At 41.5% G+C, this 144,179-nt stretch overlaps 1 protein-coding gene and 1 pseudogene across 1 annotated transcript; one reads left to right on the plus strand and one right to left on the minus strand.

The window, feature by feature from the left end:
* Positions 1–45,397: 45,397 nt before the first annotated feature.
* Positions 45,398–106,469, minus strand: Klhl6 (kelch like family member 6). The gene is made up of 7 exons (XM_027951561.2): positions 106,144–106,469; positions 77,342–77,507; positions 63,745–64,194; positions 57,196–57,433; positions 52,247–52,449; positions 50,689–50,902; positions 45,398–49,376 (listed from the first exon to the last, which is right to left on the minus strand). Exons 1-7 carry the CDS (start codon positions 106,434–106,436, stop codon positions 49,075–49,077), a joined length of 1,866 nt encoding a protein of 621 aa, XP_027807362.1. The 5' UTR covers positions 106,437–106,469; the 3' UTR covers positions 45,398–49,074.
* A 10,119-nt stretch (positions 106,470–116,588) lies between these two features.
* On the plus strand, positions 116,589–127,675 carry LOC114105133 (ubiquitin-conjugating enzyme E2 N-like; annotated as a pseudogene).
* Positions 127,676–144,179: the final 16,504 nt, after the last annotated feature.

The following is a 144,179-nucleotide window of genomic DNA, read 5'->3' on the forward strand; positions in this document are numbered from 1 at the left end:
ACATCTCCATCCCTTTATATTTTGAGACACGGTCTCAAAACATTGCTGAAGCTGGCTTTCAACTTCCAATCATCCTGCCTCAGCCTCCCAAGCCTGTGGCTTTAGAGGGATGTGCCACCACCGTGCCTGGCCAAGGAAAATTAAATGATGAAAGATAGATCAGGGCTGGTGGCATTGAGACCAGGGCAAAAGGACAGTCAGTGTAGATAAAGAAGGATTGGGTCAGAAGGATGGAGACTCTTTCAAAAGGAAATAAAATGCGAATATCTCCAGAGAACTTCCCCCTCCTCCATCCTGTTGCCAAAGTTACCTGCATCCAGGGAATTGTTTATCCCAGAAAGGAGTTAATGAGTACCCGCTCAGTTGTTCCCTTCCTGACATATGTAAAACAGTTAGGGTGTACCCGCTGGACGGCTCCCTTCCCACCTTTTGGCCACATAGGCAGGATGGAAGTAGAGGGATTTGACAAGAAAGAAAAATCTGAAATCTATTAAAGGTGCAAGACATCCCCACTCCCTTGAATACCAGCTCTGAATCCCCTCCTCTCCAGAGAACTCAATATCTGTCTCTCTCTCTCCCCCCCCCCACCCCCCGCTCCCATGTGTGTGTGTGTGGGGGGGGGGGGTGTTCTATCCTTTAAATAAAACTTTTTACTCTTGCCTTAGTGTTTCTTGGGTGTTAATCTTCAACACTGGGAGGAACAGGACTTGATCCTGATTTTCTGGTTCCAGATCGGCCCCCTGCAGGGATTATCACCAGGATAAGCTCCTCCTCACCCCACTTCTTTCAGAGATGCACCTTTCTTTCTTTCTGGAAGACAATAATGGGCACATGTCAGCTAATTAAATGCAGTTATTGCAAGCCGCAGTTCTACCAGACTCAGGTGACAGGATTCATGACCTATGTGGCTTCTTATCAGCAATAGGAAAGGGTGAAAGTCCAATGTTGAGGGCCGCTCACCCTGGTGGTGGCCACTCTGTGGCTCCTGGGTCCTCCTCCGTGTCCCCGCCTTCCCTCGCGGTGGCCCGCCCTGTCTCCACCTCCCTCCGCAGCCCTCCGGGGCGGCGGCCTTCTCACCTGGTCCCAGGTGCCATCCAAGCTGTCCACGAGCCTCCTCCGGGCTCCGGCTGAGGCGAGAGCCGGCCTGGTGCACAGGCGGCATAGCAAGGAGCAATCCACTCTGAGGAGGCAAGATAGAGGGGCCGGGCTCCACCCGCTCAGCTGATTGGCTCCTCTTCGGTGACGCTCATTGGGCTGTTTCCCCGCCCTTTCAGACCATGGAGCTGCTCATTGAGAGACTCTTTTGGCTCCGCCCACTCAACCCAGCCAATCTGCCTTAAGAGCGGGAAAATTGAAAATGACCTAAGAGTTCCAGTTGAGTGTGCTGGCGGGAAGTGCCAGAGGTGGCCATTGGGCTCTCAGGGAATTCCTGGAGAGCTCGCATGGTACAGCGTGGGTGCTAAAAATAAAGTTTGTTCCTGCTTGACAAGTGGCTTGTGAATTGTGCCCAGCCAGACTGCGGCAGTCCAGAGTGGTGTCACATATCCACCTCCTCTCTTCAAGACCCATTGTCACTGGGAAGGGATGAATGTTTTCCCTTCTTCCAAAGTTATGGGCCAGGCTATATGGGCTGTGACCAAACAGACTCCATTTTACCCTGAGACTCCATGTCATGAAAGAAGTGCTTCTCCCATGAGAAAACTCCACCTCTGCTATCTTGATCCTGTAGCACTCCTTGCTTAGAAACACAAATATTTCTGTTCTTAGGCAATGTCAAATTGTTCTTCTTTGGGTTCCCATTTTTCGTGGACAATCTACCCTCTCAGAGAATGCTTGTCTAGACATGAGTAACTATTTTTCACTTGTACCCAACCAGGGTCCCCTTCTACTTATGCTTTTAGATATCATGTGTTTGTTTATGATTTTGAATCATAGCTACAGCCACTTATGATTAATGTACTGGCATGATTTATTTATGGTATAAAAAGTATACTCAAACCCCTGGAGGGGGTCAAAGGGTATAGAATTGCAGTGTGGCTTTTCACCCAGCACAGGTAGATCCAGACAGCCGGTTGATGATTGAAGATGCTTTAAGATCCATTCAGTAATTTATTGCAATCTCTCTACAACACCTCCCTCTTTCCTCCCAGGTCGCATTGTCTTGGGGGCTGTCATTTTCCGTATCTTTCAGTTGGGACAAATGTGAGATTCTGGCTAGGATCACTTCCCAGTGAAACTAAAAGGTTTCTCCCCCAGCTCCTGTCCCAATCCCATTTTGGGGTATCCTGTGGTGAGTAATGGATGAAGAGGTGTTCTGCAAAAGCCCCAGTGACACACTTCCGGATGAGCCCAACTCTACTCTCCCACATTCATTCCTCCTGAGCATTCCTCTCCCCTCTCTGACCAAACTCTACCCATTGAGAGAGGGGCATTACCTGGAGTGGTTCCTCAGGAAATGGCTGGGTTCCCTTTGTTTGCTTATGAAGCCTTTATAAACCTGTAAGGATTCTACCTACTGTTGTTTCTGTGCTCCATTGAGTTTCTGTGACTGCACAAGGGAGGCATTTTCAATTCACCCCTTCTGCAAACGTTAAGCATCTAACAACCATTAGCTGTCCTCCTTACCCTCCAGAGATTCCTTTGGCTCACAGAGTAGAGAAATATGTGCCACAAGGGTCATTTTTTCCAGTAGGTTATCACATTTGGACATTTATAGTGACAGGAGAGGTCAGTCATGCCTCTAAGTCTGAACTCTCCAGGGTCTTGGCATAAGGCAAAAAACAAAGACCCTTGTTCATTCAGCCAAATGATGCCAGCAATAGATTTGGCAGAACCAAGTGGTGAGAGACAGTTTTGCTGCCCATCAGAAGCTCATAGGGAGATGTTTCTAAAGAGACTGATTTTACCAAAGGGGAAAAAATGGTGAAAATGTCCTGTGTGTGAGGTTTTGCCTCTTAAGCTCAGAAGAGTAGCCCACAGCTTTGGACAGAATTCAAATTGCCTGTTGAAAGCAAGGCAGTGATGCCTCTATTTGAGACTGTGGAGGCAGCCCTGAGGGTCTTTGAATTGCCTTGAAGACCATTTTTCCTTTGTCCCGAATAACAGTGTACATTCTTAATAAAATAACTCTATGGTTCATTCCTGTAAAATCCAAAGCTGACCACTGACTGCCTTCATTCCTTCTCCTCTCCTTCCCCTTCAGTTCAAGCAGCAGTTTCCCACCTAGGATAACTGAGTACATCTGTGATTCACATCAAACAAAGCTCCCTATCAAATGGTAACTTGGCCACACTCTTAAGGTTCCATTTTCCACCTTGTGGAGAGGCTGTGAATTTCCATTTCCTTAAGTTCTGCTTTCTTTTTGTTTAACAATTCTGCCCTAAAGTCATTTCTCTCATGGCATTTTACTATTAGCCAATAAAAGGAGCCAGACCATTCCTTCAACACTTTGCATAGCAATTTTCTCAACCAAATATCTAACTTTATGGCTCTCAGTTCTACCTTCCACCAAACACTAAGATACAAACATTATTTATAATATTGCCACTCTATAACAAGGATCACCTGTCCATGTTTCCAATAACATGTTCCTCATTTGCATCTGAGACCTCCTCAGAGGTGTCTATTGCCCAGATTTTCTCATGATTCCTTAAGTATTCTCTAAGACCACTCCTTCTCTGCAGTTCTCCTCTTTTCTTCTGAGCCTTCATCAGATTTGCTTTCAACAATCCCTTCAATGTCATATCAGCTTTTTTCTATTTCCTTCCTTCCTTCCTCTCCAAGTAGAGGGGTTGTCGGAGGGGTAACAAGAGGGCACCCAGGCTTGGACTCATTCCTCTTTCTCCAACTCATTCCTTGAATAAATGGTTTGTACCATCAGGGCCCAAGTCTTATTTATATGTAACCTTTGACAAAATATGTTGTATGCATGTACACACACATCACTATGTGGAGAGATCTTACTTACATAGACCTCTTGAATGCGTGAATCTGAGTATATATTTTTTTAAGAAACGCATTGTGCACTGTGTATTTATTTTGAATTGAACTCTGTACTAATCCAATAACTTTATAATGCACACTTTTTACATGGTTCTTTGAAGAAAGTTTTACCATTCTTTTTAAAGGCCCAACATAAGAAGTTCACACACATATTTTGAAAACATGTTGTAGGTAGATTGTAGATAAATAGATATATGATAGAAAGAGAACCAGTCCAAATTCATGGCCTTTCTGCCTGAACTGTTATATATAAAACAGAATGACTGTCAATTAGTTCAAAGAGCTATAATACAGTTTGCCAGGCACTCTCTTTCATTTGTGTATTTGAAAATGCTAAGCCCCTTTACTGAACAAAATGACTTTTCCTGCTTGATTTGCCAGGAAAACTCAAACTTATCAAAAAGTTTCAATTGTTTTAACTGACTGCTTCCTATGAGTTCCCTAACATGCTCAAGCATGGCCAGTGTTAGAAAGTTAGTTAGGGTGACCAGTTTCTTAGAAAATCAACCCAGGCCACAGTCATACCAGACAAAAAAAAATAACATAATATAAACATTATTACTTTAATATAAAAAGATAAAAATAGAGGTTTATTTGAAATTATTTATTACTCTATATTATTTGCTTTTCTGTTGCAAAATGTTATTATTTAAGCAAAAGAACAACAAGATAAACTGGCAATTAGTAGTAATTCATAGTAGCAATCAATGTGTGTGAGAATAATATAGCATTCTTAGGATATTTCTATTCTCTGATACAGTAATTAATTTTAACTCTGTGTATGCAATAGGATATTTAAATATTACTGACCATAATAATATATTCTGAATATGAAGGCATTTAAAAAAGGGGGACACAGCAGGTGGGGATATAGCTCAGTTGGTAGAGTGCTTGCCTCGCATGCACAAGGCCCTGGGTTTAATCCCTAGCACCATTAAAAACATAAAAGAAGAAGGCTGGAAGATGGCGGCGAGGGGAGTGCATTACCCCCGTGTGCCGCGTCACTGTGTGGGAGAATGACAAGTCAGGACGGCTAAAGTCTATCTTGTTAGGAATTTCCAGCAATAGTGGGGTGCTCCAGAACCTGGAGGAAGGATTTCCATTGCACGAGGATCGGCTACGGGGGCTCAAACGCGAGAGATTTGTCGCACGGAGGGTCACACTGCTTATTCAGCAAATCGCCCCGCGGCTAGAGTCTGCGGCGCCCGCTGGGAAACGAGGAGATAGCGACACAGGGATACAGCGCTGCAGTTTCTGCCAGTCGTGCAAGCACCGTACTCAGTGCTGAATTCTGGGTTTGAGACGGGGGAAGGAAGCGGTCCAATTCAGTTCTCCACACCGGTCAGACCACAGAGGAGGCCAGCGGCCACCATCTTGGAGAGCTGACGTCACCATCCCTGTTTTCGACTGATCGCAGCTCATTCAGCCATAGAACAGGTAATTTCAGGCTGCCATTCGCCTGTGGCTTGCAGACAAATTACTCAGGCTCAGTGCTAAGTAACCCGTGGAAACTGCTTCTTGGAGCCTGTCTCATCAGAGCATACACCAAGCACGGAGCGGCCGAGTTCCAGCTCCCAGAACTGCTCTGGCCCAGGGCTAAGGAGCCCGCGGAAACTGCTTCTCGGTCTGGGTCCTGCTGAGTACTCTGGAGGTAAATACCAACCGAGCCTTCATGGGCAGTGGCAACAGGACTGAGACGGGGCCTGTGAGGGCCGGTCAGGACTCACCCGTTGCTTTGGTCACCCGGCAAAGGGAATGAAATGCTGCCATTCGCATAGGATACCAACATGGCAGAGATCTGATGTCATCAGAAAGCGGTGGAGGAGAGAACTTCATCAATACCAGCAGCGACAGAAACAGTTGGTCTCCTGGTAGGGAGGGTGAGTCACAGACACCCGAGTCTCTCTCGCTTTGTCGTCGAGCCAGAGGGGAGGAGCCGGGCCGTTGCCTGCGCCCGGAGCAGGCCCAGCGGCTCACCAGCGTGGTGGTCGCGTGACCCCAATTGGAGAGGGGGCGGAGCGGACCCGCCACCCGCGCCCGCAAGGTGGGCAGACCTGTAACCGACCGGCAGAACAGGACCAGTGGTCCACGGGCATGGTAGGAGGGGCGGGGCAGAGCCGCCGCCCGTGCCTGCAAGGTAGGCAGACCTGCGACAGACTGGTGGATCAGGCCCAGCGGCCTTCCGGCATGGTACACACGTCACCCCAATTGGAGTAGGGGCAGAGCAGAGCCGCCGCCCGCGCCAGGAACAGGCCCAGCGACCTGCCGGCGTGGTAGTCACGACACCCCAATTGGAGTAGGGGCAGAGCACAGCCACCACCCGTGCCCGCAAGGTAGGCAGACCTGCAACCGACCGGTGGAACAGGCCCAGCTGCCGGCCGGGGTGGTAGGCACGTCACCCCAATTGGAGTAGGAGCAGAGCAGAGCCTTCGCCCGCGCCCGGAACAGGCCCAGCGGTCCGCGGGTGTGGTAGACAAGTCACACCAATTGGAGGGGGGCAGAGCAGAGCCGCCGCCCGCGCCTGCAGGGTAGGCAGACCTGCAACCGACCGGCGGATCAGGCCCGGTGGCCTGCCGGCGTGGTACACACGTCACCCCAATTGGAGTAGGGGCAGAGCAGAGCCACCGCCCGCGCCTGCAAGGTAGGCAGACCTGCAACTGACCGGCAGAACAGGCCCAGGGGTCCGCGGGCGTGGTAAACACCTCACACCAATTGGAGGAGGGACAGAGCAAAGCTGCCGCCCGCGCCTGCAAGGTAGGCAGACCGCCGCCCGACCCTGCAAGGGAGACTTTTCAACTATACAAGAGCAATATAAATATATAGGGGGAAAAATTTTCAAAAACACAACAGTTTCAACAAGCATAAAGAAACGCAAGCAGTATGAAAAGACAAGGAAAGAAAGGACCAGAAGCAATGCAGGTCGACTCAACTTTAGAAGAGGTAACAGCTGCAGCAGATGGAATGTCAGATAAAGAATTCAGGATATACATGCTTCAGATGATGTGGAGTATCAAGGAAGACATTAGACAGCAAAATCAGACAATGAAAGATCACTTCGACAATGAATTACACAAACAAATCCAGGAAGCAAAAGATCAACTATACAGGGAGATAGAGGTTATAAAAAACAAACAAACAGAAATCCTAGAAATGCAGGAAGCAATAAACCAACTTAAAAACTCAATGGAGAATACTACCAGCAGAGTAGAACACTTAGAAGATAGAACATCAGACAATGAAGACAAAGTATTTCAACTTGAAAAGAACATAGACAGCTCAGCAAGACTGTTAAGAAACCATGAGCAGAACATCCAAGAAATATGGGATAACATAAAGAGACCAAACTTAAGAGTCATTGGGATACAGGAAGGTATAGAACTCCAAACCAAAGGAATGAGAAATCTATTCAATGAAATAATACGAGAAAACTTCCCAGACTTGAAGAATGAGACAGAATCCCAAATCCTAGAAGCCTACAGGACACCGAATGTGCAAAATCATAAGAGATCCACACCTAGACACATTATAATGAAGATGCCCAATATACAGAATAAGGAGAGAATTTTAAAAGCTACAAGAGAAAGGAAGCAGATTACATTTAGGGGTAAGCCAATCAGGATAACAGCTGATCATTCAACACAGACTCTGAAAGCTAGAAGATCCTGGAATAACATATTTCAAACACTGAAAGAAAATGGGTTCCAACCAAGAATTGTGTATCCAGCGAAATTAAGCTTCAGGATGGAAGATGAAATTAAAACCTTCCACGATACACAAAAGTTAAAAGAATTTGCAACTAGAAAACCATCTCTTCAAAACATCCTCAGCAAAACATTACAGGAAGAGGAAATGGAAAATAACAATGAAAACCAACAATGGGAGGTAGGACAGTAAAGGGGGGGGAAATAATCAAAGAGGAAAACAAACCATGTTTAGTAACAGAAATAAACAAATATGGCTGGAAGAACAACCCATATCTCAATAATAACCCTAAATGTTAATGGCTTAAACTCACCAATTAAGAGACACAGGCTAGTAGAATGGATCACAAAACAAGACCCAACAATATGCTGCCTACAGGAGACGCATTTGATAGGAAAAGACATACATAGGCTGAAGGTGAAAGGTTGGGAAAAATCATATCACTCATATGGACTTCGGAAACAAGCAGGAGTGTCCATACTCATATCAAATAAAATAGATTTCAAGCCAAAGTTAATCAAAAGGAATAAAGAGGGACACTACATACTGCTTAAGGGAACCATACACCAACAAGACATAACAATCATAAATATATATGCCCCAAACAATGGTGCAGCTATGTTCATCAAACAAACTCTTCTCAAGTTCAAGAGTCTAATAGACCACCATACAATAATCATGGGAGACTTCAACACACCTCTCTCGCCACTGGACAGATCTTCCAAACAAAAGTTGAATAAGGAAACTATAGAACTCAATAACACAATTAATAACCTAGACTTAACCGACATATATAGAATATACCACCCAACATCAAGAAGTTACACTTTTTTCTCAGCAGCACATGGATCCTTCTCAAAAATAGATCATATATTATGTCACAGGGCAACTCTTAGACAATATAAAGGAGTAGAGATAATACCATGCATCTTATCTGATCATAATGGAATGAAACTGAAAATCAACGATAAAAGAAGGAAGGAAAAAGCATACATCACTTGGAGAATGAACAATAGGTTACTGAATGATCAATGGGTTATAGAAGACATCAAGGAGGAAATTAAAAAATTCTTAGAGATAAATGAAAACACAGACACAACATATCGGAATCTATGGGACACATTGAAAGCAGTTCTAAGAGGAAAATTCATTGCTTGGAGTTCATTCCTTAAAAAAAGAAAAAACCAACAAATAAATGATCTCATACTTCATCTCAAAATCCTAGAAAAAGAAGAGCAAAACAACAGCAAAAGAAGTAGAAGGCAAGAAATAATTAAAATCAGAGCTGAAATCAATGAAATCGAAACAAAAGAAACAATTGAAAAAATTGACAAAACTAAAAGTTGGTTCTTTGAAAAAATAAACAAAATCGACAGACCCTTAGCCATGCTAGCGAAGAGAAGAAGAGAGAGAACTCAAATTACTAGCATACGGGATGAAAAAGGCAATATCACAACAGACACTTCAGAAATACAGAAGATAATCAAAAATTATTTTGAATCCTTATACTCCAATAAATTAGAAGATAGTGAAGGCATCGATAAATTTCTTAAGTCACATGATCTGCCCAGATTGAGTCAGGAGGATATAGACAACCTAAACAGACCAATATCAATTGAGGAAATAGAAGAAACCATCAAAAGACTACCAACTAAGAAAAGCCCAGGACCGGATGGGAATACAGCAGAGTTTTACAAAACCTTTAAAGAGGAACTAATACCAATACTTTTCAAGCTACTTCAGGAAATAGAAAAAGAGGGAGAACTTCCAAATTCATTCTATGAGGCCAACATCACCCTGATTCCTAAACCAGACAAAGACACTTCAAAGAAAGAAAACTACAGACCAATATCTCTAATGAACCTAGATGCAAAAATCCTCAATAAAATTCTGGCGAATCGGATACAAAAACATATCAAAAAAATTGTGCACCATGATCAAGTAGGATTCATCCCTGGGATGCAAGGCTGGTTCAATATACGGAAATCAATAAATGTTATTCACCACATCAATAGACTTAAAAATAAGAACCATATGATCATCTCGATAGATGCGGAAAAAGCATTCTACAAAGTACAGCATCCCTTTATGTTCAAAACTCTAGAAAAACTAGGGATAACAGGAACATACCTCAATATTGTAAAAGCAATCTATGCTAAGCCTCAGGCTAGCATCATTCTGAATGGAGAAAAATTGAAGGCATTCCCTCTAAAATCTGGAACAAGACAGGGATGCCCTCTCTCACCACTTCTCTTCAACATAGTTCTCGAAACACTGGCCAGAGCAATTAGACAGACGAAAGAAATTAAAGGCATAAAAATAGGAAAAGAAGAACTTAAATTATCACTCTTTGCAGGTGACATGATTCTATACCTAGCAGACCCAAAAGGGTCTACAAAGAAACTATTAGAGCTAATAAATGAATTCAGCAAAGTGGCAGGATATAAAATCAACATGCATAAATCAAAGGCATTCCTGTATATCAGCGACAAATCCTCTGAAATGGAAATGAGGACAACCACTCCATTCACAATATCTTCAAAAAAAATAAAATACTTGGGAATCAACCTAACAAAAGAGGTGAAAGACTTATACAATGAAAACTACAGAACCCTAAAGAGAGAAATAGAAGAAGATCTTAGAAGATGGAAAAATATACCCTGTTCATGGATAGGCAGAACTAACATCATCAAAATGGCGATATTACCAAAAGTTCTCTATAGGTTTAATGCAATGCCAATCAAAATCCCAACGGCATTTCTTGTCGAAATAGAGAAAGCAATCATGAAATTCATATGGAAAAATAAAAGACCCAGAATAGCAAAAACAATGCTAAGCAGGAAGTGTGAATCAGGCGGTATAGCGATACCAGACTTCAAACTATACTACAGAGCAATAGTAACAAAAACAGCATGGTACTGGTACCAAAACAGGCGGGTGGACCAATGGTACAGAATAGAGGACACAGAAACCAATCCACAAAACTACAACTATCTTATATTTGATAAAGGGGCTAAAAGCATGCAATGGAGGAAGGATAGCATCTTCAACAAATGGTGCTGGGAAAACTGGAAATCCATATGCAACAAAATGAAACTGAATCCCTTTCTCTCGCCATGCACAAAAGTTAATTCAAAATGGATCAAGGAGCTTGATATCAAATCAGAGACGCGCCGTCTGATAGAAGAAAAAGTTGTCTACGATCTACATACTGTGGGGTCGGGCTCCAAATTCCTCAATAGGACACCCATAGCACAAAAGTTAATAACTAGAATTAACAAATGGGACTTACTCAAACTAAAAAGTTTTTTCTCAGCAAAAGAAACAATAAGAGAGGTAAATAGGGAGCCTGCATCCTGGGAACAAATCTTTACTCCTCACACTTCAGATAGAGCCCTAATATCCAGAGTATACAAAGAACTCAAAAAATTAGACAATAAGATAACAAACAACCCAATCAACAAATGGGCCAAGGACCTGAACAGACACTTCTCAGAGGAGGACATACAGTCAATCAACAAGTACATGAAAAAATGCTCACCATCTCTAGCAGTCAGAGAAATGCAAATCAAAACCACCCTAAGATACCATCTCACTCCAGTAAGATTGGCAGCCATTATGAAGTCAAACAACAACAAGTGCTGATGAGGATGTGGGGAAAAGGGTACTCTTCTACATTGCTGGTGGGACTGCAAATTGGTGCAGCCAATTTGGAAAGCAGTATGGAGATTTCTTGGAAAGCTGGGAATGGAGCCACCATTTGACCCAGCTATTCCCCTTCTCGGTCTATTCCCTAAAGACCTAAAAAGAGCATGCTACAGGGACACTGCTACATCGATGTTCATAGCAGCACAATTCACAATAGCAAGACTGTGGAACCAACCTAGATGCCCTTCAATAGACAAATGGATAAAAAAAATGTGGCATTTATACATAATGGAGTATTACTTTGCATTAAAAAATGACAAAATCATAGAATTTGCAGGGAAATGGATGGCATTGGAGCAGATTATGCTAAGTGAAGCTAGCCAATCCCTAAAAAACAAATGCCAAATGTCTTCTTTGATATAAGGAGAGTAACTAAGAACAGGGTAGGGACAAAGAGCATGAGAAGAAGATTAACATTAAACAGGGATGAGAGGTGGGAGGGAAAGGGAGAGAGAAGGGAAATTGCATGGAAATGGAAGGAGACCCTCAGGGTTATACAAAAGTACATACAAGAGGAAGTGAGGGGAAAGGGAAAAATAATACAAGGGGGGGAAATGAATGACAGTAGAGGGGGTAGAGAGAGAAGAGGGGAGGGGAGGGGGGATAGTAGAGGATAGGAAAGGCAGCAGAACACAACAGACACTAGTATGGCAATATGTGAATCAATGGATGTGTAACTGATGTGAATCTCCAATCTGTATATGGGGTAAAAATGGGAGTTCATAACCCACTTGAATCAAAGTGTGAAATATGATATATCAAGAACTATGTAATGTTTTGAACAACCAACAATAAAAAATTTAAAAAATAAAAAAAAAACATAAAAGAAAAAGAGAACATAAATACAATTGGACCAGTTGAAGAGTTACCTGTGTTCATTAAAAATAACGTGCTTCTTTCTGTCCCTCATGACCCAATAATATATTTTATATGCTTCCTGTTTTCTTTTCCAATATTATTTTTCAAAACTCCCTTCAACCTTTAGGACACCCTTCTTTCCTTTCATGTAGTGGTAAAGCTAAAGACAGCCAAATATAGAATTTGCTTTGGCTTATACCTCTGCTCTTCCTAAACCAGTTTAATGTGATGACATCAAGCTAAATATCTTCTCAGAAAGTGTTTGAGCATGGAGTAGTTGGAAGAGCAAACATTTTTGCCTTCAGATGTTTGAAATTTCCAACCCCCAAGCAGTGCCCATTCACCTAGTACCTACAGGTTTGTTTGGGGAGCCCAGGTGTTTGTTGTTCCTCTTGATATTTGACCAGAAACAATGATGGCCCTCTTACAGATGCACATCTAAGGAGATGCACATTTCTGTAAAGTCAAAATTTTAATTCAATATTTATGCACATTGTGAGAAAACTGAAAAATGAACAAAGCTTTCATTATGGAAACTTTCAATATCACAGCAAGCAAAACATACCCTTTCCAGCAGTGTTATGTACATGGTAGGCAGGATTGTTAGCAGGTAAGATCTTTTCATTTTCTTTGTAAAGAAGTTTATAGACAGAACAGAGTTTGCCTAAATTACATGCACTGTCTGCCAAATACATCCACGCAAGAGTGAAGATGCTTATGTTTAGGTAAAATAACAACAATCTTTGGTTTTCTTCAATTTTATTAGAATTTTCATAGAAACCAAGAAGGTGGTTCTTTCTTTCTCTCCCAGCCTCTTCAGTAGCCACATTAACTCTCCCCTGCCCAGGCCTGGCCCCTGGCTCCAATCAGTCCACCTCCTGCTTCCTAGATAAGGGAGAAGACATGAGACACTCATCTCCTCCTCATCCCCATGTGTGCTCCCGTGCATTCTCTGTACCCTCATTCTTTCTGCAAAACATGCTCTTTGGATACAGGACTGGGGGAGGCAAGCAAAGCACTTGTAGCTCAGTGGTAGAGTGCTTGCCTACCACGTGTGAGGCATTGGGTTTGATCCTTAGCACCACGTATAAATGAATAAAATAAAGATCCATTGACAACTAAAAAAAAGTTTTAAAAGTCTTTTTCAAAAAAAGCATGAAAGAACATAATTCTCAATGTATTCTTTAAATACAGTATTTTTAATTGAAGTTAATAGTAAAAATTATCAGCATTTCAAATAAGGCAGGGTCCAATTCTGCATGTACACAACCCTCTCTCCATCCTGATGACTGTAGCTCTACCTGAGTACTTCCTGAGTGCTTCTAACTAGTAGATGATCTTGATTGTGCATTCATAGCTACATCTGAAACAGTTTTACCAAACAATATTTACCCTTACTATTTATCCTATATAGTTTCCAGTATCCCTCCCCCACCCCCCAATTCTGGTGGCAACTCACTAAGTGGATTCCATGAACAATTAATTAGTGGAGACCTGTAATTTGAAGAAAACACCAGTAGAGGGATCCACAGTTCTATCCTTAACTTGATACTTGGCAAAACAAAAGTAAATCCCCAAATTCCAGATAAGTAGGTGATATAATCCAAAAGCATGACTAGTGGATTAAAATTGGGGGTTATTATATGACTATCAAAAAAAAAAAAACACCTATGTCATTTAATCATCCAATGTGACTCCAGATTTCTCCTTTTTAGGGAAGTGTAATGAAACGTGCTTATTTAAATGTATCTCTAGCTCCTCTATGTAAATGCACTCAAATTTACGTCTCTTATTCTAGTCTCAATACACAGTCTCATCTGTATTAGGAAACAGGACTACTGTTCTAACTAAATAATCAGTCCAAGATTCAAAATACCCCATAAAACTGATGAGTTTAAGTTTTGAACATAACTAATAAAGTTCCTCTAAGAAGCTACAGTAAAAATCGGTCACTATGCCTTTTACTTTTGCTTTTTAAATCCCAAAGTAGGATGATTCTTGGTTCTTGTCCAGGGATGGCCAAGCAAAGAAAGATTAAATTATCTGTAAATTATTTATGTTGTATCAGTTTCTACATTCTATTTTTAACTACCTTCTTGTGGTGATATATTCCTGACTAAAGCAATTTGTTCCTGTTAAAACCAGTCCAGAAGCCAAACTGCTGTCACAAATCACTCAGAGTTGACTGGAAAACTTGTAATTTCAACTCCATGAATTTTTCTCAGTAAATCCATTGACACTGGGAAGTGTGAATACCTACTATTTAGTAGTAATTACTTATCCTATCTGCCTAAGAAGGGAGCAACCAACCTGAAGATCAAATTTATAAACCACATTTTAAGTGTGGAAAAGTTCTGTATCCAGTTGTTATACCATTTATTAATTCAAATTTGAAGTCTTCCAATTTGCTTGGCTCCTCTAGAGAAGATAAAATTTTACTCAATAGCTGTCTTTGGGCGTTTGATGACTGTGACTAGCCATGACTGGCTGAGGTCATAGGCAAAGATGAGAGATTTTTCACACACACACACACACACACTAAAACTACAGAGAATTAATTCTTGATCAAAGTTAGCCCAAAGACTAAATTGCAATTTTGTGTGAATGCTGGGCAAAGGGAAAACTTGGGTTATGTTGCCATCTCTCTGTTGGCAACTTAAGACCTACTCTGTCAATTCAGTGACAAGATCCCCAGCTACATAAACTAGTTTATGTGTTTGGTCAGAGGTAAGCAGGAGTGCACAATTCTGGTCATTGGTATGAAGGAATAAAGGCAGGAAACAGCCAAATGAACAAATAGACAAACATAAGCCCAGATATTTAGTTTAAAAAAAAAAAGGACTATAGAGTGTCAATGTATTTTAAAGGAGTTATGTTAAAACCCATTTTAAATTCTCAGGACCTAGTTTGTGCAGAATTTCAAACCAATAAAAAAGCTGACATATAAAACAGGTCTCAGAAAGTTCAGACTCTTGCTTTTCTCCATCGCTCCTGAGTCAGCGCTCTTGAGACACAGTTGTCTTGCTGATGGGTCTGCTTGTTATTCTGAATGCCATTCTTGTCTTGTCAGTGTTTTTCTTGGCCCCTTAGGAAACAAAGGTCTCCTTTGGCACGTTCCTTCCCCATGTGTACTGCACGCCAGGCACTGTTCCAAGTGCTTCACATCCCTGGTAACTCTTCAAGCCTCCCAACAAACTATGAGGGAGAAATGATCTCCCTGTTTTACAGAAGAAATGGAAACACCAAGATACCCAGTTAACCATGTCACCTCCATCAGGTTCCAGACCCCGTGGCAGTTCAGAGCAGAGAACTGCTCCCATCAGTCCCCAAGGTGCTCACTGGCCTTCCTGGCACAGCTCCTCCTGCACTTCCCATCAGGATGGGAGGGCAGAAAAGTGGGTGGGGCGGTGTCAAGAGCCCAGATCCTTAAAGTCAAAGAATTTCCTTCTCTGTCTGAACTTTGCATTCATTTATGCTTCACCCCCACCTCATTTTGTTAGCACCTGTCCTCATTTTCTTCGTAATGTATCCTTTTCATAACCCTCCACCTTAATATATTTAAATAACTCCACTCAATAAAAGCCACCCTAAAAAATTTTCCCCAGGGAGAAAGTTGGAGGACCCAGGAAGAGGACCTGGACTGGCACTTGCTGGCAGGCATGAGGGGAGTTCAGAGAAAGAGAAAAGGAAGAGGAGGAGGAGAGAAAAGCATAGCATAAAGCATAGCCTATCTATCAGAGAGTGTGTCTTAAGAGAAATTTATCTTAATGAACTTATATGGGGCTGTACAGTTAGAGACATGTTTCTTCCTACCCCAGAAAAATTTGCTTTATTAGAAAGCAAAATTAAAACTTAAAATCTATGTTGCATCCTTTTTTTTTTCTTTTTTTTTTTTTTTTTTTTTTTTTTTTTTTTTTTTTTTTGGTACTGAGGATTGAACCCAGAGGTGCTTAATCACTGAGACACATCCCCAGCTCATTTTTATATTTTATTTAGAGATAGGGTTTCACTGAGTTGTTTAGGGCCTCACTAAATTGCTGAGGTTGTTGTTGAACTTGAGATCCTCCTGCCTCAGCCTCCAGAGCCTCTGGGATTGTAGACATGTGCCAGGTACCTGGCGTGATTGCTTTCTTAGAGCACCGCATCATGTTTTTTCAATCCTTCCATTTTTATTGTAGATCCCACACAGGGGCATGGCTCAGCACTCAGTATTATTTAGTTTCAGTGCAAAGTGTAGAGTTTATTGCCTCAAAGTATAAAACATTATTTGCCCATCGAACCACAAAGAGTACTAATTTATAATTTATATCTACAACTTGTTATAAAACCACCAGCATTAATCAATACTCAGGTAATTCATTGTTGAATAGAGAACTGATCTCATCTGCTCTTTTGCTCCATCCACTCCAAATATCAATCCTGAGCAGAAGCAGCCAATATATGGAATACTGTATATATTGTATGCTCAAATGCCCACACAAGTTTATCTTCCTTTCAGGTACTACTCACTTAAGTTCCCATGTCAGAGTTGTACCTGCAAAAATACATAGGACCCCACCCCAATAACCTGTGGACTAACAGTCACACATTCAAAATTTAAAACCCACATAATCTTACATATAATAAATCAACCATATAAATAAACACTCCCAGAGTAAGTCTGGAGATTGTTGAAAGTATGTTCGGCTTTTTGTGGAAGAGAAGACAAACAGCATATAGATGAGAGCTGCAGACAGCCAGAATGACCCAGAATGCTCCTCCTAAGGCCCACACATGGACTCACACACAGGGAAGCAGGAGGGAAGGGAGGACCCTTTGCCCATCTGGAAACATTTTCTAGAGGAAACTGGATCCCCAGGGATATAAACAGAGTAGTAGGGTTTATGGTTCAGAACAAAGTGTTTCTGGTGAAAGAAATAGAGTATAGCTGGGCATGGTGGCACATGCCTATAATTCCAACAACTCTGGAGGCTGAGACAGGAAGATCATAATTTGGAGGCCAGGCTCAGCAACTTAATGAGACCTGGACTCAATAAAAAAATAAATAAGACTGGGGACAAATCTCAGTGATAAATCATCTCCTTGTTAAAACCCTAGTACAACCCCCACAAAAAAAAATTGTTGTATAGGTGATAGTCTGAGACATCATCACCAAACTGGGAACTGGGGAGATGGCCAAGACTGACTCCAACATCATGCAGGATCACCTTGGTGGTGCTCTTGCAATGAATGCAAGATACATGTCAGACCGTGTCTCATCAGATCATTGTAAGAATCTACAATATTGGTAATCACACTTGTGATTGGGAAAAAAAGCGCTCCAGACCTTTAACTCAGGCTGGGATGGAAGAGTTTGAAAACAGAAATAAGATAGTTGCCATACAAAGGAGTTGAAGTTTGCTAGTAGTTTACATTGAAATTTGGAATTCCATTTTCCTATTCCTTAGGCTGCAAGGGCTTCAGCTTCACAGCCAGCCCAACATCGGGGGCTTCCCCCAACACATGTGCAAGCACAAACTCCCATGTTTCAAAGTCAACCGATGATACTCCTTACCTTCTGTAAGGGTGCAGACTTGCCCCACCTTGGGAGGGCCTGAGTTGCACACCTGGGCCCAAGGAGGTCTTTAAGATGTTACGTTGGCCCCCAGGTGGTGCCCTGCTCCACCTGAAGGCACACAGCCTCTGACATGTACCTGGGAAGCAACAGGACAAATGCAAGGAGTCACTGCCCACCTTGGCCTGGTCTCCCTGACCACTCTCACCCTTCAGCTGGGAAAGCACAGAGCCCAGGGCTCTCATCCAGGAGCCTTATCCAGGCTGCAATTCCCCTCTACCACATTTCTTGGGGCAAGAATCTAAAAACCAAGAAAGAATAAATTTCCCAGAAACTCCCAGAGTGCCCTAGAGAAAATCCCAAAGCAAAGGAACAGGAAGTGTTAAGGCCTGGGAGCTGGGGACAGGGACCAGGGAAATAGACCCAGCGTCATCCCACACCACCAGCCCCAGGGTCCATCACTTGAGCCTTTGGTTTACCAACCACTTGGATCCCAAGGGTGTGCAGAGAATGATGAAACAGTTTCTTCTGTGGCCCACATCATATGGGTTATCATGCTGGAGGGAAATGAGAAAGGGAAGAGGAGCTCAGAATCAGCAGGACTGGGCAAGGCCATCTCCCAGTGACCCTCGCTAAGTTGGTCAGTTAAGCCAGGGCTCAACATGGCAAGGCTCCAAGAGTGACCAGGGCCTCCTGCCTACCCAGGCTCCAAGGAAGAGTGACCTCCCTCGACCCACTTGTGAGCAGCACTCCCCAGACAGTGCTGACCCAGCACCCACCTCTCCTGCCTTCTCAGGGTTCCTCATCCCCTTGTGCTTCCCTTTGCAGGATCCTTGCTCTGTCTCCATTGGCCACACCTTTCCTCTCACCTAATCCTTCCAGGTACCTTTTAAGATCTTTCTAGGGCTGTTCTGCTCAACTGATCCAAAGATGGTGTCACCACCCTGCTCCCACTTTACTCTTTTATCTCTTGATTTTTTCTAAAAATCTGCTTCATTGAATTTAACTATCTGGGCGACTAGTAGCAGCAGGGGATGCACAGACATATTTTCCTAGTCAAAAATCAAATTTGCCAGAAAAATCTGAGCTGAAGACCTTCAGTACACAAAGCAGGAAAGGTCAACCTCAAAGGTCATGTCCTTCCCTGGACACTGTCTTCTCCTCTCCCTTATTCTACTTTCTCTTTCCCCTGAGTTCATCCATCACCCTCGACCCCTCCTCCTTCCAGACCAGGTGGAGTTTCAATCCAACTTCATGAGCGTTAGGTAGCAAATACTCTGTTATAATGGCAAGTGGCCCAGCAGCACCTCTATCCACCTCTATACAGCACCAGTGTTATTCTGATTTCAGGTTGCTGATCAACAGAAGTGCATGACATATTTACTCATCTCTACACCCGTCCTTCAAGTAACTGCCACCTAGCACACAGTAGGCTTTCAATGCAATGTACCCAGAGGGAGAATGGCCACCGACGCTCCAGGGTATAGAGATATCTGAGTTGCATCTTCAGAGGTGGGTCTGGAAGGACTCATGAAGCAACATCAGGGCCAAGGGCAGTGGAGAAACCACACAAAGTACCTAACTGCAGAGGTACAAGACACCTCCACACAGTCAAGGACACACGCACTCAGACCACTTACCTGGTTCTCGTAGCATCGCCTGGCGGCACCCACGACCACTCCCTTGATGAACAACTGCAGGATGAGGGGTAGCAGGAGGGCCCCAGCAGGTACAGCCACTAGGATGCTGTGCACAGGCTAAGAAGTGAAGCCATGGAATAGCTCTTCCCTGGCCCCGCTTTTCTACCCAACTCCTCCCTCACTCCCTCCCACCCCAGATAGCACCACTCACCCACTCTCCCTCCCTGGACTGGACAGTTAGTCCAGTACACCTAAGTGAAACCTCACTCCACCACACTGTCCACCCACATGTCCTTTTTAAACTTTTATTACCCTACTCTTTGGCCCCCCTAGATTCTTAACTCCACAGGCATCCTACCCAGCCCATGTCTCTGACCACACTGGCCTTCCATATCTCCTTCACAAGTCCTCCCAAGTGACTTCTCCCTCTAGCCCTGCCCTTGGTCTCCTCTGTCCCTACTTGGCTGTTCGCCCCTCTCTCCCCACCACACCAGCTCTTCTCAGGGTGGACCCTTGGGACTGTGTGGATACGTCATGGTATAGTCCAGGAATGCCATGTGCCTCCTGTGCATGATGAAAACCACGCAGGTGGTCAGCACGGCACCCAGGTGGAGGCACAGGCACAGGAGGAGTAGCAGGTAGAGCCAGATGTTTCGGTGCCACACACAGTTATTCACCCACCTGCAATGCTGGTCGAACTCCGAGGGGAGAGGAGGCAGGACTGAAGATCTGTCTGGATTGGCCTCCATCACCCCCAAATCCTGAGGTGTCCCCCAATTCAGCCCTCTAGGCCGCCTGCTCTTGGCCCTACACACAGGTTCCAATCTCAGGGAGAACCTGGCATTTCCATGGTTAGAGCACAGTTACCCCATAGCTCATCAGTTCACCTGTCCTGAGTGAGGTCTTGTCTCTCAAGACCTGCCTGGTATCACTTGGAGCAGGATAGAACATCTCTGGGCCTCTATTTTCTCAGACACTGGATAAGGATGAAAAACACCCTTGCCCAACCAGCCATCTGCACTTGTGAAACCAAGCAGGGTGTGCACATCAGAGAAAGGCACTCAGAATCCAGGAAACCCTCCAACTGGGACACCCAGAACAAGACCAGCAAAGATCCCCAGGACATGGCAGCAGTCAGCCTAAAGGACTGGGGATCAACAACCAGGGGAGGGGACAACCACTGCTTTTCCTCCCCCTGGCTCTACAAGGCTCAGCACAGTTGTGATGCCTTTTGCATATCAACACCTGGGCAAACAAGGCCAGCCTCCCTGGACAGGTACAGACACACAGGTGATGACATATATAAGTGACCAACAGTGGCTGAGAGCCACTTGAAGTACTCTGGGAACATGGTCTGATACCCCCACCTGGCCCACTCATAATGTGAGGTTCCTGGTCCTGGCCAGGTGCCCAGAGATAGGTTGGTGAGTGGACAGGGAGGAGGAGCACTCACCTCCACACAGATGTCACAGCTTTTGCAGTGGAAGGTTCGGGGCAGGCGGTGAAAATAACAGGTGGGACACCACGGCATTTCGTATAACCTGCCTTTCACTGGTGCCATGTAGGGAGCCTCAGCGTCCTGCTCGAAGGCACCTGGCAGGGAAAGAGGTTTGGGCAGTGAAGGAGGCCCTTGTATCACTCTGCTGCTCAGGGCAACCCATAGTATCACTGGGCAACAAGAAGATGGGGAGGAGGTGGGCAGGGGAATCCCGGTCCCTGTTAAGCAAACTGACCACTCAGATGAATGGGCAGTCAGAGAGAAGGACTTTCCAGCCACAAGAGATCTACATGGTGCTCCCCCCTTTGGAATAGTGATCAGTGCTTGGAGTCATGTGTGAAATGGGAAGGAGGAAGAGTGAAGTGTGTGGTTTTGGAAGAGACTGTTGACCTCTCGTGCCAGTCTGCCCAGTCCTCTCTTCTAAAACAACTGGGAAACCTCCAGGATTCTGTTTTTTCACAATTCAGTGGCTTGGGAAATGAAATGCCAGGGCCCAAGTAATGATGACAGGGTAAGAAGGAATCCTGAGGCCACAAGGGGGGCTCAGCCCTTTAGAAATGACCCCTGTAGGCACCAGCCTTTGGGGTGCCACCTCCCTCTCCCACGGTTCTGAGGCCTTACCTCTGTGTAAAGATGCCTGGGTGTGAAGCATTCATAGAAATGAGGCTGTACATAGTAAGGAGGCAGAGAAGCCCCATGGCCAAGGGAAAGCCCCACTTTCCATCTTGAGCCAGTGCTCCGCATCTAAAATCAGGGCCAGACTCAGTTCTAGTCTGGGGCAACCCGGAGCCTCCGTGAGGCCCTGCTCACCTGAAGTCAGACTCACACACCTTAAGGGAAGATCTGAATATCCAGGCTAGAGACAGACCCCATTCCCTCCACCAAATGTCACCAGTATTACCAGCCTCCCATAGTTCCCTGATAGGCTCCCCACATATCTGTGCTTCACACTAAATATCCTCCTTCCCTCCTGGCCTCCCTCCAGGCCTCCCTCCACTTCCCTGCCTCTGCACTCTCACTGTCTATTTCCCATCTGTCTCTTGGTGAGAAACCTGACAGCTGGCATGGAGACTCATGGAAACGTGAAGAACCCTAGGCTTAGAGAGACCCGTGGTGCCATAGTCAAACAAGTCCAAAGGCTCGAGAAAAGCCAGGATCTGGCTGGGATGCGGGTGGGGACCAGAAAGCATTTGAGATATTCATGCTGAGCCTGCTCTCAAACAAATGAGAGCCAACCGCTCCTTCTCCTGCCTTGGCACCCAGAGTACCATGACTACAAGTGTGACATCAGAGATGTTCCGGAATGGGGGCTCTGGCTGCTTCCAGTGCCCTCTAAGAGCAAGCCTCCCCTGCCCTCACATACACACCTATGGACTGGGACATCCTGCTCTTACAATGGTGGCTTTGTTGGACTGCTGAGGATGGGATGTGGTTTGTCCCTCAAAGGTTCATAGGCTGGAGGCTTGGTCCTGGGTGTGGCAGTGTTGAGATGGTAGCACCTGCAAGAGGTGTGGCCTAGAGGGAAGTAATTGTACCACTGGGGATGAGGCCCTTTGAAGGAAGTAAAGAAATTCTCATGGGCCCCCATTAGTTCCTGTGAGAGAGGCTTGCTCTAAAAAGAACAAGATTCATCCTCCCCAGTTTTTGGTGATGAATTCTCGACCCCTTGCATGTCCTCTCACTATGATGCCATTCACCATTTTGTGAGCACTCATCAAAGGTTAGTCACAGGGGCTGCCAAATGTTGGACTCGGAGCTAAATAAACCTCATCTCTTAATAAAGTACCCATTCTTGGGTAATTTGTTAGAGCCAGAGAAAGCAGGCTAATACAGAGACCATATAATATGGTTCCTGGGGAGACGGCATGGGGAGAAGTTTGGTGATGATTATCCACTCTCAGGCCCAGTGCTAATTGAACCAGGCAGTGCTGGTTGCTCAGCCTCTTTCTATTTCTTTCTCTTTCTGTTAACAGAGTTCCAGTTTGGGGAAGGAGGTAGCAATCTACACAACTAAATAATCTCCCAGTTTCCCTCATTAACAGGGTGGGCTTTCTGGCACAATTCTGTCTCAAAATAAAAAATAAAATATGTTGGGGATGAGACTCAATGGTTAGGCAACCCTGGGATCAATCCCTGATGATGATGATGATGATGATGATGATGATGATGATAATGGTGATGATAACTTGTACATGATTATGGCATACAACATATCTTGAAACATATTCACTGAAGAATGCCTGAGTCAAGCTCTTGAACATATACACTCTTTCATTACTTATTTGTGATGAGAACCCTTAAAATCGACTCTCTAAGTCATTTTCAAGTGTATATAACATTACCAACTGTAGTCATTCTGTTGTATGTTGTTAACTGTAGACATTATATTGGATAGTAGACCCTTTAAACCCAACCCTCTCATCTAAGTGTAATTTGGTCTCCTCTGACCAGCACCTTACCAGTCCACAGCCCAACCACCCCTGGGCCCCTGGCAGTCATTATTCTGCTATTTATTTATTTTTTTCTGATTTTTAAAAATAAATTACTGCAAAATACATTACAATTATATTACACATATAGAGCACAATTTTATAACTCTTGTTGTATAGAAAGCATGTTCACACCAATTCGTGTCTTCATACATGTACTTTGGATAATGATGTCCAAACATTCCACCATCATTGCTAACCCCCTGCCTGCTCTCTTCCCATCCCACTACTCTGCCTTATCTAGAGTTTGTCTATTCCTCCCATGATCCCCCACCCCCACCCCACTATGAGTCAGTCATCTTATATCAGAGAAAACATTTGGCATTTGTTTTTTGGGAATTGGCTTACTTCACTTAGTATTATCTTCTCCAACTCCATTCATTTACCTCAAATGCCAAGATTTTATTCTCTTTTATTGCTGAGTAATATTCAATTGTGTATGTACTGAAGGGCATCTAGGTTGGTTCTACAGTTTAGCTATTGTGAATTGTGCTGCTAACCTTAATCCTAGTGGAGAGTGCAAGACAGTATCCATGTGTCAAAATCCATAACCGTAGATGAAAAAGGGTGAATTTGACTGTGTGTAAATTATTCCTCAAGAAACAACCCTAAAAAAAAATAAACAGGGAAGCGGGGTGGGAAGGGAGGACCCTTTGCCCATCTGGGAACATTTTCTAGAGGAAACTGAATCCCCAGGGAAAGCCTTAAAGGATATAAACAGAGTAGTAGGTTTTATGGTTCAGAACAAAGTGTTTCTGTTAGAGGAAAAGTGTACAAAGATTTTGAAATAGATTGGAAATAAACACAGAGCTCAGTGATGATGCAATTTGACTGAAATAAAAATAGCAGACTCAATAGTAGCTTCTTAAAAGGAAGGAAGATAGGGATTTGATTTACAGAGCCAAAGAGAGCAATCAAAACTGGTAGAACAAGAAAACTGTAATATTGAGATGGGCTAGACAATGAGAGTAGCTGCAGTTTGCATGTTAGTATAATTAGGGATAGAGAACAGGGAGAACAGGAGAGAAGTGGAATTTTGGGGAACACACAGTGAAGAGGGTAAGTGTTATTAATCATGGAAAGAGATGACCAAACCCTGAAAGCAAGAGAGCACAGGCATATTCATGAAGCAGGTTTGACAACAGATTTGTTTAATGGCTAACACAAGTAAAACATGTCACCATGGTAGCAGGCTCCACTAGTACAATTTAATTTGCTGCCTGGATACCTGTCAGCTCAGGCCCTGTGCAGTACTTGTCCTATGGATTCAGATCACAGGCCTTGGTGTTCTTCAAGGCCAGGCCCATTAGAGACATGCTGGAGGGATCCTGACTTAGCTTCCTAAGTGGGATCTCAGCAAGTTCCCCAACTTCCGTGTGCCCCAGTCCTGCAGGGTGAGTGAGGGCTGTGTACAATCACAATGACGTGTGTGGAGTGCTATGCACAGTGACTGGGGCTGTCCTAATGGGCAGGATGCACAGTCAACATCCTCATGCCACCACAGGCTGCAGAAAGTGACTCTCACCTGGAGAGAAGGAAGAGGAGGCTTCGTTGTTCCAGTACCACTGCCAGGAAAGGATGGGCTGCCTTTCACGTGTTTGGGGATTCCATTTCTGTTAACACAGCATCACCCCTTAAAATAACACCTCAACTCTTTGGCTGCCTCGTTTACTACCCACCAGCTCCCTCCTACTTACGCACATCCTTCCTGCCTGTTCTTTTCTCCCCACAATGGCTCCTTCATGATCTCTCCATTGTCTCTCATCTTGATTCATATTTCTACCCTAGATTCTGCACTCCACACTTGCACATCTTCACCTAGGTGTGTAAGATCAATCTTCAGTATAGCATGTCCAAACTGGAGCATTGAATTGCATGCTTAAGAAACAGTGACTGATGGGACTTGAATGTCCCAAAATCCAGAATCCTCTTCCTTCCCATCAGTGATCCAGCCCAGGGTGTTCCATACCAATAGCAATTGTTAGTACTTTGTCACTGTATAAATGAGTTTTAGATCTGTTCTGACTATTTTGACAGTCTTCAGATCCTTTAAGGGTAGAGACCATGTCCTGCTCATCTCTGATTCCCTCCAAGGACCCCCTACAATGCCTTGCACAGGGTGAGTGCCTCTTAACCACTGATCAAATTGAACTTTGCCAAGTGTTTCAACATTCACCAAATGTTCAAACTTTCATTCTGAGAAACCGCATCTGTAGTACAATGGGCCCAGTGTCTTTCTCCCTTGATGCCACCAAGGCCCCAAGGCTGACACTGAAGGCATGCCAACCCCTTTCCTGAGGCTCTCACTACTCCTATGGTTTGGCACCATCATCATCCTCCCTCAATTCCAGAACCTCAGCAACTGAAAGAGACTGTACTGGTTACATCCAGAACTGGGGATGAAGAGAACTGACAGCACAAAGAGGCCCTCACCACAGGCCATTCTAAGAATCCATTTTGTTCCAGTCTCTGCTCTGCCCTGGGAGGGGGCCTCCTATAAGTGATCCTCTCCTTCACCCCAATATATGAGGGTCCCTCTCCTGTGCCATCTGAAACTCAGGAAGGCCCCACAGGGACTAAAACCATCTTGGGTGGTCAGGCACTACTTGCTGGGACCCTTCTTTGATCCAATAAAGCTGTTCTGTGGATAGGGTATACCTCACCCAGGGGAGGGGTGAGACTGGCTCGGTTTCCCCTCCAAGCTGCAAATGCTCAGGCAGCCCCTGTAACAATGATCTGGTACCATTTTCTGACAGTAGGTATTTCAGCATTTCTTCTCTTCTTCCCACTGGCAGATCATACACTTCATACTTCCAGGGGCATGCAGAGTCCTGTGCAAGTGCCCTGGAGGTTCCTTCTAGGTCACTTTCATCCTACTCAGGAGGGCACGTCCAGCTTGAGTGAATAGTGATTTTTTTTTTTAATAGTAGGTATTGAACCCAGGATCACTTTACCACTCAGCTACTTCCCCAGTCCTTTTTATTTTTTTATTTTGAGACAAGATCTCACTAAATAGTTTAGTCTGGTCTCAAACTTGCAATCCTACTGCCTCAGCCTTAGCCAGTCACTGGAATTATGATTATAAGTGTGAGCCATCATACCCAGCATAAGTGACATTGTTTTAGGGTCAATTGTGAGTGCTGTTTGATTAACACTAATATTTTAAAAGACAGTTGGCACCCATCCTTGCCATAGCTATCTAAACTGAGCAAAATGATTTGAGTCCTGAGTTGAGGTGGAACAAAGGAAAAAAATCACAGCCCATGGAGATATTAAGAAAATAGTTATTGATTATGGTATAGGGGCTATGTGATGGCCCAAAGGCAACAATTTGTGTTGGGAATTCTGCATTTAACTTTGCTTTTGCTGATATTTAAAGTGCAACTAAAATATAATTTCCTTTCCATTTCCTTAATAGATAATTATTATAAGTGTTCATTGCCCACTTTATGGATCATCTGGGGTTCTGTTTCCAACCAAACCATTTCCAAAATTATAATTCCAAAGTTATAAAATTGCCATGAAGAGGAAGGGAAGAATAGAAGTTCAGTATATTAGACAAAGGGGAATGAAAGGAAGGGAGGGGGGATAAGAAAAGGAAAGCCAGTAGAATGAATATGACATAATTTTCCTATGTACATATATGAAAACACCCTAGTGAATCCCCACCGTCATGTACATCCACAAAAATGGGATCATAATTAGAATAAGATATAGTCCATGCTTGTATGATTATATCAAAATGGATTCTACTGCCATGTATAACTAAAAAAGAATGAATAAAATAAAATAAAAGTGCCCTGAATATTTTTTAAAGTAAGAGAGGTATAGATAAAATCTTAGAAATATGTTTGCACGTTGAGATATCTCTTATTCTAATATTTGAAAAAGATAACTACCAAAGTCCTTGACAAACACAAGCAACCAGAAACAATACAATTTCTGTAAATCCATCTTGGTTTATCTAATAGTCTAAAGCACAACATCAACACCTTATGGCCCTGCAGATTTAAAACATAGGAATGTTAGAAACTGTGGACAGTATCCTCTTAAGATACAATTTTATTTAATAAATTTATTTTAGAAGTAAAGGGATTAGTAGAATAGCAATATATCTGCTAAATAGGTAAAGATGGACCAAAGATGGCAGAGAAACATGGCAGCAGAGCAAGTTTACGTGACTGAACAATTCACATCACTCTTTCTTCCATATATTTCTAGAATGATATATCACTGTATAGTTCTAGGAATTTTTTTGAGAGAGAATTTTAAAATTTTTAATGAACTTTATTTACTTATATGTGATGCTGAGAATCAAACCCAGTGCTTTACACATGCTAGGCAAGTGCTCTACCACTGTGCTATGACTCTAGGGCCTTAATAGAGGATTTTTAAAAACTCAATATATGTGGTAGTGATATTTGATGAAAGTATGGAATATTTTTTTGTGATAATGATTATTAGTCATATGCAATTTTACTCCTTTTTACATATAATATGTTGAATTTATTTTTCCTTCCAGGTCTAAGTATTGCCTTAAAAGAATTTCTAACAATAATTCCAATTGCTATAGGCATTAGCAGAATTGAGTTTTTCCAACTAAAATTATTAAAATGCCAACTGAAATAATTCAAGAAGTTTTGCTTATTTAACATTCCTATGTCTAGTGGTTTGTGTATCAATGTGGTCTGTCTGGAAACTACATTTCTAAGACTCCTCTTCCTTATATGATACCAGGAGCTGGTCCAAAGAGAAACTGAACAGAATGCAGGGGTTGGAAGTGAAGCCACAGTTATTGCCCAAAGCAGGTGGTTGTATGCTGTAGTGATAGGCATGGCGGTGCCAGCTGGACACTGATCCTTGATCTCCTCTGCTTCACATCTACCTTGTTCTCCCGACTGGTGGCCCCACTGAGCGACAGTGGCCCAACACTGTCACTTGTCTGTAGGCCCTCCAAGTCAGGAACAGCAGCTCCCTGTGGACCTCTCCATCAGCTTCCCTCACAGTCCACAGATGGAAATGCCTTTCCCAGCAAGTTCTGACTGGTCCGTTCACCCCCAGGTCCCTAAGAGGATGGAAAGTAACTTTTCTCTCTGCTTCTACACTTTCTTGTAGCCCATCCATTCCCAGATGTTTCCATGCTTGTTAAAGCTCTAATTCCCAACAAGATCCTTAATTCCCATAACACTCAAGGTGACTCTGCTTCCATAGCACAAGTCTGACTGTGCTCTATGTCAATATTCCAAAAACTATGCCGCAGCCGTGGTTCTTACAACATAAGCAGTGATTGTTTAAAAAATGAAATCAATAAAGATAACTTATGAAATATATATTTTTTCTTGTTCTCATATTTTGGGTTTTTTATTTGTTTTTATTATTTATACATGACAGTAGAATATATTTTGACATATTGTATATTTATGGAGTGTAACTTCTCATTCTTCTAGTTGTACATGATGTAGAATTACATTGGTCATATAATTATATATGCACATAGGAAAGTATGTCCAGTTCATTCTACTATCTTTCCTATTCCCATTCTCCCTCCCGAAATCGATATTATTTTAAAAATAAATATAAATGAAAGCCTCTTCTAAACCTTTTTGACTTTTGAATACTGAATGGTCACATTTTTTCCCCTTGAGAATTTTCAGGAGACGTGCTTTTGTTTCTATATAATCCAGTGTGTAATCCAGATGAAAAGATATTGATAATTTCAGAATGTTTTTCTTTACTAATATTTATTTAGCTTTTGTTTTGGGTTTTTGTTTGTTTGTTTGTTTTGTTTTGTTTTGTTTGCTATTTCTGCTGGAATCATTTACCAGCATAATTCTTTCCCATATATTGAAGCAATTATTTATTTATTTGTTTGTTTATTTATTTATTTATTTAGGTACTGGAGATTGAACCAAGAGGCATTTAACTAACCACTGAGCCACATCTCCAGTCCTTTTTATTTTTTATTTTGAGAAAAGATCTCGCTAAATTACTGAGGATTGCCTTGAACTTGCAATCCTCCTGTCTCAGCCTCCCAAGTTGCTGGGATTGCAGGCATAGGCCACCGTGCCCAGCTTAATAATTTCTTTCCCACAGTTCCTGCCTCAGTATTTCAGGAATCTCTGTGGTGGAGCAGAATCTCTCATGTAGTATCCGGCTGTGTCTGGATTATGGATGTGCTGTCCATGGTGACTCTGAGACTCAAGACATGTTTCCTGAATCCAAAGTGTAAACACCTGAGACCTGGATGCAATCTCCTTTCTCCAGCATACTTCCCTGTGTCTCTCTACCCATGAACCCTGTCACATATAAAACTGTGCTGCAGACTCAAAAATTGGCTACTCTTTCATCCTTGACTCGTCCAATGTCCGAATAATCTCTGACCACGAACCAGGAGACCTGCACTTGACCTCTTAGCCAGCAGTTCAACCTCAGCCAGGTCTCATAACTAGTCTGAATCCTAATTTCGTTGGTATGTTGACAGATGTTTAAAAACTAGCTCTCAGAGGGTGCTGATTTGTAGTGTTTGCCAATTCCTATGGTGCAAATATTCCCACCGTGGCCAATTTCAAATTGCCAAGATGAAGTTCCTTAAAGGGCATGAAGCTAAAAGAAAGATGGGCTCCTGGCTCCCTGAGCATGTCCTCGTGACTCCAGCACAACACCTTTCTTCCTCATTGAAATGCAAATAATAACTAGCACATATTTTGTTCACAGACTGTTGTTTCTTACTTAACTTGATCAATCATTCTTTTAACCAATCACTGAGACTCTAACTAGTTTGAAGGTGCTATGCTAAGTGCTGAAGATGAAAGAGTAGTCAGAGGTTTTGTGGCACAAATAAAATAAGACACATTAACAAAATAAAATCCTCTTTAATCTTTAAAATACATTAGAAATGTTATAAGATTGAGTGTAGAAAGGACTTCAAGTCCCCTGTTCAAAAAGAATGTATGTAGGAATAACTATTCGTCCTTATGTAGAATAGCATGATATTGAAGAACATATGGAGAAACTTACTTGAATCACACCCACTTCCAAAAAGCATATCAGATACCTTATTATGTAAAAATGAGAATACATGTTAAGACTAAGTCAAATGACCCCAAACATTGAACTGAGATACAAAAGAAGGGAGGAAAATACATAGGGCATCTGAGCAACTGAGCAGAACTCTCCTCCCAGGAGCTAGGGAAGCATTCATATTCATCAGAGCTTTTATTAATGCATTAAAATAACATTATTAAATGCTATTATTAAAATAACATTAGTTTCAGCATGATCATTGTATGGGTCTACCATGCTCATGTTGTTGCCATTTGCAGATTTGGGAATTTATTATGAAATTTGAGAACACCAAATCAGAAGGAAAATGTAAAACTAAGAGTGTGTTTCCCTAAGTCTGAGCCCTGAGGACCTTATTCTACATTTAATGAACGGGTTCCTGGACACTTATCTGCCCTGCTTGCTGTGGCACAATCAATAGCCTGTACTTTCCCTGGGCCTCCTGGGATGAGGTCACCCTGTTCCCTGGATGATGAACTTCTCCTCAGTGGGCTCCCCTGTTCCCCATGCTCCTCATCCAAACCCTGCTTCAGAAGCCTGGTTCCCTCACGTGGCATGGACTCCAGTGCCTGTGGTGTCTCTTTCCTGGAAGCCTCTCCCAACTTCCTGGCCAAGCCCAGCACCTCTCACATGAAGCAGTCAGATTTCACCTTCTCCAAGACCTCTGCAGCCCACCTCCCTTCCCCTTCTCCCTGGGATCCCTATCCCTATTTACCACCCCCAGTTACACAGTAACTGTTTATTAGTTAATCAAGTTTGTAAATGAATAGAAAGCCTCGTGACCTTTGCTTCATTTCTTGGGAGAAATGAGAAGCAAGAGTCACTAGACCAAATATTACCTAACACATTTCAATAGAAATGATAATATATTTTAAAAATGATCTATGATAGCCAGGAAGGGTTGTCAAAATTATTTAATCCAGTCTAATGAAGAAACTGAGCCCCTGAGAATTAAAGTGCTTTATTCTGTATGTTTGAAGAAGGAATAGAATTGGAAGCCCAGTTTCCTGAATCCCAGTTTGTTGTTGTTGTTGTTGTTTGTTTGTTTGTTTGTTTTTGAGGGTTTTTTTTGGTACTGAGGTTGAACTCAAGGCTTTGCACACAAGCAATTTACCACTGAGTTACACCCCCAGATCTTTTTATTTTATTTTAAGGCAGGGTCTTGCTAAATTACCAAGGCTATCCTCAAATTTGTGATCCTATTGCCTCAGCCTCCCCAGTTGCAGGAATTACAGGTAAGTGCCACTGCACCTGGTTGAAACCCAGCATTCTTGTAAGATCATGTTGACTTCACTTTGTGTTTTATTTAATAACCTGCAAATAGGACTTTAGATATTCACCAAAATACAGGCTCAAAACATCCTAGTGGGAAAAAGAGTATTAAAGTTGATGAGAGTTAAGAGATCTCAACTTCCATTCTAGCTTTCCAAAGCCCAGAATTTAGCAAATCATTTCATGGCTCTAAGCCTCTGTGGCTTTTTTATCTATAAAAGGAGGTAATGAACCAAATGGCCTGTAAGGCTATACAGTATCTGTTCTACCCATTTATGACCATGTCATCCCCACCAAATAACTTAGAAGCAGGTGGTACAGCATACCCCTCCTACCTCTGATCTCTCCTCCCACTTCCCCCTTTAGTCTGAGCTACAATTCCATTCCTCTTCCCCTCACTTACTTTTTTCCAAACTCTGTTCAAGCTTAATTCACCAAATATTGCCAGTGTCTTCCCCCTACCCCTGGCTAAGTTAGATATCACTCCAGTGTATGAAAAAATCTTGCGTAAGTACTACTATCTTATCACTCTGCATTAAAATAATTTTCATAAATAGAATGCAAAATCACAAAAGACTAGGATTACAACCAGTTTATTTTCTATCCTAAGTACCAATTATTATGCATGGGCTTATTGCAGAAAGACAATAAACATTCAGTGAATTGATTTAATATTAATTCTAGGTTGGGAAATAAATCAAGGCTGTGGTATTGATTTTGGCTGAATCTGTTAAAGATGTAACATTTGGAAGAGGATGATTGGAACTGAATTTTCAAGGGTGGGTAGAATTGGAGAGATGTGAAAGACAGTGATATCATACTGACCTTACTCAGGGATCAGAAAATTTTTCTGTAAAGGGCCAGATCATAAATACATTATTTTTTTTTCTTTTTTTTTTCTTTTTTTTTTTTTTTTTGTGTGTGTGTGTGTGTGTGTGTCCAGCAATTAAACTCAGTGCACTTAACTACTAAGCCACATCCTCAGCCCTTTTTTTTTTATCTAGAGACAGGGTCTCACTGAGTTGCTCAATACCTTATTAAGTTGCTGAGGCTGGCTCTGAACTGGCAATCCTCCTGCCTCAGCCTCCCAAGCTGCTGGGATTGCAGGTGTGCGCCACCTTGCCGGACACGGCTCGTAAATACTTCAGGCTTATGGATCACATGGTCTCATCACAATTACTCAACTGTGACCTGATAGCACAAAATCAGTCATAGACAACAGGGAAACAGTGTCCATGGCTGTTCCCATAAAACTTTGTTTATGATCACTGAAATTTAAATTTCATTTACTTTTCATGTGTCACAAAATAGTATTCATCTTCTGAATTTTTCAACCACTTAAAATGCAAATACCATTTTCAGCTGTGGACCATACAAAACCAGCATTTGATCTGAAAGTTATATTTGTTGAGACATGTGAAAAAAACAGAAAGAAAGAGGGAGTGATGTGGGGTCCTGCAAAGGGCAGAAAAAATGCTTGGAAAAAGAAAAAGGAAAAGGAAGAAATCAAATGACACTAGAGAGATAAATAATGAGAAATGGGACTATATAAGATTTTTATAGTGGGGCTGGGGACGTGGCTCAAGCGGTAGCGCGCTCGCCTGGCATGCCTGCGGCCCAGGTTCAATCCTCAGCACCACATACAAACAAAGATGTTATGTCCACCGAAAATTAAAAAATAAATATTTAAAAAATTCTTTCTCTCTCTCTCTCTCTCTCTCTCTCTCTCTAAAAAAAAAAAAAAAAAAAAGATTCTATAAGCTTTTTTTTTTTTCTTGAGAACTTGGCTTTAGCAAAATAGTGAATCATTAAAAAGTTTTGGGTTTGAACAGAGAAATGCCCTGATTTGATTTAAAGTCTGTAGAGGATCATGAAGTACAAGTTTAGCCTGGTTTTGGAATAGGAAGTAGTTAAACTTGAATGGATGAATTTATGAGTGAAAAACCTAAGGGAGATTCTCTTCTGATACAAAAATCAATTTTCTCCCCATTATGTGTGCTCAATTGATTCATGGTTTGGCTAAATCATAGGGTGGGGACCTGGGGGTGGGGGACTCGGTAAGGAGGTGGCACTTTCAGAGACTGTCCTTATAGCTCTCAACCAGAATGAATTTAATTCCCTCCACATGTGGAAAGATTTTTCTCTATTGAATTCAATGCATAACAGGAAGGCATTTGGATCCCATTAAATCCTGACTGATCAGGAACTGGCTGCAAAGTCTGAATACTCATGCTGAACAAACTAGTTTTCTTTTCTGGAACCAGTTTGTGTAAATTCAGCAATGGAAGTTCTTTTTTTATCACAAACTCTATAGAGGCAAAGCACTAAGGTTTATATTTCTGTGTTAGTCTCCACTTCCCTTAGCAGAATGTTGGTGCAGAGATAAGGCCTGAATAAATAACCTCAGTGACTCAGTGCAATTGCCTTGTGCGCCCTGCATCAAAGCATGGCTGTTAGGAGTCAGTGAGGCTTACATCTGGGTGAGGAACCTGGCAGTTGCTGATTCAGTGGCCCTCCTGCTGCTGTGTTACTAAACTGGAAGGAAGGAGGCCTTGGCCTCTGGCTATTGTGATCACTGGCTCCCACAGCTCTGGCTCTTTGTTTCTGGATCAGGCTGTGTGTTAAGTCAGTTATCTAGATGTTATCTGCCTCTTTGCTCAAGAAGTGTAGAACTCTATCACATTAGTCCTCACTGCCAGGAATGAAAAGTTGAGCACCTCCAAAGAGGTCTCTTTCTAGTGTCACTAGATTTACTCTCCCAGGCTGATCCTTCATTTGAGCCTGGTAGTCACATTTGAAATACGTAGAGAATGTCCAGGCAACAAAATGAAGGCACTTTTTCATCAAAACAGAAGTGACACTTTAGAGTCTCCCTGTGCAGATAAATAAATGAAGTTCACAGAACAGCCTCAGGTTCAGACCTTCAGACAGGGAAATGGAAAACCTCTGTGTGCTAGAGAGGGTCCTTGGAAAACCGTGCATAATTCTTGACCTTTATTTTATGGAAGGAAAAGAAAAATCCGAATGGAACCCAATTTCCTCATTTTAAACCTGTGTGAGAAGAGCTGACACTGAACTGGGGGACCTGCTGTGGTCCCATTCCGCCATCTAGCGAACATGAAGAGAAATGCTGACTTTAGAGCAAAATTGGCAATCATGTCATAATTTTTTTTTTTTCAAAATCCGTAATTTACCAAATATGTGTTTTCTGATTCGGATAATTGAAATCTATGTTATGTTCGCTCATGAAGGTATTTAACTTGTGAACTTAAATAACAATCAGAGATTCTTTAAAGATTAATAAAGTTTATTGAAGAAAAGCAGACGTATTCCAAGGGAAACTATGGGTGTATTCAAGGAGATTGAGGCAAGAGGAAGTTTTTTTTTGGTTTGTTTTTTGTTTGTTTGTTTGTTTTTAGTTTTTTTAAGGAGTATTACATAAGATGTTTTGAAACAATAATACTTGGCTACAAGGATCAATGAAAGGGTAGTGTTAGTCCAAGGTAAAGAGAGTTTCTGGGCAGGCATTCTTGCACAAGTATTTTCTGTGTAAGGTTGTGGTGGCCATTGTGTGAGGTCTGGGTTCTGGCAAAGTCTTTTTTGAATAATAGTTCTTACAGATGTATGAGACCCCTCCTTTATAACTTCCTGGCATGGTTAGTATTCTTATTATTAGGGTTTGACAAAAATGACTCCATTTTTATTCTGAAAATTTTCACATATTTAATTATTTAAACAAAAATGACTGGTAGGTTTTAAATGCTGAGCCCCCCAAATGATTTCCTAAATTATTTTCTGTGTTTGCCTCTGAGGGGAAAAACAGGGCTTCCCATCACTCACATGGATTTTCCCTACCTTTCCCATTCCTCTTATCCTTCTGTCCCAACATAATGTATTTATTCTGGTGCATGGACTGGGGGCTGGCTCAGAGGCCAGGGTTATATCCTCCCAGTATGCCGGGGCTTTGGCTGGAACCAGAGTCTTTTTGTTCATTTTCCAAGAATGCAGCTATCACTTGTAACCAAAGGAAATGCTTGGTGTGGGCTTGTGTCCTCTGCTTGGTTTCGTGTGTGGTTTTCCTCTCCTTTTATTATTCAACCTGTTCACAAACATAATCTGCTTCCTCCTCAAAGTTTTTTTTTAAGAGAGAGAGAGAGAGAATTTTAATATTTATTTTTAGTTTTCGGCGGACACAACATCTTTGTTTGTATGTGGTGCTGAGGATCGAACCCAGGCTGCATGCATGCCAGGCAAGCACACTACCGCTTGAGCCACATCCCCAGCCCCACTCCCCGAAGTTTTTATGAAAGTTTTCTTTTTGTTTGGGATTATGCAAACAATGGTAGCCAAATCCCCTCCAAGCTGTCACAGGGCACCTGAGATATCCAGAGTTGTTTTGAGACCCACCAGTTACAATCATTGTGATTACTATTAACAATAAACATAGCATGTGCTATTTTTGAGTTCACATCAATTCAAATGAATTGTACATTAGATACATTTTTTTGCTGTTCCTCACACTACCCTACAAAATAGGCAGTATTATCCCCATTTTAGAAATAAGGAAACATGGACTGGGATTGTGGCTCAACGGTAGAGCACTTGCCTAGCACGTGTGAGGCCCTGAGTTCCATCCTCAGCACCACATAAAGATAAATAAATAAAGATATTGTGTCTCTCTACAACTAAAAAAAAAAGAAAGAAAAGAAATAAAGAAAAGTGTATAGAGTGGCAAAGGAGCATCCCCCAAATCACAGCTTGTGAGTGGCAAAGACAGAAACACACTCAGGTCTGGCTGGCACCAAAGCCCCTTATTCCACCAGTGAGCAGTGGGCAGTGGGCCTCTCCTCTGTTCACCCACACACATGCTCATGACTGGCCAGACTCTGAGTCTGAGATTCTGTGTTGTCTCTGTGCCAGCTCTTTAGAATCGAAGACTTAATATCAAAAACTCAGGTCTGCAGAGCCCAGGGCCATGAACCAGAAATGAATTAAATGTGCAGGTGATTTAAACTAGAGCAAAAGGCAGCCCTGGGAGCTGAGACTGGAAGGGTCAGAGTAAGGAAGGAACATAGTCTAGGGGCCAGGACCCACAGCCCCTGACCCCACTTTGTGCACTGAGAAGTCCTCACAGGTCAATTACCATAGCTGGCTGGATGCATGTGAGCCAAACCTTCCTCCCCATAAACCAGGCTTTGGGCCCAGGATCTTCTCCAAGGTTTGCAGATTCTAAAAATTCTAGGTTTCTTCCAGGAGCCACCAGGATAGAGAGTGAATAGGGCATTGTCTCTGCTGCCCAGAGCCCAGGGCCATAGGAGAAGACACCCAGAGCAGCTGCAGTTTGGGACTCGCCCTGGAAGGACTCTGGTGACCCCTCACACATGCCCACAGAGCTTCACCTGCTTTGCCTCTAGAGTAGAGCAGAACACATGGGGATGAGGTGGGAAGGACAGATGAGGCCATCACACTAAGGGTAAATATCATCCAGGAAGCTGTTGGTTTAATTTCATAAATGTACTTATAAGTATACACTGTGTTAGGGTATAAAGTTTTGCATCTCCCTCTAAGGAGAAGGAAAATCCAGTTCTACAAAAACTGAGGTTCTTGTGGGTGCCTCAGTTGTCCCCATCCTCACCTGAGGCACTAGGAGCTGAGGAAACCCATGCCTCCATTACTATCCAACGTGGGTCTTCTTCTTTCTCTCCCCTGTCACAGGCAGCACTGACACTGGGAGGTGGGATCTGGGTCTTGATGGAGCTCAGAGGATCCTTCCTTTCTCCAGGCTCAGGCAAACCCTGGAGTGGGGCAGGGTGGCCTAGATGACCCCTTACATGGTTCAGTCAAGTGTCTGAGAGCCTCTTGTGTCCTGACCTGCAGCCCCACCCCTCCCTCTTCCCTGCAGGGCCCAGCAGGAGAGTGGGACAGCAGCCCCAGCTCCAGGTGATCACCTCATCTCAAGGTGCCCGCTGCCTGCAGGCCTCTCAGTTCCCATCCTGCCCACCTGGGCTGTGGGGGTTCCAGGCTGAGCCAGGCCTCAGAGCCAGGTCAGGGTCACCACCAAAGCCTCCCAGCAGGGAGCTCTGTGGTCCCTGATAGCCCCTGCATTGTCTGGGACACTGAAGCCATTGAACCCTGGAGGCTCAGCCCCTCTGGTTCCCGCAGGGGGTGATGGAGGACACAGCTCCCTCCATCCCTCCAAGCCTCCCTTGCAGACCTCTCAGGAAGACAGTCATTTTCCTGTTCGCACTATTTGCTGCTGGAGTAAGGGACCACTGGACTGGACGACACCCCAGAAGAGGAGTCTCATGGGGTTTCCTGCAGAGTCTTATCTGGAGAATGAAGGTAGGGCACATCCCTGAGCCAGGTCCCAGCTGCCAACTACCCCTCACCCCGTATATGTGTATGTATTTGTTATCCACATCTATAACTATAGTAAGTTCATTAAGAAAAATAATTAGTTTCAGTAATAAATTCCCTGAACCTTAGTAGCTTAAAACAGTAAATGCTTATTATCACAGTTTCTCTTACAACTTGATCATAGGAAAACAAAATAGCCCAATTTAAAAAGAGAAAAAGGATTTAAACAGACATTTCTTCAAAGATATTTGAATGGCCTATAAGCAAAAAGATACTCATTATTGATAATTAGGGAAATACACATTTAAAAGAGTAGTATGAGGAGATACAACTTCAGACTCACTGGAATGGCTATAATAGAAAAGACAGACAACAGCATGTGCTAACAGGAAGACAGAGAAATTGGAATGCTACACTTTGCTGGAGGGAATACAAAATGGTTCTGCTACTTTGAAAAATAGTTTGGCTGTTTCTTGGAATATCAAGCAAGGAGTTACACTTTGGCCCAGCAATTTTATTCCCAGGTATATATCTAAGAGAAATGAAAAATATGTCTACACAAAAATTTGTATTTAAATATCTATAGTGGCCTTATTCATAATAGCCCAAAAGTGAAAGTAACCAAAATTTTTATCAATGGATAAATGTGGTATACCCACATGATGGAATACTGTTCAGTCACCAAAAAAAATAAAGCATTCAAGAAATATTGTATTGTATAGCATTCAACTACATGAAATATGTTTTATATTATATTGTATGTATTATTGTGTTATATGTATTATATATTATATGTACATACACATTTTGTATCATTCAACTATATTAAAAGTTAAGAATAGGCAAACCTGTACAGACAGTACAGAAGTGGTTGCCTAGGGGTCAGGATGGAAATGTATGATTTCAAACAGGTATCAGTTGTCTTTGCAAATGATGGAAATGTTCTAAAATTAGAACATTAGTGATGTATACACAGCTCTGTACATATACTGAAAACCATTGGATCATTAACTTAAATTGGATGAATTTTATGGAAGGTAAATAATATTTCAATGAGGGCTGTTTTCTTTTTTAATATTTACTTTTTAGGTGTAGTTGGACACAATACCTTTATTTAACTTATTTATTTTTATGTGGTGCTGAGGATCGAACCCAGAGCCTCACATGTAGTAGGTAAGTGCTCCACTGCTGAGCCACAACTCAGCCCTGTTTTCTTTTTTTTTAAAGAAAAGGAGTTAGTGTGTTGATACACACAATAATGATAAATCTCAAAATAATTGCTGAGTGAAAGAAGCTAGAGGAGGAGAAAGGCATATATTTATGATTCCATTTATACTAGAAAATGCAAACTGATCTGTACTGACAAAAAGCAGATCCCTGGCTGCCAGTATACAGGGGTGGAGGAGGGGATGAGTGAGCAGGAGGGGTTGTAAAGAGGCAGGAGGAAACTTTTGGACTGGACCGTTTCATTACCGTGTTTGTGATACTGGTTTCATATATATGAGGACATGTACTTTAAGTGCAGTTTATTGTATGTCAATTATACTTCCATAAAGACTTTCTAAGAAATTATTTAATGGTAATAATGCTCTGATTTGGCATTGAAACCAAGTTATATGCAGAAAAGCATAGAAATAGAGCAATGGACATATTTTTTTATTAGTGAAACCCATATTTACTAGAGAGGAAAGGATCACAGTCGAATATTTTCTTGCAAAGCAATAATATTTGTGGGATACAAAGCAAATGAAGCTACATTGTTACATTAGCTTTGTTACTGAGAATGTGTGTTATTTTTGCCTTAGCTATAAATATTAGAATACAATATTATGCCAAGCAATGCAAGTGAAGGGCAGGGAAAATGGCCAAAGCCCTGATGATAGAGGATAAGACATTTAAGGCCATGAGAAGCTGGTGAGAAAAACTGCATTGTGTAATTCTACCATTAAAGCATTATATCATTTTTCTTAGAATCTTTATTCTAAAATAAAGACGTGTCTTACAATTGATGGGGACTTCTTCAGTGATCCCAAGATAGAGAAGGCCACAGGCACTCTAAGAGCACACTCTCAGAGAGGTGGCCTAAGAGAGCAGAGCTCTAGGGCTAGCAGGAATTTCTTTCTTTTTAAGAAAATACACCAACCCTGGCTGGTCCTTGGCTCTGCTCTTTAATAGGAGCAGAACTAAGGAGCTTGTGAACATCTTTTGCCCCCTGGTGGAAACCTTTAGAAGTGCAGTCTTACCTCCTGCATGAAAATCTGTTAGAGCTGGAAATATACCCACTTAAAGTCATTTTCAGTCCTTTGTGTTTTTTTGACATGGATCCCTGGCTTTGCATTGATCACACAGTGGGTTAGTAGCAAGAATTCCTAGATATTTTTCAGGGTCACATTTAAATTGTGACATGCGTGATCTAAAATCTTCAAATCGTAGAACCCTGAAGTTAAATGAGACCCATGACGTCACTACATTCAGTATATCCTCTGCCCTGCAAGCAGCAATTGGCAGAAGAAGATCCCCAGCTTCAGAAAATCACATTCTTGACTTAGGGGAGTTATTCAACCTCTCTGAGCCTCAACCCTGAAACATCAATTCACTTCACAGAGTTTGTGCAAGGATCAAACAAGATAGTATATGTCAGAGTCTGCACACTCAAATACTTTGAGCCAAGCAGTGGAGACTGCACTCCAGACAGCACAAGCCCTTATCTAAAAAGAGCATTCCATATTCTTTCTGAGCAGTTTGGTTGCAAATTCTTAAAAATATTGCATAACCCAGAAATTATATCTATGTTGTCATTTCAACCTCCAAAGGGTGGAAAGTCTCAACAGGTGATCAATAATGAGGATAATTAACGGGGCAGCAGGTCCTCAGGACCAGTCCTCCCAACCTCAACTATTTCTGACAGGCATTGATGCCGCAATATTCTTCAGTGTTCCCTATGTGCTGCAGGGAACAAAGACTAGCAAGAAAATAGTCCCCAGCCTTGCGGGCTCTTAGTCAAGTGAGGAAAATTACAACAGCTAATGTTATGGAGCATTTACAAAGTCAGGCAATGAGCTAAACGTTTAATGTGAGTGATTTCATCTAATCCTCATCCAGACCCTGTGAGATGTTGTCTATTATTACCCTACTTTTGCAAAGAGGCCATCTGAATTGGAGGTTGAGTGACAAACCCTTTATCACCCTTACATTTCCAGCCTTGGTTCCACTGGGGATGACAACCTACCTCCCAGGAAGACATATTCTCTAAAATCACCTAGAATAAACATTTTTAGCACTACATTTCTACTCTGTATCTGAATTGTCACACATTTTATATACATTTTTATAACAGTCTGTTGGTTTGCACTTAGCCACTCTGGTGTTTTATTACACTGTTTTATTACAGTATCTGTGGGGAATAGACCAAACTCCCTGTAGACACCAAAATCCAAGGATGCTCTCAAGTTCCTTATGCAAAGTGACATAGTATTTGCACAAAACCTTTGTACATCTTCTCATAGACTTTAAATCATCTCTAGATTTCTTATCATGCTTAACAACGTGAATGCTATTTAAATAGTTTTTATACTGCATTGTTCCAGGAATAATGATAAGGAAAAAGTCTGTACATGTTCAATACAGGCACAATTTTTTCAAATATTTTCAACAGGTGGTTGATTGAATCCATGGATGTAGAGCTGTGCACAGAGAGGGCCAACTGCAGTTTGATTTTTAATGTGCTGAATCTCAGCCTACACCAATGAGCTGTTTTTAAAAATCAGATAGGCTTCTTAATCTCACCGACTTTAAAAGTTTTGGCTTTTATTCCCTTTTATCCCTCCCAGTGGGTATTGTCCCCACCACCAGGATGAAGAGGCAATGAACAAGAGGGCCCATGTGATCCGAGTGCTGCTACTTCCATTTACACAAGGAATGAGCAGCAGGTCTTAGTGATCTGAGAGGCTTCTCCCCAACTCCACCGGTTGGCTAGTCAGCTTGGACAGCCATCCTTGCCCACCATGACAATAGTACTCAGGATAGGATCCAAAAAATGAAGGATTTGGAGAAAGAGCTCAAAGTTTGTTAGGTTACAAACACTTTGGGGTTCAAGGTGGCAATTCCTTCCAATTAACTACCTCCTATGAATGTAGCTGACTTGCATTTGAAAGCCATATGTATGGGTGTGCAACATTTGTGAATCTTTAGCCTTTCTGAAACTGCCTTGTTTGCTATCATCTTATGCAGTTATACTCAACATGCTTACAGTCACTTTTGAGACTCCCAGTCATAGGTTTGAATTCATTTCATTCACACAGGCCTTCTTATTGGTCCTTAAACACATTGAGTCTCTTGCCCCAGAGTTTTTGCTATGGTTGTTCCTGCTACCTGGATCAAGCTTCCCCCAGGTACCTTGGGCCTCACACTTTCTCTTCTTGCGAGTTTCTATTTAAGGGTCTCCATACCAGACAAGGTACTTATAGTAGCCTGCATAACCTTGCCCAGCCTGACTTGTCTTCCAGAACTTATCACTACTTGGTATCATATTATGTTTTGGTTTGGTTATTGCTCTTGCCACTAGAATGTCAGCTCATGAAAGCAAGGTGTGATGTTTACAGATGGAGCCCTAGTGCCTAAAACTCATGCCTGGCACATAGTAGGAGCTCAGAAAATATCTGAAAGAAGTAATCTCACCCGATTACTTCTTTCACAAACGTCTACAAAGGACTTAGAACAAAATCAAATGTATTGCTTTTTTTAAAATGTTTTTTGGTAGTTGTAGATGAATAGCATGCTTTATTTTATTTTGCTTATATTTATGAGGTGCTGAGGATCAAACCCAGTGCCTCACACATGCTAGGAAAGCACTCTACCACTGAGCCACAGCCACAGCCCCTAATGTACTGCTTTTTCTCCAGGCTTCCACAGTGACCTTTTCTGGGAATGCTACATTCTACCAGGATGCACTTTGACAATTAAAAATCTTAGCATTTCTGGGGCTGGGGTTATAGATCAGTTGGTAGAGTGCTTGCCTTACATGTGTAAGGCCCTGGGTTCGATCCCCAGCATCAAAAAAAAAAAAAAAATCTTAGCATTTCTGCTTAGATGAGTTTTGTCACTGGCCTAATCTCTTTGACTAGTTCTGGTTCAGTCTTGTGTTTCTGGGAAATTACTCAATAGATGCTCCTATTACTACATCTTTATTATGAAAGAATGAATTTCATCCGCAAAAATCCTGTCTATCTAAGGTCAGACTCAAAAGATTCCTTTGTGCAGTCAGATTTGCCCCTCAGATTTCTAGGTGGTGTTGAGTTATATGTGAAACCAAAGGTTGGCTCCTCTCCCCTACCTGCTGCCTGCCCTTTCCCTAGTCAGTGCCCTTCTTGTCTTTCAGATGTGGTTTGTGATTTGTGACCCATTGGCCAGTGATGAAGTTAATTTGCTGAACTGTGAACAGCACTTCATGAAAAACTAAAATAAGACATACTGAAAGATGTATTTTATTGACACATGATTTTAAAAGTTTAAAAGCATTGCTTGTGGCCTATATAGGTTCAAAGAAGTTTCCATACTATTTTTCTCTTTGGTTGTTTTCTGAAGGTTCTAGAAGGAGTGGTTTGGCACTCCTGGCCTCACAGTGGGCCCAAGTTGTGTTGCAGAAATTGGTCAATTCTTTTTCCAAAATACTGCCAACATCGGTGCAAGTGGTCAACACATCATTTTCTTGAACTCTTATCTGCTTCATAAAGCAAATAAGCCTGGACCTTGAAGCTCCCTGCCCCTGCTTCCCATTCAAACCCTGCCCTAGGAAACTCCCATGTCAGCATGGCTTCCAGTATTCCCAGGCTACAACCCTGGGATGAACCCCCCACACCCTTTTGAAGTACTACCTGAAAAAGTTCAAAATTGTCGAAATAATTTACAGTTTGTTGTAGCTAACAACTGACCTCAGACATCTGAGCAGGCAAGAAGAAAAGGAAAATCTCAGATGAAAAAAAAAAAAACAGAAGTGAAAAACAGTGAATGGTAAACAGGCAGATCAATGCTAAGGCCAGGATGCACTAGACCTTGACAGGTCCCTAGACCAGGGATCTTGAACTATGACAGTGTACACAAACACAAAATGAGGCATGGCCCCACAGGAACAGGGAGAGGACTGAGCATCCAATTATCCCTGAGATCTCATAGGAAAATTGGCTGAGCATAAAGTTAATAAATTGGCTGAGCATAAAGTTAAGGTCAAAATCCCATTTTGACTCATAGCCAGTACACTGTCCATTGGATTTCTAGCCCAGAATCAACTCCAGAACAACTCTCCCCATGAGATGAATCTGTGCTTCCCAAGGTTTTCCACCAAGACCTCCTAAAGCAGAAGAATAAGAAACCAAGAGGGAATGGTCCAAAGCTATTCGTGGAACACCAAATTTCTTTGGAGCCTCAAATTTCCTTTTCAGTTGTATAGGACTTTTGCATTATAATCCAAAACAAACCAAAATGATTTCAAGTTCTTCAGTGGGTGAGAACTACAGCCCTCCATCTCATATACTGATGCGAAAAGAGTGGGGTTGGTGGGGCCTCAGAGATGACATGGAAGACACTGGTAGAGGGCTTAGAAGTCAGATCTGGAATCAAAACCTAAAAGAGGGCATCCTGTAAGAGGGGGTGAGGCCAGGCAGGATGAAAGTCGCATAAATTGCAAATGAGTTGGGAAAGCTTGTTCAGAGAGGCAATGTGGATTTAGGGAGGGAAAAACTGTACTGTTAACCATTCTACAAAGCAAACCTGGTGAATGGTTGTCTTCTGCATTAATCTAAACTCTCTTGATCTACTGAAACATTTTAAATTCCCACCAACTACATTTAATTTCAATTCAGATAGTATTGATTTTGAAAAATAGTATTTATTCATATCAACCAAAAGAAGTAAAAAAAATCATTGATTATATACAACACATTCTTATCCATTTCATACACATTTTATTGAATAAATTAAAACTTCTTTAACCTATAAACAACATCCTTGCTTTGATCACTTAAAAAACTACAATCTCATGAAACCAAAAATGCTTAAATGGTTTGGTTCACTATTTATGCCTATAAATATAAAAATCTGACCTGTCAGGACTGGCTTTGCAGTACCTATATTTGAGACATATGGGAATTTACATGGAAGTTGACTCTTTGAATCATGAGATCTAACACTTAGAAGAAAAAATGACTTTGCAACCCCAAATTAGGACTTCATACAAAAAAATCCATTGATGTCTACTCACTTTAAAAATTATGGAGTACTTTTATTTTTCAAAATCAAATAGGACAAGTAAAGAATGAACACTACTACCTCAACTTTTATAAATAGCAAAGCTATGCTTTCACAGCTATAAAAGAATGTTGAGAATGATAATTGTTATTTCCCTGAGAGCATGGTTACTTTGAGTTCAAGGACATGGAGTTTTACATGTGTGTGTTTCCTGAAACCACTGAGACCAGAATGGCTGAAAGCAAAGAAGAAGACATTTATCTGTCAGTGTTTTGGTGAGCTTAACTCCCTGCCTGTCAGACCAGCCTTGACCAGCCTTAACCTCTTCTACAGATTCTACTCCATCAAAGGCTCTGGGTCTTGTTATCTCCATTAGGATGCAAGACCCAACCAGGCAGCTCACAGGCCCCACAGCAAATTGCCCCAACTGTTGGCCCTGCTCTAACTTGTGCCTCAGTTCTAGGAAGTAGGTTCCCTCTTTGTTTCCTTGTGTGCAAGTCCCCTGCTCCTTTATTCTTTCTTGCCCTTCTTGGGACTGGAGTCACGCTTACAAACTCCTGGGCCGCAATATCATTTTCTAGACCCTCATCTTCAAAACCTGACCTCCTCCTCCTCTACCATGTCTATCCATGCAGAGGCCCTGCCTCAACATGCCAACTGTGGCAGAACCTCCTTCTATCCCCCCTCTGAGTCCTGGGGTTGTTTCTGGGTTAGCCTCAGCTTGCTCTCCCCATACTGGTGGTACATAACCATTAACTTGGTGCAAACTTGGGATTTTGTTTTATTAACTTGGAATGGAAAGTAGATTTTAAGAGCTTCTAGTGCCTAGAAGCTTAAACTCTGATGACTATACTTGCAAAGTTTCCCCAAAATGACTTGAACTTTTTTTCCTTTCCTAAAAGCTACAGGCTGGCAGCTTCAAATGCAGAACCCTAGATCATTTTTTTGGAGGGGGGTTTTCCAAGGATTGAACTCAGGGGCACTCAGCCACTGAGCCAAATCCACAGTCCTATTTTGTATTTTATTTAGAGACAGGGTCTCACTGAGTTGCTTAGCACCTTGCTTTTGCTGAGGCTGGCTTTGAACTCTCAATCCTTCGGCCTCAGCCTCCCGAACTGCTGGGATAACAGGCATGCACCACTCTAGATCTTCTTAATAGGTAAATCTGTCCCCTGACCCACATTATTATTAAGAACTCCTGGATCTTGAATACCTGTAACTTTACCACAATTCACATGTTTATTGGTGTTACAAAAATCATAGAGACTCCTCCCCTTGTGTGAACTTAGACATTATGAATTACCCCTGAAACTTCAGAACTGCATTTAGAATCAGGTTTATAACTTAGAGATCCTATGTCCTCACTTTCCCAGCACAATCTTAACCCCCCCACACACACACACACACACCTCTAAAGAACTGTAAGTTTGCTGATTGCTTCTATCAAAGGACAGTACCCACTGGATCCCTGGCAAGGAACATTCTCTTTCTGAGAGTTGTGTGCCAGTGATGTTGTCATTGGATTTCCTCTTTGGAATCTCTTCCCTGAAATAGCCTTTGGACTAAGACTGATTTTTCCTGTAGGTCACAAATGGCTCAGACAGTGATCTGCAAGAGACAAACATGTAAGAAATCACCACTAGTTGACCTAAGTGCACAGCTCTCAGAAGAGACCCCCTTGACAGGCAATCAAGTCTTGGACTCAGCCCCATAAGTATGCATCTCATTTTTGGCTAACTTGAAGAAAAGAAAAATTAGAATATTGATTGGTGGCCCACTTACCCATTTATTGAGGTCTCTAGGGTAGAGATTTGATTTCCAAGATTGACAAACATGCAATGAACTAGATAACATTGCTGAACTAGATTAAATTGTTGCAGTTGAGAGCTTTGTGAAGGTCATTAGAGCTTGTGGTGCATGACAGTGTGTTCTCAATATCCATAAGTATGTGTGCATTGACCCGTCTTAATTTTCTTCTCAGGGGATAGATCACCTGACCCTAAGGCAGAGCATTTTACACACCAACATGTATTTATATTTATCTTCAACAAGCTAGGCATAAATAGAGATATAATTTTCCAAGTTTTAAATATACATTTACAACATTAAGTTCTTCTGACCATAATTTTTTTTTCCTTTTGTGGAACTGGGGATTGAATCCAGGGGTACTCTACCACTGAGTACATCCCTACCCTTTTAATTTTATTTTGAAACAGGGGCTCACTAAGTTGCCTAGGCTGACCTGGAAGTTGCGATCCTCCTGCCTCAGCCGCCCAAGTCCCTGGGATTACAGGCTTAGACCACCACACTTGACTTGACCTTAACTTTTTTTCTGTAAATTAAGTTCACTAGCAACTCTAATACCTCTGACTTCCCAAACCACTGAGAAGTACAAGCACAATATGCCCCTTCTGACATGAACTAAAACTCTATAAAGAGAACTGAAATCATACAATGAAAATAAAGTACCTGGGGTAATGCAGTTGCTATGTTTTTAACTACAGCGTATGAAACAGGATCTCTTAACCTGTTTCTCTATCTTGGGGATTAGAATGAATTTCCAGTGAGCTCATTTGAAAGTTCTTTTCTTAGAGTGAAGGGCAGACTCTGTTCTTAGAATCAAAATTGAGCCAAGCTTATTCAAAACTCAAGAAGATAGGCTTTAAAAGATCCTGAAAACTTCAGGTGAGTGGGTCCAGATCACAGTCTTAAAGTAGAAAGTACACTGTCAAGAAGAATCTGACATTCCTGCAGTGGCCAGCAGTGTTGAGATGTTTACGTATTTAAAAAACAATAGTTTGAGTCTCTGGAAACCTCTTTTCTACATTACAGTACAACTGTTGGACATTAAGAGTCCAGGCACCAGACTGTGGTGAAGGTAATTCCATCTGGCAATGTTAGTTCAAGTCCAAAATGGGCCATCCAGTGACCATAAAAAAGAAAAGCTTTGATGCCAGGAGAACAGAACACAAAACTTTTTATCTCTTTCAATACAAACTGGTCTTCCCAGAACTGCCTCCCCTGTCAAGTGGGACAGCCTATGAGACACTCTTGACAAAAGCCCCCAAAGTCTCCAACACTAAGGATTTCATAAGATTTAAATACAGGAGTGAAAAGAAAAAAAAAAAAAAAGGAAAAAGAAACACCTTTATTTCCCTGCCTTGCTGAGTCAATCTTCTAACAGACTAGCCAGAACAAGACCTGAGTCAGGTTTGGGTTTTGATTTTCCTCCTCTCAGTTAGGCACATGGTGGGGAGGACATTGGCTTTGAACTGGAAAGACTTGGGTTTATACTCCTGGCATAGCTACTTGCTAAATGAGTACCTGGGGGCAAGCCACTTGACCTTTCTGAAACTCAGTTTCTTCTCAGACTAGAGTGACAATATCCCAGCAGGCGGTCATTCCCATGGTTAAATGAGTTAATATAGAAAAAGACCTGGCATAGGGTAGAAGTGTCGCAAATGTTAAATATTACTCTTCTTCCATCCTTCCTCCTGAGGTAGGTCATGCAAACATTTCTGGCCATTTTCAAGTGTTCCAAAGTTGTGACTTGCTAGGTGCCCCAGAGCAAGCCGGGTGCGCTCCCGATGCATGGCCTTAAACACAAGCGGAGCCTGCGGGTGGACACGGATGAAGGGCGCAAGGTAGAACTAAGTGCTTCCGGTGGCGCCCTCCAGGGTCCCTTGTCAGTCACACAGACACAGCTCCGGGCACGATCCTCCGGATGTGGGTGTAGGACTTCCTGATGGTGACGCTGCCGTGGTGCGACACCCCCCGGGGCAGGACGCACTCCTCCGTCAGTTTCTGAGCCTCGGGGTCCCAGCACAGTACAGTGGCGATGACCTCGTTCTTCTCGTCCCGCCCGCCGGTGATGTAGAGCCGGTTGTTGCAGGGCGCGATGCCGCAGCTGGCCCGCTCGTGGCTGAGCTGCGTCACCAGGCACCAGCTGTCCTCCAGAGGGCTGTAGGCGTACAGCGCTCTCATGGCCCCTCCTGGAGAGGAAGAACACACAGGGGAAGCATCCTACCATTTTTCTGGGTTTCTATCCCGTTAGCCACTAAAATTCTACTTCCGGTTAGGGCAGGACTCCCATCTTGCCAAGAGAAACAGTGGATTGATGGCCCTTTCCCAGAAAGCCAGGATGCATCCTAGGAGCAGCAAGTTGCCACCGAGATGACTCACAATGTCCTTCCAATTCTGCAGTCGTGGTTCTAAAGAACAACTGGCTTAACGTAGCTACCAAAATGTACCTTAAGACTGCTCCTGGGAAGAAATATGGTGCCTTTGGAAGACGTGGTCCATAATCCCAGCTCTGCACATTTTATTCTGTTACCATGGGCACCAAGACCATGGTGGTCCTAAGATGCACATAAAGCATCCGGTAGAGCACTGGTTGATAGAAATCATCCATCCCTGGCAGTAGCCGGGTTGGCATCTCTTCAGAGACTCAGCATGATCTGAGACACAAGCCCAAGGTAACCATCTTGAGATTAGACTTTTGGAACAGTCAGGAAACTAACCATGAACACAGGAGAAATCTAAAGCAAGGGAGAAAAGTGTTTTCCCCTTAATCTGTTCCAATGTTTTGCCCCCAAATGCCTTCTCTGATTAGCTCTCATTCACTGAAGTTATTTATTTCCTGGCATCTTGGCATCTCCTTCATCAGTAGTTCTCTACCCTGGCTGCTCATTAAAATCACCCGGAGATTTAAAAAAAAAAAAAAAAAAGTTGTACTGTTCCCCAGCAACCTCCTTCCCTCCTGAATTCTGATTTCATTGGTCTGGGGTAAGAACCAGTTATCCATAGTTTTTTCAAAAGCTCCCTGGTTATTCTAACTGGGAGCCACCATCCTTAACAAATACATGCCAACTGTGGTCTGGCTGGCTAGACTTTTCTCTCAACTAAATGTAACTTTTCAGAGCCCCTAAAAAGCAGCGAGAGAGAAATTTCCATGAACACAAACTAGGAAGTAATAATAGCTGCCACTGGTTGAGCACTTATTATACCATGCACATTTCAACTTCTATACATTCCTAATGTTTGCAAAACAACTTTCCTCCTGCAATGACTTCAGGCCTCTTCCTCTGGGCCACAGTGTCCATCTGTTTTGTTACCCCTAAACAGTTTTTATTCTGCCTTTAGGACTGTAAAGGAAAATCCACCAAGACCTGAACCAACTCCAACTTTTCTTCCTTTTCAGCTCTACCCACTTCATCCAGGAATTCTCAAGAGAATTATATCTGATCTCTGGCATAGCTGCATTAAGGGGGACCTCAGATAAATAAAAAGCTGTCACTCACTCACCAACAACATAGATGCGGTCCCGGAAACTCACTGCATTGATGCATTTAGCCTCCACAGGCATGGCTGCCTTTAAAGTCCATTTATTGGTGGAAGGGTCATAACACTGAGTTTTGTCTGTGGCCAGTTTTCCATTAGGCCCTCCCCCAATCACATAGAGCTTCTTCTTGTGGCTGGTGGCGGCGAAGGAACTGACATGGACAAGGAGGGGTGCAGCCTGCAGAGGCATGGGGCACAAGAAAAAGGTGTCAGCTATGCTGCCTAAATTGCTGGAAGAACTCACAGGACATATGCCCTGGGATGCAAACCTGGGCATCCTTCTCCTGAACTGACAAGGCCTGTGGGTTTGACTCTCCTTAATATGTGGAGAGAATCAAAGCATGCATTTCCCAGCCTCCATACAGGCAGGCTAGGGCAAGCTGTGTGTTGGGATGTTCCCACCTGTTTTCCCGAGTCTAGTTCTCAAGGAAGGAGAGGGTACAGGCAGAAATTAGTGTTATATAGATGAAGTCAGCCAATGTTGGAGGAAAATGATTTTTCAAACATATATATTCATTTACATGTTCATTCAGAAAATATCTGAGTACCTACTATGTGACAGCATTGATTGTCTTTAGTGTTTATATCCAGGAAGAAAAGCTAGTATATGGGTTTAACCAGCCATTTGGGGGCACATTGCAACTTTGGGGATTAAGACAGACTTGTACTTCTACCTTGTAAATCCCAGGATACTAAAAAGAATTTCAAGAGCCTATTACCTATTTGCATAACCCCTTTGAGTCATGGAGTAACTTTATGATGGGACTTGATGATTGGGGAACATGTTGGGCACACCCCCAGAGATGTTAAGGGCTCCCTATATAGCACTTTTCAGGTTGACAGGCCTTTTTTGGATGTTGTGGTGATCTGGGGACCTTTGCTTGTACCTACAGTGACTGTGTTTTATACTTCCCAAAGCTGGAATATGCTCTGATGAGAAGAAAGAAAATTTGAACTTGAGAATAACCTGGAACTACAGGAGGCGAAGTCACTTTACTTTTCCTGGGTATGACATACACCTGAGGTCACATTGAGAGTCTTACATGTGGGCATGTAAATGGTTCATCATTAATGGGGAAATAAATAAGGGCTGACTTCTAAACATGACCAAATGACTCTGGGTTCACAAACAGTGCAGTGTGCGGATGCCCGCATGCCTGGTGTGGAGACGAATCTCATGGAATGCATCTGAGGGGACAAGACTCTGGGCCAGACATGTGACCATGGGATCTACCATCTCAGGGCAGGGTAAGCCTCCCCTCCACAGCCTCCACATAGAGGGCTCTGGCTGCCCAGAGAAAGCCTCCCCACCTGGAAGGACATTATTGCTTTGCCTTGATAAGCAATGCTGAAGCCCTGACTCCTAGGGAAAGGAATGTTCAGAGCCACCAAAAATGTTCTCCATAGGAGCAAGGCAATCAAAATGCTGGCCACCGTCATAGGCATGTGCCTTTTTTTTTTTTTTTTTTAGCTCTGAAGTAATAATACAGATAGAGTTAGTCATAGAAATAATCTCCCATACCTCCGACCAGCAGTTGTGGAAGGGGTCGTAGGTCTCCACGTTGTTGATCCTCTGTAAGCCATCAAAACCTCCAATGACATAGACCTTGCCACCCAACACCACCATTTTATGCCTCCAGCGGCCGATGTTTAAATATTCAATCTGAATCCACTTGTTGATTGAAGAATTGTATTTCCAAACATCATGCTGTGTTTCTTTGCCACCTATAAGAAGTAACAAAATATTTAAGAAACCACCAGATGAGTCAGAAATGCAGCTTCTCCCATCATTTCTTAGAACTCCTAAAGCACTAAATCCTCATGCCAGCCTCACTCCAAGGGGAGACAAGAGAAATCCTGAAGGTGAATATGGTCTATGGCAAGACTTGGGGGAGACAAAGCAAATACAGGGATCTGGGGGTGGGGTGGGTGGACCAGGAGGGGAGCCATGGCCTCATGGTGTGCAGTGCCACATCAGTGCCACTGGAGTTCAACCTGGGTGAGTGGGGAGGCAGAGGGAGCCTGGACTCTGTGTTTTTGCCCACAAGGAGCAGGGAGTGAGACCGGGCAGAGATGGCAGGACCTTGACCACCTGGTAAATTAGAAGGCAGCTTAAGTTCTAAGTTTAAACAAAAGAGCAAAGACACAAATTTGGAAAAATCAGCAAGAAATCTTACAAAATTCTCTTGGTTCATAGCTCTGATCTAGTAAATATACAAGTGGGACTTGCCCTTTTCTAAAATTATTTTTTGTTATAAAGTAAGAGGTTCTCACAATAGTTCCTTTGAGAGTGAATCGGTCAATATTGAAGACAACTCTCTTGATAAACAGAAAATACATAATTCATCAGTTAGTGAGAGAGACCAAGACAAAGGAGGGCTGCCTTTTGGGGTGACTTTAATAAAACATTTAAACACCTTTATGTTTCCATTTCCCCACCAGCATGCAGCACCACCAACTGCTTGAAGCAAAAGACTATATTTATCAGACTTATGAATGTGCACTAGTGGGGCAAAGAAAAATATCACTGACAATGTTCTGGGTCACAGGTTTAAGTGTTTCTCTAGGGTGGAACCCTAAAGTGGGATTTCTAGGTCAGAGGCATGAGCACACACCAAGCATCTTTGGGAAGCTATGCTGGTTGACCTTTCCTCATGTCCCACCCTCAGCTGGCAGGGGAGAGTCCCCCTGCTCCTCTCTCTGCTATCCCACTTTGGTTTTCCCTGACTCTAAGGGAGGCTGAGCTTCCTTTTCTCTGAATTTCTTATTCATTATACTCTGACCATTTTTCCTTTGGCTCATACACCTTTTAGAAGTCTCTATTCAAAACAGTATGATATTGATCCCATTTAGGTAATGTCAAAGATTATAAAGTAAGTATAAACTTTCAGAGAATATACGCAATCTTTATTTAAAATAGGAAAAAAGCTCTATGATTTTATTTCTGGATTTTAAAGAAAATCTGACTAACTGGAAAGCATAGTGTATGCGTGGGTGTGAAGACATGTTATTGCAGGGATACCAACCCTCCCTCAGGGGATCTGCATACTCAGTGCCTGAAGGACTTTTTAAAGGGAACTCTACAGGATAATTTTAAATTTCACTGAGAAAAGAAAATTTAGGATGTTTTTTTTTTTTTGTATTTTTGTTTGTTTTTCAGGGCTCTTATGTGCTCTACTGCTGAGCTGCACACTCATTTCAAATGCACAGTCACTCTGATTGGCTCCCTGAAGGCCAATTTAAAGTATACTTTTCCAAAAACTGTTGTTGTTGTTGTTGTTGTTGTTGTTTTTCTGGTGCTGGGGAGGAAAGCCAGGGCCTTCTTGCACATGCTAGGCAAGTACTCCATCACTGGAAAAACTTCTAAGAAATATTTGAAAAAAAAAAAGAATGAAGTAGGCTTTCCTCGGCAAATATTAAAATATGCTTAAAAGCTATTAAAATAAAAACACTACAGTATGAGCACAAAAGTAGACAAACTGATTAATTAATAACAAGGATACAAACAGGACTAAAATATATAGAATTATTTAATAAATGTTATTAGAACAATTTCTATTCATTTGGAGAAAAATTAAGTTAGATACCGATTTCACATTACATTTAAAATAAAAGTCAAATGTAACTGCTGTAAAAGTAATTGGGGAATATATAAGAAACCATCTTAATAATCTTGGGGAGGGGGGGAAGATTTCTTTCTTTTTTTTTTTTTTTTTTTTTTTTTTGGTATTGGAAATTGAACCCAGGGAAACTTAACCACTGAGCCACATCCCCAGCACTGTTTTATATTTTATTTAGAGACAGGATCTTGCTGAGTTGCTTAGGATTTGGCTAAGTTGCTGAAGCTGGCCTCAAACTCACAATCCTCCTGTCTTAGCTTCCCAAACCGCTGGGATTATAGGCATGCACCACCGTCCTGGCAGACAAGGAGAAGATTTCTAAGCATGACATGAAACTCGGAATTATATAGGAAAGAAAATGACTATATAAATATAAATCAAAGTTAAAAAGACAACCATTATCTGTTTGCAACACAAAAGGCAAAGGATACATATAATAAGACCTCCCAAATATTAGTAAGAAAAAGACAACAATCAATAGAACAGCCCAAGAGTATAAACAGATAATTTTTTATAATAAATGCAATTAGCTAATAACTATGTAAAAATATGTCCAACCTCACCAATGCTCCAAAAGTATAAATTTAAACATTTAGTCTATTAAAAATGTAAATGATTGATAATAAAAATTGTTAGCAAGGATGTTGAAAATGGGCACTGTCATCCAACACTGATTGAACAACAAATTGATACAAACTTTCTGGAGGACAATTAGCAATATATACCAAATTTCTCTATTCACAGACCTTCTGACTGCTTCCAGGAACTTTCCAAAGAGGAGCACAAGTATATAAAGTTTAAGTGTTTAAGAATGCCTACTGGAGTGGGGTTTTTTCCCCCAAGGAGATTTTTAAAAAGAAAGTTGTAAAAAATGATGTTTTTTTTCATTCAATAGACTGCTTTACAGCTGGCAAAAAGAAGAGCAGTGGTGTCAGGCCTGGTAGCACACTCCTGTAATCCCAGCAACTTAGGAGGCTGAAGCAGGAGGATCACAAGGTAGAGGCCAGTCTCAGCTACTTAATGAGATGCTATCTCTAAATAAAAAATAAAAAGGCCTGGGGATGTAGTTGAGAGGTAAAGCATCCCTGGGTTCAATCCCCACTACCAAAGAAGGGAAAAGCACTGGTGAAAATGATAGGTCTCATGGAGCTCTCACCATGTAGCTGACATGTAGTATGTCACTTAACATGCATACATCCATTGTGCCAACATGTAACGATACCCAGGTATACTGCTAATGGAAGTACACGTTTCTGTTGATTTAACTGTGTAGACAAGCATGCTTGCATGTATTGCTGGTATCATTTTAAAATGAACAATAAATTCAAGAGGAAAAGGACAGTGGTAGAATAACGTGCTGTATAAATGGCAAAGATGGATTATGACCACCAACCCTGTTCCCCACTCCCTCCCCCCACACAAGGCTAAACGACATTTCCCAGGACACCTGTATGCTGGGAGAGAAGGGCACACAGCTAGTCTTTGCCAATGGAATGTGAGCAGAATCGAGGTGCTCTTTCCAGGCTGAGAGGCTTTTATGAGGACATATGCCTTCTCAACCCACTGGGTTTCTCTGTCTTCCCTAAATGAAGGCCACATGTGGGAAATGGAAGCATCACAAGATGGAAGAAGGCTGGGTCCCTGAGTGCCTGAGTGGAAGCAGATGGACCCCTCCCCTCACTCCCACATTCTATCATCTTAATTCACTGAGATTTAGGATTGCTATATCACTAATACTACTTACCCCAAAACAATATCACTATTTTTGTAAAAATATAGAATTATAATGGCACAGAGAAACTACCTATTTTCTATTCTTTGTATTGTTTGAATTTTCTATAACAATTACAAATATTTCTACAATATAAAATAAAACTAGAACCTAATAGATGGTATGAATATTTACAAAGAAGAGCAGACTTGCCCTTCACTTTGAAGGAAACCAGCTTGGGAAGCTGCTCTTCCCAAACAAGTTCATTTGCAGAAAAGCCTCCAAGGGTGGGAAGGGATGCTCAACTCTTCCCTAGGGTCCCAAGAAGGGTTGAGTTTTTTGATGTGAGGATGAGAGCCTGGGACTCAGGCTCAGCACCTGGGTTGGGATCCTGCCTGACACCTACCAGGGTGTGACCCTAGTTATATTCTAGAACCTCTCTGAGCCTCAGTTTTATCCTATCTACCTTACAGAATCAATGTGAGAGCAAATGATTAAATGTTATTAAAGTAGCTTCATCTACTATGCAATAAAAAATGTTGAGACTATGTCATTCAATAAACATTGATTGAATGTTTACTCTGAAGTCAGGCATAATGCTAGTGACTGGGGACATAGTGTTGACTTGCATGGCAACTTCAGGTCTAATTGAAGTCAGCCATAAAGTAATTGTGAATAATTGACAATTTAGCAAGAAAAATGTATGCTTTTCATATTACTTCAAAGTCTCTCAAAATATGACCTAATAAACTTAGGAGGGGGTCAGGTTTGGGAGAAGAGCAGAGGTTTTCATTCCTTACTATATTCCCACACCTGGTTCAGAGTCCTATGCTAGCTTGTAGCAGACCCTGAATAAACCCTGGTATCATTTCTTCCTTTTCCCAGAAGGACTTGACCTCTCTGCCTGCTCCCCTAGATCCCAGTACAATGCTGCTCACGTTTTAGAGTTTATTAGTTAATAATGCACTCTCCAGGTAAGACTACCTGAGCTCCTGGTTCCATGACCTGACCCAGTCAGAGTTACATCATTGCCAACTCACAGTCATTCTCATAGGATGGTTCCCTGGCTCTCACTTGGGAAAATGTGGCATGCTATTGTGGAGTATGGGCTTGCTTTGGCTCCACATGGCTCCTGCTTACCTGAGATGTAGACCTCATTTTTTAATGTCACGCATGCAAACTCCACCCACTTCTTATTCTCAATCTCCAGCTCATGCTCAGTCAATGGGAGCTTGGCCACCTCCAGGCGACTGCGCCTCAGGGGATCCAGGCAGGTTACCTCTGCCACAAACCGTTCGTCCTTTGTACAGCCACCAATGATCATGAACACCTCAGATTGGAATTCGTGCATCCTGGGCTTGGTGCGCTCCGAAATGATCTGAAAATCAATGGGGGACATATAGGCAGGATAACATGATGAAGCACAGCTCAGGCTGTGAAGCCATATGGAGCAGGTCCCAATTCCAAAATCTGTATGTATGACCATGTGACTTCACCTCAGTGTGCCTCTGTGTCATCTATACAATGGAAATTTTAGTGTTAACTACCTTATGGGTTTGTTGTGAGAATTAAGTAGCTTGATATATAGTGTGCTTAATCTTGAGCCTGGTGTGTAATGTGTACTCAATAAATGTTACCTATTGGGTTTTCTTTTATTTTGTTTTAAGAAGACAGGGTCTATTTGCCATCAAATGTACTTACTGCCCTCTCCCATGCTTCCTACCTGGTCTGAAGCCTTAAATTCTTGAATTTCATTTTGGGCTATTTCCCAGTTCCCCTGATTTCAATTTCTTAATATCTCAGATTTTGCTCTCCACCAACCTCCTTTTGGAAGGAAAGTCCTTTACAGTGACATATAGAGCAGAAACTTAGGAGGAAAAAGAAGCAGAGCCAGAGAGGCTGGGGAACTGGTCCTTATACAAGTTTATGACCCTTCAGAGACTTGAATAAGGAACTCCACACTACAGGTATTTGAATCCAGTTGTAAAACCAGGGGTTTGGAAGTCAAGTACACTGGGCTTCCATCACCTGTGGCCATGTGACTTTGGAGAAGTGATATAGTCTCTGAAAAATGATTGTTACTGGTTCTGTGACTTTAGGTCATTGTGGACACTCTTGATGTCATGAGGTAGAGTGGGGCACCTGGCACATACACAACCCTCATCAGATTGTCCTGTCGGTGGGAGCAGTAGCAGATGTCAATGGATATCACTAGGAAAGGAAGAGCTGCCTCTTCCTGGTTGCATCCAATCCTTGGTGCTCAGTGGGGAGGTTCCTTGGGCGTACTGATGAGAGTCAGAGAGGTAGTGCCCCCTTGTCCACCGCCAAAGCAGCCACTGTTTCCTACAAAGTTAGGCTGATCTAACAGTTATAGAACTTTGATTTTGCTCACTGGTGTTGACAAATTGGTTACATTACCAAAGACTGAGTCCTTACAGGGTGAATTCAATGACCACAGTACACCCAATCTTGACTTTTCCATGAGTCTTTATTTCCTTGTTTTTCTGTGCCAAAGAATCAGCTCCAGTAAACTCTTGAGACTGGACCATGGCCATAGAGTTTGCAGCAGGACAAACCCTAAGCAATGGGCTGAGCCTGAGGGCATCAACAGTAGAAAGTAGGAAGGTCAGGAGGGATGCTCCAAGGAACTTGGAGTCAGTTAGTTGAAGACACCAAAGCAGCAGGACAGGATCTAAGCAATGAGTTGACACCAAAGACAAACTTTGACATTTTGCAACTTTCCTTCCAGCTACCAACCCTAGTTCCTGTCCTTAAATTTCCCCTACCTATGTCTGAGACACAACATCCAGCACCAATCTGGTCCTCTTTCAGAGGAGATTTAGGTGTGGTTGGGTTTTGTGTAAAGGACAGCATCATCCTTCAGAACTGGTTCCTCTGTGACTCTTATTTCAATTCTGACAACCAGGCCTTAGCCTTCTCTTGGAAGCTTCCTGTCTTATGCACCAACAACCTTCTGGGCAGTGGAGGCTGATGGGGACCTGGACTGGCAATGGCCTTACTTCCTGGCTCCCAGGGCTGACAGGGTATTCTTTGCTCCTGAATGTCAAATATCGGTGTAAACTAAAATTGTGGGTTTCAACACCAACAACTGGAGCTTATGGGTTTCTATACGCATAGGGTGAATGAGTGAATGGGGGGATGGATGGATGGATGGATGGGCAAATTAGGTAACCCAGCCCCTTACATGGATTATTTTTTCCATTCTAAATTATTGTGGTAACCATCCTCCACAATGGCCACAGTGATCCCTGCTTTCCAGTAATCACACCTTATGTAGTTCTCGTCACACTGTTCCAGAATTGATCTCTATGATGAATAGTAGAGCAGCAATGATGGTCCATCAGGCTTCAAGGGGCATGACAGCTTCCATTTTGGTTGCTCTCTCATTCTCAGAGCGAAGTCAGCTGACATGGAGATTCCCACATGGCAAGAAACCAAGGCCTCCAGCCAACAGCCAGTAAAAAAACTGATGCCCACCAACAACTCTGTGAGTTAGCTTAAAGTGTGTTCTACAACTCCACTTGAACTTTGAAACTACTGTAGCCCCAGCAACCTGACTACATCCTGGTAAGGGATCTTGCATCAGAAATACCCAGCCTAACCCCACCCAGGACTTGAGAATGTTTGCTGTTTGAATTTTTTTTTTTTTACAGTGCTGGGGGTTGAATACAGAACCTTGCACATACTAGGCAAGTATTCTACAAGTGGGCTCCACCAGCTGTCTGTTTTGTTTTAAACAGTTGAGTTTTGGGGTAGTTTGTTTTTCAATGATTGATAACTAATACAACTAACTAATACAATCATCTTGGTGATGTGATTGGTTGGATATTGAGAATTGCCTTGTAACTAAGCTTGTAACTTAATAGTGCTGAGTGCTGGCACTATCATCAAATTGCAAATTTGGTAAAATATTAAACCCCAAGGCTTGAAAGATGTCAATTTGAAGTCAGAGATATGAAAGTTTGTTGTAGATTTACATAAATATTTTCCAATGAATTGCACTCAACGATCAGGTCTAACCAGTTTAACTTCAGATTGTTAAAAACAGAACAGATAGGGCTAGGGATATGGCTCAGTGGTAGAGTACTTGCCTGGGTTCAATTGTCAGTACTACAAACAAACAAACCAAAATGAACAGTTGTACCTGACTAACTGCTCATTGTTCACAGAGTTATACTTGAGGACAAATAGAAATGACCATATTGGTCAACAAAGCTGTCCTTAAGAGTGAGCCTCTGCCTGCATCTTCCCATATCATACTTGTCAGAAAAACCTTTATAATAGACCAACTTAGTCCCTGGAAACTTAGAAAGCAATTAAATGAAGAGGCAACTTTTTCTGTCCTAAAAAAACAAACAAACAAAAAAAAAAAACTCTTCCAATGAAGGTTCCAGCTACTACTTTTAAACAAAATGTAGATCAACATTTGCTTTTAAGATTCTAAAATTTCTATCATTACCACCAGCCTACAAGATGGAGAAGATTCTAGGGAAGAAGAGATGAAGGTTGGAAATGAAGGTTAAGAGGAGGAGTGTATTCACAAGAGTAACCTCCAAACTCACTCTACTGCCATCAGGAATAAACCCAAGATATTCAAGCAGTGCGTAGATTACAGTTCAAGAGACCACCTGGCAATGAGACCCAATTTGGAGATCTGTGATTGATTCAGTTGTCCAGAATATAAAATGGAAATGAGAAAGTGCCTTGTTCAGGATTTGAAGAAATAAGGCAGCAAAAGACTGAGACCAGTGAAACAAGAGATTTGAGTTCCAGAGAAGAAAATGCTTGATTGTGGGAGACAGAGCAACCATAAAGGAATTGAGTGAGAATAACACCAGCTTCCATTTGAGGGACACTTATCAGACACTAGACACTGTACTAAGCACTGTACTACACATATTTCATTTATTATTTTATTCAATTTTTAAAACAGTTCTGTCTCTTGTTAGATATTATTATCCTTGTGTTACAGATTAGGACTGAGCCTTAGAGTAGCAAAGTAGTTTGCCTGAAATTACACTGTCAATAAATTGTACAGTTAATATTAAAACCCATATCTGCTCACCACCCCACCCCACCCTCTGGACCTTGAAAACACAAAAGACAGTGAAGATGTGTAATTGTAATAATTTTTGCAGAAAACAGGATAGAGACTTTCTATATGAGAGGAAAACCTTTATTGCCTATATCTTAAGGTCTTAGAAAATAGCAGGTAGAAGCAAAAGTAACTAGCATGTTCAAGTATAGAATATTGGAAGTATAGTTAGCCAAGACTCTGTACTTTAAATTGACCTAAGAGAAACCTTTCTGCAGTTGTATGATACCCAGTGTGAATTATCTGCCAAGTTCCCACATATCCACCATGGGAAAGGACCTATGTGGGTGGTGATCTGGTCTTCTCCCATAGTCTAATTGTCCCAATGTCTCTGTCAGACCAAAAGGTTAGTGAGGCAGAGACTGTCTCATTAGCCAAATAAACCTCTTTAATTTTTAAATTATCAGCCTCCAGTTATTTTTTATAACAACACAAAATAGACTAAGACATAAGTTGATGTTCAGGATTTATCTGTGAAAAATGAAAGCACAACATTTTAAAATATATGGTTTGAGTAAAAGTAATTCTTATGGGGAAATTTTCAGCATTGATGCTAATATTAAGGGAAAAAAAAACTCAAGACCAGTGTTCTCAGCTCCTACCTTAATAAACTAGTAGAAGAGTAAATTAAATCCACAATAAGCAGAAGAAAGAAAATAATCAAGATCATAGTAGAAATATATAATTTTTTTAGTTATCGGCGGACACAACATCTTTGTTTTGTATGTGGTGCTGAGGATCGAACCCGGGCCGCACGCATGCCAGGCGAGCACGCTTACTGCTTGAGCCACATCCCCAGCCCCAGAAATATATAAATTTTAAAAAATAGGAAAACAATAGTGAAAATAAAACCAAAAGTTAGCTATTTGAGAAAATCAATAAAATTGATAAACCTCTAACCAAACTGTTCAGGAGAACAAAAAAACAAACAAAAAATAGGATACGAAGTTCCAATATCTGGAATGAGAGATTGGATATCCCAACAGATCCTATAAATAATAACAGGGTGATAAGAGAATACTATGAATAATTGTATTCTAAAAAACTCAGCAACTTACGTGAAGTGAAACAATTCTTTGAAAGACAAACTACCAAAGCTCATTCTAAAAGAAATGGATAACCTGAATAGAACTGTATCTATGAAAATTATGCTATTTGTAATTTTAAAAATCTCAGAAAGAAAATTTCAGGTTCTGGTAAATTCTACCAAATATTTAAGGAAACATTTCCAGAATGAATGAATAAAAAGTGGATCTAAGAATGACAGAGAGCTAGAAAAAGACAAACGGTGGGGTGGGGGGAAGAGCCAGAGGAGCCTCAGACAAATGATTGCTGAGCTACCTTTGGGTAAGGTTTTTCCCAATGGTCTAACAAAGAAGGCTTGGTGGCTAATCTCAGAACTCTTGTATAGTGACACATGTATATGGGTCTGCATGTGTACAAATCATTAGCAAGATGTCCCTATAGCATTACTTCCTGCCAGTTTTGTTCTTCTGTAATACACTTGCTCTCACATTTATAAAGTTTTGAATAAAAAAAAATTCTTCAGAAATTGTTAAGGAGACCCAGGTAGATCCAGATGCTCTGTGTATTCACCATCCTGGTATTTGTCTAAGCACTCAGTAAACATTGACCACTAACTCACTATGCACCAGAGACTTGCTTCTAAGATCTGGAGATGAAAAGTCCAGTAAGTTACATTTCCTACTATAACAAGCTCTCTACCTAAAGGAATTTACAGATTCTGAACTCAAGGTTTACCACATGACAGCTAGTGCTATAATTAAGGAAGTCACCAAAGGCTATAAGAACACACATAGGTCTCTGAAGAACATGCTTGAACTGAGTTTTGAGGTGGGAGTGGAAGTTAACTAGAGGAAGAAAAAGAAAAAGGCATTCGGATATCACCTGCCTTGGCCTGGAGACTGGACTACACTTCCACTTTGGAGAACAACAAGCAACACATCAGGACTAGAGCAGAACAGAGAGGTGGGAGATGATGCCAGGAAGCCAGGCTGGGTGGGGGTTAGGCAGGAAGTGTGGTTTTCACCCCAGAAATGACAGGGATCCAGTGAAGAAGGTAAGCCAATGAGCAAGAGGCTCACACTTGAGTTTTAGATAATCCTACTGGTGGAAATGAATCAGTGTGAGACCACACTGAGAGCAAGAAGGTGAGTTCTGAGGAACTTTCAAGAAATTTGAGAAGGAAAGGATGAAAGTCTGAACCAAGATAATGTAACATAAGAATCCATCCAAGAGATATAAGGTTTCACCAGAGTGGACAAATTAGGAAAGTGGCATGCCTCTGGACAGGGCACGGTCCTTTCTGTGTGCATTGCCCCTGACCAACCTCCTGCTCTCACACAATTGAGAAGAGCAAGAATGAATCAGGTGTGGTGCTGGGTGGTTTCCTCTGTCACCCAATCCTATCAGTAACTGTCTGAAAATGTAGTACATCCCCATTTTACAGATCAGGCATTCAGGGCTTCTGGAACTTCTTGACTCAAACTTTGAACAGTATAGCATCTTCTAATTAATCTGGTTAAACATAGCATCTTTCATCTCTAACTCACCTCATTGCCAGAAAGGTGGTACATCCTGGCTTCCTGGAGCAGTGGGAAGACCTCTGGGCACTGTCTGATGAGAGGATCTGCTTCGACCGTCTCCACAAAGTACCACGGGTCCAGAAGTGGCAAGCGCACGTTCTCGAGAACACAGGGGAGCAAGCAGAGTCGCTCTGACTGTTTGTGGCGGACCCAGCTCATCACAGTCTCAAACACCTGAGCTTCCTCAGTCACATAAAGGTCGTCACTCTTCAAGATGTGGTACAGAGTGTCCACGGGAAGTTCAAGGAACTCCTCGGAGTTCAGAATCTGCACAAAGTTTTGAATGATGTAATTCTGAACTTGCTTCTTTAGACTGTCCAAAGAGTGTGTGTCTGCCAACCTCAGGATTCCAACACAGTTTTCTGGGTTCAAGGCTTCTGTGAGGAAGCTGGCGCAGGCATCCACCATCCGCAGGAACTAATGGAATAGAAGGGAGCGAATCAGGCCAGAAAGTGGACTGCCACAAGGATGTTTATCAGTGAGCTGTGTAGAGTAGCAAAAGCAGAAACAACCAAAACGTCCAACAACAGCCTAGATAAATTAATGATACATTGCTCTAGTCAACAACTCCATAATCATTTAAAAAAACACACATTATCATAGGATAATAAATGATGTGGAAGATATTTATAGTGTATTGAGGTTTTTTTTAAATCTATCACTGAATCTAATTGAGCCTAGATTTATTTATTTGTTTGTTTGTTTGTTTATTTATTTATTTATTTATTTTTGCAGTGCTGGGGATCAAACCCAGGACATCACCCATGCAAGGCAAATACTCTACTACTGAGCTACATCCCTAGCCCAAGTCTCTAGGTTTAATAAACCATTTACTGGAAATACAGTGGAAAGAGGAACATGCTAAGTGACACCATAAAAACACAATCAGCAAAATCCAAACTGTGGGAAATTCCCCAGGACAACTGATTCCGTTTCCTCAACAAAAATATTTACAAGAGCAAAAAGAGAAGGAGAGGGCAAACCTAAAGATAAAGAGATTTAAGAGACGTATCAACCTACTGCAAACTAAGTCTCCTGCAAAATTAAATCTCTGATTTAAATGAAGAATAAAATACTGTTGGAGAAATGTTGATAATGACTAATATTTGGTGATATGAAGAAATTATTAATTTTAGTATTATTGATTTTGGTACTATGAGTATTTTAAGAAAAAAATACTTATCTTTTAAATCCTTATTTTCTAAGATTATATGCTGAAATTGTTGCAGATGAGAAAAGCATTTCACCAAATAATATGCTCATTTACAAGTCTATTTTTATAGAGAAAAATATATATGATGTAATCACTGAATAAAATACACTAAAGACTAACAGTGTTATTTCCCTGTGCATCAATATAGGTATCTTAGGACAGATTATACTGCAGTAGCAAACAACCTTCACACCTCAGGGGCTCACAAGAGAAACGATTATCTCTCACTGTTACTGTGTGTCCTTCACAGGGCTCTTTATTCCAGGACCCAGATGAAGGAAAAGCTCATAACTGAAATATGCTGGTCTCATGACAGAAGGGGAAGAAAGATGGCAGAACCACACAAGAGCTCTTAGAGCTTCAGTGGTGGCTCTGTGCTATTTGCATTCACACTTAACTAGCCACAGTAAGTCATACAGCAAAATTCACCACCAAAGGAACAATAGTCCTCCCACATAAATAGGTCCCACAGAGATGGATAAGGTATTCAGTAAGAACTGTAATCCAAGGAACCACACTCTCTAATTAGACTATGAGAATTTTTTTCCTATCTTTATTTGTAATATATATATATATATATATATATATATATATATATATATATATATATATCTCCTCTAAAGTGAATTAGTATCACTTCAATAGTTAAAAATTAATTGGTAGAATTATTGATTGGCTTCCATATCCCAGTTTAACTTATCATCATCCTCATGAGAATCTTAGTCTTTTGTGTTCGGACAGCACTTTACAGATTTTGAAGCAGTGTCATATCCATTATATTATTTAATGCCCATTTTACAGATGAGTTGTCTCAGATGCATCATCAGTCCATTCTTATTTGTTGTTCTATGGAGCTTAGCTTTTATCAAGTGCAGTCTCCTATCTTCTCTCTTTGTCCACTGGGCCCCTTGAAGGGTCGAGTTCACAGTGTGCTTGGGCAGGTCTATTAATGGAAGGAGAGGAAAGTGAAAGGCTGAGAGGAAGGGCATGGTGGAGAAGGCAGGTTCTGGTGAGAGGATGGATGGGACAGATCTGGCCAGGCAGGGGTGAAGTGTGCAGAGGAGGGATCTGGTGATAGGATATGGGGTGGAAGGGACATAGGACTGTGGAATCTGAGGGAAAGGGTAGGTACAGGAGTGGTCTTAGAGTGGACTGAGTTGACTCAGGTTCAGAGCATCCTGGAGACATGCATCCCTGACTTTCTGAATTGATCTCAACTGCAAAATATAATCTTTCCATATCAGACCACATCTTCCCACTGTCCATTTAGAAAATATTTCCCTGGGATTCAAAGTAAAGTTGGAGAAAGCACAACTTCTGCCTCAGTCCTCTTGTCTGTGGCTCCAACAGCTCTGCTCCTCGCTTGAGCAACTGTGTCAACGGTTGAGACCCAGAAGTCTAACACCTGTTCAGCTGTTTGCAAATTTTCAATTCAAAGAACAAAAATACACAACCAAGACCAAGTATCACCGAGCCCTCAGAACTTGCCACTAGAGTCCTATCTGGCCCTGCCCATGAAGACATCTGAGAGCTAAAAGGAAACTCTCTTAAACCGCGGCCTCCAGCGAAGACACCGTATCCACCATGCTAGCTTCACATGAGAGGAAGACGATATGAAGTTAAACAGATATTTCTAGAAATTTAGACTCTCCATAGGGTGCCATTTAAGGCCTGGTAGCATTGGTTGTCTCTAGGAAAGGAACCTAATGGCTGGGTTCAGGGTCAAAGGGAGAATTACTTTTCATTGCTTACCCTTTTGTAGCCTCTCTCATTGTGTATAGGAATTACCTTTTTAAAATAGACAAAGTTTCTCAAGAGCAAAGACCATAACAGGAAATACACAAAATGCTAATAATGATTGTAGATAAAATGTTTTGTTTGACTTTTTAATATTTTGCTGTATAGACAATGTTTTCCATACCAAACATGACCATTTTAAAATCAAGGAAAACTTACAAAAATATTTTCTTATGGTTTTAAAGTACACAATGAGAAAAAAATCAACTTAAATGTAAAAAAAACAAAACAAAGACACCTACTATATGCCAAACTCTTTATACTAAGAGTTATTTAATCATCACAATAACATGATGAAATAGATATTTGGGATCATTCCTTGTTTACAGATGAAGCTAATAAGAAATAGAGCCAGGGCTGGGGTTGTAGCTCAGTGGTAGAGTGCTCACCTAGCATGCATGAGGCACTGGGTTCGATCCTCAGCACCCACATTTAAAAAATAATAATAAAGATATTGTGTCCATCTAAAACTAAAAAATAAGTACTTTAAAAAAAAGAAATAGAGTAAAAGAATGAAGTAATCTCATCTAATTCCAAAACTGTGTGTTTTTGCATTATTTCAAGGTGCTTCAGGTCAAATAACATGTGGAAGATGGGGGGGGGACGGGGGGGACAGGGACTGGCAGATCATTTGTACACTTCACCACAGAGCTCAATCTAATCTGCCCCGACACAGGAAGGATGGACCAACAAGATGCCAGTTTCCATCCCTGTGTGACACCATTGATAAACGAAAAAGGAAACAGAGACAAAATCAAATCAAGTACTAAAGCCCATGTTTGTTAGAAACATTGATCCAAGCTTGTCTCTTTCCACTCTGAAACTGTTAATTCAGCCATTAATCTACCTGTTCATAAACCAATATATATTGAGTATCCATTAAGTTGGACATTCTTGACTCATGCTAGATACAGATGGTTCCTGGGACATGAGAGCTGATAGACCAGAGGAACAGAAGACACTAATCAATTAATCACACAAAGAATGTACAATTACAACTGTGACCAGTGCTATGTACCCAAGTCCAGTGAGTCCACTGTCTGAAACCAAAAATAGTCCTCCTCCAACCCCTCAAAGCCGTCCACAAGCTGGCTCTTGACATCACCATGACCCTCCCTCACAGTGCTGCAGCCACAGCTAGACCCATTGCCTCACCTCCAGACATTCCCTGAGAATCCCTGTTGTGCCTTCTGATGCTCACGCCATCTGCTTGGCCCGCACAATCCTGCTTTTCCAAGACTCTGTTAAAATCCCACATTCCTCAAGAGCCTGACTTTTAAGGAATGACTCAGAATAGCTCACCTGATTTTTCAACACAGGTTTCTTTTAAGTTTACCCAAGAAGGAGGAAGAGGTGATGATACCTGATGACATTACCATGCTGAGGATCGAAGACCTCCATAGGGATGTTTTCTTCACTCACAGGTATTAAAGCAGAGACCAATGGTTTGGCTTCAGACAGTCTGTGAACCCCTACAAGTGTACACAAACCCTTGTTTGTGCATGTAGCATTTTTCTGAGAACTGAGTTTTCAGAGGACATTGAGTTACTCCCTGGTATCCATCCACCTGAGGACAGAGCCAACAAATGAGGGAGAGCCACATCGAGAGAAATGGAGCCCTGTCTGGTCAGGCTAGGCTTGGAACCTTCCCCAACTCTGAACATTTTAAATTCTGGGTCAAAATTGTGTAAAAAGAAAGGAGGGGGCTGGGGATGTGGCTCAAGCGGTAGCACGCTGGCCTGGCATGCGCAGGGCGCTGGGTTCGATCCTCAGCACCACATAAAAATAAAATAAAGATGTTGTGTCCATCGAAAACTAAAAAATAAATATAAAAAAAAGAAAGGAGGGAAATGGAAAATCAGGGGATGGAAAAGAAGTAGACAAATTCTACCTCTCTATGGAGTTTTTTTTTTTTCTCCCTCTTTGATAGCTTCCAATTCCCCAACACAAAGTGAATTCTTCTCTCCTCTCTGCTCCACTGGGTTATGCCTGCCCCTTCCGTGGAGCACCTGTGTTCTGCCTTGCACTCTGGCCAGTTGAGACTAGCATCTCAAAGGTGGGTTCTAGGTCATATTTGTGTTTTCATTTCCAGCAGCAACAAAAGAAGAGAAAGGGGGGAAGGACAGATAGAAGGAACCATTTCTCAGACACCTAGCATGTACTAAGATCTATGCTAAGCACTTTTCTATCTGTTATTTCATTCAACAAGTAAACAAAGAGGATATTAGTATTACCATTTGTATAGAAGAAAGAGTCAAGAATTCAGAGTTAAGAATGTTGCCCGAGGGCTGAAGTTTTGGCTCATTGGTAGAGCGCTTGCATGTGAGGCACTGGGTTCAATCCTTAGCATCACATTAAAAAATTAAATAAACAAAATAGAGGTATTATGTCCATCCACAAATATATATATATATATATATATATATATATATATATATATATATATATATATATATCATAGATATAGATATAGATATAGAGAGAGAATGTTGCCTGAAGTCATTCAACTAGTGGCAGCAAAATGATCCTCACAATCTCTGCTTACAGGCTTAGGAGAGCACTTCTGAGGCCCTGTGTTCAGTCCCCAGAACCACGTATAAGGGTTCACACGCAGGCACATGCACACACATGCACACACACCCATGCACACACATACACCATTTCTTCTTGCTAACTCTCCTCACTCAACATTATTCTGACAGTGTAAAGCTAACAAAATGCACTGTCAAGCTAACAAAATGCCAGAAGAATATCAAACAGCTTTATGAGCACAGGGTGGGCAGGGGGCTCCAAGTTATCTATGTCTCCCCAAAATATGTGTTAACAACACTTTTGAGTGTCAGCATCCCATGATCCTGACCAAAAACTAGAAATTGGTTGATGTGATGTACAGGGCAATCATGAGAACAAGAATTTATTTTTTAATACTTTTTTTTTTTGCTTTGCCACAAGATTTTGCAAGACCTTAGGGTAAATGTTCTTTCTCAGAGTATACCCATGACACATGAACTTGTTAGAGCTGAGATGACAGACAATGGCAACAAACTGCCAACTTCCTGTTTGGGGAGACATGTGAACAAAAGACTGCATACAGCCAGCACCTGACTCTCTTTCAGAGAGACCAAAAATATGATCAAAGAAACCACTTGAGACATGACTGCAGTTCCCATGAGAAATATCTGTCCCAAAGAGGCAGATATATTTGTATTTCCAGCAGCAACTAGCAAAAGGTCTGACAAAAGATATATTTGTATTTCGTCTTTTGAAAAACATCTTGCTATTCAGATTATATGTCCACCTTTAATTGGATTACATTTTAAAGTTTTTTGAGTTCCTTTTATATTCTGGATATTCATCCTCTGTTAGATAAGTAATTTGCAAATATTTTCCCCCATCTATAGGTTGTCCCTTCACTCTATTGATTGTTTCCTGTGATATGCAGAAGCTTCTGAGTTTGATAAAACCCCATCTAGCTAATTTTACTCTTCCTCAAAAAAATAAAAATAGATCCAGCCATCCCACTTCTTTTTATATATCAAAAGGAAATGAAATTAGTTTACCAAAGAGATACCTGCATGCCCATGTTCATTGAGGCACTATTCACAATAGCTAAAATGGAATCAGCCTAGATGCCCATTTACAGGTGAATGGATAAAGAAAATGTGGTATAAATACACAATGGAGTACTATTCAGTCTTAAATAAGAATGAAATTCCATCGTTTTCAGCAAGATAAATAGAACTTACGCAGAAAGATAAATATTTTGTATTTTCATATGTGGAAACTTTGAAAAATCAACCTGGGATTACTAGATTGAGAAGGGGTAAGGAAAGGGTGAAAAAAATTGGATTTAATCAGTGCATGCTGGATGCCTATATGAAAATATCACACTAAATTCCATTAATATATATAGTTTACACATGTTAATAAAAAATTTAAAAAGAGGATGCACCCTAATGTTTCTCATCTCCAACCTCCTCTTCCCTTCCCCTTTACATTCTCCAAAACCTTAAGACCTTAGAGACTTCTCCCACGTGATCCTTCATCTCCCTTGAGGTGCCTACAAATCTGCTCCACAGTAACTGAAGTATTATTTTAGTCCAAATCAGCATTCCATCAACCCTAATGACTAAGTGGCCTTGGAGTTACTGCCCCCAGTCCCTTAGGATGCTCTCATCCCCCTCCTTTCAGTCCTTGCTTTAGTCTTATTTGAGAGGTCTGCTTGTTCCTGGAAGCCATAAGGAGAGGGCAGGAAAGAAAGGAGGTAAGACCTGCAAAAGATCCAATCACTAAGGTGGGACAAGTACAGAGAGACGCTGCCTGGAATACTTTCCCCTCAACCCTGCCACCACTTGTTGAACTCTTACCCAGTCTGTGAGGTCCAGTTCAATGTTCCTCCTTCCTGTCTGGAATGTGCTTGGATCAGCCACTGGGTGGGAGCACTTTGGGAATCTTTGTTTAGAGGCTTTGGGGGTAGGGGTTAGAAGCCTATTATGGAGTCAGAAGTTCTAGATTTAAACTCCAGATCATAGCTTCACCACTTGATGAACTGAACTGTCTCTGAGCCACAGTTTCCTCATCTGAAAAGTGTTAAGACTTTATCCAGATGACAGTAAAGAAATAGTTGAGCCAGGAGCAGTGACGCACACATGAAATCCCAGCAGCTAGGAGGCTAAAACAAGAGGATCACAAATTCAAAGCCAGCTTCAGTCACAGTGAGACACTAAGCAATTCAGTGAGACCTTGTCTGTAAATAAAATACAGAATAGGGCTGGGGATATGATATATGAGTTCAATCCCTGGTACCAAAAAAGAAAAAAGAAATAGTTGAGCTGATTTTCTTACCTAGGGTGATCAGCTACTCCAGTGTTAAGTGGATATAATCTAATCTGTGGGTCCCCCGTCAATGACAACAGAAATCTATTTGCACATTACCTACTTTTTACTATGTGTGTGGCGCTTAGTAGATACTTTAAATTGAAGCAATTTATTGGTATTAGCATGTGGAATTCTTCCTCCTCTACTCAGCCATGACATTTCTAAGAGCCAGGCCAAGTAATATTCATTGAGTTCTTAAGTAATTTATGAGGAAGTCCTACTACTCTGTAGTAATAAACAAGAATGACACATTCACACATTCATTCACACATTCACTCATCCAACCAATATTTATAGAGTGTCTACTATGTTCCATGGATTAGAAAGTCAGGAGCCAACCTAGGCAATTGGTTCGGCCACTGGCCACAAGACTGTCTTCCACATAGGTCTCACGAGCATTCATTTGTCACACACAGAAGAACTAACTAGAAAATAAGCAACGTTGGAATCTTCACCAAAGTCTCCTCAAATGGTCACCATGAAAAGAAGTCATGTCACTGCTCTTAGGGTACCATGGAGGTATCATGTGACTCTTCCCAGGCCAGGCAAGATGACCAGCATCCCCCTTTCTTTTCTCACAGAGAACCACCTGTGTTGATTTTTGTTTTTTGTTTTTCTTATTCTAAGCTGCTGCTTCTAACCAACTGCTCTGTATTTTAAAAATCTTTCTCTTCCAAGATTAAATACAGGATATGCCACCCTGACCTTACATCTTCTTACTGCCTTGTAGATAAGCTCCCAAGCCCTAATTTTTTTTTCATGAGTTTTTATTTTAAAAAATGAAAAAGTTAAAGTAACTGAGTAAAAACAAAAGTAATGAGCATGGTGAGGTTCTCCAAGATTGAGAAATCTTGCCAACTTCATACAGTCGTTGACCAGTGTCTATAGCTTCTGACTGGCTGCTTACCTAGAACTCAGAGCCTGGAGGTCCAGTTAAGGCACCCTGCTGGGTGATATTCATCTCAAAGACATCATCTCACAGAAAAGATCCCCTGGCATTTCCTTTTAGATGTCTCTCTTACCTTTATCTCTCCAAAAAGTACTCAGAGAAGAGCTGTTTCTCCTATAACCAACCAATAAATTTTGGTCAGCTTGCTTCAAAAGTCCTGTAGTGGGTAGATCAGTCAGTACTTGTACACAGTTCCTGACAGGAACTGTCCCATGTCAAGCCATACCCGATTGGTTTGAGCCACCAGTCTGCACACTAGCCAGCAGCTAATGAAGTTGCTCTTCCCAAACAGCGGGTGTTAACTGACTTGGTCAACAATTTGGCCCTTTCTGGACTGGAAAATTCTGGGAAAACACAATTGATGGGTAACAGAAAGAGACTAAGAGAAGACCTAAAGGGACAGGCAGAAAACAAACTGAGTCACCTCTGTGGTGTGAAGAAACCTTTACTATCAGGTGGGGTGGGGGACATGTGAGAACCTCACAGCCATTGATTTCAGTTCAACGAAGGAAGTGCCAGCTTCTGTGGGTGTTCAAGAATGACCATAAATATCAACTCCAGCACACTTTTCTTTACCTATGACTGAGTTAATTGAAATAAAGCATCTGTTCACTTCATACCATGTGGACATGATAAAAAAATAAATAAACTTAAACATGGTACTTTATAATCCTAATTTGGGGTGGGGAGGATAACAACAAAAAGATTTAGGGATGTTGTCAGGAATGGTGGTGCAGACCTGTAATCTCAGTATCTCAGGAGGCTGAGGCAGGAGAATTGCAAGTTTGAGGTCAGTCTTGGCAACTTTATAAGGCTAGGGATGTGACTCAGTGGTTAAGCATCCCTGGGTTCAATCTTCAGTACCAAAAAAAGGAAAAAAACTTAGGGATTCTTAGGGAAATGTTCTTATAGCTCAGTGTCAGCCAGTTTATCCAAGGCACAAACTATGCAAAGTAAAGTAAAAATTAACACACAAATTATGGGAAGAGACTTTTCTTCAGCATCTATTATATGTCCGGTACTTTGCATACATCATCTCATTCGATCCTCAAAATATCGCTCCTTGGAAGGAGAGCTAATTTTACAAACAACTTAATTTTTACATCTTAATTTTACAAACAAGAAAGCTAAGGCTCAGAAAAGTAACTTGTCCACAAGCACACAGCAAACAAATGGCTGGCTTGGGGTTTAAACCCAAATCTGCTTGACTCTGAACCCATGGTTTTTCCCCTCTACCCTCTCTGCCTCATTTGAGACCATTATGGAGAACAGGTCCCATCTCAGGAGACTTTAATGATATTACGTGGCTATTGAAAACACAATGCTCTACACACACCGACCTGTAACAATCTCCAAAATATGTTATAAAACAAAGTAGGATGTGAAATAGAGTATATCAACATCTGTGTCTGTAAAATGAGAGCAATGAATGGGACTGGTATATGTGTATATCGTCTTGTATGCACATAGAACAGAAAGAACAGCAAGACCTCACTAAGAGTGACAATGCCGAACCCTCACTGCCTTCCCTTCAGCCTTCCTGAAATTGGAACATGGGCATGTTTTACCCATTCCAAAGAATAATTCTTTTAAAACTATGAAGTGATTTCAGTGACCTATTAATTTTTATCCTTCACACATGAAAGGAGTCCCAGTTTGTTTTTTCAAGTTTGACTTTCTTTTTTTATTTTTTGTGACCAGTTTTTCATATCTGAGACTTCGTAGCAAGTAGTCCAGAGAAATCAGTAGGTTAAATGGAGACCCAGAAGTCCACAGAGTGTTTCTCTAGTTTTCTTAAAATAGCCTCAGGGAGAAACTTACTTTTTTTTTTCTTAGAAAGAGATTTGGAAAAATTTTAAGGTTAGATTACCAGAGTAGAGGAATCAACAATGAACAGAGCTTGTCCTGTCTCTATCCTATCTTCCTTCTCCCACTTCTCTTGTTAAAACCAACCTCTCTATTGAGGCTCATCACCTGGAGAAGATGGGGAAAGAGGAAGAGGAGGAAGCAAAGGAGGAGGTGGAGAAGGGAATTGGAGAAGAAAATATTTGATGCCAAAATAATTCCAGATATATAAATATTTAAATATCAAAGCTGTAAATACAAAAGATTAAATGAAGTTATAAGTGAATAAGCATAAGAATGAGCAATGGAAGGCCCTTCTAAATAAGCCCTTCTAAAAATGTATACCAAAAGCAAAAAAATCAAGGAAATGATGAATAGATCTGACTAAATACTTTTGTACGTGGAATAAAACTGTAATTAAAAATTATGAGTCAAGTGACCAGTGGCAAATATTTTCAAAAGACATTATAAAAGATCACAGTCTTTAATATCATAAGAGTTTTTATCTCTTGAAAAATCACCCAAAACTGAAAGGAGAACAAAAAAACAGAAATATAAAACACCATCCTCAATGAAACCAGGCGGCATCAGTAACCCCAAACCACAGAAAACAAGAGACTGGCAAGTGACTCTGCTGAGAGGGAAGGTCAGGCCTAAAGGGGAACAAGCTTGCCCCTCTGAACCCAAAAGAGCAGGACTATTGAGGTCTTATGGAAGAAGGAAGGCCAGGGTAGGCGCCACTGACAGTAGGGGGACAGATGAATAAGTTCCTGTGCCTCCTTTCACCCCCTAACTCCATATGGTCTAATAATTCCTATCCCACTCCCACTAGAAAAGAAGATTTAATTTCTGGAGAAGTCATGCCCAAAGAAGCTCTAGATTCAGGGACACCAGAACCTGAAGAAGACACACACAGGCATCATATTGAAAATATAGGGGTTAAGTGAAGATTTGCACGCACACACACACACACACACAAACTAATACATGTAGTTGGCTTATAACCCTGGAGCAGGAGAAAAGAGCCTTGTCTGGAGAAACTGAGCAATCCTAAGAAAAGCCCAGTAGGTTCTAACATTTGGGAACCCCCTATAAAAAGAAAACTGGCAGGCTAGCTGAGAGCACTGGAAAAACTCTCCTGTCCACTGGCTTTCCACCCTGGCCTATGTACACTGAGCTTCAAACTAGCATATTAAGGCCTCTATCCAAAATATGACTAGATTACCAAGAATCAAATCATCAGAGGGTATTTGAAGAAACCCTCTGTGGTAGGTGGAATGTTGGGCCCCCAAAAGTTATGTTCATGCCATAATCCCCAGAATCTATAAATACTACCTTGTGTGGCAAAGGAGTGAATATTACTTATATGCCACACGACATGATTAAGGCAAGGAGCTTGAGAGGAGGTGTTTCTCCTCAGCATGGTACCTAAATGTACTCAGATGTACCTTTATAAAACACAGACACCTCCAGGGGACCTGTGGACAAAGAAGAGGCAATGTGGCCACAACGGCAGAGATTAGCTGTGGTCACCATAGAAGAAATGCCAGAACCCACCAGACACTGGAAGGGGCAAAGAAAGATTCATCCCTAGAGCTTCCAGAGGGAATACATCCCTGCGGACACTTTGATATGGAACTTCTGGCCTCCAAAACTCTAAGAGGATACATTTCTGTTGTCCTAAGCCACCTTTGCCTCCAGGTCAAACCCCCCTCTCCTTTCTCTCACAAAGATACCAGCTATTATAGTCTTATCTCAAGATATTTAATTACATCTGCAAAGACCCTCTTTTCAAATAAGGTCACATTCACAGGTTCTAAGGATTAGGACTCAGACATATCTTTCTAGAGAACATAACCCAATTCACTACAGAACTATTTATATGAATTACTTTGAAAATCCATAATTATTCCTTCAGTTTTTCATATCTGTTTCCAAATGACTTCCAGAAAAATTTCTGCACACTTCCACCAGCAATGAATGAAAGTGTCTATTTTCTCTGGGTCTTGCAAATACTAAAAAGTATGCTGTATATACATATTGTGTATGTTTCTGATAAGTCTCAACATCCAAGCAATGAGATAGTCTCTGCCTGAATCCACTAGACTCAATTTCAATGGTATGACCTTCGACTCAGGGATGGGACCCCTGATATAATTGTGGATGCAACTGACATCATCTATGGGTCTAATTATTTTATGAAGTTAAATATAATTATTGTAACCACATTGAAGCCAACATAATTGGATGGGAAGAAATACATGTTATATTAAAATTAAACTTAATTCTGAGGGTTTTCAATGATACCCCATATTTTTCAGTCTTGTTCTTTCAGTCACTACACAGTGTAATCACAACAGGCCCTGTTTCCCCCAGAACTTAGACATCACTGCCTGAGAAATTGCATGGTATTGTAGCAAGCATGTGGACCCTGGAATCAGAAAACCCAGAGTTCAAATCACAGCCGTGTCAATCATTCTCTGAATGGCCTTATTTTCCCTGCTCATGAATGGGGAAATAATCACCTCTCCAGGTTGTACTGAGAGTCATAGGTTATGCATATGAAGCACTGGTTGCAGGTCTGGCTCCAGTTAGACTGTTGCAAGATGTGTCATTGTGCCTGCAGTCAAGAACCATGTCTACGTTCTAGGCACCCAGATCCCCTGACTTCATCTCATGAAGGAGTCAATGTCCCATCTCACCACCTCTCATAAATTTTCTAAATGAACATCTTCTGACTTTCAAGTAAGCACAGGCCCAGCTAAGTGTGTGTGTGTGTGGTGGGGTGAGATGCAGGCCTGGGAGCCAGTCCAGGTAGGTCTCTGGGGACTGCTGCTTTCACCTGCCTGAGAGAAGAGCACCAAGCCCCTTTGTTCACACACCTGGAAGAGGTTGGCAGCTTCCAGGACCCGTTGGACGTTCTGCTTGGTGATGAGTGCCTTGCTGGTGTATGTGTAGTCCAGGAGCGTGTGCATGGTCTCGGCGTCCACCCCTTTAATGATGATCCTCTTCTCATACTTTTCCTTTAAGTCATTGCAGAACATGGCCCTGGAAGAAAGATGAGTGAATATGAATCCTACTAGGACCCTTGATTCCAGACCTAAAGAGATCCCTTTTTAGACTTGTCTGTCCTCCTAGAACAGTGGGGGTCCCCAAGATCAGAACCCTGGCTATGGCTGTTTTTCCAGCACCCACCACACATCAGACATTTAGTCAGCGCTTCCTGAAATGAAATGTCCTGCTCTGCCAAGGCTAACTGTGGTCCCCAAGACCAGTTCCAGATCTATTTTATGGACTCAAAATCCTGGGGATCCTTCTTGGGAAATTTCAAAGCCTCATCTGTTCTTTCCTTCTCATTGCCCAGTACCAAACAGGGGATTTTTTGATGTTTATTTTATTTTTTAGTACTGGGGATTGAACCCAGGGGCACTCTACCACTGAGCTATAAACCCAGCCCTTTATATTTTTTGTTTTAAAATAGGCTCAGGCTGGCCTCAAATTTGTGATCCTCCTGCCTCAGTCTCCTGAGTAGCTAATTCAGTTCTCATACAAGCTCTCCTGTGGCCTGAACTTAGCCTCACCATTCAGAACCCAGCTTCCCTCCAACAGTGCAAATGGCTCTTGCAGCTGCCCCTCAGCCCAGAGGTTGAACACTTGTCCATGGATTCCCAGGACCAGAACTCCTCAAGGTCATTACTCTGCCTCATTTTTTGGCTCTGATCCTCCCTAGGAATGAACTTTGCCTCTATCTTGAAAGCAGGGGAACAGGATTGAAAGAATGTTGATTTTAGCATCAGATGAATGAGGGTTTGAACATCAGCCCTACCAATTCAAAAATGGGACGTGTTTTTCATTTCCATGAGCTCCAGCTTTCTCATCTGTAATGGGGCTTTAAGAGCTATTTTTAAAGTTTGTTAAGGATTAACTCATTAACTAATAGATAAGAAGAAACACAGGCTTTTTTTTTTTTTCACCCAATACCGGGCTCATATGTGAATTGATCCTGCTCTTTAGGTTTTTTTTGAGCTGCTAGTCCTCAGGGAATGTATGAGCAATTTTGTTTATTTTTAAAATGCATTTAAATCTTACTAGGCTTCTGAAAAGATTTCTGAAGTTCTGTAACCAAATTCTGTTTAAAGGTGCCAAAAATATGGCAAGATTACGTAAATTTAAAATAGGAGGGAAGACAATAGAAAACCATGAATGGGAACATGAAACTAATCTGTGACTGAGGTCAAAATGCCCACCAACGAGGCTGCAGCACCATCATCACAGGTGATTCAGCCTACACATAAGAATTGCAATTCGGTTATATGCACAATTTCATAATCCTTGTGATAGATATTTTTAAAACAAATCCAAATGCTTAGAAGAATTATGATTGTTAGCATTACATACTAGATGGAATTTCTCTTGGGGATGAATAACAGCCTCACAACATTCTTACCCCATGAGTCTGATCCTTAATAGCTGTAGCTGAGACAATTCCTTCAGCCCATTCCTACAAAAACCTGTTCACTCTTTGTGGCCCTTCCAGTAGGTGTGAGACCTCAGAAATTCGACAAGCTAAGACAGCACAGCTTATGAAAACCACTCCTTGGAGGCGCTGGAATTCAATTTCTTTCCATTCAACATGCATTTACAGAACACTCACTCTATGTAGGATACTGGTATAGGAATGAGACGGGTTTAAATATTAAGCAGTGCTCTGAAGTGAATTGTAACCCCCACTCACTGTTCATATGTTGAAACTCTAACCTCCAATGTGACTATATTTGGAGATAGGTCTTTAGGAGGTAATTAAGATTAAAAGAGGTCAAAAGATTGAGGTCCTTATCTGATAGTATTATTAACCTTACAAGAAGAAGAAAAAGAGCAGAATCTACCGCCCCCCTCTCTTTCTCCCTCCCCACCATGTGAAGACACAGCAAGAAATTGACCAGCTGCAAGCCAAGAAGAGAGCCCCCACCAGAACCCAACCACGCTGGCACCCTGATCTCACTTCCAGCCTCCAGAACTGTGAGAAAGGACATTTCTGTGGGTTAATCCACCCTTTCTATGGTCTTTTGTTATAGCAACCCAAGGTAAGATGGATTTGGTTGCTAAGAAATGGGGCGCTCCTATGACAAATAATTAAAAATATGAAAGCTGGTTTGGGACTGGGTAATGGGTGGAAGCTGGAGGGGTTTTGAGGTGAATGCTATAAAAAGCCTAGATTGCCTTGAATAGAATGTCCATAGAAATATAGGCATTAAAGGTCTTTCTGGTGAGATCTCACATGGAAATTGAGAACATGTTATTGTACATTGGAAGAAAGGTGTTGCTCTCATAAAGTGGCCAAAAAAAAAAAAAAAAAAAAAAAAAAAAAAAAAAAAAACCTCAACACTACAGTGTTCTAGTATTTTGTCAAAGGTAGAACTCTTATGTGATTAAATAGATATTTAGCTGAGGCAATTTCTGAGCAGGGTTGAGGAACAGCTTTCCTTCCTACTGCTTAGTAAAACGAAAAGGGAGAGTAATTAATTGGAGATGGATTTTTAAGCAAAAAAGGAACAGAAATTAAAGACTAGGGAAATTCTCAGCATACCAACATTATAAAACATGAGAAAGCATGCTCTGAAAGGAGCACCAAGGGCTATTATTTGATAAAATGACCTGGGGTGATAAAATACTTATGGGATTACATGAAACATTGCCAGTTTGAACTGAAGGGATGGAGGCTGGGCAAATGAGGAAAAGCTGTTGAACTTGGACTTGATGGTGGGGGACAAGATGATTCAGGTATTCAACTGCCAACATGCACTATTCCTCAAGAGGAAAAAACAATCACTGGAGGGTGATTTAGAGATAGAGCATCAGGGACACCTGGTTCAATAGGTGGGACAGCCTCTGTCAAAGCTTTGGGGACAGAACTCCCGCTTACAGGCATGGGAGTGATATTGCCACCTCCTTGGATCTGGAGGGCACAGCATCAAACCAAAGAGGATTATTCTCAATCCTTAAAGTGAAATGTGATTTACCTTTCTAGGTTTGGCCCTTCCTTGGGAACCACCACCTCTTCCATCTTTCCTATTTCTCCCCTTTGGAATGAGAATATCTATCCTGTTCCACTGTTGTATTTTGGTTTTACAGGTCCACAACTGGAAAGAAATTTTGTCTTAAGATGAGTTGTTCTTCAAATCTCACCCATATCGGAGTTAGATGATATTTACATGAGACTTTGAAGTTGACAATGAAATAAACTAAGAGTTAGGGAGCTATTGGGATGGTCATCAATGTATTTTGCATATAAGAAGGACATGACTTTAAAGGACCAAATGTGGACCGCCATAGACTAAATTATGTTCCTCCCATAAGTCACATGTTTAAATCCTAACTCCCAATGTCACTGCATTTGGAGATAGGGATTTAGGAGGTAATTAGATTAAACAAAGTTATAAAAATGATACCCAAATCAGACAGGATTGGCGTCCTTATAAGAAGAGAAAAAGATCTCCCCCCCATTCACTTATATACTAAGGAAAGACCATGAAGACACAGGGAGAGGGAGGCCATTTACAAGCCAGGAAGAGAGCCCTCACAAAACCTCAACTATACTAGCAACTTGATCCCAGATTTCCAGACTCCAGAAGTGTAAGAAAAAAAATTTCTACTGATTAAGCCACCGAGTATATGATATTTTGTTATAACAGCTCAGGCTGACTAATACTGACAGTCTCTATTAACCCCAAACCCTAATAGTTCACAATTTAGCAGGGATATATAGGCACAAACAAAAGGCCATAAAAGACTATAATGTGCTGTGGAAGCCAGGAGTGGCTGCTCATGGAGAAGGAAAATTTTGATATGTGAAGGTTATGGATAGAATTTGCAGGTAAAAAAACCACTATGAGTAGAAGGGACATAAAGAAGAAGGGCAGATAAAAGAACCAGCAAATACAGATGATTTCTAACTTACAATGGTTTGACAGGATTTTTCAACTTTACAGTGGTGCAAAAGGCATAAACATTGGGCAAAAACCATTCTTCAAATTTAGATTTTGATCTTCTCCCCAGCTAGTGATATACAACACAATACTCTCTGAAAATGCTGGGCATTGGCAGCGAGCCACAGCTCCCAGTCACCCATGTGAGCACAATGGTAAAGGGTCATTATAAGCGTCTACATGTGATTCAGCTGGGGTCCACAGATTGAAAGGAGGTAGTAAGAGGAGTCTGGGAAGGTAAACCTGGGTCCTGATTGTGAAAGGTCCTGGAGGCAGGCCAGGGCACTAGGTTTTTATTCAGTGGACAATGGGGAGCCATTGAATGTCCATAAACAGCAACAGAACTCAGAGAGAACATTTTTAACAGGTATATTCTCACCATAGTTTGCTGGTGATGGATGCCCCTGGAGTCAAGAATTAACTGCATCCAAACAGAGTTGCAAGGCTTGTGACAATGCCAGGGACATTTCCCAGAAAATGTATTAACCGAGGCAGTAGGCTGCTGGGGAATTTCTCTAGCTAGTTTTCAATGAACTCTATAAGTCTCAGATACCTGAACAACAGGTACAAATGAATATTGCCTGGAGAATAATTATCTCCCAGTCAAATCACTGAAATAGGAAGGTCCCAGAGTGGAGCCCTGGTATTAAAAAATAGGGGTCCCCAAACTGGGACGTCCATTTAGACACAGAGGGTATTATATCCTTATGTCCTGCTCCCCATTCCTTTCCCACACCTCCTATTTATCACGACTGGAAATAAATTGTCTTAAAATGAATTGTAATCACTCATCTGTTTCCCTTCCCCTTTACCTAATATGTAAGACAAAGGTAGATTGTGGCTTCCCAGGATCAAACATTCAAAAGTCCAAACACACACACACACACACACACACACACAAACACACACACGAGGGTGGAGGGATCATTTGACTTGCTGACTTCTCAAAGCTTTTGTTTTAGCCAGTGAGATCTTGCCCTCTGGTGTCCCTCTGTCCTCCTTTCTCTGTCCTTGTTGCTTTAACCAATGATGACCTTCCCACCCCTCCTTCCTCCTCCTTCTTCTGTCTTCCCCCAACTGGCGTCTTTCTTCTCACAAGACTATGACAGCATGAAAGGAAGAGCAAATATGAATTCCAGGGCTACCAAGTTAATAAATCCCAGCCTGGGACCAAAGAAGCAATGATGTCACTTGGGCAGGTGACCGATTTACAAGCCACTTTCTTCAGTCATAAATCTTCTTGGTCAGCAGCAGGGCGCTGTCTGAAGAACCACAATCATGTGCCTTTAAGAGTGATGTCATGCAGGTCTCGCCTTGCTGCCTCCTGATTTCATTTTAAAAATCCTGCTGGTCAACCATACAATGTCTTCTCAGCTAATGCCTCTCGCTTGGAGGAACTGGACAAGCTCAGGCTGTGAGCCTCCCTTTGTTGGAGTTTCTAGGGCAGTGCTGCTAAGTAGGTCTGTAATGACATATGTAATTTGACATGTCCCAGTCATCACACTTTTTAAAAATTAAAAAGAGATGAAAACCCATTTTAATAACCTATTTTGCTTAACCCAGTGTAGACCTGATATTACCATTTTGACATGAAAGGAATATTTTCAAATTACCAATAAGATAATTTATATTATTTTGCCACACTAAGTCTGCAAAAATCCCACATGTATATTTTAGACTTAAAATCATCTTGGTTGAGACCAGCCACAGTTCAAATGCTTGACAGTCACAAGTGGTAGTGGTGCCATATTAGGCAGCACAATTCTACAGCATAAATCCTGCACAGAGTCAGGGTCACCCAGATCTGCAATTATCCCTGGATCATCCACATGAACATCCTATGTTCAAATACATGGAAAATAGGTCATTTAGTGGGCATGATCATGAGGTTGGATGAAGTTTCACATAACGGATGCAACACCTCTGGAAACCCACCAGCATCAAATTTAGAAATGCTATTTCAATTCAAATGTGATTTTAAGATTAGTGAAAGGTGAATTTTTTTAAACCATATGCAGGTGCTCTTCAACATTCTATGGGTTCATGTGTCTCTAAACCCATAGTAAATTGAAAATATCATAGAATAAAAATGCATGTAATGAAGCCACTCAATGGTGGCAAATGCCTGTAATTCTAGGGGCTTGGGAGGCAGAGGCAGGAGGATCACAAGTTCAAAACCAGCTTCAGCAACCTATCGAGTCCCCTAAGCAACTTAGCAAGACCCTGTCTCAAAATAAAATATAAAAAGGGCTGGGGATGTGGCCCAGAGTTAAACACCCCCGGGTTCAATTCCTGGTACAATCCCCACAAAAAATGCATTTTACACACCCAACCTACTGAACATCATAGTGTAGTAACACAGTGTGCTATTGAGCCTCTGTGGTTTAGTGTTGTGATCAAATGACTTACTGGGAGCTGTGTGGCTCAGAGCCACTGCCCAGCACCACAGCAGAATATGAGACAGCACATGGTGAACAGGGGAAAAGAATAAAACTCAAATGTTGAAGTACAATTTCTCCTGAGTGCATATCACTTTCATACCATCAAAAAATCAAATTGAATTATTGTTAAGTCGGGGACAGTTTGTGATCTTCAACATTCAGAAGAAAACTAAGAGACCCTAATGGAGAGATGTTCTAACATTAATGAAGTATGTGTGGAAATGGTCTCCTGTGACACCTGACACACAGGAGGACTCTTAAATAAATAATATGTATTTCAATGTGATATTTTATTGGTCTCTCTGGGGTCACTTGGACTGTTATTTGGGCTGTCACTGCTAGATTCCCCATCCAAATTCTTTCTTGGATTCACAATCACTGGATAACATCCTGCCCCGGCTCAGCCCATACCAACTAGTACCTGGATTCTCCAGGAGAAGATCCTCCTATGCTAGGGATGTGTTAAGGGAGGAAGCCAAGTAAGACCAAAGTCATGCAGAAAATCACTTCAACCTGACCCTGCAAGGATCTGGAGACATACTTCAGAGTGGTCCCAAAAGAGGCAAAGGCAATAGGCTATGACAGTGGGTACTGCTGATAGCCTTCAGTTAAGGCCAACCCAGGAGTAGGAAAATGCTCAGCATTTGTGGCTTTCTTTCTATGTGTGAATTGGATGTGCACAAGCAAAGGAGTTTTGGGGAGTCTAAGGGCAAGCAAGGAAGAAGAGTTGCTGGCTAGCTGTTGGAAGGCAGAGAAGGGCTGCAGTCCAGAGTAGGCTCCATGCTCAACACTCAGCACTCACTGCTGGACTCAGTGCAAGTGAAGAAACATCAGTTTGCTCCTCTGTTCAATGATACAACAGTCACTGCCTCCGTGAATTGTTTGGAAGAATAAGCAAGGTAATGTGCATCAAGTGGTTAGCACAATACCTGGTACTTGGTAAGCACTCAATCAAGGAAGGCCTTTCAGACCAGATCATAGACCTCAGCAGGCTGTTGGGAGATACCCAGAGGTATCTGGGAGGACCGTGCATCACTTCAGCTTGTGACCCTTGACCTGGCAGCATTTGGCCTGATGTGTTTGTATGACTGGTGTGACTGATGTCAGAGTTGCTATATTTCTGTCCACCATCCAGAGCCAGGGAAACACCAACACACAGGTTGCTCTACAGACATTAATTCAGTAACTGTGCCTGGGAGAAAGGAGGGAAGTATTCTAAAAACAGTGTCCTTCTCTCACATTTGATTCCCAAATCCCAGCATTTCACTGCTCTTTTCCAAGATGTTTTTGCTTATTTTTCTGCCACTTAAATAGACTGTCCTGGGCCATGGCCACCATACTGAATATGAATAAAGTGAAACTGGGGAGAAATCTATTTCTCAAAAATTAAATTTCTAGGCCTCCCGCTGCTCCCGCTGGGAGATCCAGGAAAACTGTGGTCAAAGTTTGGTCCTCACAGGTGATCAGCAATGGAACGGTGAACAGAACCTAGCATTTGGACTTGGTCCATAACTCAACAGTGCAAGAAAATCAGCAAGAGTTCAAGGCCAAATTTTGTATAGGTGGGGTGGAGGATGTCAGCTCAGCATCAGCCCTAAGTGTACCAGCCCACATTTTGTTCTCTGATCACACAGCTGGATTAATTGGTAACAATTTAACTCATAGCATACATTTAAGATATTGTATAATAAAAACTATTTCCAAAGATGCTGACCAATTCTCATGAGTTTCTTGTAAAACAGAGGTAGCTATTAGGATCCTCATTTTACAGCATAAACGGTCTCATAACAGTGAGCCAGACGCCTAGTACAGTGAATCAGTGCTGACCCCAAAAAGCCTTAGCCAGCGAGCCCATCTCCCACATCAGCCATGAGAACATCCGCAGCCTGAAGGTGTTCTGGGGTGAAGTCAAGCTCTGCCTGGGCCCCGCACCCTTCTAATCTCTACTGGGCCTACTCCTCACTTCATATCTCTGCCCCAATGTCACCTCCTCAGAGGCTCTCCCTGATGCTGTCCCCAAACCAAAATAGTCATTCCCTAACACCTTCACTTCCTGTATTTTTCTTCATAACCCTGCTATCACCTACTTGTTAATTGGTTTAACAATTGTCCCCTGACTAGAATGTGAACTGATTGAGGGTTTGAGTTCTGCCATATTTGCTACTGTATCCCCAAGACTAGACCAGCGCTCCCACCCAGAAGGGAGTTGGTCTCCAGAAAAAATGAGGGAATAAGCAAATGAAGGAATGAGTCAACTTGTCCTTCCTAGTTCCTTCGCTTTTGTTTTTGACAGGAATCTGCCACTCCAAGAATGGTTAAGCACCCTGTAGAGGTCATGGATGGGGAGTCCTGCCCCACGTGCTCTCCACCCCCATGATGATGAACACATCACAGCCCCAGATCCCAGAGCCTGAAATTTGAGGAGGACACACATGCACTCAAGCATTCTACTTATAACTTTGGTGAGTTCTAGGGGCTCCTGTAATTCTTAAACTCAGCAGCTCAGAACATTTCACCCAGCTCGACTATTTATAGCTCACTCACTCCCCAACCCACCATAGCTCTGAACTCCAAACACCAATCTAAGCCCTATAAACCCCATCATCTCCACTATCTTATACTGGCTTCCTCCCTGCCTGCCTCTACTCTATTCTATCTCCAACCCCATCACTATTCCCATTTATACCAAGAACTGACTCCTCTCCTTCACTGAGATAGATCTTCTGTGTTGGACTGGCTTTAACATTAGTTACAAAGTAAGTGAAGTTCTACTCAAGAATACAAGTGTCCAATGTGTATGCAATCAGTTAAAATAATGTTTCAAACTAGTCATCCTGTGCTGCACAATGACCACTATTGTTAAAAAGGGATTATTGGATATAAAACCAATGCAGCCAATCATAGGGGTTTCCACTGCAAACAAAGCAGGGAGTCAGCAGATGCAAGTGTGACCTGGTATGGCATGACATCACTCTGTATGCTTCCCAGCAACTCTAAGCTCAAGGCACTGAAATCTTCCACCTGCTGTTTTCCACATAGTCCTAACCAAGGGAAGCAAATAAACATTCAGTTCAACCCAATTTCTGACTTCAAGCTGTCCCTCAGTCCTAGCATGAGATCCCATCCCAACACTAGAGTCCTGCTTACATCCTCGGCTTCCAGATACAGCAGCCTCAGGAGGTAGGTCACAAAGCATGTTCCCTGGCCCAGCTGCTTAGTACTTTGGAATCCCAAACTCCATCTACCCCAGACCTACTGAATTAAAATCCTCGGCAGTAGGGTTAGGGAGACGTATCTTATTAGGCTTCTCTGGGCCCCACCTATAATTCCTTTGCAAGTAAAGCTTAAGAACCATTGCCCTAGAAAGAAGTCACCCCCACTCCTCTACACAGGCTCCCTTGGTTCACATCTGAGAAAGAGATTCAATAAAGATTAAAGTCAAGGAAAAAAATTGCTGCAGTGCTCGGGCAAACATGTCCCAGGAAAGTCCCCTCTTGCTGTAGAGTCTCCCTTTCACCTTCTGAGATCTAGCCTCCTAGAATCCTAGAATGAGAACGAATTAATCTCTTCTTCCTAACCTGCATAGCTCAGATGAAAGAAGGCCTCATCCTGGCCTCTTAGTCTTTCCCTAGTTTAGATGCAAAGAAAAGGCACCACAGTTTATATTTGAGTAGTACAGTTCATTGGAGGTAGGAGTTCTGGAAGAGGGCTTGGCACCAAAGCTCTATTAATAATAATAGCATACAATTTTGTTCTTGTCTGCTGTGCACATGCAAACTGCATACAGCTGGAGTGATGCCTTCTGCTGAGGTGTGTATGTGGTTTGTCCCCCAGGGGTTCATGTATTGGAAGCTTGGTCCTCCTTGTGGTGGTGTATGGTGGTGAGAACTTTAGGAGATGGATCCTAGTGCAAAGTGGTTAGGCTGATGTGGGTACTGCACTCAGAGGGAATTGAGGTGGTTCTCATGGGACACTGATGACTTCTCACAAGACAGTTATTGTAGGAGAGCAAAACTGGCCCCTCCCTAATGCTCTCTGGCTTCCTGTCTCACCATGTGTTCTCTCCCTCTAGCATGCACTCCCGCCATGATACACTGTTCCTGTGACACAGCCAAGGAGGCCCTCACCAAACCCAAGCCAGTGCTAGAACCCTACCCTTGAACTTCCAGAATGGTGAGCTTAATAGCTTCTTTTCTTTTTAAAGTATCCAGCCTCTGGATGTTTTGTTATAATAATGGAGAACTGACCACTACATCTTCAGAGAAGCATTTGAATATTCATGGCCATCTCTTTTTTCCAGTACAGATACAAGAGTAACAATTCTCTACATTTCTCTCTGGAGTTTGAAGTTAACTCTGAACCCCCAGCCACTGGCTGAGTCTTTGTACCAAGATGACAGATGAAACTGGAAACCCAGAGCTTCCCATCATGGACTCTAAGCATTACCAAACCTTAAAAGAATTGCTGTCTGCCATGCTCCTTGGCTAAGTTCACCACTCCTCAAGGACACCTGGAACTTTTGGAGATATCAGAACCTGGCCATATTACTATGGAACTAGAGTCCTTCAAGACCCACGGGACCACTGCTGATGTCTCAACATGCCATGTAACTCACTCCATTCAAATTTATAACAGAAAGAAGAGCTTGTTTTGTCCTGCACAACCAGGCTGGACAGAACATCAATCATAACAATGTTTGTGGCCAGGCTTCAGCAATGACTCAATCTCAGAGATCGAATGGGCAATTCTTGTTTTGCCTGCCCAGCACCATTCCTATCCTTTTCAGTAGGAGTACCTGTATTTTCCATTGGGAGCTACCTCTCATCCTTTGTTAGCCTGGGATGTTTGGATGGGGCTGACCCTACCTCTTAGACCAGAAACGAACACATGTTATGTCCTCTATGCCACAGTGACTGGTTAGGGACAGACACATGACAAAGCTGATCTAAGCAAAGCCAATTCCAGAACTTTTCTGGAATTACTGAGGAACAGAAGCTCTCCTCCCATGAGATTGCTAAACTGGTAGAAATGAAAGTTCAAAGATACTTGCCTCCCTGTGTGAAGACCCTCCCTGGGAGAGGAAAGCAGTAATGAGAGAGAGAGAAAAAAATGCGACTGAGTCCTGATGAGATTAGTTTGAGGACAAGGATCAACTATACATAAAACAATACTCCTGGATATCTTAAAATTACATGAACAAGCCAGGCATAGTGGCACATGCCTTTAATCCCAATGGCTCAGGAAGATGAAGCAGGAGGATTGTGAGTTCGAAGCCAGCCTCAGCAACTGGTGAGGCCCTAAGCAACTTAGCAAGACCCTGTCTCAAAATAAAAAATAAAAATGGCTGGGGATGTGACTCAGCAGTTGAGCACCCCTAGGTTCAATCCCTGGTACCAAAAAAAAAAAAAAAAAAATTACATGAACAAGAGTTGGATGTGTAGCTGGGTGATAGAGTACTTGTCCAGGATGCATGAGATCCTGGGTTTAATCTCTAGTTCCATGAAAAAACTAAAAGCATATGAACAAATTCCTTTTTTTCCTTTATGTTTGAACCAGTATGAACTGACTGACTGTCACTTGCAATGCAGAGTTCCAACTGATTCAACTGGACAAGAGAAATCCTGAACAGCAAAGGGCCCATGAAGATTATATTACAGGTGCCCAGAAAAAGTAAACCTTGAGTCCTGTCAACATTGTCATAAAGGTCCTTTACAATGTGGTCTGTGCACTTCCTTTCCCATCCTACAGTGCAGCAATACCCAGTGACTAGCAGTTTCCAATACGTTCACATCAGCACCCTGGGCTCCAGGCAGGCCTCTCTGATATACTTTGGTGGTCTGGTTTTAATATGTCTTCTCTATTAGACTAATAAGCATCTGAGGGAAAGGGATTAGATTTTATTTCTTTCTCAATTCAAATTACTGGCCCAGAGGAGACACTTCTAGGCAGACGGATGGATGGATGGATGGATGGATGGATGGATGGATGGATGGATGGATAGAAAGTAAGCCACACATACAATGTAGTCCCATACTTCAAGTAAGCCCCACAGATTTGCCCATTCGACCCCAAACTCCAAACCCACATTTCTCCTCTAACTGCTATGAGAATAAATAGCAATAAGTTCCTGGGAGACTTTGTCCAAGGCATGTGTCAAGGAAACATAATACCTAACAATTCTCTGAATTAGAATTCCATGTCCATTGCTGTTTATCCCAGGACCTAGAGATTTTTATATTACAGAACACAGTGGTTATTCTCTGCTTTAATTTGCTTTTGGTTTTGTACATCTCCCACATCTTTGCTGGTGATGAAAACCTGGCTTCCCCTAACCAAACACCACTTCCTTCACACTCCTCTTTTGTGAGCTTTGCTTAGATTCTCACTTCCCTATAGGGTCAGGAGCAAAGTCAGCATTTGTGCTTACTGTCCACTGTCACATCCTGACCAGGCTACTGTCCTGGAGGTTCCACATCACCTTCTTTTTCTGAACATTTTCCATCTCACCCTTCCCCCCAGGATGCCGGCTGGCTTCCCTTTGACCACTGTCACTGACCAGAATTCAAAGATTGGCCCTGTCTAGAGATATTTTGAACATTCCCTGGTTCCAACCACTTAGAAATTCACAAACCGACACTGGGTCCAGTCTTCACCCCAAGGTATTCAGATGTTGAGGCTCCCCTCATCAAAGCTATGCCTGTTGTGACAGGACAATGGTGGTCATATGTGTATTCCAGACTACTTTCTCTGACAGCTGTCACGGTGCAATCTGGATAGCCAGGCCTCCTCCTTAGCCTTTCGTGATACAGAAGCCAGAGGGAAAGGGGAGAAACGCAGGAGCTTCTGACAGGCAGCAGCTGTGAGGCCAGAGGTGGAGGAGGAGCCCCTGAAGGTTGTGCTAACCAGGGGTACCAGGACCCAGTCTCACTTAGTCCCTGCTACACTTTCCAAGTCTTGCATCCTAATGTGGACTGCAGAGAAAGGGGCTCCTATTTCTAACTGGTCCTCTGAGATAGAGGGCTATTGAAATTTTAAAGAAAAGCCTGTAATTCCAACTCCTAAGAGGCTGAGGCAAGGGGATTGCAAGTTCAAAGCTATTCTTGTCAGCTTAGTGAGACCCCGTCTCAAAATAAAAACCAAAAAGGACTAGGGTTGTAGTTCAGTGGCAGAGCACCCCTGCTATCAATTCCCAATACCAAAAACAAAAATTGAAAAAATTTTCAAAGGAAGATACCTTAAAACTAACACTGGTCTACTCCGGAGGTAAGGGAAAGAGATTTTAGTAATAACTGTAGTGTGAATCTCCTTCAAAGTGTTCAAAAATTGCAAGTTCAGAACTTGACTTACTTTTAAATTATTCATTATGTTTTGGGGCATTTCTCTAAAATGGGATGCGTGGGCACATGAAGGATTGCTAGGGTCACACTACCTCCTGTTTCTCTTCCCAATCTTGAAGCTCAGAGTCAACCCTCAAGGAAGTGTGACATCCGTTGTCTTCCAATCTTCCCACTCTCCATTCTTCCCCTTTCTCACTAGGCAGTGCAGCCTCTCCCTGGGGCCGTGGGAGGTCTGTCTGCCCTGCAGGCCCTCAGAGAGAACTCAGCATCTTAAGTCTGCCTCCCCAGGCCACCGCCTCTGCCTTCATTCTGACCCTTATCTCCTCTCACTATAACTTCTTGAAACCACCTGAGGGTCTCCAAAGACTGATGGGACCTTGACCCTATAGGGAGATCTCAGATCATATTGTTTTTCTGTTTAACTTTTCCTCCATGGCTTCTCACTGCCTGTGACATGTGTTTCACCCCTCAGCTTCGCCCAACAAAACCTGTCATGACCTGACCTGCCCCTCTCCCTGACTACACATCTCCTTTACTGCACCTCTGCTCTTCTCCCTGTGGTTCCTGTGTTGGCCCTGCATGGTACCTCCTCCCCAGATGTATTTTCCTTCTCCCCTTCACTTGGCCCATTCTGGCCAATGCCTACTCATGCCTCAACTCTCATCTATTCTGGGAAGACTTTTCTGACAGCTTTTTCTCTGGCTTGATATGCCCTCCTGTAGCTCCCATAGCCCTTTTGCAGGGCTCCATCGTGGTGCCTGTCACCCCATACTCTAAACATCGATTTACTCATCTCTCTCCCCTAACTAGGTTGTGTCTTCCAGGTTAGAAGGAACCATAACTCATTCACCTTTGCATACCTTATGCCAGGCCTAGAGTATGTAAGCACTTAGTAAATTTGGGTCCATTGGTTGACTATATGAATGGACAGATGAAATTTCCTTAAACCCACTCAACACTACAGTAACAAAAATTTAGTGTTTTGCATTCCCTCCTCTCCAGGTATTTGTACTCCAGGAGAGGTAATATGATCCAGGATTCTGCAACTGAAGGCTTGCCAATGAACAGTGGTAAGGTGAAGACATGTGGGAAGAAGGAGGACTTTCATAGAGCTTACTAAGAATTCTCTTCTCCATTTCTGGGTCCACCAGCAAATGAGACAGCCACCTCCCTCCAACCCAACCTGCTGTCCTGAGCCTTAAGGATGCTGTGAGACACCTGATACTTTCCTATCTCTTCCTAATCTCTACTCTCTTCTGTCCATTTGTGTGTGTGTTGTGTCTGCTAACCTCTCTTTCCAGGAATTATTCACTGGGCCTCTGCCCCTCCCACTATTTTCCTAATACCAAAATGTCTTGTTCTTCTGCCCTCTTTAAACCCAAGCTTATTCTACATGACATAGGGTCTTTTGAATTCAGTAAGCTCTTACTTGACCCCAGGACCTGAATCACTACATTCAAATCTGCTGGATGTTTTAAATCCTTGATGTATCTTGCTAGTTTTATTTTGATTGTGTTTTAAAGTCAGAGCAGTATCAACACTCCTGTAATTACTGTGACCTTCAAGCTTTCCATGAAATATACATGCAATGAAAGAACACATACCCTTACAGCTGGTGGGGGGCACACAGTTGCCTAAATGATCTTCTTTCATAGCAAGGAAGCATCTTTATATAGAGATGGACTTGCCAAAAAGAATTTAAGATGGCTTATCCTAAAGAAGGAGATGGGTTTTAAAATTCAAAGCAGTGCCAACCAAAATAAGAATTAAGTGATTAAAGAGGAAACTGTTATTAAAATTCAAGCTAAGGACAGCCAAAGCAAATACAGAAATATGGTAAGTTGGCTAGTGAAAGAAAAAAAAACAGGATTTGATTCCTCTTTAGTGAACATTTGCTTCTCCTTTCATCCAGTGTCTTCCTTTTCTGGGAAATTCTCTTCTCCTCAACCAGTCCCACTCAAATTATGTTGTTCATGTGGGAGTTCTCACGTTTTTGCAGATGTCTCTGTCTCTTTTTCTGTCTGTCTTTCCTGATCTGATTCACTCTCTCTCTCCCTCTTCACACTCTCTCTCCCTGCCTCTCTCTTTTCTTTCTCCCTCTCTCCTCCCCTCCACCATACACAAACATCCCTCTTTGACCAATGGTGAACTCCTAAGCTGAGCTGATCATAGTGCCCCCTGATGGCAGCAATTGGTGGAAGAATGGGTAATTGAATGATACTGGACCAATCAGTTCTTTCCCAAGGACTCTTCAGACTCAAGATAAAGAAAGTCCTTCAATTTCCCTCTAGAACCAAAGCTGGGGGAAGTGAGTCTCAGATCTGCCAACAGGCAAGCTGCCAACCATGTGCCAGAACTTAAACTGAAAATTCCACATGAGACAAGTGAAAGGAGGAGAGAGAGCAACCTGATTGTGTTTGAGGACTTGGTTCCTCTTCTCCCTGGGCTCTGTTACATCCCAGCAATTCCTATGCTGTATGTTACCTCCTTGTCTAAGCTCATTTGAGTTGAGCTTCCATCCCTTGAAGACAAAAATGCTAACTAGTACGGAAACATTGAGCAACATGATTGATGGTAAGCTCCATGGCAGTTTTACCAAAAACACAACCATTGAGCATGTGGCCAGCCCTTCTCCTATGCCATTGGGTTTACCATATTAGCCTCAGTTCTATAAAAACATTTTAATGGAGGGACAGGTATCCATGGGCTTGATGCAGAGATGTGCTCATGACTTGATATGAATCATGGATGTATTTATCTGTTGTGATTTATTTGGGAGTTTACACACAAGATTATTCAAAATTGGAGAAGAATAGTTGTTCTGTTCCTGGTTGAAAGGAGTCCCACATGCTTAGACACCATGAGTGGAGGTGACAGAGAAACTTTAATTTAAAAATCAAAGGACCTGCCATAAGTAAAAATGAAATTATGTCATTTGCCGGAAAATTAATGAAACTAGAGACCATTATGTTACGCAAAATAAATCAAACTCAGAAGGTCAAGGAACATGTTTTCTTTCATATGTGGAAGCTAGAGAGGAAAAGGGAAAAGAAAGGTAGGGGTAGATCTCATGAAAATCAGAGGGAGATCAATAGAGGAAAGGGACCATGAGTGGGAGATGGGGAGGAAGGACAGATGTGCCAGAGAGTGATACTGGATAAATTATATTGGTATAGTGTGTTCACGAACAAATATGTGATAACAAAGCCCATCATTATGTACAACTACAATGCACCAATTTTTAAAAAGTAGAAAAAAAATCAAAGGACCTGATTGCACTTCTGTTCTGAGAGCACAACTTCCCAGTGCTAAAAACAATTTTTTTTAAAATTCCTACAAGAATCACCTACCCTATAGGCATAGCACATCTGTATCCAGATGATGATACGAGTAACCTGTTAAATCCTCAACGTTCGGAAACATTTTGGATTTTTTAAATGCTCTTTTCAATTTTTCCTGTGAAGGCAATACTTTATCATTCTTCCCTTTTCTAAAGCATGTGATAGCTTCCAAACTCTGTAAGGACTTCCTGCTCAGGCCTAGATGCTACTTCATCAGTAACTAAATCTGCAGGAGGAATAGCGAGGTTTTACTCACTTCTAACATTTACAGGGTGTCTGCTGAATGCCAGCCATTGCAGTAGTGCCAAGGACAATGAGACAAATAATGTAGTCACTGCCTCCACATAGGTCACATTTTTCAATCTATTTCTAGTCTACCCATGGCTGATGGCACCTTTGTGTCACATTCCCACAAGTGAACACAGGACTGCTCATGGTTTGGGGGAGAATAAGAGTGAAAGTGCTAATAATAACTGTCCACTTGCTTACTAGGATCTCAGAATCCATATCTCTAATGTGACAAGAGTCACAGAGTCCCCTAATGCCTGTATAGTTTTCATGGTACCTTAGTACCTATTCTGCATTCTATGCAAGCCTGGTCCATTTTAGGTACATATTATAGACACTTGTCAGTTTCCAGTTGTCCAACATCTGAAAGCCTCCCTAGGTGTAGTGAATTATCCCTCTGAATGAGACACAGTAACGGCAGAAGTCAGTTCCCACTCCAGTAGCTACAAAGGCCTGGTATTGTCTTTCTCAGTTCCTATTCCATCTAAGGCATTAACATGTAAAACTCAGCCCTGGTCAATCAGATAAATCAACTCCAGGCTCTGAACTGGGAGCTAGTGAGTCTAAGAAGCAGGGACAGAGGAGAGAGCCAGTTTTAGCAGAGGCAGCAGAAGCAGTAGCAACCTCCAGTTTTCAGAGAAAGCGATGCAGCATCAGCAGCGACTGCAGCTGTGCAGCTGTGGTCTCCAGGACAGCAGCAGCTGGGGAGTCCTCCCCACACAGTTCAGGGTGGCCTTGGGCTATGGTCCCGGCTGCTGCCTGACCTCCTTTGCACCTGTCTGTTTTTTCATTTTGGTTCTTCAGATTTGTTTGGGGATTGGGGGGGGATTTCCAAGTCCTACTATCATTTACATAAATTCCTCTCCTCAAATAAGCCAGAGTCGATTCCTGTTTACTGAAACTAAGAAATCTGACTTATTACTGTACATAAAATGTTTGCAGACAAATAAATTCACAAATAAATCCATTTTATTATTTGCATTTCATAGCAACTCACCAAAGATAGGTAGACATAAACCACTAGCCTGACTGTATTGTAGGTACCATTGCTGAGCCCCAGACAGGCCAAGCAGTCCCTCCAAGATTTACACAGCCAGTAAATGGCAGCATCTGGACTCAACTTCCAGAGTATGAATTCTTTCACTAGACCAAGTAGTTTCTGGTGCTGGCCCAGTGATGGCCTATAGAATCTTGAGATCTTGTTCTTTCAGAGCGTGTGTTTACCTCACATACCCTGACCCACCCTCTTACTTCTTATTAAACCCTTTGCCCTGATGGGTGTTCTCAGACATGCTGGGTCTTTGTTGCTTTGGGGTCTATTTGCTGAGACCTCAGACAAAAATTGGGATGAATGCTCTGACAGCATCCTGCCCATGCGTGTGTGTACCTGCACAGAGAGGTACTTTTTACATTTTCTCCTCATTTTCAGCTTATGCAGCCCACACTAGGTGCATGGGGGTTGGGGAGACTTAATGGTCTTACACTGGAAAACACCCTACTAGCCACATTTCTGTCCTCTGGGTTCAGATCTGTTTTCCCCATGGAAAAGTCATTCTTCCTATCCAAGTGAGTTCCACTGAAAGTGAAATGGAGACCATGCTATATACTTGTTATCTAACTGTTGAGATTGTAGTTATCTAACTGTTGAGATTGTTGTTGTGAGGGTTCAATGAAATCAAAGCAAAGCAAGGTGCCTGACATGTAGTAAGTATTCAAAAAATGTCAGCCTTTCCATATTCTAAACTACAAAAAAATACTTAATACAAAGATTATCATGCCGCATCATTTATAAAAACAAAATTTTGGAAGCAACTTAAATGTCCACAGAGAGATAATGATCTCCATATTATGCATCTGGTAGCAAAATAAATAAATAAGTGATGATTACAAAACTATGGAATACCATAGGGAAAAAGATCATAATGATGAGAGGGGGCAAAGCAAGATGCAAAACTGTATGAAAACTACATTGACAAATATGTAAAAACATGCATGTGAATAAAAGGTAGACAACACCACAATGAAACCTGTTAGCTTTATGAGAAAGTCCCATAATCCCTTACCCAAAAATCTTATAGCCACATGTGCTCTGGAATTCAGAATTCTTGTATTCAATATTATATAGCACCTCCAGCACAACTTAATTGAATGTGCTAGCATTACAGGAGAGAATATATCAACAGTTGCCATAAGTAGCCTTACCTCAGTTTAGGGCAGGTATCTCCATCAAATGACTACAGTTCAAGTCGGATTTGGTTGTCAAATAAATTATTAAAAAAAAAAAAAACTTTTCATCTAGCAGCTCTTTGGAAATTTTGGAATTGCAGGAAAGTGATTATAAAGCTCCAATGCTTAAAATATTAACCACCTTATTGATTCTGGTCCACAATATTGGGAAATATTAAAAGTATAAAATACAGGACATGACACTGGTGATGTACCTACAATGACGGCCATAGTCCTCAACGCTTTCACCATTTGCCAGATTCTTAAATTCAGACTCAGCCTTGACTCATTCCTGTTTTCTTCACTTACTCTATCACCTAGACTTGCTGGCTCCTCTCTAGACACCTAACACCATTATGGAGAAAGAGTTAAAGATTACAACATGGAAACATAGCCTACAAGTAGCCTCTTGCCCCACTCTCTGCCTTCCAGTCACTGGTTAATAAGTAATAATGATAACAAATGCATGGACTATACCCACAATTCCCTTCTCATTCCTGACTTTATGCTTGATTGTTGTAGCTTGTGGGCTAAATCCCCTCAGGATAAGCTCAGGGAATGAGACCCAGAGACTGAGGTACACAGCAGGGGTCAGAATCCAGGCAAAGACTTCAGGCATCAGCAGCAACAAGAGAGTTTGCTGTGGATTCAGTCTCAGCCTGACAGCTTTTATACACCTATAGAAAAGGCCAGTCATCCTATGGGACTGAGGGAAGCCTTGTAACAGCTTCCTCATCACTATTATATCCCATTCTGACACTTACAGACCACTGTCACATAATATGCCATATTCTGTAATGATATGAGCCCCCCAAGTGGTGAGAAGCCCTGGTTTAGATGGAAACCCTTCACGAGGTAGGACTCAGAGCGCAGCACACACAACCCCTTCCAGTGACTGATTTGGGATCTGTCCAAAGGCATAACACAAATGGCAGCTTTATTGTGAACTTATAATAGATATTAGTAGTTTCATAAAATAAAGAATATATTAGAGATGTTAAATCTATGCTTCCCCAAATTTTCTGCCATAAAAATATTTGGACATCTTGCCATTTGGCTGTTTGATATTTAAATGTATACAATAGGCTACTTTTTAAGATTTAATCTCTTTCACCCTTTTCTCGTCTCAACCAAACATTTTTCCCCCCAACTTCCTCATTCTTACAAAGACTTTTAAATAGACTTCCAAAAGGAAATACATTGTCTGAGTTACTAATGTACTCCCTATTTGGTTAACATGTTCCCACCCATTAGTCTCCTGGCATCACAAATAAATTCTTGAAATTGCTTCTCTATGTGTTTGTTTGGTTTAGGGACAGTTTGTGGCAGAAACAATGGGATACTTGGTAGCCAAAAAGGTTTTCTCCCTCATATAAAAAGTATCACAAAGCATTGGTTTCATTATCTCTTTAGCTAACAGAAATCTAACTAGTCACAGAGTAATAAGAGCTATTGCCATATGCATCCTCTGCATTTTGCTTAGTTCTTTAGGAGTAGCAGGTCTTTGCAAAAATCACCAATGATCACATGCAAGAGAGCAAGAAGAGCCAGGCATGGTGGCACACACCTGTATCCTAGCTATTCTGGAGCCTAAGGCAGGAGGATCTCGAACTTTAGGCCAGCCTGGAAGACTTAGAAAGGCCTTGTCTTAAGATTAAAAAAAAAAAAAAAAAAGTTTTAAGGGTCATGGATAGAGCACTTGCCCTGGTTGATTCAATTCCCAGTACAATTGGGGTGGGGGGAGGGGGGACAAAGCAATACTCTGCCTTCCACTAGCTCATGACCTTGGGCAAGTTACTTAACCACTCAGGATCTCAGCTTCTGCTTCTGCAAAGTGGGGATGATAACAACACTTTGAAGTAAATATCTTAAAGATTTAACAAGATACTGTTATAAAGTACTTAGGTGCAATGCCTGATACCAAAGATAAAGCCCGGTGCAGCGGGGACAGAATGACAGCTAGTTTTATCAGTACCTCCTCTGAGAGTCAAAGAAGACTAGACATAGAGCTGCGCCTGGAATGAATTCTACTTCTTGCCATCTCAGAATTCTTCCTGAGAACTGGGAAGGTAAAAAATTCAGAGAAGATCTATATGGAAGAAGCTGAAACCAAAGTGCCACTAAGACATCCTGAGCTGGTCCTCTCCAGAGAACCCCAGAAAGACTCTGGTATGCATGACCACCTTAGAAGACGAAGGTGGGATGCGAGGAGGGTCAGAATAGGACCAAACACAGGCACTAGTTGAGATTCTGTATAAAGAAGCAGTTTCATCTCGCTATGCTCAGATCACCATCCCTACCCCTCCTGTCAAAGGAACAATCACTTAAGGACTCACAAGGTTTGTTCTGGAGAAATTTAACCAACTCATGAACACCTGACACAACCTGTGCCCCCAAGCACAGAGGAGGGAGGGGAACCAGCAACAGGAGAATTAAATATACATCTAAAACCCAAAAAGTGATATACCCTGTCTTCTTCTTTTCCCAGAAAGCAAACAATGAATCTTATATTTTCCTAGGTAGGAATATAGAGATTTTTTCCTTAGAAAGATTGGTACAAAGAGCAAAAACCTTTAATACTAATATCTGGAAATTCCCAACAAAAAGTGTGCTCAATACCATGACTCCAGAGCAAAGCCTCACCACCCCCCATCCTAGCATCCATTAGCCTTTTAGTGCTTCACTCTTCACTTGTAAGTATGAATTGATATCTAAAGATCATTAGATATTTGAATATAGCCTTTGAAATAAAAGTTAGAGACTAAAAAGAAAAAATAGAAATGGAGAACCATCACAAGGAACAGAAGAAAAGTATTTTTAAAAATATATATATATATATATATATATATATATATATATATATATATATATATATATATATATATCTCAAAGACATTAAGGAAAATACAATCCACATTAAAACAAGAACAGGATGTTGTCAAGAGCAACACTTCAGGGCTGGGGATGTGGCTCAAGTGGTAGCGCGCTCGCCTGGCATGCGTGGGGCCGGGTTCGATCCTCAGCACCACATACAAACAAAGATGTTGTGTCTGCCAAGAACTAAAAAATAAATATTAAAATTCTCTCTCTCTCTCTCTCTCTCTCTCTCTCTCTCTCTAAAAAAAAAGCAATACTTCATAAAATAAGAAAGGGCCCTTGGAAATTAAAACTGAGATCCTAGCAGGTGGGAAGACAAATTTGAGAAATATAACTGGAGAAAGTAAAATAAAAAGATAAGATGATGAAAAATAGAGGAAAAAAGAGAAGAAAGCTAGAGGATTAGGAATCTATATCAACTGAACAGGTGATCCAAAACTAGAGAATAAAGAAAAAGTGGACAGATAATTACTATAAAAAACCCAAGAAAATTTCTTAGAACTAGATGATATAAGTCTTCAAGTTAAAAGGTGCCATTAAATGCATATCAAAGTGGTTGGAGGAAAATACCTGGAGAGAGAGAGACAAACACATAAATATAACCATGAAACAAGGAAGTACTGAGGATGGAAATGTATTCCATGTATGTATAATTATGTCAGGATGATATTATGTATAACTATAATAAAAACATTTTTAAGAGAAAATCCTATTTTCTAAATTTTTTAGAATTTTTTTAAAAATTGTTTTTTAAAAATCCTAAAAATTTCCTAGAGAGAAAAAGGGATCACAGACAAAGGATCAGAAATCAGAAGAGCATCAAACTTCTTCATAGCAATAAAGGAATCCAGAGACAATGTAGCAATACTTTCAAAATCTGGAAGGACAATTATTTTCAAGAATTCTCAGTGGTACATGTCTCTAATCCCAGTGCCTTGGGAGGCTAAGGCAGGAGGATCCAAGTTCAAGGCCAGCCTTAGCAATTTAGTCAGACCCATAACGGCTTAGTAAGACTCTAAGCAACTTAGTGGGCCCTATCTCAATTAAAAAATAAACCGGACTGGAGATACAGCTCAGTGGTAAAGCTCCCCTGGGTTCAATCCCCAGCACCAAAAAAAAAAAAAAAAAAAAATCTATATCTTAGTATATTAATTTCATATAGCTATTGTAACAAACTACTGAAAAACTGCAAGCATGGTGGCTTTTTTTTTTCCCCCAAGTCCTGGGGATTGAACCCAGGGCCTCACGTATGCTAGGATCCTAGGTGAGTGCTCTACCACTGAGTTACATTCCCAGTCCCAATTCTGTTGCTTTTGAAAAAACAAAAATTATGGTTTTGCAATACAGCAATCAGAAATGCAAAATGGGTTTCACTGAGCCCAAACCCAGGAATCAGCAGAACCATGTTGCCTGTGGAGGCTAAAGGAGAGAATCTGCTTTCTTGCTCATTTCTTCTTCTAGAAATTATCAACATTCCTTGAGCCCTTCTTGCATCTTCAAAGCCAATCACTCCAACCTTTGCTTCCACTGCCATGGCTCCTCACTCCAACTCTGATCCTCCTGCCTCCCTCTAGTAAGGATTGGTGATTACACTGAGCCCAGCCAGACAATCGAGGATGATCTTCTCATCTCGAGATACTTAACTTAATCACATCTGCAAAGTGCCTTTTGCCGTTTAAAGTAGCATATTCACAGTTCCAGGATTAGACATAGATGTCTTTGGGGAACCATTATCAATCTCTGTATCGAGTGAATAGAGATATTTTCAACATACAAAGCCTGGAAAATTTACCTTCCATACACCCTTTCTTAGGAAGTTATTGGAGGATATGTTTCATCAGAGTAAGAAGGAGAGAAGAGAGGGGGATGAAGAGAGAGAGGCTCTATGTGACGAAGCAGAGAGTCAGAGAGAGTTTGGGGGATGGTGGGAAGCAGCTGGGCAATAGCTGGGCTGCAAGTCCAGAAAACATGTGTTGGATATGAGAACTTGGGGTGGGGTGGGGATGGAACTGGTAGGTTCTTAAAGAGCATGATGAGAAACTGTGAGAAAAAGACACTTCAAAAACTAAGCAAATGAAAATGAAAAAAAAAACTAAGCAAATGGAAAAAGAAATGGATTTTTTTTTTCTTTTTTGTGGTGCTGGGTATCAAATCCAGGGTCTTGCAAATGCTGGGCAAGTACCCTACCATTGAGCTGCATCCCTAGCCCAGGAGTGGACTAGTAACTTCAAACAAAACAAAAATGTTTACAAGGGGCTGGGGCTGGGGCTCAGAGGAAGAGCGCTTGCCCAGCATGCATGGGGCACTGGGTTGGATCCTCACCGGCACATGAAAATAAAATAAAGGTATTGTGTCCACCTACAACTAAAAAATAAATTATAAAAAAAAAACTTTACAAGGAAGGAAATATATTGTATTATTTGGCTCCACAGGAAATACTATATTTACGAACATGATCATGTAAACTCAACAGAGATTCAGCAAAAAGTTTACAATAACATTATGTTAAGAGACAACAGAGAAGACTGAGGTTGTGGCTCAGTGGTAGAGCACTTGCCTAGCATGTGTGAGGTACTAAGTTATTGAAAAAATAAACAAGGTTTAAAAAAAGAGAGACATTGGGGAGTGTATGGTAAGGGAGTTAGGTATAAATGCTAAGTTCTTATCTGAAATAAACATATTATATCTAATATTGAGAAATCAAGAAATAGCATAAGTATTTATAGAAATATAGAGATAAGCTGAGCCCACTGGCCTGTTGACACATGAGAGGCTGAGGCAGAATTGCAAGTTCAAAGCAAGTCTCAGCAACCTAGCAAGGCCCTAAGCAATTTAGAAGACCCTGTCTCAAAGTAAAAAATTTAAAAAGGGCTGGGGATGTGGTTCAGTTGTTAAGCGCCCCTGGGTTCAATCCCTGACACGGGGGGGGGGAGGAAGAGAGAGAGAGAAGAAAGAAATATAGAGATAAAATAGAAAAAAAGAAGTTGAAAATGGTGGCCTCTGGTGAGCAAAACTGAAGGACAGAGGGAGTGAGGAGGAATTTTTGTTTTTCATAATTCTATTTGACTTTTTGTTAACTATTTGCATGTCTTTGATAAAAAAATGAATTTTAATTTTTAAAAGTAAACATGATAATTTGAAAGACAATATAAAGAGACAGTTCACAAAAGAAGAACTTCAGATCACCCTGAAACACATGACCTTATTAAAATAAGAGATATGCAAAAATAAAACTAAATTGAGATATTCTTTTTCATCTATCAACTGGCAAAAATTCAACGGTTTAACAGAAAGACAAATACCATGTGATCTCATTTAAATGTGGAACCTAAGACGATTGAACTAATAGAAGCAGAAAATAGAATGATGGGTGGCAGAGCTGGGGCTGAAGAACTTGGGATGATGATAACCAAAAGGTACAAAACCTCAGTTCAATGTTCTCATTGCAAAAGATGTTAAATGTTGAGGTGATGATGGGTTGATTGGCTTGATTTGGTCATTCCTCATTGTATTAAAAAACCATAGCATCTCTTATATCCTGTAAATATATTCAGCTCTAAGTTGTTGGTGTATAATACAAAAGCTCAATAGTTTGATACTACTCTATTTTGATAAAATCATGGAGAATATAAAGTGATTCAACCTGTCTCCGACAGAAGTTGACCAAATCTCTTACGACTGCAGATGCATTAACTTAGCAACCATTTTCCAGAAGTGCATCCCCAGATACACTTGCACGCATATGAAATGGCACATGCATAAGAGTATTCGTTACAACATTGTCCACAGCAGCAAGAGATTCCAAACCAAATATCTGTCGGTGCAGGACTGGTTAAGTAAACTATAGTCAGCCATTTAGAGCAAAGTGTTTATTTTCTCAATGAAATAAAGGGGGAAAAGCCTATATAATTTTACAGCCAGCTTCCAAACCCTCCCAAAGCCCAGAAGGCTGTGTGGGGAGCCTCTTTGGCCTTCTTAAGTCTGAATATAAGAAGAACCCAGCTACAGATGATTTTCAAAACCTTAGAAACAGCAGGAGAGGCAGGGAGGCAGTGTCAGACTCAATCTCAGTCTTCGTTCCAAAGCCTAACTTCGCTACTTTCTTATTAAGCTCCTCCTCTGTAAGATGGGGATGAAATCCCTACCTTGCTGCATTGTTGTTCCCATTAAATGGGTTAGTGTATGTGACACTGGTGGCACAGGGCTGGCCCACACAAAAGGTTCAACAAAAAGAAGCCATTACTAATAGTAGCACTGAAAAAAGAATCCTGTCTCCATATCTGTTCATTACAGAAGAAAAGCCACATTGGAAATCCCTAGATACAGATCTAAAGTCACTGCTCTGAAGATTAGAAGGCCTTTCCCCTCATGACCAGACAGTTTGGGAAAAAACTCTGCATACATGGAGAGACAAGTTCATCCCTGTATGCCTCCAACTTCTCATTGCCACCACCTCCTCTGAGGACTGGCAGAGACTTGCCCTAAGTGTCCTCGATCAACAGGGCTGGAAGGATCTGAGCCCAGACACCTTCTGTTTAGCAGAATAAAACCCAAGGACTAGAAGAGAGCAGTGATGTGCCGAGGGCACACAGCCAGTGGTCCTGTCCCATAGGCTGAGCCATTAACAAAATTACTAACCAGGTATACATTTTATTTTAGCATTTTCCCAGTGACTCAAAACAGAAAGAATGACTCTAAAACAAGTACCCAGGGCATTGAGCAAAATTAGCTTTCATTCACCCCCAGAAGGTCTGTGATCAATTGTGAAAGCAAGTGATTGATACTATTGGATTATCTATGTCCACGCATTTTTATGGCTATGACTGCACTCTACTTTCTAGGCTGTGAAAAGAAGCCCAAAACTTGCATTGCATTAAAAACCAGGACCTCTAGAATGTACAGATTCCCTGCTGCAATAATGACCAGATATAAAATGTTGGGTTTCTATTTCCTCATCTGTAAAAGGGGACATCAGTTATCTCTATCATACCACTACAAAAATAAAATCAGATAACTATATCTACCGGGTGTATAACAGGCACGAATTTCCACAAACTCAAGATTATCTCCTTACCTTATCAACATAGGGGAGCTACTCCATCCCACAATAACCAGCCAACCCTGCTCTTTGAATTCCAGAGAGACATTTTTTTCCCCTAAGTACCTCAAAAAAATAAAAACATAAAATGCCTTCCAGGATACTTGATTTCCTCAGCCAGAACGGAGAGTTAAAAAGAATCTTGATAAGAAAAATGATAAAGGTATTTCTTTTTCACATTCCCAAAATACCTTCTGCATTCACACTGTCTTCATGGACTGGTTCCCTGCCTGAGTCCCTGTTCACGTGGACAATGCTGGATCCAGATGTGTTCACTGGGTTCTTGATTCTCCCACTTTCCTACTGCAGGGATTTGCTCATGGTAAACCCTCAAAAAGTAATTCTTAGTGGAACAAAGCAGAATGGGGTGAAGAATTTCAATGAAGATATATGAGAGTCCACCATATGCCAGGCACTCTGTCAGACCCTTTTCACCCTCGTGTTTAATTATTGCAAGAATCCTGAGAGGTAATCATCACTGTCCTCATCTGACAGGTAAAATTCAGAACATTAAGAGACTCCCCTCCGTCCAGTCTCATGGTCAAAAGGAGACCAAATGGGATGGAACCCAGGTCTCCTGACGCCAGGTCCTCCCACTGTTGAGGCCACAGATCTGTTGGAACCAGAGCCTTTTGCATCTAAATTTCCCACCACCTCCCGCACACACCCAAAGGCCCTTAACTCGCTAACTTCAAAAGAGGGGCCACATCCTTTTCTCTATTTCTGTTGATGAATAAAGACATCATTATTTTTCCAACATGTTAGTCAGAACAAAGACAGGGTAAAAAATCCCCATGACTTAAGTCATATCCCATCTTCTGGAACAAGGACATACATATACACAGAAAGTTCACTGTTATTTATAAACATTGCTTTTAAATGATGCCAGTCTCTCTCAAAATGTGGCCTACATCCTAAAATCTAAAGTTCAATACCTCCCTTTCTTGTACTTTTACGTATACACACAAACCTCAATAGATGTATATAAACCATAAATGTGAAAGCAAACTAGCTAGCTTGGGCTTTCACATCAACACTGATTTTCTTTGCAACCTGCACCCAGATTGGCTCTGGTTCCAGGCGCGCTGACCTGAAGTAGTTGCTGGCCGCAGCAAGCACCACGCGGTGGCAGGAGAATTCCTGAATGTCCACACACAAGATGACATCTGTCAGAGCATTTTCCACTCGGAGGGTCTCCAGGCCGCTCTGAAGAATTAAGGACAGCCCTGAGTCGTCAAATTTCACCTTCTCCCCATTTAAGATTTCTACCAATTCTCCACTTTTCTGGGAGGGCTCTTCTGTAGAGGGTGCCAGGGGCCCTTCCAAACTCTTCTCTACCACATCGCCCATGGTCCAGGATCCCCTTTGTCCCGCCATGGACATCCTGACTGAAGGAGCGCCCAAGTTTCAGGCAGGTCACATTGCAGAAGCTGAGCGGATTTCCTGTGCAGGGCCCTCCACTTATCACCAGCTGTCACACGCACATAACAGGAAGTCTCGCACTTTCTCATCCTGTTACTACAAACGCCAGCAACTCCCTATTCTTCTTCTTTCTGTGAATTATCACAGACTTAGAAATTACTTAGAGTGGGCGTGTAGGAGGGAACTCTAGGGGAGAAGGGGTGGCTTCTCAGAGTCTCCCACTCTTCAGAAGTGGTTATTTTGGTTCATCTCCCACCTCACATCCGTGAGCAGGAAGCTCTGGTTATTTACATTTGTATTCCGTGTGCTTTGAGAAATCCCACCTATCTCTAACATTCCTGATGCTGCTGGCCCTACACATCTTGGGTCTTCACCTTCCTCCCTGCTCAAGGAAAAACGTCATTAATGTCTCCCACCCAAAACACACGTCTATTGTTTTGAATATACTTCTATAGGAAGAAAAGAAATCATTTCCAGAAACTCCATCCCCAGGGTCTTCTCTTAGAAAACCAGTTAGGGTAGTTTGACACCTGATGACCCTAACAAGTCTTAAATTGGCCCCATCTCACAAAACAGCAATAGACCATGTCTCTAAAGGTCATAAAGTATGTTTGTTATCTCTGTAGGTCTCTATTACTTAGCAATAGCTATCATTTGAAATACCACTATATCCTAGGGAATTTATAGGACTAAGTGTATCTTAACCCATATAGTAATTCAGTGGGGCAGATATGAATTTCCTCTTTTTATAACTAAGGAAACTGAAGCTTAGATCAAATGAGTGTCAGGGTTCAAACACTCCTGTTTGGCTCCAATGCCTCTGTTTCCTACACCACCATTAGCTACCAGGGCTGAAATATCCTGTTGGCCCTGACTCCTCTGTCTCCCATAGATGGAACTTTAGGGCTTGCCATGGCTGCAACAGTCCACAGCACCTCAACAAAGTTCTACTCCTGCTTTCATCCACCCTCAGGCAGTTGGGAATATTGCCAGTCCTCCTGATGGATAAGAGTCCATCCCTTCCCACAGTCAGAGGTATTCAAAGTCCTCTCCAGGAGGTCCAGTTCTGCCTTCCTCTCTTTTATGGATCCCTGCTCCTAACATCAGGGTCTTGATATTCTTCCAAACTTTATTCTTTATCCTAAGTTCTCTCAATGAAGATGCTTTGGGCTTCAGTAACAAAATAGCCTATCAAAAGAGGTTTAAATACTAGGAATTTCATAGTAAAAGAAGGCAAAAGCAATGAGTCCCAAGTTTGATTCAGCATCTCAGCGCAAAAGGACACAGGATTTTTCCATCTTTCTACTTCCTTACTCTCATCCTATGAGATGTCCCCTTAGTGTCACATAATAGTTTCCACAGTGCCAAACATCATGTCTTCACAAAATCCCAATCCAAAATCAGGAGGAAAAATCAGGCAGGCCTTGTCTCCTCCATCTCTTTTTACCAAAGGAAAAGATTTCTTAAGATCCCCATCAGACTTCTGGACCACTTGGCCACTCCAAATCAATCTTAGGAAATACAGAAGGATTATGGCTATTGGGAGGGACTAGATATTATTCATCTCCTGGTACTAGACCACATTTTCCAAGATTGAGGAACAACCATCTGATAGCTGAACAAAATCAGATCCCAATAACACATAGAGGGGGAAGGAGCCACCCCCTGTGCCTCCACAGGGCACACACAACCCTCTCTTGTCCTCTGGGTCTTGACTAGGAGACTCGACTTCCACCTACCTGATTTTAATTCCATCCTCCAGGAGGGGTGAGGACAGCACACAACCCATCCCTCTCATGCCTTATCTCTTGGAACCTCTCAAATTATAAACAACATTGGCCACACTCAGCTCCACCCACCTCAAATAAAGAATAAACTCGATTCCTCATTCATGACAGAGCTGTTTACCAAATTCCCTTATTATTTTTTATGTTCCCTCCTCCAACATGAGCAGATTCTGTTTCCTTCCACTCCCCTTCCATTTTCCTCTAGGAAAGCACATACAGAGATATACTAAAGGCATGATTATATATATGATCAGATCAATGGTAAAAAATAAATTAAAAATAAAACACAATCAGTTTGGCATCTATGTCAACGTGGATATACTCTGAGATTCAGCATGACCTGGTAAATGTTCTTCATGGGTACAAATTCTGTCCTGTGCAAATTTTACTTCCCTACAGGGCAACAAAACACACAAGCTATTGGCAAAAGCTTTACTAGTGAGAAAATAATTGTATTTTGCTAGGCTAGTTGGCTCTATAATCTCACATAAAATAGGTTCTGTTCCCACAGAAGTGGGATGCTTCAAAGAAAAATCTTTATCCCAAAGCCATGATTGCATATTCTGACTCTAGTCAGTTGTCTCCTTTAACACAAATTATAGTGATAAAAGAAAGTTTTAAGTCAGGTACAGAGGAAGAGTCATTGTCTTCCCACATTAATTTATTGCTGCTAAGGCTATCATTCATGGACATTAACTATGTTCCAGGGACTATAATAAGCACTTTTTATGGTTTTGCTATGAGCCTTCCCCTGTGTTTCTGCAGGAATATTCAGAGGTTAAATGATTGAATTATGAGAGCTGTATCTTAATCAGTCCATCCTAGTTTGAATGGACTGAGTGATCACTGTTGGCAGATGGGGCATGGCTGGAGGAGGTGGGTCACTGGGAGAATGCCTTTGAAGACCCTGAGGATGGACTCACTCTCTCTCTCTCTCTCTCTCTCTCTCTCTCTCTCTCTCTCTCTCCTCCCCTCCTCCTGACCAACCCATGAGCTGAGCAGCTTCTTTCTTCCTCTGGGCCTTTATCCCATGATATTCTGCCTTACCTTGAGCCCCAGCAATGGAGTCAGCTGTCTATGAACTGAGACCCTGAAACCATGAGGCCCAAATAAACTTTTCTTCCTGAAATTTGTTCTTGTTCTTTGGTCACAGCACTGAAAAGTTAGCTAAAACACACTTTATGAACTTTAATGTACTCAATCTTCCCACTAAACCAGTGCAGTTCAGTACTCTATTCTCCATTTAAAAGTCATGAAAGTGAATAAGGTCACACAAAAGCACCCACCATGGTGCCATGCCGTATCCCCTCTGCCCATCCTGAAGGTCACCCCAAAAAATTCACCCACACACACATACAAAGCATCACTCTGCCTCATGTAACTCTCTAGAAATGCTAGAGAGTTACAACTCCCAAGAATGACCTTCAACCAAGGGCCAGGATTGTGTAGACAGATACATTCCCTCCCTTGTCCCTTGGTAGTTCAATACTGAAGTATATTCTACACCATCTCTCAGAGTATCCCCAGAGCATTGAACTCTAATTGTCCATGGTGTAACTCACTCATCCTCTAAGAGTTTTCCTCTGTCTCATCTATCCCCACCTTGTCACCATGTTATGGTTTAGATATGAAGTGTCCCCCAAAAGTTCATGTGTGACACAATATCTAAGAGAGACTCTCATAACACCCTTTATCTGATGCCCTCTACCCGACCTGGAAATTGAGCCTGCCTATGTGTGTCAAAGTGATTTAGATTCACCAGACAAGTATAGGATATCTTGTTCTTACTTCCTCAAAGAACAAAGTTTTTGATATTCTGTGGTAGTTAGAAAACAGTTTTTTGAATGTCCTTATGTACTTCATAGTTGACAGGGGTCATTTGGAGAAATCAATATTTACCTAATTATTATAGCACAAAGCCAAGTGATAACTTGACTCCTCATTTGTGCTTCACCTGGCTGGTCATGCTAGGTAACCTCACCAGTTCCATGGCTTTAAATGCCACCTATATGTTGACTGTGCCCAAACTTGTTCCTTGACCTTGGCGGCTCCCTGAATTCCATACTTATATACCCAACTGCCTCCTTAACAGCTATACTTGAGGTGTAACAGTTGGGGCATCCTCCAACTAAATATATCCCAAGCTAAAATCTTAAAGGAATACGCTAAATGTATTACTTTACCAGGCTGACTTTGAACTGAAACACATGAAAAAGAAAATTGGAGTGGTTGACAAAGCTCAATTTCTTGACCTTAGTGGTGTTTACAAGCATGTGTGTGTGTTATGATAATCCACAAAGCTATTTATTTGTTTGGGCCATTTTCTACATCTATTTTATTTGACAATAAAAGGATAACAACAACAATAGTAATAATAGTCAATATTTATTGAAAACCTTCCAGATGCAAGTGCTTAACCAACCACTACCTATTTTTTATTTTTTTTATTTGTTCTTTTTCGATATACATGACAGTAAAGTGTATTTTGACATATTATACCTACATGGATTATAACTTCCCATTCTTGTCATTGTACATGATGCGGAATTTCACTGGTCATGTGTTCATATATGAACATAGGGAATTTATGTCTATCTTTCCTATTCTCATCCCACCTCCCTTCCCTTCATTCCCCTTTGTCTAATCCAATGAACTTCTATTCTTTCACTCTCCACTCTCCCTTGCTGTAGGTTAGCATCCACATATCAGAGAGAACATTTGGCCTTTGTTTTTTGCAATTGGCTTATTTCACTTAGCAAATAGTCTCCAGTTCCATCCATTTACCATCAAATGCCATAATTTCATTCTTCTTTATGGCTGAGTAATATTCCATTGCATATATGTATCACATTTTCTTTATCTATTCATCTGTTGAAGGGCACCTACCAACTACTACCTGTATGAATGATTGCAATAATACTTCAAAGTAGGTAGTGTTGTTCCTCAAATTAAAAATATAGAAACTTAGGCTTATAGAGGACTAATGGCTGTGAGGTCACACAGATCCCAGTGCATCTCTTCTCTCACTCAGTTCTTTGATCTTAGGAGACAGAGTTAAGATTTAACCCTACTTTCCAACCCAACAGATGATGTGGAACTGCCACTAAAATTCCATTAAAATAGAGACATACATAAGAACTCTTACAAGGAAGACCATCACCCCCAAGGTTGAATCCTTAGATTCAACAGAAAATGCAAAGGCCCAAGATCCAGGATAAGGAAAAAATTCCTCTTGACCACTAAAGACTGGCCTTCACTGGCAGGCAACTAGAAAACAGACACACTTTGTCTGACAACGATTTTCAAAAGGAATACACTGTTCATCTAGTATTGATATTTTGTGGTAGTGCTAAGAGAAGGAAGAAGGCTTACACCACTCCTAAGAATAAGCATGAGAGAAAGAAGGCTGAGCTTGCTGTGCTTCAGATGAATGTGCCCTGGAGTCTCATGGCAGCCACTTTAACGGACTTTTTATGGCAAGTGTTGTTTCAACAAACCAAAGACAAGTGATTGTATATGAGTTCATAAAAGACATGATCTAACATCAATGAAGATTCAAACCTCATTTGTTCACTCCAAAACCAGGGCATTCTTCTGCTATGATTTTGCAACTACATAGTTTATCTCTAAATATGCTCCATTTTTCTGCCTTGGACCTATGTTTATTCCTTTTGCTTAGAGTCTCAGTCTCCTTTACTGCCTGAAGAAATACTGTGAATTCAGATTGCAAAACAATGCATAGATTTAATAATATTCTTATAAAATTCAAACCAAAAAAACACATGTATGTTCTAGATGAAGGCTGCCAAACCATAGCACCACTAACACTCAGGTCTGCATAATTCTGTGTTGTGGGTAGCCATCCTGTGTATTATAGAATGTTTAGCAGCAGCCCTGGCTGCTACTACCCACTGGATATGTCCTCTCTCAGTTGTGACAATCAAAAATGTCTCCTGTAATTGCCAAATGTCCCTTAAGTGACAAATCCCGCCCCCGCCCCCCAGTTGAGAACCTTGGTCCTAGATACATACTTATCAAAACTGTCAACGTTAGGGATGTAGCTTCATAGAAGAGCATGTAGATCTGTCAGAAGTTCCACAGATGCTTAATAAAAGGGAAAAGGAGGACTCCAGTATGAAATTTGAAAGACCAGCAAGTGGAAGAAACTAGAAGATGCCTCCAATGGACCAAATAAGAGCCCATAGGAAGGAGTTGTAGGCAAGTCACCTGCAGACCACATTTAAGAAAGATTCTTAAATCCTTAGAGCTTTCCTGGGCTAGCCTACAATTATCTCAAACAACGCATCACAAAACAATGCCAGAATAGCCGATGGTGCACATCTGTAATCCCAGCTACTTGGGAGGCTGAGTCAGGAGGACTGCAAGTTTGAAGTCAGCCTGGGCAACTTAGGGAGACCCTATCTCAAAATAGAATAAAGAGGGCCACAGCACTTACCTAGCATGTGATAGACCCTGGGTTCAATCCCTAATACTTAAAAAATAAAATAAAAAGTCAATTATTTACCCAATGGCTAATTAGTAGCTGAAATGAGACTGTAGCTCAAGACTTGCAGCTCCTAAATTGGTTTCTTATCCACCCTCTACTGAAGCACCTTATTTGGGACTTGTGTGTATTTACTTTTCAGTGTAAGGTAACTGGAATATCCACCCAGGCCTCAAACAAGAGCAGTGTTACCTCCCAGTTTGTGGCCTCACTCTGGCTCCAATTACTACCTGAGGACCCAGAGGACAGAGAAGCTGCCCTTCTACCTCGGGCTAGGGCTCCCCTGTGCATCCTGAGCTCCCAGGGGAAGGGCCCCAGCCTCTCACATTCCCATCCTGCATCCTGGCCTGGCCTCTCCCTCCTGCCTCACTCAAGGCTGCCCAGTGCTCCTAGGCTCCTGTCTATCAATGCCCAGCCCTGGCCCCTTAGGCCAACCCCTCCTGCCAACCACATCCCATCATAATAATAACAAAAGATAAATAGCTCCATAAATAATAGTGAACCCTTAGGGACTGCCTTAGTCAGAAACTGGAAGTTGGGAAGTTGCTTGAGGAAGAGCTGAAGGCTGAAGCCCAGAACCAAAATCTAAGGGCAAAACTGGATTCAGATGTTCCATAACTTAATCCCAAGGGGATTATTTCTTTCTCTCTCTCTCTCTCTTTCTCTCTCTCTACTAGGGATTGAACCCAGGACCGTGCACATGTTAGCAAGTATTCTACTACTGAATCACATCCCAGAGGAGATTGTTTTTCTAAGATCTGTGTCAAGCCTTTATGTTCATGTACAGATTTCACACACAGTACACAGTTTCCATGGCATAACTTTTCACTTCTGGTCAACATAATAAAAGGCTTATTCTGTGTTCTGGGGTTGTGGCTCAGCGGTAGAGCACTTGCCTGGAATGTGTGAGGCCCTGGGTTCGATCCTAAGCACCGCATATAAATAAATAAAAACTAAAAAATGAAAGAAAAAAAGGCTTATTCTATATAAATTACAGCTTTTAAAAAACTTTCTATTCAGGGCCACATAGCCTGGTCCCTAAACATCACCCTGGAATGTCCTTTCAGGACCTGAATTTAGGAAAGCCAAATGCTCCCAAGACCCCCACCATGTGGTTCTGATCAACCTCTCCCTGAAACAATGTCCCACAAAATAGGAAGGGATTATTTCTTTTCTTTTGGGGGGAGGTACTGCAGATTGAACTCAGGGGCACTCAACCACTGAGCCACATCCCCAGCCCTAATTTTTTGTATTTTGAGAAAAGATCTCATTAAGTTGCCTAGCACCTCACCATTGCTGAGGCTGGCTTTGAACTGGCAATCCTCTTGTCTCAGCCTCCCAAGATGCTGGGATTACAGGCATGCACCACCAAGCCCAGGTGGATTATTCCTTAATAAATCCACTTAAGGGTAGCTGTGAACCAAACCAAACCTGGCACAAGTCCGCAGATGATCCCAGAGGAAAAGAGGCAACTGATGACCTAGACTGACCCTCAGAAAAGGGTGAAATCAGGGAAATTTGTTCTTAATGCACCATTCCACATCCCACATATCATCCCATCCCACCCATCCCAAGAAATCCCACATTTCTTTTTTTAAATTTAACTTTTGCTATGGGTTTTCTGCTTATAAAGCAATAATAAAAGTACCTTGTTAAAAACTTGGAAAATTCACCCACCAAGGTGGCACACACCTATAATCCCAGCAGTTTGGTAGGCTGAGGCAGGGGTATCACGAATTCAAAGCCAGCCTCAGCAACTTAGCAAGGCACTAAGCAACTTGGTGAGACTTTGTCTCAAAATGAAATATAAAAAGGACTCGGGATGTGGCTCAGTGGTTAAGTGCCCCTGGATTCAACAGCAGTTATTAAAAAAAAAAAAAAAAAACTTGGAAAATTTAAAAAAGAATCAAAATTAACATGTAGTATACTGGGGGAGACTCACACCAACTTGAAAGAGTCTATGGTGTTTATTTCTTCCCAACTTTAAGTTCAGTGACATATTATGGTTGAAACTGGCCATGACAGAAGTACTTATATAGACATTGGCAAGTGCTTTCTGTCTTCTTGAGAGCTGGCTGATAAACACTGACCATCATGCCATCATCCTGCCTCACCCTTCTGAGGTCCTCCTTGAATTTGAACCCTCCAGTTCAGTTAAGGCTCTCTTCTGGGATTTCAGAGAAATTCTGCCTAGCCCCCTATCTTAAGATATGTGTATGGAGTCTCATCCCTTATGTCCAAACGAGCTTCGCTGGAATGGAAGCAGAGCAGTACTGGACACTCCTCTGCCTCCCTGCACGCTGACCATCATAGCTCGTGCTGTCCTCCCCATCTAGAACTCAGTATGGACAGCACATTGGTTCCCTCCAGCTTCCATGCCTGCCCTAAGTGTAAATCCAATTTTCCCTTGAAGGGAATTTTTCAACAGATACTGTTTTTTTGAAACATTTCACCCCATAGCCTACACTCTTCCTGTTTTGGCATTACATCCTAGTTCCCCTCTGGACCAGACTTACTCAGGTGGCAGCCCTTAGGGAGCTGGCCTTTAGGTTTGGGTCTTGTGAAAGAATGCTAACCTTGGGAAGAAGTAAGGAGAGCAAGGTCAGACTCCAGTTCTGGAGGAACAGTCAGAGGACCAAGGGATAGAGATAGGTGTAAGGTTGAAGCAAGGTCAGTTATTGATGGTTTTTTGATGGGGTTTTTTTTTTTGTTTTTTGGGGTTTTTTTAGCACAGGTCAATGTTTCAGTTTCTACTCAGGTAAATTAAAGATAATAATAGTATCCACCCCACTGTCTTGTAGAAAGGAAGAAATGAATTACCATATGCAAAGCCTCTAGAACAATGACAGGTGGCTGGTATATATTAAGGATTCTGCAAGAGTTAGTTATTATTATTCAAACCTTTCTGAAGAAGAGAAAGTATGTGCATTTCATTCTAAATCTGGCTGCTGGCCTCAGACCAAAAATTCTTTCAGTACAATAGTCTTTGTTAGTATCAATAGGCCATCTATCATCCACATGTTATCCTGGATCAGTTCCAGGTAGTCAAGGGAGCTGCATCCATAGACCATCTCCCCAGGGAAATAAACATTTCCTTCACCCCACCCTTTGCATCAGAAATATTATTCTAACCAGAGTCATAACAATTCACAGAAGAATTTGTCCTTCCCCAGGGAAATCTTCCCCAAAGTAACTCAGATTAAAAATGTAATTTAAAGGGCTAGGGACTATAGCTCAGACGTAGAGTGCTTGCCTACCATGCATGAAATCTTGAGTTTAATTCCTAATACCAAACATACGCGCGTGCGCGAGCGCACACACACACACACACACACACACATACACACACAAATCAACTTGAAAAAATGTTACAGATGATATAATAAAGAACATCAATTATTGAGATGTTCCTGGGGTAAGTGTTCTATATGTGTCCTATCTCCTTTTATCCTGATAACTTGATAATATTGATTACTTTGCTGTTTTATACCTGTTACTGAAATCTTGGTCCTTGTCCCAGTTTCCAATCCAATAACGAGGACACCATTCTAAGAAAAAAGAAATTCTATTACTTTGCTAGCAAAGGAGAAACACAGGGAACTTCTGTCCCAGAAGCTGTGATTCTGCCCATCAAGGGGAACAGGGGACTTTTAAAGAGGTGATTCAAAGGCTATATTCCATGTGTTCTCTGTTCAGAGTTGTAACTCACTTGTTAATCTGGGAGACAGTCATTTCTGAGATCTTCTGGTGCCATCCCCAAGTATGAATTACTTTGTTCCTGTGGTGGGTGTGTGCTTTAAGGACAAATAATTTTTGCCCAGGATGGGGAAAAAAGGTAATCCTGTTTCCCCTGAGATTAGAGAAAGGGAAAGATTAGGGAGGAGGAGGGAGAGAGGAAGAAAAAAGAAAAGATGAACATTTTAAAAATAAGTCACAGTGGCTAAGCAGCAAGGGCTATATTCAAAGCATAAAGTAGACCACTGTTATATAACCAAGGAAACCAAGACGCAAAATTGAAGTTGAGTGCTTTGTCCCAACTCACATAGGCTGTACTAGGTAAGTTGGTTATAGTATTTGACCTTCTTCTTCTTCTTCTTCTTCTCCTTCTCCTTCTCCTTCTCCTTCTCCTTCTCCTTCTTCTTCTTCCTTTCTTTATTTTTTTTAATTTTATTTATTTATTTATTTATTTGGTACTGGGATTAAACAGAGATGCTTTGCCATTGAGCTCCATCCCTAGCTCCTTTTTTTTTTTTTTTAATCTTTTTTATTTTGACACAGGGTCTCACTAAGTTTCTTGGAGCCTCACTAAGTTGCTGAGACTGACCTGAAACTCGTGAGGTCTTTGGCTTCAGACTCCTGAATTCCTGGGATTGCAAGTGTGCACCATTATGCCCAGCTCCCTTGTTTTTAAAATATTTATAGTTGGACACAATACCTTTATTTTATTTATTTATTTTTATGTGATGCTTGGGATTGAATCCAGGAGCACTTAACCACTGATTCACATCTCAAGTCCTTTCTGTGTTTTGTTTTGTTTTGGTTTGGTTTGGTTTGGTTTGGTTTGGTTTTTCAGGAGATACCAGAGATTGAACTCAGGGGCACTCAACCACAGAGCCCCATCCACGACACTGTTTTGCAAAGGATAGAACTAGGGCCTTGCATGTGCTAGGTGAGCGCTCTACCCATGAGCCACAATCCCAGCCCCTCCCTTGCTCTATTCTAATGGAAAGTTGCCAGTCCATATCCTCTGTTGTGAAGGAAGTCATTTCTGATATCACACAACTCTTGTCATTTCTCCTTGTTATTTGATCTAGAGAAGGTGCCATCATCCAAGACAGCCAAATCTAGAGACTAGTTCAAGGATGCGCACCTGGCGCACAAAGATTATATGAGACTATCGAAGTCCCTCTTTTTCTATAATTTGAAATAAGCACAGAAACCAGGCCCAGCGGCATACGCTTTTAATCCCAAGGGCTTGGGAGGCTGAAACAGGAGGATCACAAATTCAAAGCCAGCCTCATCAATTTAGCAAAGACCTAAGAAACTTATTGAAAATTATTTCAAAATAAAAAGGACTTAGAGCGGGGCGCAGTGGTGCACACCTGTAATCCCAGCAGCTGGGGAGGCTGAGGCAGGAGGGTCACAAGCTCAAAGCCAGCCTCAGCAAAAGTGAGGTACTAAGCAACTCAGTGAGACCTTGTCTCTAAATAAAATACAAAACAGGGTTGGGGGTGGGGCTCAGTGGTTGAGCACTCCTGAATTCAATCCCTGGTTTCTCCTGAAAAAAAAAAAAAAAACATAAAAGACTTAAGATGTGGCTCAGTGGTTAAGTGCTCCTGGGTTCAATCCCCAGTACTAAAGGAAGAAAAAAGAAAGAGAGAGAGAAAGGAAGAAAAGAAGGAAGGAATGAAGGGGTACAGAAGGAGTTTGTCATTTAGATTCTGACGTAGGTTCTAGGGACTCTCAGCACATAGAAGCCCATCTTTGGGGTATCTTTTCTGAAAGCCTAACAGTCTAAAGAAAAAATAATAATAATTTTTAACAATGTCCCTATGCCTGTAGCAAGAGGGAGAGCTCTACTTCTCAGAACTGGAATTGGGGATGAGAACAGGAATGTTCCTACCAGGGGAAGAAAGCCAAATCAGTTTGATGCTAAATTGGCTTAGGCAACCCCATGTTTCTATGCAGATCTACCACCTTCCAAATTGGAACTTGGTGTCCTGAGCAGATCTATGCAACATGAAGGAGCCACTGTGAGCTATGGTCAGGTTCAAGATCCAAGTGTCTCCCTGATGATTGAGGTCTTCAAAAAACCCAATAAGCAGCAATCCTTTCCCTTTCATCCTGAAGATGCACCAATTGAAAAATGTAAATTTTTTAAAAAATAGTTAAGAGGTAAAGGCCAAATACTTTATTAACAGCTAAGTTGGAATGTCATACTGTATAATCAATAGATTATCCACTCAGTTATGGCAACAGTGGACTGGGTCTGGTCCATGCCTCCCACCTAATTCCCAGAATTGCAAGGTAGAAGGCATGTTAGAGCAGCCAGTCCCCAAAAGAAGAGGAGAGGAGCCTAGGCCATATATTCACAGTTTCTAGTTCCTAACTCATCCTTTTCCCTAAGGCAGAGTGAGGGAGTCATATGAGGATACAGAAAGGCAGAAGCAGAAGGCTAATGCAGAGAAACATGAGATGTGGGAGCCAGCTCCTACCATGAGTTCACATATTTGGCATCCAGTTGATTAAGCAAGCTCCATACAAGGTACCATGCTGTCCCGTGTACCTTTGAGTGTGGTCCAAGTTTATTGTGTCTAGCAACAGATCAAGACTCAATGATTTTTAGCAGAAATTAAATGTATAAACAGAATATCAGGAGTATAATTCTTGTTCAGATTCTGGATTTTAAAAAGAAAAACAATGCTCATATTCATAGCAGCATCATTTACCATAACCCAAAAGTGAAAGCAATCCAAATGTCCATCAACAAATGAATGAATAAACGAAGTGTGGAAAATACATAGAATGGAATATTATTCCACCTTAAAAAAGGGAGAAAATTTTGACACACACCACACCATGGTAGAAGAAGACAATGCTGAGTGAAATAAGTCATCACAAAAAGGCACTGCGTGATTCTATTTATACAAGGTACCTAGAGTGGTCAATTCATAGAGATAGAAAGTATAATGGCACACATTAAAACTGCACTGAGATTCCATCTCACTCCAGTCATAATGGCAATCATCAAGAATACAGGAACAATAAATGTTGGTGAGGATGTGGGGAGAAAGGTACACTCACACATTGCTAGTGGGACTGCAAATTGGTGCAACCACTGAGGAAAGCAGTAAGGAGACTCCCCAGAGAACTTGGAATGGACCCTCCATTTGACCCAGATATCCCCATTCCTCAGTATATACTCAAAAGACTTGAAATCAGTGTGTTATAGTGATGCAGCCACATCAATGCTTATAGCAGCTCAATTCACAATAACTAAGTTATGTAACCAAACTTGATGCCCTCCAACAGATGAATCAATTAAGAAAATCTGCTATATATCCACAATGGAATATTACTTAGCCACAGAGAAGAATGAAATTATGTCATTTGCCTGTAAATGGATGGAACTGGAGACTATCATGCTAAGTGAAATAAGCCAATCTCCAAAAAAAAAAAAAAAGGCAAAATGTTCTCTCTGATATGTGGATGCTAACACACACTAAGGGCAGGGGAGAACAGAAGTTCATTGGATTAGACAGGGGAATGAAGGGAAGGGAGAGGGGATGGGAATAGGAAAGAGTAACAGGAATCAGACATAACTTTCCTATTTCATATATGAATACACGACCAGTATAACTCCACATCATGTACAACCACAAGAATGGGATCCTAATTAGAATAAATGATACTCTGTGTATGTATAACATTTCAAAATACATTCTACTGTCGTGTGTATCTAAAAATAACAATTTAAAAAAAAAGAAAGTAGAATGGCAGTTGCCAGGGGTTGAGGAGAGAGAGAAATGGAAGTTAGTGTGCAGTGGGTACAGAGTTCAGTTTTGCAAAACAAAAAGAGTTTTGGAGGGACTGGCTGCATGACCATGTGAACATATTTAACACTATTGAACTATACACTTAAAAATGTTTAGATTTTTTTCAAAAAGTAAAATAAAACAGGCAAGACATTTGGGGGTTTTGTCGTTTTTTTTTTTTTTTTTTTTTGATTCAACATGTAAGGAATATTGGGCACAGGAGATTCCAGCATTCTAAAAGTATTTACAAATATTTCTAGATGAAATGATATTGAATTTGATCTTGGATTTGAAATAGAAAATTAATGAAAGTTGAGTCCTGGGATATTTAAAACTATCTAGAGCATTTTCAAATTTATGTGTGAAATGATCTAGCACAAAAGTGTTATTGAAAGTCTGGATATGGACTGGGGTTGTGGCTCAGCAGTAGAGCACTTTCCTGGCATATGTGAGGCACTGGGTTCAATACTCAGCACCACATACAAATAAATAAATAAAATTAAGTTATTGTGTCCATCTACAACTAAAAAAAATTAAAGTCTGATTATATTGCTCCCTCAAAAAAGCAAGCAATAAGAACATTTTCAGAAAGTAAGGAATATGAATGGACTTGAGTATAAACTAAACTTGGTGATATATCAAGGCTACATTTCTTACATGTGATAATGGCATTGTGGCTTTGTAGGAGAATGACCTTGTTTGCAGGAGATTCATGTTGTTTTAGAGGTGAAATACCATGACATCTGCCATTTATTCATCAAAAGAAAGTATTTTATATAAAGAGTGAAATAAAGTAAAGGACACGTGGGAACTTGTTATACTTTAATATTTTAAATTTAAAATTTTTGAGGAGCTGCATGAAGATCAAAATGGGTGATGTATGGTTTGGATATGGTTTGTCTCCCAAAAGTTCATGAGCCAGAAGCTTGGTCCCCAGTGTGGCAGTGTTGAGAAGTGGTGGTGTCTTCAAGAGGTGGAGCCTAGTAGGAGGTTATTAGTCCTTTACAAGGGACTTCTGTTTTGTAGGAATGTATTCCTACCTCTTCAGGATTTCCCACGAAGCAGGTTGTTATAAGCAAGCCTGGCACCTCCCTCTGAATCTCTCCTCCACGTGCACTGTCACAGTGATGCCATCTACCATAAGGCCCTCACCAAAGCCAAGCAGATATAGGCACCACACACAGACCATACTCTTAAACCTTTATAACTTTGAGCTAAATAAACCTCTTTTCTTTATAAATCATAAGCCTCAAGTATTTTGTTATAGCAACATAAAACAGACCAAAAGAAATGAGTGACTAGGCTTGAAAGATGAAGGCAACAAGGCTCAATATCTCTCAAAGGATTGACCTGATGAGGAAACCACTTTCATCACCCCTAAGTGTTAGATTCTACAGCTTACACCTCTGATACTGCTGGTGGAGGTTACTGAATGCCACCGCCACCTATGTCCACTGTCATTACTTCCCCACGAACTCAGTTTTACTCTGGTTGTACTAGAATTAATATTGTGAACCTGCTCAGCTAAGGATAAGATCAAGACATAGCAGCAGGTAGGGAATTAGGGGATGGGGACTTCCAATCAATCTCATTCTGAAACAACCAGATGTCCTTTTCACCCTTAAGATACTTCATCCAGGGTAAAGAAATGCGGTCAAGTCTGTTTGAAATCTCAAGCTACAGAATTTCAATACATCTTTAGATGAGGGGTGGAAAACAAGGAAATGAAAGGTTAATAAAATCTACTTTTTTCAATATCTCCATTTCAAGAGAAGTTTTCATATGTATCAACAGAGCTATCACCCCCTTTATCCAGAGATCTCTGAATTAACTAAAGTTTTTCTAGACTTGACATCTTAAATCTGATGCAATAATATAATGCAGTAGCTCTGATCTAAACATTTTAAAGGTTCAAAAGACACTTAAGAAGAACTTTCAGAGAAACTCAAGTTTGGATTAACAGCACTGCTGGTCAGCATTGTGCATGTACACCAACGAAAAGAGAACATATTAAAAAGATGTCCTAAAAAGCCAACGTAGCATATCCATAATAGTGTTAATTATCACATTAATCGTTCCTGGTGCAAATGTGATAAGAGAAGTTAAGGGCGAAGAAATTCACAAATTGAAACTCCCTGGGGCCGGGTGCACTCCTATAATTCCAGAAGCTCTGGATGCTGAGACAGGGAGATCACAAGTTCAAAGCCAGCCTCAGCAAAAGTGAGGCACTGAGCAATTCAGTGAGTCCCTGTCTCTAAATAAAACACAAAATAGGTCTGGGGATATGGCTCAGTGGCAGAGTGCCCCTGAGTTCTATCCCTAGTACCTCCACACACACACTAAATAAAAGGGGAGCTGGGAATATGGCTAAGTGGTTAAATACCCTTGGGTTCAATTTCTGGTAGCAAAAAACAAAGAAGAAGGAGGAGGAGGAGGAGGAGGAGAAGGAAGGAAGGAAGGAAAGAAGGAAGGAAGGAAGGAAGAAAAGTGAGACTACTTCTGAATACTCTATGGACCTTTTACAAATTCCTCCTTCAGGGTGGTGTATGGGACACCACACTCTCAGAAGGATGATTGGGATTTTAAGCACTCCTAGCTGAAGAAAGAATTCTAATATGAAAATCTGTCACCCCATTTTTATGGGTTTAGGGGCCCTGTATGAGGAAGCAGGAAAACAAAAGATCTTTGGAAAATGCACAAACTCTACAGTCAGACAGACCTGAATTTAATTTCTACTTATTGCATTTACCAGAGTGTGGTCTTGGGTAATTTGCTCAATGTTTTTGGATCCTCGGTTTCTCAACTTATAAAATGGACTTGAAGTTGGGGCTTAAAAGGTCTCAACTCACAGAATTGTGGGGTTATTAAATGAAAGATCGTCATGGAAAGTTCTTAGTGCTGCACCTGACATGGAGGAATGCTAAGTAAAGAGCAGCTACAGTTAAATGAGGAAATTTTCAAATAGACAATGAAGAGCGGAGACATGAATTTCCTCCAGACTTAATGAGAACCATTTTGGCTACTAGACTGACCGACATGTAAATAATTTCTAACTCTCTCAAAATAACCCCCTTCAACGGAAAGTCACCTCTGTGTCTAAACTGAACAAAGTATACCCCTTTCACAGGCTGCCCCTTCCTCTTCCTCTGTAGGCTCTGTTCTGAGTCATCACCTATCCAAGAAAATACCAAAGAAAAGGATATTCAGGCAGGTCTTTTTCCAAAAAATAAGTTTAATTGATATTTATTAAATATCAAGGATGTGCCAGCCACAGTGCTGGACACCAAGGGATACAGAAGTGAATAAATACTGCCCACCAGCCTTGCCCTCAAGGAGCTTCCAGCCTCATAGGACCAAAAAGTGAACAGAAAAATTCTGAGTGTGGAACGGCAGTCTACTGTGAGAAAAAAAAAAAATCCTAAATTATATAGAGTCTGTGAGACACAAGCTATAATCATGTTTCTAGCATTTAAACTGGTCTTCAATTTACTTCTTTTCCTTAAGAATAAACACGCAGCAAGTGGGTGCTCACAGCTGCAGACGTGTTTTGCAGGGTGCTGCTGGCCTAGGCTGCCTTGAAGTTCCCAGTGAGGACGCATTGATAGACCCTCCCCTGGAGAAGGTGGTCCACAGGGGAGCAGCAGCTGTTCCCACAATGAGCCTAGTATTTGAAGTTGTGCTCTACTTTCCCTAAAAACCCACTCTTATTGTAGACTTCTAAGAGAAGCTGTAGAATATAATGGTTCAGGGAAGTACACACCGTCAGATGGATTGAGTTTAATAAATTGAGTTGAATCCCATCTTCATCACTTACTTCATGTGACCTTGGACAAGTTAGTTAAACTCCATGTGGCTAAGTGGTTAAATATACCCCTGGGTTCAATCCCTGGTACCAAAAAGAAGAAGGAGAAGGAGGAGGAGGAGGAAGAAGAGGAGGAGGAGGAGGAAAAGGAGGGAAGAAAGTAAGACTCCTTTCTCACTTCTGAATACTCTATGGATCTTTTATAAATTCACACTTGTTAGACAGGATTGATAGTAATTGCACCTATCTCGTAGGGTTGACGAGATCTTCCATGAAATATTCCCAGTAAATGTTATTTTAGTTCTTTTCCTTTATAATATACAGTTGGAAGATAAAAATCCAATGGACAATCCATGAAGGATAGTTATATCACAACTCCAAGCCTGCCAAGCTGTTTCCATGGGTGTCTTAATTACATAAAGCTCTCACACCTGTAGTCCACTGCAAGTATCCTCAAATTGTGGGCCTGGGAAGAGCATCACCTGAGCATTTGTTAGAAAGGCAAATTCGCAGACCCACTCTAGCTCCAGAGAGTCAGAAATTCCTGGGATGAGCCCAGAAACTCAGGTTTTAATGAACCATCCTGGTGATTCTGATATTCACTAAAGTTGGAGAACCAGCAGCCCAATGTTTAAGATCAAAGGCCCTGAAAATAGCCTGTGTGGGTTCAAATCCAAGCTCTGCCACTATTCAGCTGTGTAAACTTCAACAAGCTGCTTAACCTCTCTATCCCTCAATTTCCTACCTAATAAATAAATAAATAAACAAACAAATAATTTTAAATAGAGAGATATAAACTACTTTCTATATCATTGTTAGGTTATTGTTAGAATTTAGTGAGTTGAGCAGGACTTCCACTCGTGCATGAGGCAAGCGGAGCCGGAGACGAAACCAGAGGCCAAACTCCGGATCTGACAAGATAGCCAGGCTGCCCTACAGGATCATCAAGGAAACCCAGCATTTTCTGGCAGAACCAGATCCTGGCATGAAAGCAGAACCATATGAGAGCAACGCCTGTTATTTTCTTATACTCAAATTGCTGGCCCCCAGGTTTCCCCCTTTGAGGGAGGGACTTTTAAGCTTGAACTACTCCTTCCAGAACAATACCCAATGGCAGCACCTAAAGTACATTTCATGACCAAAATTTATCATCCTAATGTAGACAAGTTGGGAAGAATATGTCTGATATTGAAAGATAAGTGGTCTCCAGCACTGCAGATCCGCACAGTTCTGCTATGGATCCAGGCTTTGTTAAGTGCTCCTAATCCAGATGATCCGTTAGCAAATGATGTAGCAGAGCAGTGGAAGACCAACCAAGACCAAGCCACAGAAACAGCTAGAGCATGGACTAGTCTATATGATATGAATAATATTCAAATCCATCTGATCATCAAGTGTGCTTCACTTCTCCTGTTCTGCCAAGACGTCTTCCTTTTTTGTTTGCATTTAATGGACACAGTCTTAATAGAAACATTACAAAATGAAAGCTCAGACATCTTCAGTTCTTTGGTGATTAAATGCACATTAGCAAATTTTTGCTTTGTCCTGATTTACTGTTGTAAAGCTTGAGCCAAGGGCTGGGTTGTAGCTCAGTGGTTGAGTGCTTGCCTCATATATGTGAGGCACTGGGTTCAATCCTCAGCACCACATAAGAAAACAAATACATAAACAAAGATATGGTGTCCATCTACACCTAAAAAAAAAAATGTTTAAAAAAAAAAAAAACATAAGCCGTGGCTAGAAGTTGGATTATTGCGAAATGTTTAAAAGCAGTGGCTCTCTGCTTATAAAAGCCCCCATCATGGCTTAAGTATAAAGCACTGTGAATGAAGGTAGCTGTCAGGGTTAGCTGCCAGGAGTAAGGGTGTTTTGTTTTGTTTTTGTTTTTGTTTTGAGGGGAAAGGTAGTTTTATTTTAATTTTATGGGCTCCTTTCTCCCCCCTTTATAGTGAACTAATTGCATTGGTTAAAAGCAGCTAATCAGTTCTTTAGAATATGCACTGTAGTCAAGTCTAACTTCATTTAGATTCTGTAGATGGACAAGCTTGATTGTTTGAATCAAAATGGGAACATTAAACAAACAAACACCACAGCCCTCACTAATAACATTGTGATTTTGCTGTCAGGTATAGATTCCCCCCTTCAAAAATAAAAGAAAAAAAAACTTGCAATCATTTTGTATGGCTTGTCTGGAAATTTCCGTAAGTCTTATGTTTTTCTAAAATATTTTTTGTTATTCTTTCAAAAAAAAGAAATAAGTGAGTTAGATAGTACCTTTTATCAGTCAGGGTCCAATTAGGAGATGGAAACCAGAATCAGTTATTTTAACAGACAGCATTTAATATAGAGAATGTTCAGGTAATAATTGTTAACTCTGTAACTGAAAAAGCAAAAAAAAAAAAGAAGAAGAAGGATAAAACACCAAGTTATTGCAATAGTAACAATTGCAGGAAGCAGCTTATAGGGATGGGGGAACAAAGGGAAGAAATTGAAATTATTGAAACTTAGAAGTTCAGAAGAGATTCTGGTGCATGGGATTGGGGTCAGACATGTGAGGAGGAGGTACCAGCTGGCTATTGCTGGTGTCATTTTGAAGATGTGAAGTGACCGGCCTTTGCAAACTGTAACTGCCTCTGCCAGTGAAGTAGCACCATTGTAGCAGCATTGCTGGTTGATGACAACAGGAATAAGAAACCAACCAGAAACTGACTCCTCCCTTTTTCAACTAGCCCTGCAGTCTCCCTTTGTCATTTACTTAAGAGGCTAACAGGAAGAGGGTGGCAAAGAAGTGTAATTTGTAGAGTCCTAACCCTAACCCTCACAAAGCCAAATGTGGAAGAGTGAGATGATAGTGTAATAACTATAAACAGAAACTTATTGAGCACAAGACATTTGGTAATTGCTAGAGATGCAACACTGGAGTTCACACGGTCCAGTTTCAAAGATCTCAACTAATATCTCAGAACCTAGACAAGCAATGACAATGTAGAGTAAGTGCAACAATGGGAGTCATACCAGATATTTGGGGAGCCTAAAATAGGTGAACTTGACTTAGACTTGAGGAAGTTACAGAAAGCTTTCAAGGAGGAAATAACATCCAAGTTGAAAGCTTAAAAATAGGACATTAGCAAACATGCCAAACAAAAGGGCTCACAAGAACAAAGACCTACAGATGAGGGAACAAAGAGCATCCAAAGAACTAAAGAAAGATGATAATGGCATGAAAGTTGAAGTGGCCAACAGGTAGAGCTAAAGAAGGGTCAGCAGAACTATGTCCCCAAGAGAAGTGTGAACCACAGCACCCTGAACAGTAACTGGAGGGTAGTGTACAACCACTAGCCTTTTTTAAAAACCCAATTGACAATCATGTGTGCTTTAAGATCGGCTCCAGATGCCACAAGAAAGATTGCTTGAGTGAAGTAAGACAGGAGGTGGGGAAATCGGAAAACAGCTTCCTGTTGACCAGATCTGAAAATGGCTTCCTGTTGGCCAACCCAGTAAGAGATGATGGAGGTCTGATACAGGAAAGTGGCCTAGGAATGGAGAATGTGAATGGACTCAAGGAATACTAAAAAGGTAGAGCCAACAGGATTTGGTAAATGACTAGAGGCAGGCAGTAAGGAACAAGGTAGAAGAAATAAAACTGAGAGGAATCAAGAAAAATGCCCAAGTTTCTACTTTGGGAAACTGAACAGATGTTGCTATCCTCTACTGGGATGGGGTGGCAGGAAACAGAGTAGGTTTAAGGAAGAAGATGATGGGTTGAATGTAGACAGGTTGAGTGTAAAGTGTACAAGGGCCATTCTTAGGGAGAGGAACTGTAGGTGATTAGATTCTCTGCAAACCTAGCTTGGCTTAAATGCCCTCCTCAAAAAAAGAAAAGAGAAAAAAAAATCCTGTTGATATTTAATGCCATTGTAAGGTATTTAAGAGATGGGACCATATGGAACCTTGGGAAGTGATTGGGACATGAGAGTTTTGCCTTCATGAATGGTTTAATCCATTCTTGAATTAATGAATTATTTATAAAGTAGGCTCGTTATTAAAAAATAGACTTATTATTGGAATTTTTATTCTTCAAAGGAAAATTCTAAGTTCCACAACAGGAAATCAGATTTCTAAATATGAAAATATAGCAGGTTTAATATCAGAAAATATTATAATTAAAACATTTTGATAAGTGGTGATTTTTAATTCAGACATTCCTACACATAAGGCTCTTCTTAGTGAATTTTGACCTGCATTGGGGTGTAGACACTGTACTATTCCACAGTAGTGAAGTGACAGCCTTGGAGGAGGTGAAGTGTTTTCAGGTGTACAGCTACTTTCCACAAAACCAGAGGTGTTGAGCTCTGTAGAAGACCTTGAGTGAAACTGCACCTTTGAGAGTGAGAGAATCAGAGAGCCAGAGCCCAACCCAAAGGAAGTATATCTATTGAGAGAGTTTCAAGAAAACCTCTTCCTCCGGGAAGCATGCATCCATCACCCCATTCCGTCTGGGTAGGTTTGCCTCTCATTTGCTCCCATAGAACTCTGAGCTTCTCTGTCATGGCACTTGACACTCCTTATTGGAAATATCTGTTCAAGTGACCATTTCCCTGCTAGACCTATGCAATGTGAGGGCAGAAACTGTGTCTTGTACATTTGTAAGAACACTCTATTATTAAGAAAGTCACTTTGATACTTACACACAGATAAGCATGCAATTTTATAAAATCATATCCTACTGACATAAGATCCAGCCCCTGAAAAGTCCTTTTTATATATGCCCCAAATAAATGTGACTTTCTCCCTGGTTAACCACTATATTAAGTTTGCCCCATTTTTTAAAAAATCTACCTCCGTGGGGCCCGATTCACATATATATCAATTTAAAAGGTATTCATTGAGTGCATATTCCTGGGAGGCACTGTGCAAAAGGCAGGATATATAGCATTGAACATGATAGACCCAGGCCATCATTGATGTTATAATCTAATGTCCACTGATACCTACTCACCTCCAAAATCCCAGAGATTCTGAACCTATCTCATAAGCATAATATACTTCTGTCTTTGAAAGTATAATACATTTATAAGACAAGCCCATGTTTATTCAGAAACATCTGGAAATTTGCCATCCAAATTTAAATAACGTATTTTAATTTTCTCCCGGCTACAGGGAACTGATCAGTCCAAAGGGATCCAGAGTAAGGTACATCCAAGTGTCTCTTGTCTTATTCAAGTACCCACATAGGAGTGTCTCATCCTGATCAGCATCTCAAGATAGCCCAAGGGAGACATTGAGGCCCACCCTCGTACTGCATCATTTGCTGAGGTCTTTTAGCCTGCTTACCTGACACCTGTGTGAATTTAGGAATGGTGCTCCTCTGGTCAGACACATAAAATACATCACTTCCTCCCCATGAGTTGCAACCCCACCTAATGTGCACAGTTTGGTGAGTAGAGTTTAGTTAGGATCTCAATCCAATGTGTCCCCTCAGCATAGTTTCATGCCGAGGCCCCACTGCCAACTCCCTATAAAATGGGTACAAAATATGTCAGTACATGTCCATTACAGATGTTTCAAATTAGCACTCATAAATAGGGAAACCAATTTTCAGAAATTACTAAACTCTATGGAAATTCTAAAATTCCAACAGCAGCCACAGGAACTTAAAATGTGACTCAAACTCATTGAATTTCTTCCACGATTGCAACTTATTTCCTCCAAATAACTCTGCAGCTCTTCAAAACCTGTGACTTCACCAAGCTCTGAGCAATTCAGAAATGGAAAATGAGCACAGTCTCCAGTTGTGCCGTCTGGGACACAGGCTCTGTGCCTGTCTGGACAAGTATCAAGGTCAGTGTTCCGACAGCCTGCCAAAGTTATCACTAAGGAAATACAGCCCAGGGGCCTTTGAGTCTCACCAAGGTTAAGTTCCCAATAAGTCATTTTGTTTTGTTTTTTTCAAGAACCAAGTCAACAAATACACGTTATATTTTTAAAAAATATAACCACGTTATATTTTTAAAAAATTTTTATTTGTTTTTTTTAATTATACATGAAAGTAGAATGTATTTTGAGATATCATACATACATGGAATATAGCTTCCCATTCTTATGATTGTACATGATATGGCATTACACTGGTTGTGTATTCATATATGAACATAGGAAAGCTATATCTGATTCATTCTATTATCTTTACATATTATATTAATGGTCTAGACTATCTGGGTTCAACTGCTTCCAAATGCATGTAAACCGATAAAATGACTTAGAGCACAAGCATAAAGAAAATACACAATCTTGATCATTTCCCCCATCTCATCTTTTGTCAGCCAGGATAGTCCACCTGACCCTTTAAGATCTAGATAAGACAGGTTCTAATCCCAATTCCACGTCCTGTGGAAAGTCCAGGGCTCTCCAGGAAATTTCTGCAAATGGAGTAGCACAGAATACACTGTACTCACAACTTCTTCAACTCTGATTCCCAGCCTCCCCTGAACTGGGCTCTCCATTCAGGCCCCTAGGTCTGTTCCTTTATCTTGCTCCTGGTATTATGCATATGGCATCTGCCCTTTCGCTTGTGACTCCTGGAAGCCACTGAGGTCACAACTGGCATCATAATGCTGCCCTATACCAGTTCAGACATTCATGTATACAACCTGTTCTCCAAGTCCCTTTGGACACCCAGAACAGCATCTTGCCACCCACACCTGGCCCAGGACACCAGGAATAAATGGGCTATTTTCACCTTCAGCAGAGGCCCTGACTTCTTAGTTTGCTTTAACAACATTCATCCTCTTTGCAGACAGCTGCTGTTTCAAAGAGCCATTTTCTTTTTCTTCTACTTTTCTGATGAATGGGGCAATGTAAATCAGGCACAAGAACCTCTTTCTTCAGCTTGAATAAACAGTGGAAAACTTTTTTACTGCACTCAGGTTTTCCAAACTTAAAGTTCCCAAATTATGAACTGCCAGGTGGTTTGGCCTGACTGGTTTAGAGTTCTAACTACTTAGGTTTAAAACTGAAAGTGTTTTAGCATTTAAATCTTGGTCAGGCCACAGCCTGAGGTCTGACAGGCCCCATTTCATTGATGAGCTCTGTGTTAACAGTCTGTCTCGGGGTACTGCCTTGTCCAGGCTCATGCCACTTGCCCTGTTCTCTCTACTTTCACATCAGAAGCAGAAAAAAGGAAGATTCTAATTTGCTACATTATCTGAAAAAAATAAAAAGGGGCAATTTTTCCTGTGTATGTGTGTATGTATGTGTAAACAGATGTAAATACACATATAAACAGATGTGTATGTGTACATATATACATGTTTGTGTATGTACATCTTCTCTTTTTTTTTATTGGTTTTTCAAAACATTACAAAGCTCTTGACATATCATATTTCATACATTAGATTCAAGTGGGTTATGAACTCCCATTTTTACCCCAAATACAGATTGCAGAATCACATCGGTTACACATCCACATTTTTACATAACACCATATTAGTAACTGTTGTATTCTGCTACCTTTCCTATCCTCTACTATCCCCCCTCCCCTCCCCTCCCATCTTCTCTCTCTACCCCATCTACTGTAATTCACTTCTCTCCTTGTTTTTTTTCCCATTCCCCTCACAACCTCTTATATGTAATTTTGTATAACAATGAGGGTCTCCTTCCATTTCCATGCAATTTCCCTTTTCTCTCCCTTTCCCTCCCACCTCATGTCTCTGTTTAATGTTAATCTTTTCCTCCTGCTCTTCCTCCCTGCTCTGTTCTTAGTGGCTGTCATTATATTAAAGAAGACATTTGGCATTTGTTTTTTAGGGATTGGCTAGCTTCACTTAGCATAATCTGCTCTAGTGCCATCCATTTCCCTGCAAATTCCATGATTTTGTCATTTTTTAGTGCTGCTTAATACTCCATTGTGTAATAAATGCCACATTTTTTTTTTATCCATTCATCTATTGAAGGGCATCTGGGTTGGTTCCACAGTCTAGCTATTGTGAATTGTGCTGCTATGAACATCGATGTGGCAGTATCCCTGTAGTATGCTCTTTTAAGGTCTTCAGGGAATAGTCCGAGAAGGGCAATAGCTGGGTCAAATGGTGGTTCCATTCCCAGCTTTCCCAGGAATCTCCATACTGCTTTCCAAATTGGCTGCACCAATTTGCAGTCCCACCAGCAATGTACAAGTGTATCCTTTTCCCCACATCCTCGCCAGCACTTGTTGTTGTTTGACTTCATAATGGCTGCCAATCTTACTGGAGTGAGATGGTATCTTAGGGGGGGTTTTGATTTGCATTTCTCTGACTGCTAGAGATGGTGAGCATTTTTTCATGTACTTGTTGATTGATTGTATGTCCTCCTCTGAGAAGTGTCTGTTCAGGTCCTTGGCCCATTTGTTGATTGGGTTATTTGTTATCTTATTGCTTAATTTTTTGAGTTCTTTGTATACTCTGGATATTAGGGCTCTATCTGAAGTGTGAGGAGTAAAAATTTGTTCCCAGGATGTAGGCTCCCTATTTACCTCTCTTATTGTTTCTCTTGCTGAGAAAAAACTTTTCAGTTTAAGTAAGTCCCATTTGTTGATTCTTGTTATTAACTCTTGTGCTATGGGCATCCTATTAAGGAATTTGGAGCCCGACCCCACAATATGTAGATCGGAGCCAACTTTTTCTTCTATCAGACGCAGAGTCTCTGATTTGATATCAAGCTCCTTGATCCATTTTGAGTTAACTTTTGTGCATGGCAAGAGAAGGGAATTCAGTTTCATTTTGTTGCATATGGATTTCCAGTTTTCCCAGCACCATTTGTTGAAGATGCTATCCTTCCTCCATTGCATGCTTTTAGCCCCTTTATCAAATATAAGATAGTTGTAACTTTGTGGATTAGTCTCTGTGTCCTCTATTCTGTACCATTGGTCCACCCGCCTGTTTTGGTACCAGTACCATGCTGTTTTTGTTACTATTGCTCTGTAGTATAGTTTGAAATCTGGTATTGCTATGCCGCCTGATTCACACTTCCTGCTTAGAGTTGCTTTTGTGTACATCTTCTCATAGACTCCTAGAGCTCATCATAGCAATGCTCACCCTTACTATATACTAAAATCACTGAAGAGCTTTTGTAGAAAAACTGATTCCAGCACTCCTTCCCAAGCCAGTTGTATTCTTCTCTCTAGAGATAGATCCTTGGCATCTGAATTTATTTTGTATGAGTATTCTGTAAACTTCCAAGGAGATTCTTATGCATATATATAGTTGAGGACTAGTTAGAGCTCCTCCAAGACCTTGCTACTCAGGTCTGACCAGAAGCAACAGCATCCTGGGTGATGCAGAATCTCAGATCCCACCCCAGAGCTACTGAAGAAGAATCTTAGTAAGATCCCATGTAATCTATGTGCATGTTACAATTTGGAAGCGCTGACCTACTTACTCGCTGTTTGACAGATGAGGCCATGAGAGGCTGAGGGACTTCAGAAGTCATGTTGTTTAATGGAGACTCAAATGGGACCAGAGCCCAGACCTCTTTACTGCCAGATCCTTTATTTCTGTTATATTATTATTTTTCAGATCTAGCCAGTGATTAGATGTTCCTCAAATTATTACTATCTTTCTCAAGCATTTCACAGCTCTCTCTGACTTGCCCAATTTTTAAAGTATCTCATTTTAAGAAATTTAAGATGATCAGAGGTTTCCTTTTCTGCTGGAAGAGAACAAAATGATTAGATGATATGACCAAACAAATTATTTATTATTATTTTTATTTTATTTTATTTTTTATTATTTATTTATTTGGAGAAAGATTAATGGAGCAGCTTTGGAGAAAAGATGGAAGATGTTTAAAGAAATAACTGCCACCTGATTTGTGGAGCAAGAGGTTGCAAGAACCGTGACTAGTATTGATAGAACAGAGATTGCCTCCAAACTAGCAAGTCTGATTCTTGTGACAAATCAGAGCTCAGCATGCACAAAACATCATGCCTCCATTTCAGACTTGAGGAGGAGCTCCCAAAATACGGGGAAGCTGATTGTAGGCTTGCAGACTCCATAGGTGCATTCTTGTAAGAACAGTCCAATTTCATTAGCACAGATTATGGGAATGAAAAAAATCCTATAGAACATATAATCCAAAGTTTTGCAGTCAGAGAAGCCCACTATATCAGTATGGGATCAGTCCACGCTTGTACAGCCCCAAGAACTTGAGGAAGTCCCCGCCACCAGGTTCCATCTGTGCCACTAATCTTCCATCTGCACCCTGTACAGCTACTTTTAGCCTTCATACCCACCCCCAGAATCACAGAACCCCATAGGGAAGGAAACTCCTTCACAACTTTTCTGTTGACAGCCTTCATTTTGAATCAGACTCCTTGGCCCATTCTTCACACTTTATTCCATTCTGCTTACACTGCTTGTTTTGGGAATGATTTTGGTTCTCCACCCTGGCCACATGGCCTCAAGTTGCTTCAGGAAAACAGCCTCTCCCCTCACTGGCTGCAATCCTCCTCCCCTGAATACCCCTTAGATAGAAAAATCCTTAGTCCTGAGAATGGCTTCAGGCCACCAGAAATCCCCAGTCCAGTCCAGCAGCACTCACCCCTCTGTGGCTTTCTGGTCCTAGCCCTTTAAAATCTCAGAATAACTCTCAGCATTACTATAACCCCAAGGTTGCTGACCCTAAGAAGAAAGGCCTCTTCCTCAAATTATTATTATCTTTCTCAAGCTTTGAACCAAGAACGGATCACTGTTACCGCAATGATCCAACCCACTCCCAGTCCTGATGTCTTTGCTGGGGCATTTTCCTGGCATATTAATGCAGCTGCTTCGCCTCTCCATGAAATTTGTAATATCATGACTCTGATTCTCAGGAGAGGCAGGATGAGTGTTGTTTTGGTTCCCTGCCTGATGAAAGTGACCCACATCCAAGGACACATTCCTTATGTGATATGCACTGCCTCTCCAGTTATCTCAAACGAGCTCAAATAGCACAAAAGTCTTCTGCTAATGTCAAGGGTTACCAAAAGAGACCCTTCTGCAATGCAAAGACACCATGCTAGCAGGGAAAATGCCCCTCTATAAAGACATGCAGAAACTATTTTCCAGCCCTTTGGGTTCTTGCTCTCAGGAAGCCAGCTGGAAGCCAGCCCCAGGTTAGGGCCACACCAGAAAAGGAGGCAGCAGCTGTTCCAGGATAATTAAAGTCAGGCAAAGTACAGAGGGGGCCAGGAGCCTGATGGGAGAGGCAGTTGGGGTCAGACAGGACAGGAATCAGCACAGGGCTTTAAAATACCCATTAGATGCCATCGGACAGGAATGGCCCATCTAACCGCTGTCCAAAGGTGAGAAAACTCTGAGTATAGAGTTATAAAAAATCATCCTTCACAGAGCAGCACCACCAAATCCACTCTCTTACTCCCAAATCCTTCTATGGAGGCTCCTCCAAGGAGGCTGAAAAATCCCTATGTCTCTTGTTATCAGATGACTTAACTAACAGGTAACATATTGAATGATTGAATGAATGAATGAATGAATGAATAAGAGAAGGGAAAATTCTATGGGTAGAAGCAGAGGTAACAATCTAGTTTGAGAACAGATTGATTTATTTAACTGTGTCTGAGAATCACACTGACAGCTGAATTTCCGGAATGCCCAACATGGCTAGAGGCATGATGTTTATGAGCTGGTACGCAGGATCAGAGTAGTAATAATAACAGTGATCATTTGTCAGAGAGGTGCTGTCATGTACCAAGAGTTATGCTATGTGTTGTGTTATCAGAAATCTTGCTGCTATGGAGTACCAAAACTGAAACCAAACTGACAGGTTGGATATTAACCTTGACCCAATTTCACTTGAAATAAGCTTTTTGCTTTAAAGCATTGGATTTCTCTAAAAAGCTTAGATCCTCCAGGGTTTATAGAGATGAAAAAAGAAAGGCAAGATAAGCTTTGCATTTTACTATGCCAGTGAAGTATATTGGGACATTGACCAAAAGCCAAAAAACTACCTTCATAGTGATCAAAACCTTGAACACAAACCACTGTGAAAAGGTAATTATTTCATAGATGGAGATTAATGTTCACAATGGTTAAACATCTTGCCCAAGGTCATTAAGTCAGGAAGTAACAGAGATAGAATTTGAACTCAAATGTCTCTGATCCCAAAGCCCATGTGTTTTCTACCATCCCATGCTGACCAAAGCCATTGTCATCTATCACTATTTGTTATTTGACTCTGGTGCTAGAGGAGGAAATGGAAGTTATAAATATAGAATGATGTCCCAGAATTTATCATCACTGGGCTGTGTGTGGTGGCACATACCTGTAATCCCAGTGGCTTGGGAATTTGAAGCAGGAGGATCTCGAGACCAGAGCCAGCCTCAGCAACTTAGCAAGGCCCTAAGCAACTCAGCAAGACCCAGTCTTTAAATAAAATACAAAAAAGAGCTGGGGATGTGGCTCAATGGTTAAGTGCTCCTAGGTTCAATCCCTTGTACAAAAAAAAGAGAAAAAGAAGAAGAATTTCTCATCACTTCTGTGACTCACAGTGCCTCATTCAAGTCACCTTGGATTGTTTATTAGTTGGGTGTACACTAGACATTTTCAGTCCTGGGAGGTCTTGAAGGCTCCAGTGCAGGCAGGTGCTCTGACCATGAGGAGGGACGTCTCCACCTAGGTCCCCCGCACTGAAGAGGTTGTCACTTGCTATACTTATTGAAGGGTAGGGTGCTTAACGTATTGATTGCCCTTCTTGCCATTCTAACAGGATTTTCTTGAGGAAGGGATACCTAAGCCTGGAGTAATTTCCTTCTCCTTTTATCTCCTAACTTCAGAGAAGACAAAGCAAAGCACTTTTAGTATCTGGCTTCCCCTGACCCTGAAGGTTTTGCCTTCTTCCCAGATAACACACTAACAGGGGCAGAGACCCCCTCATTGGGAGGAAATCCCACCTTGAAGTCACATCCTCCCCTATGACCAAGCTGTAGAACCCTGTGATTTCACTCTGAGCTCTTCTAACTCAGGGCTACATGATGCCTACAGAGATCACCTGCTAATTATTGAGTGTTGCTCTTTCTTCATTTACTCTGTTAGTATTATTGATGTGATGTATTATATCTGCCCATTATAATTCCAGGTACCAGAAATACTTCAATAAACGAGATGGAAAAGTCTATGTCTCCAGAAAATTTAGACTGTGGCAAAAGGGATAGAAAATAAATTAAGTAAACACATAGTTAATTTAAATTTGTGCCAAGTGCTGTGGGTAAAAGAATAAGGCGATCAGGTAGAGAGTAAGGGAGGTTGCAGGAGGGGTCACTCTACAAAGAGTGCTCAGGAAAAGCCCCCCCCCCCATGGAGATTATTTGAGCAAAGAGCTGAAGATTGAAGAGGATCCAGCCTTGTAAGAGTTGGCGAAAGAACCATCTAGGCAGAGAGAACAGTAAGTGCAAATTCCCTGAGGTAGGCAAAAGACAGACATTTAAGAAAGAGTGACTGCAGCATAGTTAGCATGAATGGAGGTTGTTAATATAAACTTAAAGAGAAAGACAGGGACTAGATCAGAAAGGCTACTGTAGGCCAGGGTTAGGAATTTTAATTTTCTTCTATATAAAATGGGAAATAATAGAGGATTTAAGTAGGGAAGTGCCATCAGATATGTTTCAAAACTCATTCTGGTGATGTAGAAAAAAGATTAAACAAGACAAGCATGAAAGAAAGGAGATCAGATAGAGGATTTGGCAGATGTCCAGGTAAAATAGTGTAATGACTTAGAGTAAGAGATGGCAAGAGAGATGGAGAGAAGAGGATGAACTAAGGATACATTCTTCAGAGAGAGCCAACAAGACTTGGTTTAGCTCTGGATGCAGAAAATGAGGCAAAGGAAAATCCAAAGCAGCTCCTAGCTTTGGGGTTTAAGCAAGTGGTTGGAAGGTGATGCTCTTTGTTATTATGGGAAACTCCATTTGCTATCCAAATGGAATTGCCAGTAGCAACTGGATTTGTGATTCTGGGGCTCAGAGAAAATTTGGGGCTAACAGTACACATTTGGAGCACATACCTTTACATGTTGAGGGAAAAAAATAACGTATCAAGAGAGTTCAAACAAAGGAGGGGAGAAGACTCAGGACAGACCTTGGGGCACAACTTTATTTAGAGGTTGGCTGGCAGAAGGAAAAGCCAGCCTTAATGATACATTGAGCAAGAGGAATGCACACAGTATAATCACAAAACCACCTTATTCTTTTCTCTCAATGCCCGTTCAGACTGTCCCATGCTGAAATGGATTGTTTCTTGTTCCTTGAGCAAAACCAAAGGCAATTTTGTGAGTTTTCTGAACATTCTTAAATAATAAAAAGCCACTGTTCATTGCTGATCAGACACAGGCACATTTAAAAGCCTCATTTCAGTCTTAGGAATGATCCAGGTTAATAAGAAAATCTTCCAAATCCATGGCAAGTTGAGGCTCTTCCCTCCCCCAGTCTGGAGCCAGTGGCTCTTCTCTATCTCACCTGAAACGTGAAGTCCCCTTTCCCAATTCCATAGGCCACCTCTGGTTCCTCTGGGACAGAAGGCCAGTGTGAAGGAGGAAAAGGTATGGGAAAGGAAAGCTCTGATTTGCCTAGTCTCGTTGTGAACTAATCAGAGCTCCCTGGGCTCCACAGATGTCTAGAGCTTATTCTTTCTCTCATGAGACAATATGATAGTTTCTTCAGACTCCACCATCTCAGGAAATCTTGCAGGGGCAGCTCACTTACTAGAAATAAATGCATCATGGTCACTTATAATTCCTCCTTCACGATTCTAGAAACTAATGGGAAATCTCCATCATTTTTGTAGTTAGTTTAGGTGTTGTTCTCCAAGAAGACCTCTTTGGCAGGATCTAAAAGACCCACATGCCTACTCCCTATCTATATTTTATCTCCATTGGAAGCACTCAAGAATCATTTGCCAAAAGTGTGGAAGAACATCCAACATAGCACCAACTCTTCCCCCTGCCATCAGAACAGCCAGCAAGCCACATTCACAGTCCACCATGCTTTACTCACCAATGATCCCCAGCAAAGCCCGTTTCCCTAAACTGGCAGGGAGACACAAGCATCCCACACTGTCTCCCTACTGTGGGGAAAAGCTTATATTACAGACCTCTCTAAAGAAATATCCTTCCCAATTTCTCATGCACTTTGATCTCTAAACTCTTTTATAAGCTGGGGATATATTTAATCAACTAAGGGAAATAAAACCCATTCCAGGTCTTTTTTCCCTGATCTACTCCTCATTTCAAAAGATGGACATCTTTTGCTCCCATTGGGCTGGGAAGCCAAAGATCAGGATAAAATAGGATAAGTCTTGGTTCAAAATCCTGCAACCCAGGCTGGGGCTGTAGCTTAGTAGCAGAGCACTTGACTACCCTGTGGGAGGCTCTGGGTTCAGTCTCCAGGACTATATATATAAAAAAAGTAAACAACCAACAAACAATTCTGTGCCCCCAACCCAGAAAACTGAGAAACAGCAACCAGAGGGGAAAATAAAACCAGGAGGATATGTTATGGGAAGAGACACAAGGTGCTCAGTTATGTCAAATATTGCTAAAAGGAGGAACATGATGAAAGACAAAGAAGCCCATTGGAGTGCTTCTAGTTTCATTTCTGTATAGTGTTGGGAACGATAGTTAAACTGAAATGCTGAATACTTCTGTTCTCCCTTTCTTCCTTGCAAAGAGAACCTCTACCACCCGCTCAAGTGGAAATTCTGATTGGTTCAAGCCAATCACTATGATCTACTTTCCTTCAACAATGATTAGTTTAGGAATGGGCATGGGATACAGTCTTGTTGTTGTGTGGTTTTGGTTTTGGTTTTTTGTCTTGCTTTATTGCAGTGCTGAGGATGAAACCCAAGGCCTCATGCATGCTAGACAAGTGCTGTACCACTGAGCTCCACCCCTAGCCTGCATGTGGTCCAATCCTATCAATGAGATGTGAAGAAGTCTGTTAAAGAACTCATATACAGGTATCTCTTTTCCTTGAAAAAATTACACAAAAAGAAAACAGCTCCTCTTATTTCAATAGTTATTGTTATTTCTGCATGTGTCACCTAATTCTGTGGAAGCCATCTTGACACCAGCCTGGGGATACAGCCAACCCTAAAGAGAAGGCTATAAAGATAATACCCCCAGCAGAACCAGAGCCCATAGCTGGAGCCTGCTCTACCTGTGGAGTTCTTGTCACCTGAGCCAATCAATCCCCATTCCCATTTTATTTTACGCAGTTTTCTGTTATTTAATGCAAAAGAAAAGAAACAGAAACAGAAATACACGCCCCCCCCCCCCAAAAAAAAAAGTATCCTAAAAAATAGGGGAAGGGAGCTGAAGAATTGAGGGCAGAATGTAGATAACTGTCCTGAGTTGTTTTTCTAGAAAAGAGAACAGAGATATGGTCTTGAAGCTGGATAAAGATAAGCCCTCTAGTGAAGGATTTTTAAAATGTGAGAGATACAGTAGCCAGTTTGTAAGGAGATGGAAATGATCCAGCAGAATGGGCTGGGACAGAGCTCAGTGGTAAAGCACTTACTTTGTATGCCCTAAGCCCTGGGTTCAATCCCCAGCCTCAGAAAAGGCAAGAGAAGGAAGGAAAAAAGAAAAGGAAGTAAGGAAAGAAAGAAGAAGGGCTGCATAGCTGCAAGAGCAAGCATCCCCTTACCATCTCACTTAAAATGCATAGCGTTTCTGGCATCTGCCCCCACAATCTTGCTGATTGACCCTGCAAGGAGGAGCTGCTACTTCTCACACTTTTGTTTCCATTGTCTGACCGCAACTGCTCACCTGTTCCCTTTCTAATGATCTGTTGGTAGAGTCCCTCCAGCTCATCTGAGTTCTTTGTTTGACTCAAGAAGCAATGGCTGGGGGCTGGAGATATGGCTCAGTGGGTAGAGTGCTTGTCTTGCATGCACAAGGCCCTGGGTTCAATCTCAACACCAAAAAGAAGAAGAAGAAGAAGAAGAAGCAATGGCTGATCCCTAAAGGGCTGGCCTTATTACCAAGGTCCTGTGCTTGAGGCCCACCTCTGGGGTCCCAAAAAATCAGATCCAGTCACTTGCCCCAAAGACCAAATGGAAAAAGTAATGGTAAAAATGAAGAAAAGACGTTGATGGATATAACCATATTAGGAAGGCAAGTGAGATCAAGCATCTCAATCGTGTCTTTGGGGTATTGACATGAGGTGTAGATTTAAACAGGGGCAGGGAATGAGAGGTAAGCATATTAAGGAGTCTCAGTCAAACTATAGATGTTGATTACTTCAGTCCTTAGCACTTGAGGGGACAATCTCCATCTGCTGCTCATGGACATTTACCCATCAGACCTGTGATCCTGGAGGGGGACCATTCAGTTCTCAGGAGGCAATTGCTCTGGCTCCACTGGTCCTGGAGGGTGCAGGGCAATGACTTTGAGATTTCTGGACACTGTTGGGCTTTGGGGGAGGGGCAGGGCACTTTGTAAAAACTTGCAGTCAATGTCCCTGCAAATCTTAAAAATATCTTAGTTATTCTTATCTTGGTGTCCTCGGTCTTAAATGGGGCAGATAACCAGCTTTAGATTAACACTCCTTGAAGGATTAACCTGCCTATGAGCAGGAATCTAATCCAGAGTTTAAGGTGATGAAGGAGATGGATAGAAATGAAGGAGTTACCAAAAGCTTGGTCCTTGTCCTCAATATCAATCCAGCAGTTCTGAGGGAAAAAAAAAAAAAAAAAAAAAGACGCTTTACTGTTTTGCTAGCAAAGGAAAAACACAGAGGCAGTGATTCTGCCCATCAGGGGACTAGGGGGCTTTTAAAGAGGTGATTGAAAGGCTACCTGCCACTGTCTAGAGTTGTAATTCACTTGTTAATTTAGAAGGAGTCATTTCTTAGATCTTCTTGTGCCATCCCCAAAGTCTGAATAACTTCTTTCCTGTTGTGGGTGTGTACTCAAGGACAAATAACTCTGCCTAGGAAGTGGAAGACATGTAATCCTGTTTCCCCAAGATTAGGGAAGGGAGAGATTAGGGAAGCAGAGGGAAGAAAAAAGAGAAAGAAATGTCCATTTTAAAAATAAATGGTGAGGGGCTGGAGTTGTGGCTCAGAGGTAGAGCACTCACCTAGCAGGTGTGAGGCCCTGGGTTTCATCCTCAGCACCACATAAAAATAAATAAATAAAATAAAGGTATGGTGTCCAACTACACCTAAAAAATATTTATTTTAAAAAATAAATTTAAAAATTGTGACCCAGGCATGGTGGCACACACCTTTACTCCCAGCGGCTAAGGCAGGAGGATCTCAAGTTCAAAGCCAGCCTCAGCAATTTATTAAGGCCCTAAGCAACTCAGTGAGACCCTGTCTCTAAATAAAATATTTTTAAAGAGTTAGGATGTGGCTCAGTTGTTAACCCAATTGTCACTTTGTAAAGTCTCTACACTTCACCTGGATTCACCACTTCACCGCTGGATTCAATCCCTGATACCAACAATAACAACAACAACAAAAATGTGGCAGTGGCAGAGCAGCATAAAGTGGACCACTATTACAAAGAGAGAGCTTTCATCCTGCTTTTAATTATCCACTGGGCATTTTCAGGCTCCAGTGAAGAGTCAGCATCTTTACCAAAGGCAATCTCTCAAGTGCCTATTGGTTCTCATAGTAGAACTTCTGCTCTGGTTAGACTGACAGGAACTCAGCTTTTTATTCTTTTGAGGTTCTTCCCAAAGAAACCCCAATCTTAAAATATTTACTTCTTCTCTGAAGAAATAGGAGCTCCCAAGAATCTACCTTGCAGTGATTGGCTTATCTGCCAAGCACCCACCCCTCAGCCCCACTTCACCTAGGGCTGCTCACAAAGGACGATGATCCTGTATTACTCACCCCTCCTCTTAACATTCTACCTCCCAATTATAATTGCGCAAAACTCCTCTCTGTCAGCCACCTGAAGCCATATGCAAATTACCTTAAGATACCGGGTCTTTCCCCAGGGGAACAAAAACATTCAATCCCAGCTGGGGCTTGAGCTACACCAGACAACTATGTATTGAACAACTAAATGGTGATCCAAAAGAGCCTTGCTATAAAGTATTTCCAGTAAAAATATAGCAGTGCAAAAGATCAAATCAAGAGCAACATTGATTTGCCTTTCTATTGCTTCCTGTCCAGAGCAATGATTTGTTCCGCATTTCACTTCTCCTCTTCATTTAGCAGTAACACAAGAAGTTATTTAGCCTAACATGTTTAACACCCATGCTATGAGACGCAATTATCTGCAGTCATATAGAAACACCTGGTAGAAGCCAGACAACTGAGTTTCATTTCCTTATGAAATTTTGACAATTCGTTAACCAACACATTACACTGACCAAAATATTCTAAATATCTATAACCAGCTCCCTCTGTTGGTTAAATTCAAATTGATTTACTACTTCTGGTTTTATCACATTTTCTTACTAATGTCTTTTGGCTAAAAAAGAAGAAGAAGAAGAAGAAAGAAAGAAAGAAAGAAAGAAAACACCAACTATCACTTTGTAAAGTCTCTATACTTTACCTGGAAACATTGAGAATGAGATTTTCCACTTAACATAGTTATCCAAACTATTGACTTGTGATTGAAATTTTTAATAATTTTATATTAAACATTTTAATACTAAATGTATTTTTTCTTTCAGGCACAGGATGTTAAAGTCTGCATCTAAGCATACTTCATATTTCAAGATTTAGCTACATTGAATTCTTTTCTTTTTTTTTTTTTTTTTCCTTCTTTTTAGGCACGAGGGATTGAAACCAGAGGTGCTCTACAAACTGAGCTACATTTCAGCCTTTTTTATTTTTTAGTTTGAAAAAGGGTGTCTAAATTGCTGAGATCAGCCTTGAACTTTTGATCCTCCTTCCTCAGCCTCCAGGGGCACTGGAATTATAGATCACCACGTCCAGCCTAGCTACTTCAAATTCTTGCTAAGAATAAGACAGGCATTAATTATTTAATTACTATTGTGATGGTCTTTGCCTTCATATAAGTCCCCACAATGAACATCAATGAATGATTATAAGAGACTCTCTTGGTGGTTCTCTTCAGAACAGCCTCT

The sequence above is a fragment of the Marmota flaviventris genome, chromosome 8 (assembly GCF_047511675.1).
Source record: "Marmota flaviventris isolate mMarFla1 chromosome 8, mMarFla1.hap1, whole genome shotgun sequence".
NCBI lineage: Eukaryota > Metazoa > Chordata > Mammalia > Rodentia > Sciuridae > Marmota > Marmota flaviventris.

Excerpts from the sequence above, each read along its gene's own strand:
- Klhl6 (XM_027951561.2), bottom strand. The coding sequence starts at position 106,436 with ATGTCCATGGCGGGACAAAGGGGATCCTGGACCATGGGCGATGTGGTA. Across the intron at positions 57,434-63,744 it reads ACCACCTTTCTGGCAATGAG|ATCATTTCGGAGCGCACCAA; the intron begins GTGAGTTAGAGA and ends ATTGATTTTCAG. Across the intron at positions 52,450-57,195 it reads AAATGAGGTCTACATCTCAG|GTGGCAAAGAAACACAGCAT; the intron begins GTAAGCAGGAGC and ends TACTTCTTATAG.